We start from the raw sequence: 144,179 nt of genomic DNA on the forward strand, positions 1-144,179 counted from the left end.
CCCAGAATAGCTAAAGCAATGCTTAGCAGGAAGAGTGAAACAGGGGGTATCGCAATACCAGATCTTCAACTCTACTACAAAGCAATAGTAACAAAAAGGGCATGGTATTGGCACCAAAATAGACAGGTAGATCAATGGTACAGAATAGAGGACACGAACACAAACCCAAATAAATAGAATTTTCTCATACTAGACAAAGGGGCCAAAAATATGCAATGGAGAAAAGATAGCCTCTTCAACAAATGGTGCTGGGAGAATTGGAAATCCATATGCAACAGAATGAAACTAAATCCATATCTCTCACCATGCACGAAACTAAACTCAAAATGGATTAAGGACCTCAGAATCAGACCAGAGACCCTGCATCTTATAGAAGAAAAAGTAGGTCCAGATCTTCAACATGTTGGCTTAGGACCAGACTTCCTCAACAGGACTCCCATAGCACAAGAAATAAAAGCAAGAATCAATAACTGGGATAGATTCAAACTAAAAAGCTTTCTCTCAGCAAAGGAAACTATCAGCAATGCGAAGAAAGAGCCTACAGAGTGGGAGAATATCTTTGCCAATCATACTTCAGATAGAGCACTAATCTCCAGAATCTATAAAGAACTCAAAAAACTCTACACCAAGAATGCAATAATCCAATTGACAAATGGGCTAAGGAAATGAATAGACACTTCACAGAAGAAGATCTACAAGCAATCAACAAACATATGGAAAAATGTTCAACATCTCTAGTAATAAGAGAAATGCAAATCAAAACCACCCTAAGATTCCATCTCACCCCAATTTGAATGGCAATTATCAAGAATACAAGCAACAAGAGGTGTTGGCGAGGATGTGGGGAGAAAGGTACACTCATACATTGCTGGTGGGGCTGCAAATTAGTGCAGCCACTCTGGAAAGCAGTGTGGAAATTCCTTAGAAAACTTGGAATGGAACCACCATTTGACCCAGCTATCCCGCTCCTTGGCCTATACTTAAAATCAGCATACTACAGAGATACAGCTACATCAATGTTCATAGCTGCTCAATTCACAATAGCCAGATTGTGGAACCAACGTAGATGTCCTTCAATTGATGAATGGATAAAGAAACTGTGGTATATATATATACAATGGAATATTACTCAGCCATACAGAATGATAAAATTATGGCATTTGCAGGCAAATGGATGAAATTGGAGAATATCATGCTAAGTGAGATAAGCCAATCTCAAAAAACCAAAGGTCAAATGATATCGCTAATAAGTGGATGAGGACACATAATGGGAGAGGGAGGGGTTAGTGTTAGGGTTAGAGTTAGGGTTAGGGAGGGGGGCAAGAATGGAGGAAGGAAGCACTGTATAGAGGGAAAAGAGGGGTGGGAGGGGTGGGGAAGGGAAAAAATAACAGAATGAATCAAACAACATTATCCTATGTAAATTTATGATTACACAAACGGTATGCCTTTACACCATGTACAAATAGAGAAACAACATGTATCCCATTTGTTTACAATAAAAAAAAAAAAAAAAGTTCAGATCCTGGTATAGGATCAACAACAGGTCTGTATCCTGACCCTAAATATAGGGTTAGGGGATGGTTAGGAAATGATTCACAGTGGAGTCAGCACACTGACCTCCTTCTCATAGATGTCAGGGATCAATCCCACTGAAGACTTGATCACATACACAGTATTCTTTTTTTGTTTGTTTGTTTGCTGTGCTGGGGATCGAACCCAGGGCTTTGTGCTTGCAAGGTAAGCACTCTACCAACTGAACTATCTCCCCAGCACGTACACACTATTCTTGCCAAACAGCTGGAACTTGTAGTGAATGGCTGCTCCATCTGTCAGGTCAGATGATGGGCTGGCATGACTTGGTCCTTCTGTAGGCACCCAGCAGGGACATGGCATGGTACTTCATGAGGTATACGGAAAACTGCTGCTTGCCACTGGGCTGCTCCAAGCGGCTCCGCTTACGGAAAACCGTGGCTTCTTTGCCTGACTGCTCCAAGCCGCTCGGCACCGCTTCTCGCGCTTTCGGCACCGTTTCTCCCGCTTTCGGCCTACCAGCGGGTGGAAAGACACATATACTTCCGAGGTTCATGAAGCAGCTTCCGGTTTATTCAAATAACACCCTCAATATATAAGCAGTCTCATGCATAAGCAATTGTAACCAGATATGTCCATCCAATCCTGTTAAAAATCAAGCAATCACTCGCTCAAGCATAGATGTAAAGTATATCTGTCCACGCACTAGACAGCTGAACTGATTATCATACAGCCAATTGTAAATGCATCCTGCCCATTCTCCAGGCATAATTAGGTCCCCGTTTGCTCTCTGCCAGTCGCCATCTTTATATGCACGTGGCGTAACCCTGGGCCCCGGGTTTCGTCCGCCACAAGGTAGGCAAGGCACAAAGCAGCTGAGCAGCTGTCAGCAGCACAGTGTAGCACTGTACAGCCCTGCTTCATTTCCACACTGTGAATGTCGGGGATGTGAGATAGATGCATCAGCCACGGGACCTGTGTGTACTGAACATCCTCACTTATACCAAGACGTCGATGACTGGGGTAATCTGGTTACTGGACAAAAAGATCTCCTTGCTGGCAACCACACCACTGCTGATAAACAGGTGATTGATGATCTGTTAGAGGCCACTGCCTGATTCTGGGATTCCAGAACTGAACCTGGAAGGCACACAGGGGCACTATCTCAAGGTGGTGAATCGGGAGTTGGTAACACATGAGACCTGCATCTTTCTGCTAGGCTCTGTCCTTGTTAAACTTAAAAGGCTGTTGTGAGCTGGGCATGGTGGCACAGGTCTATAATCCCAGCAACTGGGGAAGCTGAGGCAGGAGGATCACGAGTTCAAGGCCAGTCTCAGCAATTTAGCTATATCTTCCACTTGTCACTGGAAAGTGAGGCACAGAGGAGAGGACTTGTTCAGGGCCACACAGCAAGGTATTTCTGGTTCATTACACATGGGGAAAATTGACAATACTGAGAAGTATTGGATAAACTCTGGGTTATAAAAGGAGAACAAAATCAATGAGTTGACAGGTGCAAGATGCCTTCCAGAGGTGACTCAGGTAGGTTTCCCGGGAAATTCACATTGGAATAGGCTTCTCTACAGCTTGTTTGTCTTTTCAAACGTTCATGTGTTGGAAACTTGGTCCTCAGTGTGGTGACAGGAGGTGGTAGACCATTAAGAGGTGGAGCTTACTAGAAGATTTTTAGGTCAATTGGGAACATGCTCTTGAAAGGGAATGTGGAATACAAATCTCTCTGGCTGCAGCTGGGTTTGCATGGGCCAGTCTGGGTCTGGCAAGCCTGTGGAAAGTCACAGACTGGAGCTAATATCAAACTTCAGACACTCCACCTATTGGAGGAGAAGGGAAGATGAGAAAATTTTTGAAAGCCAATGGAAGTAATCATTCAATTTTCCATTGAGACTTTCCTCTTTTTTTTTTTATTTACTTTTTCTTTTTTCACCCTCCCTCTCACACCTCTACCATCTTTGAATCCAAATATTTGTCATGCATCAATTTATTGAGGAATGGATGTCTGAATAGTATATGACAGTTTTGTTATCTATTCTTATATTTTCACTTTTTAAAAAATCTGTATACATTTTTCTCTCCCCTACCTGTCTCCCTCAATTCTTTTTCTCACTTCTCTCATACTAACAGTCAATCTCTATTAATTCCTTCCTCACACTTACTATAAGTTACCTCTATTTTCTCTCCCACTCTCTCATAAATATTACATCTTACATGACTTCTGATCCCTCATTGTCCATCATCTGAAGTGATAAACCCTTTTAGCAAACCTACTATTTATATTGTAGATAATAATTGAACATTTCATTTCTGTCTTTTGTGACAAAACTGTAGACACCTTAATAGGAGCCATTTGGTTTAAGATGGTATATTGTCTGCATTGGGTGCTGTTAATATTGGTCTCCCTGTTAAAGGTGAGGTACAGAAAGGCTTCAAAGACACTAAAAGACTATAGGGTAGCGTCTGTACTGCCTCAGTTCCATACTGCTATATGACAAGACATACAAAAAACAAGTAAATAAATCACCTCAAATAAACCAAGATGTTCTAACAATAGAATCCATAGACAACACAGTAGATGAAATGTCAGAGAAGGAGTTTAGAAAGTACATAGTTAGATTGATCTTCAAAATAAAGGATGGTATTGGAGAGAAAAATACAGGAAGTGAAAGATCACTTCAATAAAGAAGCAGAAATTATAAAAAGGAAACAAGCAGAAATCCTCAAAATGAAGGAAACAATAATCCAAATTAAAAATCCAATGGAGAGTTGGGGAGATAGCTCAGTTTGTAGAGTGCTTTGCTTGCAAACACAAGGCCCTGGGTTCAATCCCCAGCACCAAAAAAAAAAAAAAAAAAAAAAAAAAAAAATCCAATGGAAAGTTTCACCAACAAACTAGACCTCTTGAAAGACAGAACCTCAGACAATGAAGACAAAATATATACTCTTGAAAATAAAGTTGACTACACAGAGAAGATGGTAAGAAATCATAAACAGAACTTCCAAGAAATATGGGATAACATGAAAAGACCGAATTTAAGATTTATCAGAATAGATGAAGGCATGAAGGTACAAACCAAGGGAATGCACAATCTTCTCAATGACATAATATCAGGAAACTTGCCAAATCTAAATAATGAAAATGAAAAACCAACTACAGGAAATTTACATGACTCCAAATATACAAAGTTACAGCAGACCCCCACGAAGTCACACTATAATGAGAATGACTAACATACAGAATAAGGATAGAATTTTAAAGGCTGTGAGAGAAAAAGCAAATTACATATAGGGGGAAAACAATTCGGATCTCAGCTAATTTCTCAGCCCAGACTCTAAATGCCAGGAGGTCCTGGAATAACATATATCAAGTTCTGAAAGAAAATGGATGCCAACTGAGAATTTTATATCCAAAAAAATTAAGTTTCAGGTTTGAAGATGAAATAAAAACTTCCATGATAAGAAGCAATTAAAAGAATTCACAACTAGAAAGCCTGCATTATAGAACATTCTCAGCAAAATATTCCATGAGGAGGAAATGAAAAAAAAATGAAAGGGAGGAACTACACTAAAGGAAAGATGAATCAAAGGAGAAACTAAGTCAAGTTAAAAACCAAAGATAAAAAAATGACTGGAAATACAAATCATATCTCAATAATAACCCTGAATGTTAATGGACTAAACTCATCAATCGAAAGACATAGACTGGCAGATTGGATTTTTAAAAAGACCCAACAATATGCTGTCTTCAAGAGGCTTACCTCCTAGGAAAAGACATCCACAGACTGAAAGTGAAAGATTGGGAAAAAAACATCACTCACATGGACTGAGTAAAGAAGCAGGGATTTCCATCTTCATATCAAAGTAGACTTCAAACCACGGTTAGTCAGAAGGGATAAAGAAGGACAGACATTTAGTACTGCTTAAGGGAATCATACATCAACAATCATAAATATATATGCCCCAAACAATGCAGCAGCTATGTACATCAAACTAATTCTTCTCAATTGCAGAAATCAAATAGACCACACCACAACAATACTAAGTGATTTTAATATACCTCTCTCACCACTGGATAGATTTTTCCAAACAGAAACTAAAGAAATAAACTGTGGAACTAAATAATACAATCAATAATTTAGATTTAATGGACATATAAAGAGTATTTCATCCATCATCAAGCAAATAAACTTTCTTCTCAGCAGCACATGAATCTTTCTCTAAAATAGATCATATGTTATGCCACAAAGCAACTCTTAGCAAATACCCAAAAAAATAAAAATACTACCCCCTGCATTCTATCAGATCATAATGGAATAAACAAAAATCAATGATAAAATAAAAAATATAACTACTCCAACACCTGGAGACTAAACAACATGCTATCAAATGATGATTGGGTAAAAGAAGAAATCAAGGATGAAATAAAAAATACTTAGAGATAAAATGAGAACACTGATACAACATATCAAAATCTCTGGGATGCAATGAAGGTAGTGCTAAGAGGAAAGTTCATTTCATTGAGTTCATACATTAAAAGAATAAGAAGTCAACAAATAAATGACCTAACATGACATCTCAAAGCCCTAGAAAAAGAACAAATCAACACCAAAAGCAGCAGAAGACAGGAAATAATTAAAATCAGAACTAAAATCAATGAAATTGAAAAAAGTGAAACAATTCAAAAAATTGAAAAAAGTTGGTTCTTTGAAAAAATAAATAAAATTGATAAACCCTTAGCCACAGTAACAAAGAGAGAGAGAAAACTCAAATTCCTATAATTCATGATGAAAAGGAAATCCCACAACAAACACTACTGAAATACAGAAGGTAATTAGAAAATATTTTAGAAATTTATACTCAATAAAATAGAAAAACTCGAAGACATCAACAAATTTCTAGAGATATACAATCTACCCAAACTGATGCAGGAGGACATACACAGTTTAAACAGATCAATTTTAAGCAATAAAATAGAAAACTCCATCAAAAGCCTACCAATAAAGAAAAGCCCAGACAGATTCTCAGCTGAGTTCTACAAGACCTTTAAAGAAGAATTAACACCAATATTTCTCAAATTATTCCATAACATAGAAAAGGAGGGAACCCTTCCAAACTCGTTCTATGAGGTTACTATCACCCTTATACCAAAACCAGGCAAAAACACATCAAGGAAAGAAAATGTCAGACCAATATTCCTCATGAACATAGAAGCAAAAATTCTCAATAAAATTCTGAAAAATCGCACACAAAAACATATTAAAAAGACAGAGCACCATGATCAAGTGGGGTTCATCCCTAGGATGCAAGAGACAGGAATCATACAATTATCTCAATAGACACAGAAAAAACGTTTGACAAAATGCAGCACCTCTTCATGTTCAAAACACTAGGAAAACTAGGGATAGTAGGAATATACCTCAACTTTGTAAAAAGCTATCTATGCTAAGCCCAAGGCCAACATCATTCTAAATGGAGAAACATTGAAAGCATTCCCTCTAAAAACTGGAACAAGGTAGGGATGCCCTCTTTCACCACTTCTACTCAACATTGTCCTTGAAACTCGAGCCAGAGCAATCAGATGAAAGAAATTAAAAGGATATGATGAGGAAAAGAAGAACTCAAACTATCACTAATTGCCAAAGACATGATTCTACATTAAGAAGATCCAAAAATTTCCACCACAAAACTTCTAGAACTCACAAATGAATTTAGCAAAGTATCAGAATCTAAAATCAATACCCATAAATCAAATGCATTTCTATACATAAGGGACAAGTCCACTGCAAGAGAAATTAGAAAAACCACCCCATTCATGATAGCCTCAAAAAAATAAAATACTTGGGAATCAATCTAACAAAAGAGGTGAAAGACCTCTACAGTGAAAACTACAAAACACTAAAGGAAGATATTGAAGAAGACCTTAGAAGATGGAAAGATCTCCCATGCTCTTGGATAAGCAGAATTAATATTGTCAAAATGGCCATACTACCAAAAGTGCTATACAGATTCAATGCAATTCCTATTAAAATCCCATAGTCATTCTTCATGGAACTAGAAAAACCAATCATGAAATTCATCTGGAAAAATAAGAAACCCAGAATATCCAAAGCAATCCTTAGCAGGAAGAGTAAAACAGGAGGCATCACACTACCAGACTTTAAACTATACTACAGAGCTATAGTAACAAAAAGGACACCAAAATAGACATGTAGACCAATGGTACCAAACAGAACACACAGAGACAAACCCACATAAATACAGTCAACTTATACTAGACATAGGAGCCAAAAGTATAGAATGGAGAAAAGATAGCCTGTTCAACCAATGGTTCTGGGAAAACTGGAAATCAATATGCAGTAAAATGAAATTAAACCTCTATCTCTCACCCTGCACAAAACTCAACTCAAAATGGAACAAAGACTTAAGCACTAGAACAGAGACACTGCACTTAATAGAAGAAAAAGTAGGCCCAAATCTTCATCATGTCAGCTTAGGATCTGACTTCCTTAACAAGATTCCTAAAGCACAAGAAGTAAAATTAAGAATCAATAAATGGGATGGTTTCAAACTAAAAAACCTCTTCTCAGGAAAGGAAACAATCAATAACATGAAGAGAAAGCCTACAGAATGGGAAAAAATCTTTACCACGTGTACCTTAGATAGAGCACTAATCTCCAGGATATATAAAGAACTCAAAAAACTTAATACCAAAACCACAAATAACCCAATCAATAAATGGGCTAAGGAATTGAACAGACACTTTGCAGAAGAAGAAATACAATCAGTCAACAAATATGAAAAGATTTTTATCATCTCTCACAATTAGAGAAATGCAAATCAAAACTACTCTAAGATTTCATCTCACTTCAGTCAGAATGGCAATTATCAAGAATACAAGCAATAAATGTTGGCAAGGATGTGGGGAAAAAAATATACTCATACGTTGCTAGTGGGACTGCATATTGGTGCAAACACTTTGGAAAGCAGAATGGAAATTCCTCAGAAAACTTGAAATGGAACCAACATTTGACCCAGCTATCCCACTCCTCAGTTTATACCCAGAGGACTTAAAATCAGCATACTACAGTGGTGAAGCCACATCAATGTTAGGAGCAGCTGAATTCACAATAGCTTAACTATGGAACCAACCCAGATACCCTTCAACAGATGAATGGATAAAGAAAATGTGGTATATATACACGATGGACTATTTCTCAGCCTTAAAGAAGAATGAAATTATGGCATTTGCAGGTAAATGGATGGAACTGGAGAATATCATTCTAAGTGGCCAATCCCAAAAACTGAAGGCTAAATGTTTTTCTGATAATCAGATGCTAATCCATAGTGGAGGGTGGGTAGGGAAGAACGAAGGAACTTTGGATTATGCAGAGGGGAGTGAGGGGAAGGGTGGGGCATTGGGGATGGAAAGTATGGTAGAATGAGACAGACATTATTACCCTATATACATATATGAAAAAATAAAAAGAAATTTCAAAAATACCATTTACAAGAGCATAAGAAATTACTTTTAAGGAAATTATGCTCTTTTAATGAGTTTATAAAAGAAAATGTATAGTTCTATTGATTCAATTAAATTATCAGCACTGAGAAAATCTTCAAATCTAACACCTTTATGTATGACAAATTTTAAATAAATACTCTCCAGACTTTGTTATAATTTCTTTTTATATTTTATCACATTTCTCAATAAAGTGGAGGAGGAGAGGATTTGAGTTGACTTATTTCCTTACTATCAATTGGATTTTATTTTATAATTAAACACTTTTTGTGAATCAAATGAATCATTACTAATCTTTAAAGATATTTAAAGCAACTCAAAATTATACACTATAGATAACCTGTTTGCCATCAGCCTGACTAGCCTGTGCATATTAACAGAGATTACTCCTAACCAAGTTATGATGACAGGAGCCCACTGGTCTACTAATGGAAGTAGAAGGTGTGTCTCTTGCTCCTGTAACATCCAGCATTTCTGGATGTGTGCTAATGAGGTGCCATTTTTTTTGGGGGGGGGGGTACTGGAAATTTAACCCAGAGATGCTCCTATCACCGAGTTATATCCCCAGCACTTTTTATTTTGGGACAGGTTCTCTCTAAGTTATTGAGACTATCCTTAAACTTGGGATCCTCGTACCTCAGCTTCCCAAGTCTGTGTGATTACAGGGGTATATCACAGTGCAGTCATATCTCTCTAGATGAACTTTTTTCTGTGGTGCTGGGGATGAAACCCAGGGCCTGATGGATGCTAGGCAAGGCCTCTGCCATTAAGTCAAACCCCCAATCTGAACTTTTGGTGTAGTACTGCAGGACTGAACCAAGGAGCACTTTAGCTCTCTGTTATGGCCCCAGCTCTTTATTCATATATTCTCTCTCTCTTGCTCTCCCTCTCACTCTGTGATGGTAGGTGCTGGGGATTGAATTCAAGCCTTCACACATGCTAGGCAAGTGCTCTCTGTCTAAGCTATACATTTGCCCTTTTTATTTTTGAGATAGAATTTTGCCAGGTTATCTAGGCTTTATCTTCCAGCCTCAGCCAAGTCGTTAGCATTACTGGCATATGCCATCATCCAGCTGAACGTTATCTGTAATAAACTGTTTTCTAGTAAGAAAGAAAGAGGAAGGAAGGACAGCCAGCTAACTTCCCAGTGCCTAGGAAGTAAACTCCTCACTGACAGACAGGTGACCTAAAGAAAGTAAGGAAGAAAAGTTTGCAGAAATCTTTTAGCTTCAAATTTATCCCTGATCATCTCTGATGAGTATTCTCTAGTATTTGAGATCGAGCCCATATGTCTTTCTTAGCTACTGTGGCTACCTTATTGTAAATGATATGCCTGATTATTTGGACTAATTAAATTCTTAATTTCATTTTTTGTTATTGTTACCTTGACCCTCAATAAACCCATTACTTACTCCACTACCTTACAGATTCCTTTCAGTGGGGTTCAGGTCACAGTTTCACTGTTCCTTATGCTCTGCCTAACAAAATACTTCAATTTTGAAATGATCCAGGTCACACCAACTCAGGAATGTGTTCAAGAATAAAGAAATGCTTGATTTGTGTCTTTAAAACAATATAACTTCTCTTTTTTTTCCCCCTCCCCTCAGATCAGAGATCGAACCCAAGGACTCTTCACCACTGAGCCACATCCCCAGCACTTTTTTATATTTGATTTAGAGACAGGGTCTTGCTAAGTTGCTTAGTACTTCACTAAATTGCTGAGACTGGCCTCAAACTTGTGATCCTCCTGCCTCAGTCTCCCAAGTCACTGGGATTACCAGTGTGCCCTACCATACCCAGCAAAATATAACTTTTTAATACTTTTTGTAACTTATAGTCATTATTTTTTAAAAGTTAACATCTCTGTTTCTGAGAGTATAAATCTTACCTCTAGGCTGATGACTGCCAAATTTGAACTTTCTAAATTCTACCACACAATCTGGTAGAATTTCAGTTGCCTGTTGAGTTGCCATTGCCTGTCTCAGTTTTACAGCACCAAGTTACTGAAATTGCATTTGATTCTCACAGAGAATCTAGTATCAGATCCTTTTGAGCTCTTTTTAATGTCTTAGTTGGTGTTGAAAATCAGGACAATACTGCTACTGCCCTCAACTCAACAAACCCACCATGAAAGCAAAACCTTCTGTTTCTGCCTGAAGTTCCTCTCTCCATAGGGCTCAGACACAACTCCAAAACACCAAGTTCCCCTCCCATTCCCTGCCATTACTCTCATATCTGACAAAGTAGACTATAAGCCAAAATTAATCAGAAGAGTCAAAGGTCACTTCACACTAGAAAGGGAAACAATCCAATAAGAATACATGATAATTGATATTGGGGTATAAGATTTATGCCCCACATGTTGGTACACCTAAGTACATAAAACAGACACAACTCAAAGACTCAGACAGACCCAGGCTCCTCTCTCACCAATAGATAGGTCATCAAGACAGAAGCTTGGTAAAGACACTTCAGACCTAAAAAATGCTGCAAAAGGACCTAACAAATATCAATAGAATATTTCATCCAACAAGAGCTAAATTCACTTTCTTCTCAATTTCAAGTAAGTATTATGGTGTTGTTTTCAATCCAAAACATATCCCAGTCACTTAGACAAACTACACAAACCTTCACCTTACCTTTGGAGAATCATAGGTGTAGGGACTCACTGTTGTATAGAAAAATTACACATTCCTCAGTTGTAATTTGATGGAGGAAATGGACTGGGAAATCAGAACCATTCTTTTCCCAGATGTTTTTGGACCTTACTCCAGAAACAAAGTTAATGTGCATGTATTAATTTTCTCATACTCTGTAATAAATTATCACAAATTTATTGCATAAAATAATATTTATTATCTCATAATTCCTGTAGGTCAGAAGTCCTGGCAAGGTGTGGCTGGATTCTCTGCTCAGAATTTCACAAGGCTCAAATCAAAGTATGATCTCATCCAAGACTTGGGGCCTCTTCCAACCTCACTCAGGTTGGCAGAATTCAGTACCTTGCAATTGTAGAAATGAAGTCCCCATTTTTGTACTGGCTGTGAGCTCCTTGAGCTCACCCTCATGTCCTAGGCACATGTCCTATGGGGGGTTCTCATGCTATATCCTGTGTGAATGAGGGAAAGAATTTCTGTTGGAGGACGGTGCGGCAATAAATTAATCACCAAGAAACTTATCTAATCTAATAAACACAAGAGCCAATAATCTTTTCAAATGGAAGGGGGTGTGGCTGGGCCATGCCAGATCTGGCCTCCAACCAGATGAAGAAGCCCACCTTCACCTTTATTTATAGTCCCACAGGTAAAGGGGTCTGAATCAGAAGGGGCTTCTTCTGTGAGGAACAGGATGGGGTGGAGTTAGGGAAGCCATTTGCTTAGAGAATTAGCATTTCCTCAGATGGTGAGCCAACTCTCTACAGGGCTACCTACCCCTGGTTATCTGAAACAGTCTCTCATGACTGCAAATTCCTGGGAGTCAGACCTCTGTATCTCATGGCTCAGCCAAGCCTGATTCTGCTAAACATGGATAGCTTCCCATGATGACCCTCTCACAACATTACAGGATACTTCTTCAAAGTAAGCAGAAGGACCTCAATCCAGTCTGCTATAACAGTGTCTCACACGAAGTGGTATAACCATGGGAGTGAATATCTTATCACCTTTCACATATAATATAATGTAAACAAAGGTGATCATCCACCATTTCCAAAGTTCCAGCTCACAATCAAGATGATGGAATCATATAAAGGGTATATGCCATTACATGGGAATATCTGGAGTCGTCCTAGAATTTGGCCTACTAGAGTACACGTTTAAGGAAGAAGAAAAAAATAAAGGAATGGAAGAACACTTGAGTGGACAGAGTGACTAGAAGAAAGGAATAAAATAGCGTGAGGAGTGGTTTCAAGAAGAAAAGGAGCTGGGCAAACAGCACTGAGAGGTAATTGAAGAGGTTTGTTTTTTTTTTTTTTTTTTTTTTTTTTTTTTTTTTTTTTTTTTCCTGGCAATTAATTTTGTGTGAGGCAGACATTAAGAAAGATGCAATAGGTCAGGCGGTGTAGCTCAGTGGTAAGCACTGTGCAAAGCCCTGTGTTCAATCCCCAAAATCACAAAAAAAAAAAAAAAAAAAGAAAAGAAAGAAATATAAGATGCAATAAGGGAAGAGGACTATAAGGAAATTCTGAATATTAATAGGCATGATGATCCATGCCTTCAATCCCAGTGACTTGGGAGTCTGAGGCAGGATGATCACAAGTTCCAGGCCAACCTCTACAACTTAACATTCTTTCTCAAAATAAAAATTATTATTAACTTAGCTAGTAGGTGAAGGAGTAAAGATTTGACTTAAGGTTTATTTGAATCCCAGGTACTCCTTCACCTACTAAGTTATTCTTTTAAACCACCACCAATTAATATGACTATTCTACATAATGTTGCTAAATTTATCTTGTAATCAAAATATTTCCTCTAGTAGATGAGTTTGACTCCTGTAATCCAGATAAATGACAGTTGTGATCACCAGTTTATCCAGATTGACAACAAAATAACTAAATGCAGTTAATTGCTTTATAAATTCCTTAAGTGATTGTACAATAAAAGATAATATCTATAACTGTCTTAAGTATATAATAAATGTCTCAGCTTCTACTATTATAATTTTTATTTCTTGCACCCTGATAAACCAAGTGGCAAATACTATTATTAAGTCAACGACCTGAGAAAACAGGTAAGTGAAGTTGAGTCATATTAGGAGGAGAGCTCCTATTAACATGATACTTCCCAGCCTACACTGCAAAGTTACACAGGGGCTGAGGTTTTCATTTGTTTCCACTGATGTTTTCTTGGAGACAAGAATGGTGCCTTGCACATAATAATTGCTTAATGAGAGCAATGTTTAATAAATAAAAACAATATTCTCTCTCTAATTACCACTGCATTTACATGGTACAAGACCTTACTAAGGGGTCCATGGACAAAATGAAGGTGGAAGACATACTTCTTTATAAGGAAGGGCTTAGAGGGGTTGAAAATATATTCTTGATAAAAAATGTCATCAATAAGTTATTAATTTATTTTGCAAATATTCTTTGAGTGCTTTCTGTTTAGATGCTATAATACATGTAGGAAGTAAAAAGAAGTATATGAGACATGATTTCTTCACTCAAGGATCTCTAGTCAAATGCAGAAAAATCCTTATATATCAATAACTTCTGTACATTATACAAAAATAAGCAGTGCAGCATTAAAAATTATATAGAAGATCAGAGAAAAAAAAAGATCACTCTAGACTATCAGTTACAAACTTTGGCCTATGAGCCAAATTCATCCCATAGTTTGTTGTTGTTTATTGTGTGGGAGTGGGAAACCAGGGATTGAATCCAGTGGCACTTTACCACTGAGCTACCTCCGCAACCCTTTTTATTTTTTATTTTGGAAGAGAGAATCACTTAAGTTGCTTAGGACCTCATTAAGTTGCTTTGGCTGCTCTTATAACTTATGATTCTCCTGCCTCGGCCTCCCAATTGCTGGGATTATAGGAGTGTACCATATCTAGCTCTGTAATCTATTTCTGAATGGCCATGAGCAAGGATGATTTTTAAATTTTAATAAAAGCAAAGAATACAAAAACTAAATGTGGCCAAAAAAAACCTAAAATACTTACTATCTGTTCATTTATATAAAAAGGTCATAACACCTATTCCAGGCTTCAATGAACAAAGAAAATACAATAGAAGGTATATTTTATCTGAATATTTAACTGAAGGACAGAGATGGGATGGGGGAAGGGCATTTGGAAAAGAGAATGACTTGACACACACATTTGGAGAATAGTGGTGACAAATTCCATTTGAATGAATTGTGAGGTTTATCAAGGGGAGAAGTAGAAGAGAAGCCTGGAAGAGTTGAATGTGGACCTGGGCTAAAGAAGTGAACTCTATAATTACTGAGGACATTAGAGTTGCAAGAAAGCATGTCTTCGATTTTTTGCAGTGGCCTTTCTTCTAATGATGACAGTGAAGATTAATTTTCACACTACAACAATACAATAATGTAATTTTTATGATAATTAGCTAGAGATGAATTCCATGCTTCATTCTGACCACCAAATAACTTCTGACAGCAATGTATATTCTCTTAACTTTCACCTAAATCAAATGAAACTTGTAAGCTGGTGCTTAAAGACAACTTGCTTTATTATCGCTCATCTCCTCAATCATCCAGCTCTCTGAAAATGTGATTTAAAATGGAACTTCAGTCAGACCTTCCACTGTAGCTTTGTTTCACATGGCACTATGTTATTAATGCATGACACTATATTATTAATAATATTCACCAACAAAACTCAGACCCAGTATTTCACCCTCATTTACTAGCAATCACAGCCATCAAACAATTGTGCTTGTCTGTCTGGTCTAGGCAACAAGATGCACTTACACAGAGTATTCTGTTGGTCAGTTCCATTTGCTGAAAGCTCAGCAGGAAGGGCTCAATTTATTCAATGTATAAAGCTTTGCATGCAATTGGAACCTTCTCTCAGGGAAGGGGAAAAGGCCTGAGAATGACAACAGGAAAAGTCAAGCTAAGATGGGATGAAATGGAGGGTCAGGTGGGAAATTTCCAATTGTGAAAAGGCACGTAAGCTACTTCAATTTTCCATTTCCCCTGAAAGTCCAGGTGTCTTAATTGTCTTTCCTTACAACCTAAGAAAAGAATAGGGACTTCATCCAGAAATTTATCACCTGAACACTGTCATTCAAGATAAAAACACTGTCAGCCTGATCTCTGACTGGCTCACCACTCATGCTCCAGGCTAAGCAAGAATAACAGTTCTTACAATAAGAAATGAAAGCAGTGAGTTAGAATAAAACAGATACAGCGAGAAAAGAAAAATGAACTAAGTTAAAGAAAGGGGAGAGAAAAACCACAAGAAAAATTCTCATAAATTATTTTATACTAGCCACAAGGCAGGGTGGCATTACCTGACTTGGGTGCAGATGGGGCCAACTGAAAGAAAGTGGTTGGACTGTGGGCCTTTCATTCTGGCGTCTCAGCATTCTCTCCTCCTCCCAATGCCAATGTTCTTATCTGATCCAATCTGGGGCTGTCCTCAACCCTCCTCACTCTAAATCTCTTCTTCCTTCTTCCTTCTTTTTTACTGCAATTAAACTCTTCCTTTTACTAGTTATAACATCAAAAGAATCTCAACACACTTCATACAGGAATCTGTTGATCATAGCGCAATATGATTATTTACCAAGAATATTCATTTTGAGCACGGGGCAATGGGATGAATCCTCAATAATATGCTGGCAGGAGATGGCAAAATCATTGGGGGAAAGGAGGGAAAGAAGAGACAAAGAAGGGTGGAAGGAAGAATACAGGAAGGGAAGGGAAGTGAGCACTAATTAAGTTCCATTAAGGTTTAGGCAAAGAGCCTTTACATACAGCATTATAAGAACAGCTGCCTGCAAAAGATTCCCTGGGGTAATGACTGCTAGTTAGGAACTTGGATGCCATTAATAATGATCTGAGATAATCCCTAAAAAGAGTGGTAAGAAAATATACTTGAAGGTAATTCTAGACCTTCTAATTTCATGAGCTAACATTACACATATCAAAAAATGAACAATGGCAAGCAATTACTGGACCTAGAGACTTCAGAAGTCAGTCAACCACTCTATGGCCCATTTTTCTCATTTCTAAAATAAAGCTCTTGAGAAAAATGGCCCCTACATTTTATTCTTAAATTATGTAATTTGATGAATTTTGTCAAATTTTCCCCTAAGATCCTTCCGATAACCACCAAACATGCTATTAGTTTTTCCATCTTTAAAAAAAAAAAAAAAACCTCAGTGGAACATGGTGCTACTTCCCTATAATTCCAGCAACAGGAAGGCTTAGGAAGGAGAATTGCAAACTAGAAGAGAGGCTCAACAACTTAGCAAGAACCTGTCTTTAAAAAAAAAAATGAAGAGGACTGGGGACATAGCTCAGTGGCAGATCACCCTTGGGTTCTATCGGTACCAAAAGCAAAAAGTCAACTCTCTTTTTGCTACCTCCCCCTCTATATACTGTCTCTTTCTCTAATTTTCTTTTCAGCAAAAATTCTTTGAAGGACACATCTTAAAATCTATATTTCTATTCTCTCTTATCATTGCTCCCTGAAACCACTACAATAAGACTTTTGTTCCCATCACGTCACAGAACTTCTCATAAACATCACAATGATCTCAGTAGTCAATTCTTAATCATTTTTTTATTTGACCGTTGGCAGTACTCTATCCTCCATTGAACTTTCTTCACTTGGTTTCCAGGAAACCACACTCACCTGGTTTCCGCCCACCCCTTTCAATCTAACTTTCTGGGTTTGCCTTATGTTCTCAAATTCCAAACATGGACATACTCCAAAACATAGTCCTTATTCCTCTTCTTTCTCTCTCCACTCATGCAATACATGTTTCAGCAGTTCCATGGTCCTGAAGACCAGGATTCCAGACCTCTTTCGACAAAGTTGTATGTCCAACTTCCTACTTGACAAAACTATTTGGATATCTAGTTGGCATTTCAAACTTAACATTATAAAACTTCCCATTCCCTGATTGCTCTTTCTGTAGTTTTTCTAACACTTTAAGTGACAACTTTATACTTCCAGCTGCTGAAGCTGCTCGCTTTACAGCCACGGCAGATTCCTTTTTTTTTTTTTTCCCCCTCACATACTATATTGCATCCATCAGTAAGCTATCAACTATATCTTCAAAATAAAAAAAGGAGTCCAGACACTACATTTACCTTCACTGCTACCATCATCTCCCACTTCAATTATTGCAATAGCCTCTTACAACATTCACCATCCTTGCTGCAAACAAATGGTGTACTGCCTATTTGAGCAAAATGCCACAGACTGTGTGGCTTCTAAACAATAGATATATATTTCTAACAGTTTTGGAGTTTGAGAAGTTCAAGATCAAGTTGCTGGGAGATTCAGTGTCTGGTGGCAGCCTGTTTCCACATAAACAGCCATCTTCTCAGTCATAATACGAATCAAAGTAGATTCCATGTTTGGTAAACTAGGGTCAGTTTTCTTGTTCATATATGGCACTTTTCATTGGCCTTCACATTGTGGAAAGAGTAAGGGTCTCTTTGCAGACCTCTTTTTTGAGAATATTAATTCTATTCACAATGGCTCTGCTCTCATGATCTAATCACCTCCCCAAGACACCATTCTCCTAATACCATTACTGTGGTAATTAGGTTTCAGTGAACGAATTTGAGAGAAACAAACATTCAGACTATAGCTAAATAGAGAACTGAATAAAGGGACTGTTTTCAAAGGCCTAGACAGGATTAATGAAAACTGGCAAACAACAGTGAAATGCACTGTGCCTAATAACACAAGCACCTGAAGAAACCTGAAGGAGCAAGAGTCTGGAATAATTATTACACACAGCAGGATCTGTATTCTTCAATGGGCAAATTCACTCAGGCTAAGGCAACCACTAGGAAGAGAGAATGGAGAAATGAAGATCATGAACTCATTTTCTTCCTTTCTTCTGACCTGTTGATTATGGACCTAACTCCCCAAGTCAGAACACAAAAAAAGATCTTTCATGCAGTCCACTAAAGTCATTTTCCAAATATTTGTGCTCTCCTAGGGCACAGAGCAGGATAAAAACAGAAGAGATGAGAAGGGGAAAACAAAATATATCAGTAAAACATTCTCATCTGTAAAACAGAAATGAATGTTACTTCCACATGAAGAAATGAAATTGTATAAGGCAATGCCTAGCATAGAGTTTTTAAGAAAGGAAAAAATATTTGCCCAGCATCATGTTTCCCAGTGTGGATATTTGTACAGTGGTGCTTTCCATATTTCAAGTCATAACTAATTAGTGAGCTGTGAACGTAACAGGTTTCCTATCATTTTTTAAGAAATACAGAAGACCAAAAATATATCTTGGAGAAAAGATAGCCTTTTAACAAATGAGGCTGGAAAAATGGATAACTATATGTAAAAAAATGAAATTAGATCTCTTTCACTCTGCACAAAAGTCAAATTGAAAGGTATCAAAGACTTAGGTAATTAGACCAGAAACCTTACAACTGGTAGAAAAAAACGTAGGGTAAACACTATCATTTAGGTGCTGGCACAGACTTCCTTAACAAGAACCCCAAAGCATAAGAAATAAAACCAACAATCAATAAGTGGGATGCCATTAAACTAAAAATCTTCTGCACAGCTAAGGAAATGATTAAGAGTGTAAAGAGAGAGCCTATGGAATGGTAGAAGATCTTGGTCAGGTACTCCTCCAGCAGGGGATTAATATCCAGAATACACAAAGAACAAAAAACTTCACACTAAAAAACAAATAACCCAATCACTAAATGGGCAAAAGAACCGAACACAAACTTCTCAACAGAAGAAACACAAAAGGCCAATAAATACATGAAAAAATGTTCAACATCTCTAGAAATCAGAGAAATAGAAATCAAAACTACACTAAGTTTCATGTCCCTCTACTCAGAATGGCACTGATCAAGAATACAAACAACAATAAATGCTGGCAAGGTTGTGAAGAGAAAGGAACACTTCTACATTGTTGGTGGGACAACCACTCTGGAAAGCAGTCTGAAGATTCCTCAAAAAACTAGGGATGGAACCACCATTACATCCAGGTATCCCTGGGCATCTTCCCAAAAGATCTAAAATTGGCATGCTACAGTGACACAGCCACATCAACGTTTATAGCAGCATAATTCACAATAGCTAAATTATGGAAGCAACCCAGATGCCCATCAGTAGATTGATGGATTAAGAAACTATAATATATATATACATATACACAAACAGAATAGAGTTCTAATCTGCCATAAAAAGAATGCAATTATGGCATTTGCTGGCAAATGGATGAAAATGGAGAATATCAGGCTAGGTGAAATTAGCCAAATTCAGAAACTCAAAATTTGAATAATATCTCATATGTGGAAGCTAGAGTAAAATAAAGGAAAGGGGGAGGAAAGAAAAAGATAACATAAATATCCAATCAAATGCAAAGTAATAGTCAAGTGAAAAGAAGTCTAGTAGACTAGGAAAAGAAGAAGTGGGGGGCAGGTGGGAAAAGGGCAGAATGTGAAACTGATTTCTATGCATGTATGAGTTTGTCAGGATGGACCCAACTACTATGTATAACCATGAAGCTCTAATTAAAAAAAAAAAATACAGAGAAGATTGGCATGCATCTCATGAAATTAGGATAAGCATTGCCTCATAAAACACAAATTTCAATTATGAGTATTTATGTGTGTGTGTGTGTGTGTGTGTACACACATGCACATCCGCACAACAGTATATATTTGCTTTGGGGATCATAATGTAAAGTGTACTTCTTACATAATCAAAACATGTTTGAAAATCATAATGCAAGAAGAAAACACTCAACTACTCTCATTCCTCTTCAAGAAGTTATTTGCCTAACAAATCAGAGAAATTGAATATACATCCTCCTTTAAATTTTTTATTTTTATTTTTTTTTGGTACTGGGTATTGAAACCAGGGACTTTCGACCACTGAGCCACATCCCCAACCCTTTTTACTTTTTATTTTGAGACAGGTTCTCACTAAGCTCCTTAGAACCTTGCTAAATTAGTGATGCTGGCCTCGAACTTGTAATTTTCCTGTCTTTGCCCCCCAATTCCTGAGATAACAGGTCTCATTCTCTTTTTCCTGCTAGTCCCTCTTTTTTCTTCTCTTATTCTCTGTAGTAAACTAAACAATGGCTTCCTAAGATATCAGGTCCTAATTCCTGAAATCTGTGAACATTTTCTATAGTAGTCTTTGATGCTATGATTAAGAATCCTGAGAAGGAAAGATGATCCTGGGTTGTACATACCATGACATGTATCCTTTGAGAAAGCAGTACAGATTTTACACAGCAAGCAGGAGCGTGAGGTGGAGATAGATTAGAGTGAAATTTCAAATGTTAGCCTACCACATGGAAATGATTCAGAAACAAATCAAGGAAAGTTCAAGGTTTCCTTGATTTGTTTAAGTCACCAGTTATAAGTAGCAAGGAATGATTATTCATCAGTTGATGGATATATTTGAAGATTGTTTTTAAAGCCTATTTCCATGATTTTAGCATGTAGGAAAGATATTTACCAATTTATATGCTTAGGTGAGGTGTCATGAGAATTAGGAAGGCCTTTGCACACCAATTTATACCGTGACTTGCCTCATAATAATAAGGTACCATGCTAAGTGATGATTATGTGCAAGGCACGTCATGTACATATCTCCAATCTCACAAAAATTTGGCAAAGAAATCATTACTGCCCTTACTTTACACATGAAAAACTAGAGTCAGAAATAACTTGTCCAATTCAAAGAACTAAGGACAGAGCCAGGTTCTACCTCATTTGATATACCTCTAAATTCAAACCTTCTTCACCTCAACAAAGTATCTTGCTGTATTATCTATCTCATTTTTAAAGGCTAGTGTGTGGAAAGGTATTTCTCACACAAACAACATGGCATAGTTTGTACGCACCAAAATATGCATAATACAATTTTCCAGGTAGTATTCTAGTTTGTTTCTGCCAATTTGGTGCCACAGTCTTATGTCTCCACTGATTGATTCTTTTGTAATTGTTGGGTTAAAAATTACATAAAAGAATCCCAGCAGTTCAGGAGGTTGAGGCAGGAGGATCACAAGTTCAAAGCCAGACTCAACAAAAGTGAGGTGCTATGCAATTGAGTGAGACTCTGTCTCTAAATAAAATACAAAATAGGGCTGGAAATGTGGCTCAATGGTTGAGTGCCCCTGAGATCAATCCCCAGTACCATCCCCAAAAAATTACATAAAAAGTGTGTGGCGGGGAGATGTACACTTGAAACTAGCTTGTCAGTGCTGGACATCACTTGAAATCATGTATTGATAATAAATTACATCAAGAAAATCTTAGGGCCAGAAGAGATCTTAGGGATCCAAATGCAAACTATTCCTACAGATGAGGAAAACAAAGCCAACTTACTTGCATATTTGTCTAGTAATCAATCAACTTATCAAAACAATTGCACTGTGAACATATTTTTAATACTCTAAGTGGGAAGCAACTCCAAATTTATTTGTCATCCAAATATTGCATTATAAAACTTCCATTATTGCCTTTATTATTTTTCTTCTCTTAATTGGAGATATACAAAACTGATGCCCTGAAAGGACAGAAATCAACCCCTACATTCTATTTGGGGGTCAGGGAGAGGAATTTTAAATAACACTTCTCAGGTGTAGGATTTGAGATCCCGCATCAGCCATTAACTGTCTATGAAGTGGTAATCACATTCCACAAATAAAGATCCAAACATTCACAGAAAGTCCTGTCAAGTCACATCTTAAAGTTCTTCTAAATAAAAGAATGCCACCAAGCAACACTTGAAACAGTATAATTCGTTTGGGTTTCTGGGACACCTGGTTTGCTCCACAAGGGTGCTGCTACATATTTACTTGGATTTATGTTGGAAATCTGTCACAGATTACTATGTTAGGTATAGTCACAACCCTTGACAGTTTTTTTTTTTTTTTTTTTTTTAATTCTGTAAATGGCAACGCAAAGTGTTAAGAAGTAGGAAAGGAAATCTGTTTTGAGTAAGGCTGCCCACTATTTCTTCGATCTCTTCCATACCCATGCCCTCCTGACAGGAATTTCCAAATCCCAAGTCTTGGAGCAAAGGACAAACGACACCTTTAAGTCCCACCCTTAGCCCTAGGAAGGAGGCAATCCGCCCACCCTCCAACCAACCCGAAGTCTCGGTTTCCGCCCTCCCTCTGCTTGAGCGACCTCACGTCCTGCCTAGCGGTTACTTTTACGACACCCTTCCTGCCTAGTTTGCGACCGCTAATGCCGTATTTCATAGAACTCCTGTACTTCGGAACTTGTGCTTGCTCTGGTAGCTGCGTCGCTTTCGGGTTAAGGCGTATGGTGGTGGCTGTGTCTTCGGGACTGGGATGAACCGCGCTCCTGGTGGAAGCAGGGAAGCGGAGCCTGAGCCATGGTAAGTGCGGCCTTGGGTCTCCCGGGAGATCTCCCACCCAGGCCTAAGCTTCAACTCCTGGCCTTGGAGAAATGGAGCAAAGGTTGTGCTCCCTAGTGCATCTCTCGGGAGACGTAGGTCCCCGGAGTGTCACAGTCTCCAGAACACAAAACCGTTGGCGCACCCCTCGTGGGTTTTGTTCTTACATTGACTTTAGGCAAGGAACTCCAGCCCTGGTGCGTGGTCCTTGAGCTCTGGACACGAAGACGTTTCTCGAATTCAAGTCAGATACTAACTTGAATTTGGAGATTAGTAGAGACACATCTGATTTTATCTAACATATCCTCCCGCTATTTGCTACACTTTGCCTTGTCCTTCCTTTCTGGCTCCAGTTGACATGAATTCCTTGTTCTTGCTTCCCAAATATATGTGGGTTCCTCTCTTACTAGAAGGCTATGGGACAGTGAGGAGGAAAGGCGCTGAAAATTTCCTTTATGAAGTTTTTTTCCTTTATTTCACTGCCCTTGCTTGAACTTTCGTGTGATATCACTGAAGTTAAATTTGCAAAGGGAAGGAAATCATTCTTTTCACTGTTGTAGAGGTAAATAGATCGATTTGTCCTGACTTACGTAGTGAAATATACCTTTGCAATGCATCTAATATAAAAGTTGCAGTAGTAGTATAGGACCATTGGATAGAATATATTCACCTTAAAAATCGTTTCTCCCATTGAAATGAAACTTGTAATGCTGGAGGAATGGGTTTAAGGGTATGGAAGAGTAAATGCTTACATTTTGTCCCCCCTTACCAGGCCAGTACAGTGGTAGCAGTTGGACTGACCATTGCTGCTGCAGGATTTGCAGGTTTGTTTTTGGTTGGGGATGTAAGTGAAGTAGGAATATTGAGTATTTATTTACTTATTGTTACTTTTGGTTTTAGGCCGTTATGTTTTACAAACCATGAAGCATATGGAGCCTCAAGTAAAACAAGTTTTTCGAAGTCTACCAAAATCTGTAAGACTCATTAAACATTTTTTGTTTTTGCTGACTTTGCTGCCTGTGTTTCAAGTATAGAGCCACAATTTGAAGGGAGAATTTCCAAATGTCCATGAAGTTCAGATTATGATTTCGGGCCATACAGAGGGTGTAGTAGATGCAAACTCTTAATTGTACTACAGTAAGAATCCAATGTGATTGTGTGTTGGGGGGTGTTTAATTCTAGCATTATGAAAGTTAACACTTTTTTACATATTACTTCAACATCAATCCACATTTCACCTTCATCTCTGCATCATAGAGGGACTGAAAGTGACCCATTCTTAGTGTGTGACCTTGGAACTAATATCTAGGTAGCATCTCATTTAGTCTGTTAGGAATCTCCAAACCAGCTGTGTGTAGTGTCACATACCTGTAATCCCAGACTTGGGAGGATTGCAAGTTGGGTCTCATTAAGCTACCCAGGCTGAGCTCCATCTCAAAAGAAAAATTTAAGAGGACTGGTTATGTAGCTCAGCAGAAAACCCCTAGGTTCAAACCCCAGTATGCCTCCCCACACACACCGCCCCAGACCTCCATCCAAATCTTCTTGAGGTACTTATATTTTGAACCATATTGATCAAATTTTTATCTAGCATATGCCTGAATGGTCCTCCATTTCTCGAAGAACTAGCACTGACATACTGTGCCTTGACATATTCTCAAGATAGAATGTATTGGCAGGAAAAATAAAAATTTTGTCACTTAAATATTTCTGGCTACTGATAAATCTGAAATACCATGAAAATCGTTCTCTGAAATGTCGAGTTTTTCATCTAACTCTGGACAGACTCTTTATAGACTTTTTTTAAAGAAAGTTTATTAATCTTTCCTTATGCATTTGCTATTTCAGGCCTTCAGTGGTGGCTATTACAGAGGTGGGTTTGAAACCAAAATGACAAAACGGGAAGCAGCATTAATACTAGGTGTAAGGTAAAAATTCCTATTAGTATTTTTCTACAACTAAGGGTAAGGGAGTTATTACAGATTTTGTCCCTGGAGAATTGATCAGTTTTAGTCATTGGAACCTTGCTCCTCAACCCACGTGTATTTTTAAGGTCTAAACACTCCTACCAAAGTCAAATGAGAAAAGCACCCTGGGAAAGAAGCACTTTTTCATTTACTGAAAGATAATGGATTATCACAATATTACTCTCTATAACTTATGTTTCAGTGGTGAAAACCTGCCTTCATTTTCAAATACTTAAATATGCTTTCAATAAAAGGATTGTTGTAAAAAAAAAATCAAGTTCATGATCATCTTTGAGAATGCTTTTTTCAAAGTGCAGTTTAATTCTCCCAATGGACGGTATGCAGTTTGTATGTGTTGAGGATCCTAAGCAACTATACTATTTTGCTGATTCACTGTAGTTTCAATCTTTAATTAGCCGTCATGTACAATTCTGATGTCATCTAAAAGTACACTGAAATATCTTTTCCTTTTTTAATCAGCCCTACAGCCAATAAAGGAAAAATAAGAGATGCTCACCGACGAATTATGCTTTTAAATCACCCAGATAAAGGTAAGTACTCATTAAACATGTTTTCTCACCCTTTTTTATTTTGGGACAGGGTTTAAGTTGCTTCACCTGACCTACAACTTAAAATTACCTCAAACTCACAAATAGCTAGGATTACAGGCATACATCACACAGGGCTGACAAACTTTTTATCTATTTAATTCTTGGCTGTTAGAAAGGCCTGAATCAGGGCTGGGGATATAGCTCAGTGGGTAGAGTGCTTAACTTGCAAGCACAAGGCCCTGGGTTCAAATCCCCAGCACAGCAAAAGAAAGGAGAAAAAAAAAAAAAAAAAAAAAGGCCTGAATCATCTGATCATGAAGTCTCCCAGGCTGAATCCATGTGGTTTTGCTGTCCTAAAAGAAATGTGAAATTTTTTACTTACCCAATAACCAAAAAGAATTACTGTAATCTGGTAGGCATGATAAACATTAACAATGTTTTGAGATCTACAATTGTGATTAAATGGGACTGCCACTAGTGATGGTCACAGATATTTCTGAAGAGCCTTCATTGTGTTGAAAGCAAATAATTCCTTTGCATAACAAACCAGAGTACAAGAATCCACAACCCAGTGCATGAATCCTTTCACTTACTTAGGAATTTTATTAAGAAAGAGGGTTTTGGTAGTTTAAATGGGATCATAATTGTTATCTGAACTCACAGGGTATGAAATTCAAGCCTACAGTACCTGGAGGGCTTCTGATTCAGTAAATCTAGAGTATAACAAATAAAACACCTATTTCTACAAAGTTTCATATAACAGTGTTTGCTGGTCATAGATCCATACAGCCCCAACAGATTAGCAGGACAGCGGTTGTAGATGACATTGTGAAAGGTCAATTCATAACAATAAAACTATGAAGGACACAAGGATATTAAAAAAAAAAAAAAAAAAAAAGCTGGTCTTTCCAACACAGAGCAGCACAGAAGCCTTTGAGAATATGGCAGTGTAAAAATTAACAATATCATAAACTGATGCTCATTCGTAACGTAGTTAGCATAAGTAGGCTTATACTACTTCAAAAGCACACACACAGAAGGCATGGTGGCGCGCACCTGTAATCCCAGTGGTCTGGAGGCTGAGGCAAGGGAGATGAAAGTTATAAGCCAGCCTCAGCAATTTAGCAAGACCCTGTATCATAATAGAAGAGGGGTGGGGGTGTGGCTCAGTGGTAAAGCATCCCTGAGTTCAATCCCTGGTACCAAACAAAAGCACATATGTGGAGTTATTAAAAGTCCTATCCGTTTTTTAAGCTTATGTATAAAGTATTTCTGTGGAAATCTCTTAGGTAAATTACCTCATCTTCCACTGGTTAAATATATCATGTATTTGATGACTGAGTTGCAATCACAGTATAACTTTTTACCAAACAGAAGTTTAAAGCCCATTTTATAACTATTCCTTTTTTTTCTTTCTTCCTATAGGAGGATCTCCTTACATAGCAGCCAAAATCAATGAAGCTAAAGATTTACTAGAAGGTCAAGCTAAAAAATGAAGTTTAAATGTATGAATTTTACGCTCATATTAGTTTATGTAGATGAGTACCAATTGTTTTATAATAAAATTTCTCAGTGCTCTATTTTTTCAAAATGATTTAGCAAAAACTAAAATCAAAGCCTTGGTACAATTTTAAATGAGGATTTTAAAAATCAGACTATAGTGTTTAGAGAATAATGTTCAATAATTTAAGACAGATGCACATGATTTCAGCAGAAACATTGTTCATTACTCATTTAGCAAATAATTTGGTGCCCGTATATGCTTTTAAAGGCAAAGTTCTTACTCTGAAGCAGGCAGTCTAATGGGAGACCAAAATATATGATTAGTATTATGGAATTAGCACAAACTGTTGAGGCAGGTACTCCTACCTTTGAGGAAGGCAAGCTGCTCAAGATACTACTGGCCCAGCTACTTGAATTCTTAAGGGAATTCAGCCCCAGCTTTGACCTAAGAAATGTCCTAGGTGTATATATTATCACTGGCAAATTCATATTTCATACATTAAAAACTATAAAAATATGAAAATTTCCAAGTACAGACCTGGTTTTTTTTTTTTTTTTTTTTTTTTGGGGGGGGGGGTCAGGGTATAGGGGATTGAACTCAGGGGTACTTGACCACTGAGCCACATTCCCAGCCCTATTTTGTATTTTATTTAGAGACAAGGTCTCACTGAGTTGCTCAACACCTCGTCATCACTGAGGCTGGCTTTGAACTTGTGCTCCTCCTGTCTCAGCCTCTTGAGCTGCTGGGATTACAGGCATGCACACTGCACCTGGCTCAGGTCTGTTTTTAATTAGAAATATTTACACAGTATATAACCATTTTCTTAAAAAGATATCAATTATCCCCCTTTTTATGTAATCCAGGTTTTATAATTATGCTCAAGTTTTTGAACAATAATGAAACTGAAATTCCCTCAATGTCCAAAATTATATATCTTGGACTATTAAGAATTTATACACTAACTTAAATAACATTTCAAGGCAGATGCTTATCAGTCTGACAAAATATGTAAAGGTCTTCAACAACCTGTATAAAACATATGCAGTAAACTAGTCAGTGACCCTCAAATAATTGCATGTAGCTGTGAGATGATAAATTATACTACTGCTATCTAAACTCAGCTAAATAAAGTTCTTAATTACTAATGTAGGACACAAAGGTCTTTAAGGTGACAATAATGACAGTAACCATATTTAGGGCTAAAATAGCTCTTTAGTTTATTTTCCACCCTGTACTCATTTAAATCTGATGATATCTGTAATTATAAGGAGGCACTGGCTTCTAAAGCTTTTTGCATAGGATCACTTTCGTTATTTCAAAGGGTGAGGGGGGAATAAAGATATATCAATCCTTTTGTTCACAGCACTTGTATTCTTTAAGTCATTGATTGTGAACACTGAGTTTTCTAAGTACTAAACCATTTGGTTCTTAGGGGAAATACAAGCTCCTGTAAGCCACCAATTACATTCTACAGATTAATACATAAAATTGTTTTATATGTTTACCCTATTTAATATCTATTTTTGCTTTATTAACCTTGAACTCAGTCAACAGCACTATATTAACTCCCACTTGGCATATCAGTTTTTGCTTTTAGGAAAACTAGATAATGCTTCACCACTTAAACACAAAATATGAGCTGAAAAAAGCAAGCAGAGCACTGCCTTGTTTCAACATATGATGTAATTCAGTTTTTGGCTACTCTCCAAATGCTCGAAAAATGACAAAGCATGCATACTGACTTGGGAATTATAAAATTTCAGTGAGTACATAAATTCACAAATAAGGAATCCACTAATAAAGGGGACTGGCTGTATTATGGCTTACTAACCTTTTATTTCAGCTCTTTGGACTAAAAAACTTTCCATAAAGAAGAGACAGTATCAGTTAAAACTTAGTCCATTTCCTAAAGGCAAAAGGTGTGATAATATGCCCAGAGGCAATCGAGCATTAACTAAAAAAGGAGAGACGTAATATCGTAGGTACAAATGCTTTCAAGTGTTCAATACAAATAGCATACCTGTTTTACCACAGGTATTAAAACATGAAAACTACTTTAATACCAAGGAACAGAGCTCATATCTTTCTTTCATACTAGTTTTATTTTCTCTAGGCTTACCATTTTCAAGTAGAAGAACCCATACTTCATTGAAAGCTATAGGCAAACAATGTTTTAAATGACATCTATGTGAGGGCTGTAGACCATAGAGAGTAACTGATTCAAATGTGATTTAGACAAGTTTTTCTCTTTCATTGGAATTTTCTTTTAAAATACTGGAATCCTTAAAAATGTGCTAGCATTGTTAAAGCATTGTCAACTATATACTTTATAGACTTATGTACATTTTATGAGAGCAAACTGAAGTTGGGTAACTTACCTAAGGAGACATGCTAGGTGCAGAAGGCCTATCTTTCTCAGATCTAGAGTTCCATATGCTTAAACTCTATACTATGTTACTGTTCACAATTCTGATAACCCAAACATATTTCCCTTGGTTATACCAAGATGGGTCTAGAGCTTGTCCTTCAGAACCTAATTTGAGACATTTTTCCTTACCAACTGATGTTTACAAACTTTGAGAGGATGGGTTTGGGGCATACCTCACTGGCAGGAAGGCCCTTGGTTCACTCTCTCCAGCCACCTCTCCACCCCCTACCAAAAAAGTATGATAAAACACCCTTAGGGAAAAGGAGATGCAGAATTCAAACCAGGTATCTGCAATCACTGCTATGTATCTTTGAGCAAACTATCCCTACTGAGGGTTCATGCTTCCTCATCTGTAAAATGAAGGATAAACGGCCAATCCGAAAACAGTTTAAGATTACTGGTTTTATGGCTAGGGAAACAAAAAGTCAAGAGAGAATAGTTTTTGAGGTTACATAGCTAGTGAAACTAGAATTAACTCCTGGGTGTCTTATCCAATAAACCGTTTATAATTTGGTACTCTATATATTAGTTCTCAATAAATATTTGGGGAAAATTCCTATCCACAACCTTAACAGATCTGACTTACCAAAGAGGATTGTGTGTCCTTTATCCTTTCACTTTTGTCTTTACTGGGTCTCTGGGTTGACATCATTAGGAGATAAGCACTAAGCTGCTTTTCTTTCTTGGTAATGCAAGTGGGCTATGAGTGTGGTCTTAAGACATGCTTTCTCCATCTTTTAACAAAATTGTCTTGCCTTTAAGTATTTTCCAAATGATAGAAGGACTTAGGGAAGCAACTGAATGAAAAGTCACGCAGGTCACTATTCCATTGGACCCATGCCATTCCACATACATTTGAGAACCCTTGCATGAAACAGGTGGCATATAAGCCCCATACCTGTATATCCAGCTGATCTGAGAACATTTGGTTATATGATTTTCTGTCATCCTTAATTTCTTGTAAATTCTAAAACAGGAGGGCAGAGAAAGCTGGAAGCAAAATCACTGATGATTACAAAATATTAGGTGACTAACTAAACAACCCTAAATATGTTAACTGCCATACTGAAGTGCTGGTATACTGCATTCAGCACTAAAAAATTTATACTGTACTATAAAAACCTTACATGAGAAATATTTTAAAATAAAATGCACTCTAGCAGAATGCTTATAGCTATAGCTAGAACTTGAGTTTCTACTTCAACTCCAAGAGCTGACCTCACAAAGGCATTTTGAAAAAGCCTATAAGCTTTTTGTGTGTACATAAAATGTAGCGTGCATTTTGAGCATAATAACCCTCCCAACATATTAATTCTGGTGAGAACTCAGAGCATGGCTCAAAAAAGGAGTACTATAGAAAGAAATCTGAGGTAAAGTTAAAAAAAAAAAAAAAAAATGGGGAAAAAACTATTTAAAATGCTCCAGGCTTTTTAGTTGTGTGAAGTATGGACTGAGTGACCTTGAGTACCAAGAAATGTAAATGACCTAAGCTCTGCTTTTAGTTTTTGCACAGTGGTGCACAGTGCTGTTATGTGCTCAGGGCCAACTGTTGTCTTAGCAACAGGATATAAGAAGTGCTTCTATCCTGTTAACCTATTATACCTGAGCACGATGGGGTTAACAGTCCAGTGTTAGATGGTATAATCCGGTACATGTTAACACATTTTTTGTAGAAAATAGCAAGTTACTTTAAAGATGAAACTCGTATGATTTGTAGGATAAGGCCCAGGCAACAATTTAGTATAAATTGGTTTATTTAGAAAAACTACTGAAAATATTTTTATGAAAATGGTCCCTAATCTAAAAATGTAGTAGTGCATTTTATAAGTGGTAAAAAAAGGTTCAAAGCACAGAAAATATTTTATGCAAAGTTAAAGAACATAACAAATCACTGAAATAGAAATCCAAGCTATTTGATGTACTTATCAATGGAGCTCCTAAATTCAAGCCATTTGATGTACTTATCAATGGGGCTCCAGTAAATTCGAAAACATTATTTTGATCATCTTTAGATTGCAGACTACCTAGCTGGGAAATGCCAGGGATGGATACATTTTAATTCAGCATACTCCTTATGAGAACACTAAGGCATATGGTTACTATTACACAAAATGTGACACATGTTAATAATGAAAGGGGCCTGAAAATACCAACTAGTCAGTCCAGCCCTCTCTGGATGAAACTGAAGCCAAAGAGAAAAAAATTAGGCAGAACTAATGTAGTGGTTCCCAACCACTATATTATATTATGTTATGTTATGTTATATTATATTATATTATATCATATCATATTATTTGAATCATCAGAGGAGGAAAAAAACAAATGGACTATGGGTAATTATAAAGCTGCAGTTTTTCCCCAGTGCACTTTTCATGTCCCTATTTTAAGTACTTGAAAGAAAAGAGAACTCTGAACCCAAAGCAAGCTGACCCGAATGTTTTCCTACAGACTATATGTACCTAGATCATCCAGTAATCAGGAGTTTTCTGGATGTCTGGACTCGGAATTTCTAAAGCAAATAGTTATACTTAAAATGTTCAATTAGGTTGAACCACAGGAAGTTGTTCACAGTTGTTAATTTCTGACTATTAAATGGCAATATCCTATTTTTCAACACATGGACCAGCAGAGGGCAGTTTCAAGTTAACACTACTTGCCAAAAATCTGACTAGAGCAGACCACAATCACTGCTTTATTACAGTATTTCCTAAAATAAAACCCAAAATGTTATTATAGGTTAATATGGGTTCTACAATTCATTCAAGCACACAACCTAATAAGGAACTGAAATTCTTAACCAGGAAATTCCCACTATATCAAACATTTTAAAAGTTGTAAAGAATCCAGATTGAGACTTATTAACAAACATCCTATCCATTTCAATGTTCTGTAAAGCCTTCTAGAAAATTCAAATATAAAATTAACTTGGGAGGCTGAGGCAGGACGGTTCCAAGTTCAAACCAGCCTCAGCAATTTAACAAGGCCGTCTTAAGATTTTAAAACGGGGGAGGGAGGACACACTGGCGGGGACTAGAGTTGTGGCTTAGTACTTAAGTGCCCCAGAGTTCAATCCCTGGTACCAAAACAAAAAAAGTAATTTTCCTTCACTGTCATTTCCAATAACCACTAATCATTTTACTGGCACAGTGTTTAATGCAATATGGCCAGCTTTCCATTTATTTTATCTTTAGTGTAAGATAATTATAAACTTAGTTTGGAGAATAACCTCCAAAAGAGCATGAGTATGCTTGCATATGACAACAATGGTACTATTTCCAAATCCAAGTACAACATTTAATTAACCTAACAACTTGATAGAAAATTAAAAAACCCTTTCAAATAACAAAAATCATCTGTTGACATCTGCACAAAGGTGTTGGAACCTGCTTAGAAAGAAAGGCTATTGTATGTGAGGATCCAGAATACAAGAATTAAAACATCAGCTGCTTCTGACTTAACCACAGCTTAGTGTTTCACTATTCTTCAGTTCTTTTGCTTACCTAAGATTCACCTGTACTACTTTTTAAAAATACATTCATTTAACCAGGGCACAGTGCACACCTATAATCACAGCGGTTTGGGAGGCTGAGAAAGATCAGGAGTTAAGAAGTCAGCCTCCGAAGCTTAGTGAGGTCCAAAGCAACTTGGTAATATCCTGTCTCAAAACAAAAATGGGAAAAGGCTAGGGATATATCACCCCTGGGTTCAATCCTCAGTACCGAAAGAAAAATATTCATCTAAGCAACCTCCTTCAGCCTTGTCAAAAGCAGTATGTCAGGTGTGCAACTGAATTCCACATTAAATACATACCAATTTAAGATTCATATATCCTTATACTTTAAGACCAATAATGTCTGACCTGCAATCATAGGTAACACACCTCTCAGAACAGCTTTTTAAAGGCTTAAAAACATACCTAAACTACGAGTTCTTATCCTACCCCTAACCCAAAGCTATCAGAATGACTACAACATCCCTGCCCCTCACATTTAGCTTTGTCTTCAGCTTCAACATAATGGTTCAGGTGCTACATGACTTCATATACATGCTCTAACACTGGTGCACAAGACCTTTCAGATTAAATTTCTACTTTCTTTTCCTTTTCTATTTAGTGTATATGACAAGTACGCCCCATTTAAACATCTAACTAGGATATAGCAGCCAAAGATAGACCCCTCTTCTCAAAAGTTTAGAAGGCAACCAGAATCAAGTTACTTCTGGGGAAAGGACTTTTCACCAATACATGTGAAATCTGAATGTGTACTTGTTTATAACAACCAAAGTTATGGATACTCCAAATATTCTTCAATAAATATTTTTTGTAAGAGAAATCACTGGTTGTAGTCATCTCTAAAGTAAATGAAATCTCAAAGTTATTTCTTAAGAGTATGATTACTAAATATTGCTACTCTAGAAAAGGGATTCAACTATACTCACTTTTTAAGGTAGTTTTGTTTCTTCCTTTCCCAATGGAACAATCTTTATGAAAAAAAGACTTTAGCGAATCTGACTGTTCTGCATGGAAGAAAATGAACAAATATTTTTTCTTCATACCACATTTACCAATTTGGGGATTAATTAGGATTCTGCATAAACTGGGGACATAGCTCAGAGGTAGAGCACTTGCCTAGCAGGCACAAGGTCCTGGATTAAATCCCCAGCACAATAAAATTTCCAAAAATAAAACTTGTGGAGGGCACTTTAATAGTTAATTTATAACCCACTTATGCAAAATAACTAACAAAAAGCCAACAATTTGTTTTTAACTTTGACATATATATACATGATATATATTATATGTTATATTATACACACACACACACACACACACACACACACACACACACACACAAAGGTCTGTGCGTAGTTTGTAAAAATCAGAGTATGAATAGAAAAAGTGTGGGAATTTCACTATTCATACTTTACTTTAAAACTATCAGTTATCAGGAGTCACTGAGGTTTCAGGGAAAAAAACATTTGATAACCAGCACATTTTAACCTCAATGAGAATGTATTTGAGGGTCAGGATTACACATACATTGAAAACTGTACATTTTAAACTATACCCTGAATTATCCTTTAGTTCATATAAATCAAAATCACATTTTTATGCACATAACAAATTATGCACATAAAAAAATAATCAGTTTTCAGCTGCCAAATGACAAAATGAAAGGACTATTCCTTCTCATTCACTGGTTCCTGTGACATCACAGAGAACCCTCACATAAATGCATTTATTTCACTTGACCTCACAACTGGTTATATAAATTATTCTATATTAAATTTCATGTCTTTACCTTCATGAAACTGAGCTTTCTGGTTAAAACTTTCATTTCAATGAAACATTCAAAATTATTTCCTTGTAATTCAAAAGGCAAATTGCTGACCTATTCCTTCTTTAAAATTGCTCACCATAATTTTAAAAATAATTTTCAATAAAGAAAGGCAAAAGTAAAAATCTGGCTTCTACATCCCTCCCCTGTATTCTAAGTCACCTTTGATCAGAATTTGATACAAAGATTTCCCCCCTAATATCAAATGTATTATAAACTACCTAAACCATTTAAGAGACTAAACTTTGTTAAGATTTCTGAGGATCCATAACAAAATGATTAGCCAACTGACATTTTAATACTATGTATGAGCAAGAATAGATTCTTTTTAAAAGCAATCAAAGAATACTATTCTAGGTCTATAAGTAGTTCCAACTACTTTATAACAATTGGCATAAAAAGTAGAAAGTTAAAAATCAGCAAATGGAAGATCAAAGTTTATTTACTACCTGCATACAAAAACATATTGCACATCAAACAACCAAAAAAAAAAAAAAAAAAAAAAAAAAAAAATTAAAAAAGAAAAAGGAAAAGGGGAAAGATACTCTACTGAAGGCTAACATGTAGTTTATACAGAATAAACCTTCTGGAAATTGATCTTTTCAGTAGTTCAGGTTATGTCTGAATGGACATGACTAATTCAGCTTAGTGTTTTAACTAAAGCTATGTTTGATTTTTAAATACTGTACACTTTAATAAATAAACCAAACAAAGCCTCGATGTAGAACAGTCACTGCCAATATCACCCAGTGTCCCTGCATATGAGCGTTAACAAATGACTTCCAGTGGTCTGCAGATTTTCCTCTACATAAAGCGTTTTAAAAAACACATTAAAACAGACCAGTTTCCAGACTAAACTAATGAAGAAATTACAATTCAGTGCAAAATATTTTAGACTGCATTTCATTCTAGGTTTCCTCGGGTGAAGAAGTGGTTGCATATTATTAAAAATGTAACAAAAGCAGCTAATGCTTTCATAAAGAATATTACGTTAGGGCTCCCACCCCGCCCACCTCCCCATCTCTGCCATATTTTGAAAACAAAATAACATTTCCTATAGCCAGCAACTTTTTTAATGTTACATATACTATTCTCAAGGCACATCTGATGATATATTTTATAACACAGTAGGTGTCAAAGTATGTTTAACATATGATTTCTTCAGGATCCCTCCCCTTTCTGAATTCCAAATGGAGGAACTGAAAGTGCGATGTAAAGACTGGCGATCCATATTCTATCTTTGGCAAGCTTGTACAAGCACTATTGTAAATGTAATGTAAAAGAACTGTAAACTAGGAACTTCTTCAGTTTATGAAACACCATTCAGGACTGCTGATTCTTGAGTGTTCTCCTCTTTTAAGGTATTAATCTTTTCTTCTCCTGGAGTACGCTGTAGCTTAGTAATTTCATCGCCAGAAGCACTAGTTGGGCCATTTATTGCCTTTTCTGAAGGACCATGCTCTTCAATCACATCTTTTGCCTGCCAAAGGGAGACAACTTTTTCAACTTCTTTATAAATGAAATCTATAGCTGAGGAGGAAGAAAATATCTACATATGCATTAATCAGTTGATTAAAAAAACAAGTTTCATATGCCATAATAGATCAAAGAATTAAGAAGCTCTTAAAATTCAAAACAAATACCAATGTTATCCACTCTGGATCTTTCAACTCCAAATCTCTAGTACCCAAACCACAAATATTATCTTAATGAAACTATGCCTGCTTTTATTTAAACCACTGGGAAACTCACCATGTAAATGAATAGAAACAAACAAAAAAATATCCTAAGGAATCATCACTCACCTTTTTGTGAAAGTCATATATCAAATCCCTGACAGTACGTAAAAGAATTCAAACTTAAAAGGTGTACATCAATTACTGAAAAGAGTGATACAACTTTTGCTCATCAAATGAAGCAAGTCTCTACACCCACTATTTTTGGGCAGGTTGAATTTTATACATGCTATTTAAAAGTTCTAGCTGAAAAATAGTTCTAGCTCAAGCATGCAATATCTTCAGTTACCTGGGGCCGAGAACAAAAATCAAGAAATCTTCTTTACCTAAAAGTATTTATCTAATTGGGGGAACAAGTGATTATACAATGAAAAGTAAGAATAAATAAATAAATAATAAAGCTAAACCATACAAAGAAAAAACAAAACAAAAAAAACAAAATTCAAAAAATAACAAAACAAAACAAAAAATAAAATAATTTTTAAAACCCTACAGGTTAAATTCTCCTTACCATTTCTTTCTTGTTTTTAGCCAAAGATTCCCTTGGGAGGTTTCTTTGTCTGCTCTGAGACTCAGCTCTAGAAATATAATCTGCAACTGTGACTGTTAAAGATGAGAAAAAAATTACAGGTGTTGAAAAAATATTTCTAAAATTTATTTATGGATAAAGAGTAATTCACTATTAAACTAATGGTGGGTAACCCAATTTCAAAACTTAAAGCTGGGTACCACCTTAAACCAAAAACAAAGCTTGGAAAATGTGCCTATGATTTTAGTGCTGACAAAAGAATTTCAAGCTGGAAATTGAGGAAATCCAGTCCTCTCCCAAGAATCCAGCTCTTTCCTTCTGATTTGATCTAAGGCTGTGGGATATTATACAAACCCACAACCAAGAATTAGAAAATTCTCATGCAGTGTAGCATTCTATGCCCAAACAAGTGTTTGCAGTTATTAGTGAGAGGAAAAGGGGTAAATCTGGTGCAACTCCTGATGTAATATACTTAACTATGCAAATTCCAAGGATTTACTCTGCATAACTATGACATCCAAGTGCAATATTCTGTGGTCCCATTAATATTTCATGACAGAAACTAGTTTTGATGTAACGATCTGATTTTCTGGTTTCAAGATACATACAAGCAAGCTAAAGATGACAAACCACCACTCTGAACATGTGGACATTGTTCACGGTTAACAAAGGGGCCAAAGTGAAATTAGTCACCACCTATCCTCCCCAATTTGTCATTCTTGCTAGGGTGCAAATGAAATATGTGTTTTTGCAAAGAAGCAGACTTAGTGGATTAAGAAAATAACTAACCCTCATATTGGTGGAAGTACAATAAACGATCTCTCTTCTACAGGTTTGGTGGACTAGCCTCACTTTATTTTATATCTCCATTTATTCTCAACAAGGACTTCAACTTAGAATTCACTGATTTGAAGAAATGTCAAAAAGAATAAAAAGGAAAGAAAAAAAAAGGGCTCTTTGAAATAATTATTTTCTATTACAAAGTGTCTCAGGAAACCCCATTTTATATATATATATATATATATATATATAATATATAAAAATACAGTGGGTATTTTAAATTATGAGAGCAAGTTAATTATGTACAGAATGAAAATGAGTAAATTTTAAATTACTCAGAAGTCCCTAGATATGGAGAGAAATGGTACAGCAGGTTCAAATTATGTGGAGCTAACAATCTTTTTGAGAGAAGCTGGATAGTATTTGATTTGTTTTCTTAAATATAAATTATTTCTTGTACTAACATTAAAATCCAAGAACTTTCTAGGAAATAAGACAATCTTTTAAAAATTATGAAAAAAAGTTTAGATCCAAACTCATATTATTTTTTAGAGAACCAAGAGATGAGTCTATAACTGCCTCTTTCCTTCTGAATTACAAGAAACTCACTATGTATACTTTAAATATTTAAAAATAATTTTCCATTTAAATTCATTGCTAATGAATTTATAAACATATTTTATAATAGTTTACAATTTTGTTGAGAGGGATATTATTATAGTCCTTATTTCACTATGTGTGTATATATATATGGTAACAAAATCATTTCTAGACTTATTCTAGCCATAGTCTAGGGAGCAGCACAATGAACACTTTGTTTCCACAGTTCAGGCTTTACTAAAACCTGGAAAACTCATCCTGAAAACTCAACTTGAAAATCCTACTAAACACAAAGGAATACTATTAAATTTATATACATCTTAAAACAATTCCTAAGTCCTCTCACTATGTATAAAATTATCATTAAGAGGCACTTAAGCTGTAGTGTTTCCTCCTCCCACCCAAAAAAAGAAACCTTAGTTTAGTCAAAGAAAAACCTATTAGCAGCCAATCTATATAACAGAAGACTAATGTATTTTCACAATTTATGTAGTATCATTTGGACTCAAGTTTCCTTTAAGGGGGTCCAAAACTGAAGGGCAACCATAGGACTGTCACATTCTAACTGTAGTAAAAAAAAAAATGTTCAGTGCTTAACTTATACAAGGTACAATAAAAAATTTTCAACAACTGAGAACAGTTTAAGTGAAGGTGTTTTTAAGAGAATGTCAATTATTAACTTTAAATGGAAGCTGCCTCCCCTTAAAACTGATGCCAGGAACAAAGAAAACAATTGGTGCTTGTTTCACATACTCTGTGTCCCTATCTTTTCTGAAGGAAGAAGCAGACAAGAGAATGTAAGGCATTTCAAAGAAACACAGTAGTTCCAAAGAATAGAGTAAAACAGGAACAGATGCAGAATGGAAGATAAATAAATGTCAAAATTGTTGAAAATCTGTATTATTCAAGTTGTAATTCGTACCGTTCAGAAATATCTGCTTAATTTTCAACAAAGACCACCAGTCACCTCATTAATAAATTATGCTGTACCTTATTCCATTATTAACACTATACTAATAGGTTAAATTTTCTTGATAGGAAAGTGGGGCCAGAAAATGTATGCACTGCTGTTGCAACCTTCACAAGTGAAATGCATAGGATTTCTTCATCTAAAATATATTTCTAACACTAAATGGGGTAAAGAAAGTATACAAAGGAAAAAAAAAATAAACATTTTCTGTACACTTTTCTATTTTTTGACAGTGTTTAATCCCTTTTAAAATTCCAACTATCTTTAAAACATGAACTTTCCAGAATGGGAACTAACAATCTTACATGGTTTTCCCAAGTGTTTCTACAACCACTAAGTTTAAAATATCACAGATGCTAGCATTTACATGGTTTGGGAAAAACAAATGAAAGAATTTGTTTTGGAAAGAATGCAAAAATTGGTTTGAAAGGGATTTATTTGTGGTGCACACAATTTCTTCATGGTGAACACGTGACTCTCTGTACACAAGATATTGAATTATATTCAAAACAACTTTCTTTGCAACTACTAAAAATTATGACTACAGAAAATAAATCAACACTGTAAAACTAAGGAAATACTATTAATTGCACTAGTTAGTAGGTGTAAAGGAAAAGGCATCACACTACAATAAAACCAAAAATGTAACATGCATTCCTCAATGAGACAAAAGGAAAAGTATTTTTTTCTTTTGTAGTTTTTTTTTTTTGTTTTTTTTTTTTGTTTTGTTGTTGTTTTTAACTGTGGGCATTACAATTCCCACAAAAATGAGGTTCTGAAAGCAGGCACCATGCAAAAGCTGCCCAGTTATGCCTATCAATCTTAATAACAATCTACAAAATAGTGGCTGGGATGGCAAGTCCCATCTCAAGTGTGAAGAATACACCAAGTAACAAAATAACAGTTTTCTCAACAGTATTTCCATGTAAAAAGATTAAGATACAACATTAGTTCAATTAGACCAGTTATTAAACATTTACATTGAGAGGTAAAAATGTACTTTCTTAAAGAGTAGTAGTCTTATTAGTTGAATAAACCATTTATGCAGTGCAAATTCTAAATGTATATGCACGCGTGGATACATGTAAATATATGTAGAATGCAGACACAGGACAGTTTTATCATGCTTGTGACCTGATGTCAACAGGTCCACTCAAGTTACCTGGCTGTCTATCTTCTGCCTGACCCCTGAAACGACGCCTGCGGCTACGATTGCGTCGCTGGGGTTTTTTTTCACTATCATCTGTAATTGCAAAGTTTACCATGAACTATTCTGACAAACAAAAGCAAACAAAACAAACGTCTTTCCTTATTTTAGGAAGGGGAAAGAGAAACTTTTAATTAAGCATCAAAGATAAAAACATTATTGACAGGATAAACATTTTGTAGTTTAAAGCATTCCAAGAAGACATTATCCTCTGGAAATAAGAAGAGTTTTAACTCCTAATAAAACTAACTCTTGAACTTAAATTACAATCATTTAAAGTTTTCCCCTGCAATTTAGGGTTTTAGATTTTACCCAAGTTAACAACATTTTAGCCCTTCCAAAATTAATTATCATTAATGATCATTCTTGATATACAAACCTTTACTAGTGCCATAATAATTTTAAGACAAGCTGAAAGCTTGATTTTGGTTTGGAAACAGTATGAACAGTTGAATACTTGTATTGATTTAATGGCATCAAAGGGCACTTTAATAAAGTTCCCAGTTTCAAATAACTATGACAAATCTGAGAACTAGACACACAAAACAAACTTTAAAAGCTATCTACCTTGTGTGAAACACTAGAAAAGGTCATTTATGAACTGCATATTTTTCAAAAAACTTCATGTTAACAATATTTTACAATTTTATATATGTATGTATGTATATGTGTGTGTATATATATATACATATATATATACATCTTTTCCCTAAGTGCTTACATACCTAGCCCATTTTCATTAACTGAAGCTGTATCAGATTCAGTCATTCCATCCATCAGAACAGCATCTTCATCAGTCCTTCGTCTACGAGACCGCCTACGACGGTTAGTACTGTGATGAGATTCGCTGGCATCAGTGTCTGCAGTCTGATCTGATTCTGTATTATCAAGTAAGCTGTATGGATTGCTGTCTGGATCTTTGAGCACTATATTCATGTCAGAGGCAAGAAATATTTGTTTAAGAGGGCTGCAATTATGAATGTTTTGATCTACATCAATTAATGGTAAATAAACTTCAATTTCCCCCAATAAAAACATATTGTCTTCAAATAAAATTTTTTCTGTATCACTGTTTTACCTGGAAAATAACAAGCATGATTAAATAAGAAATGATTTAAATGGTAATGAAAATTATAAAGCAGAGGGTGAGCAGACAGCTCAACTTCCTAATATTTCCTTTGACTTGTTTTGAAAATATACACACACATATAGAGAGAAAGACACACACTCTGTATCTACAGGGTTCAACCAACCTCAATCAAAAATATTTGGAAAAAGATTTTGTCTACACCAATCATGTACACTTTTTTCCCTGTCACTATTCTCTAAATACAGCAAGACAACTATCCCAAATCATTTACATTATCAGATATTAAAGGTTACCTAGAGATCACTTAAAGTATATGGGAGGATGCACCTTGGTTATACGCACATTCTATGTTGTGTTACATAAGGGGCCTGAACATCCACAGATTTTTATTTGTGGAAGATCCAAAAAACCAATCCCTCAGATACTTAGGGAAGACTATATTAAGAAATAGTATAATATATGCCAATTCTGACACTGACATTCCAAGGTATTGACATTCCTACCCCTTAAGAAATAAAAATGAAGAAAATACATACTCAGCAAATAATATAAATTACTTCTGAGAGGTCTTATCCCATTTAAGGAGCTTCCTTTGATCTAATGTTAATGCATATATCCAAATAACACTGCACTTCATGATGTAATAGAAATCTATTAACTATAAACTAATCACAAAACAAGTCTGAACAAAGCATCAAATTAAATAAGGTTGAAATTCTAACTAGTTATGGAAACAAATGTTGACTTATATTCTAACTCTAGAAATGAAACAAAAAGGTGGTGTGAGAGTCTAACTAGTTATGGAAACAAATGTTGACTTATATTCTAACTCTAGAAATGAAACAAAAAGGTGGTGTGAGAGTCTAAAAGTTAAAACTTTCAAGATACAATTCAAAAGAAAAATACCCATATTACCTATGTGCATTTATTGCCTCCAACAAATTATGGAAGAAATTCACCTAAATCATGATTTTTCCTAAGTTTCCTTTCATAACAGCTAACAAGCTAGCATCTTTGCAAAAGACACTAAGGCTTATCTACTAACCATAAACACAAGGTAAAGGGCATTTATTTTGCAGTTTGGCTTACCATAATTTTAAAGCACGTGGTATCAGTGCATAATGTATTAAAATATTAAAAACTACCTTCCTGAAAGTCTATACAACCAAACCAAATTCAGGGTTCAATGAAAATTACAGTGGAATCAGAAATAAGCTAGAAGAGCTGCCATAATTTACCACTGATTTGTTCTAGTTTTTATAATTTATTAGCACACTTAGCATATACTGAATGTGTATACACATTTCTTCCATAATATTTAAATGAGTACATAAGCTTAATAAACATAACATTTAAAAAATCTTATTTACTTAAAGAGTTATACAAATATACTAATTATCCTTGAAATAACCTAATCCATGTATCCCTGGCAATTCTCCCCTCCAACCCATTCAAAAAAGAACATTCTGGCAACACCTCAACTCCTTAAAACTTAAAGGCATTAAAAAAAATTTTTTAAAGACACAAATTAAAAAGTTGCTTATACACCTCAATCTTTCATCATCTATGCACTCCTCTTCACAGATCAAACAATAAAACTTTTCTTAACAGTTGACTCCACAATTTTGCCCTATTCCCAGAACAGTATATAATGTAGCAGAGAATGCTTTTATATTAGTTTTCATTACCAAATATCATAACTCTCTGTGCATTAGAATTCTCTGGATCTATCTGGCAAATACATAATTTCAAACATCTAAAGAAAATAAGATAAACATTCCAATTACATAGACTCTCTGCCACCCAGCTGAAGAGATAAACCTCTGACCCAAAAAAAGGAAAGCCAGTCAACTGAAAGTCATGACCTGAATAAATTAAGTAAACTTTCACTGAGAAATACTCTACAGGGCCTTTCTGCTATATGGTCTACTATTTTCCACAAGATGGTGAGTGGAAACAAACTTCCAAGAATGGGTGGTCCTGGGAAATAAATGAGCTTTTGTAATTTTATACAGTTTACAAAGAATGGATGCTGACAAAGTATATCTGACATAGTATATAAAAGACTACCAGAACTGATGGAGGATTTGCCACCACGTGGTCCACCACGACCTCGACCCCCTGAAACACTTCTGCCTCTTCCTCCTGGGCGTCTCCTGCTGTCTCGCTGATGTCTGCTCTCCCGATCATCTTCTCCTGCCAATGACCAATCGCTCAGCTCATCTTTACGTTCAGATTCTGTTTCAGAGGGGTTAGACAGCTCAGAATTTGTACCTTGGGAAAGAAGAGAACACAAACCAATTAAGATTCCTTTATTTGAAGAAGAAGAAAAAAGAAAAAACAAGGCTTCATGTTTTTCAAAATTGTTCTCTACAAACTATCAAGGTAAGCATACTAATTGCCTGTTTCAAATAAAGTCAAATGAACATTACATTTAATAACTAAATAATGACATTTATACTCTACTAGTCGCATAGTATGAACTAGTGCAGATGAATTTAAAAATGAATTGTTTTGATGTACAGGAACAACCAACAGAACAATTACAGAAAGCACACACTATTAAAATATACTTAAGGGTTGGGGTTGTGGCTCAGTGGTAGACCGCTTGCCTAGCATGTGTGAGGCACTGGGTTCAATCCTCAGCACCACATAAAAATAAATTAATAAAGGTATTGTGTCCATCTACAATGAAAAATTTAATATATATACATGTATACTTAATATAAAGAGCATCAAACTTTCTGTCCATTTAGTTTCACTAACATAAATTATTAGTACAAATAAATTTAACTGCAATCCAGGATTTGAAAAGACCTACATATTTATAGATGATTAGCTTTAACTATATAATGAATCTATCATTATTGAACTGATTGAATTTTTTTCAGATTTCACATCTCTGAAACCATGACATTTTCTAACAAATTATATCTTTCTTACAAGCTAGAAATATATTTTTCAGTGACTGTAAAGTAATAGCGTGGTTTAGTAGCATCTCAAATTAGAATAAGATTTGAAAATCTCTGAACAAATTTTAATATTTATGAAAAGATAGCTCTCAACAACTAATGTAACCAAAGTCATGAACAGTAATATGAAAATTCATGATCTTAAATGTTTACCAACAACTTATTTAATGGAGACCTTTTAAACACTGCAAAAATTTCTATGCAACCATTATTATATTGAAATTAAAGTATTATATAGACTTTATTACTACAATACTCATTCCCACTTTTCTGTGTGTGTATGCTGAGAATTGAACTTGGGGTGCTTTACTACTGAGCTATATCACCAATCCTGTTTATTTTATTTATGGTCTTGTGAAGTTGCTTAGGGCCTCACTAAGCTGATGAGGCTAGCCTCTAAATTGCCAGCCTCCTGTCTTGACCTCCCAAGTCACTGGGATTACAGGCATGCTTCACCATGCCAAACCTCATTACCACTTCCATTTTTTGTTAGTTGACATGCCAGTTCCTTCTCCCCATATATCCAAATGTGTGTCCTTCAGAGCCTAGGTCAATTTCTAGCTTCAGACCAATTTAACTGAAAACTGTCCTGTTCCTTTATTTCCCTAGAAACACTGTGCATTAATCATGCATTGTGTCAGGAGTTCTTCTGCACTTCCCCTCCTCCTAAAATTACTTTAAATCTAGTCTATGGTAAAAGGTAGAACTCCATCTTTTATTTTTAAGTGGCCTCAAAAGGTTAAGTACATTACTTCATGATTTTGAAGTTAATTTGCTTAACTCCCAAATAAAATTTCACGAAGTACCTAAATGCTGCTTATAATTTCCAGTCGTTTGATTAAAAAAATCAAACCACGAGAGCACTTTATGCATACAGAGTAATAAGGGACAGTGAATAAAAAAGTTTAATAAATGAGTCTACCACTTCCTTTCTGCTTTAAAGATAACTCCGCAATGCTTCCCTTTTCTCTTCATGTGCTATTAAAATACAGATATAACTGGTCAATTATAAAAGAATGGATTAAGTAATTAGCTGAAAATACATTTTAGAAAAAAAATACATCAAGCTTCTATTATTTGCTCTCAAGTCTTTGTTGGGAATGAGACTCTCAGGAAAGGAAATGAATCTCCCTTAACACTTATAGAAAATAAGTGGAGAACTAAATGGTAAAAAATGTACTTTATTAAGAGGATGTCATCAACTGTTGGAAATGAAGTCAAGTTATTTCAGGACTATTGAAAAAAGCCTGTGAAGTATGTAAGAACTTCAAATTTATTTAAAAAGTTATATACTGCCTGAAAACATTACCTAAATTTGAAGGTAAAGAATAATGTAGTTATTTATGAAACCCAGAGTCAAAAGCAAGAACACTTTCCTTAAATTTAATCTAAATGTAAGTATTATTAATTTGGTAGGAACAAACAGAGGTCGAAATGGCTAGTGCTCAGCTTTATTCATATTTAAAAACTTAAAAGTTATGACTGGACTTTGTAAATAAATGTGACTAAGGTTAAGGACGGGGTGGGGGAAGGGAAAAATAACAATGAATCAAACAACATTACCCTATGTAAATGTATGATTACACAACTGGTATGCCTTTACTCCATGTACAGAGAAACAACATGTATCCCATTTATTTACAATAAAAATAAATAAAAAAAAAAAAAAAAAAAAAAAAAAGGTTAAGGACCATGAGGTTGTCCAGGATTATCCAGGGGGACTTTAAAAATAAAGAACCTTTCCAATTGTCAAGAAAAGGATGGTAGCTTGAGGACTCCTTACAATTACTAGTACTGGGCTGGGGCGGGGCATGGAGACAATGACAGGGGACTGAACTCAGGGGTGCCTTACCCTGAGCTACATCCCCAGCTCTTTTTATTTATTGAGACAGCCCTCAAACTTGTGATCATATTGGTTGGCATTTTTTAAATGCAGGCAGAAGGGTCAAAAAGTTAAGAAATATGGGTGGTCTCTAGAAGCTGGATATGTCAAAAAAAACTGATTGCCTCCCTAAAGTCTTCAAAAAGGAATGTAACTCAGTTGTCACTTAAATTCTGAATGTTAGCCCAGGAGAACTAGGTCAGATTTCTGACTTAAAAGTATTTTAAGAAAATAAATTTGTATTGTTAAAGCCTCTAGGTTTATGGTAAATTATAGCAGTACCAACAAGAAACTAACTCTGTTGAAATGACTACAATCATTCCACCCTATTTGGTAAAATTACAAGATCAAGATCAAAAGAAATTTTTTAACTTTAAAAAGGATTCATGACACGGCTCCAATTTCTAGGGATTTCAACAAATAAACACAACTTCTTGCTTTTAAATCACATTTCAAATCAGACTTGCCCCCCTAAAACTCCTTTTATTAAACAACTCCATTGTTTAATGGTTGTATGGGCTCAACTAAAAATACTATATTTCATCAAATCCAAGATGTCATCTATTTTAAGACATATTTTATGCCACTAAAACAGAAAATGCTGCATTTGTAAAATGTTATCCAAGGTAAGGCACCTAACAACTTCAAAGATACCACACTAGCACATTTTTCTTATAGAACCAACAATTATCAATTAAAAATTCTTTTGAAATAAAGTATTCAAGAATATCTGAAAATTCAAGGGGCTTTTCCTCTTCAAGTCCACTCAGGTTTTAGTAGGTACTTCAAGAAATACAATGCTACAAGTTTTACAAAGATTCAGAGTTTAAGACTGCCATCTGCTGAACAATTTGCATAGCTTTCTCCAATCCAGATAATGTTCTGTAGCCACTCTTTCATAAATTATCTACTTTCCAAAAGAATATTTTACTTATGAGGGAACTCTCATCAATAAGCAGATTTCTCACAAAGACTAATAAATATCTTCAATGAATTCATCATACTCATGATTCGAAAAGTAAAATGATTATCCATGCCAGCAATTTGTATTTCAAAAATCAATCAGAATGTTTAATTATTTATATTGTCCTCCCTATTAAATATACTTTCAGGAATACAGAAATGGTTTTTAATTCCAAGTCATTTACAGGCTAAACAATTCCAAGCTTTACTGAAATTTTGCTTTTCAGGTTTCAATATAGGTTTTACCAAAATAAAATACATCAGGAAAACAAAGCAGACATACAAGGATATGATACTAAAGTTAAGAAATAAAACTTAACTTCCTACATCTACACAAATGAAACAGTGTAAGTTTAATATAACCCTGGCATCATTAGATTCCTTAAACGTAAAAAGATTTGGATTCGGAGTGTGCACAATGGAAATGTGCACTTATTGATATTTTCTATAAATTCCTTCTATTTTGAAAAATGGGTTTATAAAATATTTTCTCAAAACAGGATAAGCACAGAGAATGGAGAAGAGATAAAAGAAAAGAAAGAAAATTGTGGTGGGGAGAGGGAGAGAGGAGAATCAGGTCACTGCTAAGATCCAAGTCCAAATGCAGAAAAACGGAACAACTCCAAAGCTGAAGAAGAATAAATGAAAATTTAGGATTAGAGAACTGTTAACTATTACTACTCCACTGGTCCCTTCCTGCATAGATTAGGCCCCATCCTCACAATAAAATACATTTTATAAAAAAGTTCATTTATAAAACATTAATTATGCTTGGCTTTTTAACAAAGATTTTGTTTTAATGAAATACTATTATTACACAAACTATTTCCACATGCAAAATACTAATATATTCAAATCTGCTAAATGAAATCAAAGGAGGGGGAGGAAGGGGGGGGAGAGAGAGAGAGAGAGGGAGAGGGAGAGATAGAGGGAGAGAGAGAGAGAGAGTGTGTGTGTGTGTGTACCTGCCTGCCTCTAGTGGGTGGGGGTTGAGGATATAATGGGACTGACCAGGGCCTCAAACATTCTAGCCAAGTATTCTACCAATAAGCCACACCAAAGTTTGTTATTTTGTTTGTTGGTGACGGCTGCCCAAACTGGCCTCAAAACTGTGATCCTCCTGCCTCAGATTCCAGAGTTGTTGGGATTACAGGTGTTCATTACCACACCTGACATTGAATTATATTCTAAAAGCTAGTAAAGATTCACTATATGCAATCGTGGCCTAGTAATTAGCATAATCTCATTTTTACTTGGAGGGCTGGCAAAAAAGGAAAAGGATCCCTAGCATTATCACCATTATGCTGGGAAATAAACAACTGTACTAGGGAAACATTGGAAGTTTTATATGTATTCATCCTAAGTATTTAACATCAGGATTATAAACTACAAATGTTTCACTTTATTATGTAACTGCTTGAAACTGCAAACCTTTCACTATAAAGTATATGTAACTATTAAGACATATCTCAACTACCTTTTGCTCTCAAAACCAAGAGTGATAAGCTAACTAATTATAAACAAAATGTGTTGGAGCACCTAAATTAGAATACTAATACAAAAAGAAAAAATGCTTTTTACCATAACCGGAGGTGTAATTAGGGCCCCGACGACCTCTGCCTCTTCCACTATAAGACCTAGAACCTTGTACAGAAGAGACGGTACTTTCATCAGTGGCATATCCTTTCTCTTTTTCAGGCCCTCTGGTGGAAGAAGGTCTGAAACCCATACCAATCTGTCGGAGCTGTTCATCAATCTGTAGGCGTTCCATTCTTAGCTGCTCCACTTCCTATAATCAAAACAAAGGGATAAATCTTCTTATATGTACATTTTTGTCTTCTTAAAGCCTAGAGCTAAGAACTGTGTCCTCTACCAAACAAAGAATCTGTGACCTTAAGAAATTATTTGATAAAGCAGTACTGAGTTCCTAGTAAACACAATTAACAAGGTCATCTGCTAATTTCCTTCAAACATTTACTAAATATTTTCCCTCAAAGAGGAAGATGGTTATTGACAGTGTTAGACTTATTAATAAATTATTATACAGTATTACCAGATTTTGTGCTCAAGAACTTAAAATATTGCTAAATGAAAAGAATTATTATTTACAAAGTTAATTTCCTATCAAAGTAGCAACACATGAGTCAAGACCTAGGCGGAATGGCAGACTTCATCATTCCGAAACTGAGGTCACTGCAGGATGTGAAGGTAAGATGTCTAGCTAGATAAAGCTCTTGGCTAAAAGGCAGTAGAGCACTGGAAGTTAATCTCCAGTATCAAAAAAATAAAAATTTAAAAATTGACTTAGGATGTCAGTCTGAATTGAAAACTACTATATAATGATAAATTTCAAAGAAAAAAATGACATTAAGGGATGCTTTCAAAATATTAACATAGTAGCAATCATATGAGACTAGAAAGAAAACAATAAAAGCACAGAGCTTTTATTATATTTGTACATATTACTATGTATCAAACGAGTAGAAAATAACAATTATAATACTTACTGATTTAGAGTGTTTCTTTTTCTAAAACCTTTGCTCTTTTATGTATCAACTCAAATAGTTAACAGACGATAGGGAGGTAGCTTATAGGTAGAATACCTGCTTACAACAGGTAAGGGCCCTGGGTCTGATACTTGGCACCAGACAGGCAGGCAGGCAGATACATACACACACACTTGCTCTCTCTCTCTTTTGTCTATCCATCCATCAATTAAATGATGTCCATGAGGGTAGTGCAGCCGATTTCAAAGTTAATAGTAAGCCTACCTTCATTTCTGGTTCTGTACTCTATTTGCATTTGTAATATTAAAAATAAAATGATCCAATACAGAGCATGCAGATACATAAAGCAATGAGTCAAATTCTTATAAACATTAAAAGTCCATAATCCCAGCAGTTCAGGAGGTTGAGACAGGAGGAGTACAAGTTCAAAGTCAGCCTCAGCAATGATTAAGTGTTAAGCAACTGAGTAAAACCCTGTCTATAAATAAAATACAAAATAGCGGTGGGAAATATGGCTCAGTGATTGAGTGTCCCCAAGTTCAATCCCTGGTCGGCACGCAATCGGCACGCACGCGGCGCGCACACACACACAAAAGTGACCATTTCTTAATAAGCAAAGAAACTTAAAAGCTCAAAAGAGAAAACAATGCATATGAAGCCATTTTATTATGGCAAAGAATCTTTTGTTCTTAAATTCTCATGTAACAAAAACTGAGCAACACTAAAGTTGAATTTAAAATATCCAAAGACTTGAAACTTAGTTAAAGAAATATAAAACGTTTAATGTGTAGACATGTTACATTTGTTTATGGTGAAGACATTTGCACAGTAAACACAGCAAGGATGATATAAGAATATAATGTGAACCAGATACAAACCTTGAGATAAGCAATATGATACTCTAAAAGAACTTGCACATTTCCGATGCTTTCTTTAGTGCCGACAAATACAAATGGAACCATACCCTGTTTAAAAAATTTAAAGTATTTAAAATTTAAACAAAGTCTAAGTATGAATTTAACAAAGAAATAAACAATTTCTTTAACTTTTCAAAAACACACAGTACATACATATGCTAAATGTCAAGATTTTGGGGGAAATGGCAAAAACCATAATTTGAAATACTCCAGATTTTCAACAACGTGTGCTCATTATAATTTAGCATTTACATGTAGTAAGAATTTAAGAAATCACTTTTAAAAGATCATATCAAATTCTGAGTTCTATTTTAAACTCATTTTCTAACTATCCATCCCTTTTAAATTAAGCTAAAAATCTGAATTCAAACTGGTCATGAACTTTCAGACTAGATAAAGAATGTTAGCAAAAAACACAATAAAATAGCTGGATGCAGTGGTACATGCATACATGTAATCCCAGCTGCTTATTAGCTGAGAAAAGAGGATCCCAAATCCAAGGCCAGTCTGAGCAACTTAATGAGACCATCTCAAAAAAAAAACATAAAAAGGATTGGGAATAGCTGGGCACAGTCGCCCACACGTGTTAATCCCAGAGACTTGGAAGGCAGAGACAGAAGAATCCCAAGTTCAAAACCAGCCTCAGCAAATTAGCAAGGCCCTTACAACTAGCAAGATACTGTCTCCAAATACAATATAAAAAAAGACTTGGAGATGTAGCTCAGTGGTAGAGGTTCCTATGTTCAATCTCCGAAAAAGCATTGGTTGAAAATTACAAAGTCTTAAAACGATTACTCATGATTCTCTAAATCCATTTATACTCAGAAATAGAGGAAAACACTACTACATAAAAAATGATTGTTAGGAAAGGGGATTCTAAATTCAAAGCCAGACTAAGCAACTCAGTGGGGCCCTAAGCAATTTAATGAGACTCTGTATGAATAAAAACAAAAACAGAAACAAAGAAAAAGGGGTTGGAGATATGGCTCAGTGGTAAAAAAAAAAAAAAAAACTCCTGGGTTCAATCCCAGATACAAAATAAATAAATAAAGGAGACACATAAAACTAGGACCTGGATGGAGTTTTTGGTGAGTTACATTCTAAGTCCTTTTGGATTTTTTTTCTTTTTTTTTTTTTTGACAGTATCTCACTAAATTGCAAAGGCTTTCCTTGAATTTGTGAACCTTCTGCCTCTGCCACAAACGTCTCTGGAATTACAGGTATGTGCCTCTGTTCCCAGGGGGATGGAGACTTTTATATGATAATTGTCAATAACTGAAAGATATTTTGGGGGCAGGGGAGAATGCTAAATCTCACATGCCCCAATCTACTTGAAAAACTCCTAATTTCCAAGTCACATAAACTTATCCTACCACAGTATTAAAATAATGTTTTAAAAAACTGGTCAACTTGTACCTAATGACATGTGCTTAGATAAGCTCTTCAGAATCAGTATATTACAGGAAGAATTCCAGTCATTAAGAACGTATTACTGGGCTGGAGTTTGACTCAGTGGTAGAGCACTTGCCTAGCATGTGTGAGGCACTGGGTTCCAATCTCAGCACCACATATAAATAAGATAAAGGCCCACTGACAACAAAAAATATTTTTAAAAAAGTATTACCTACAGAGTGTAAATATTTACACAATGTAAAAATAAAGGAATTATTAGTAAGAACAGGTACTTTTGTCAAACACTAAATTAATTTGTTTTGCCCTTTCCAGGATGTCACATATGGAATTAAAAAAATCTTTTTCGCTTTAAAAATATAAGTAACAGTGGGGCACAGTGGTGCACACCTGTAATCACAGTGGCAAGAGGCTGAGGTAGGAGGATCACAAATTCAGAGTGGCCTCAGTAACTTGGCAAGGCCCTAAGTAAATTCAGCGAGACCCTGTCTCTAAATAAAATACAAAAAGGGCTGGGGGCGGGCTCAGTGGTTGATGGTCACGGGGTTCAATATCTGGTACCAAAAAAAAAAAAAAAAAAAAAAAAACAGATTCTTAATCCCAGAAATTAAACTAAACCCAAGAATTAATGCAGACTTTATGTGACTGAATTTCAGAACAAAAAGATTTTTAAAAATAGGAGGGAAGAGAAATGAATTTGACAGCTAAAAATTTTCTTCTTTAAAAAGAAAAAGAAAAATGCACTTAGGCAGGCATGGTAATCCCACGTTCAAGGTCAACCTCAGCAACTTAGGCCCAAATCATCTTGGTGAGACTGTCTCAAAAATTTAAAAAAAAAAAAAAAAAAAAAAAAAAGGAAGGGAGGAGCCCTGGGTATGTAGCTCATTTCTAAAGTGCCCCTGAGTTCAATCCCCATTACCACCACCACCACCCCCCAAAAAAACAAGAAATTTAAATGCCCAATTATACTAACAAGCAATGTTACTACGGAATACAAGCAGGGACACACAGGGAAAGTCATCTCAGTTTACCAGTGAGTCACCAAAGGTCTAACAATAAACACGTTATAAACTGAGTCTCCACTTTAAAAATGTTTTTAAAAAGTTGCCCCCAATAACCAACATTCAAATTTCATTTTAATAACAATGTTGCATATCATGTATTTCCTCCTTCTCCTAAAAATATCAGAAGATAAAGAGGGCTAGAAGGATAGCTAGCTCTTGGCAGCATGCTTGCCTAGCACGAATAAATTCTCTGGGTTCAATCCCAGCACCACCAAAAAACCCAAAACCTATTGAAATGCTCTTTTATAACTGGGGATGTAGCTCAGTGATAAAGGGCTTGACTAAGACCCAGAAGGCCCAGGGTTCAATTGCCAGCATTGCAAAAATTACTATAAAAATATCAGAAGTTAGAGTGAGCTGGGGAGATAGTTCAGTTGGTAGAGTGCTTGCCTTGCGTGCACAAGGCCTGGGTTCAATCCTCAGCACCACAAAAAAAGAAGAAGAAGTTGGAGTAACAAGGCATGCATTCCCAACACTGTAACCATACTGGACCTTAGCACCATAAGCTTCTAATATAGAAAGGCATTTCTTCCTCCACGCCTAGCTTACACATTCCAACTGTTTCAACATTTAAAATGATTAACTGTAATCCCAGCAACTCAGGAGAATAAGGCAAGAATATCCCAAGTTCAAGGCCAGTCTCTGCAACTTAGTAAGACAGACCCTATTCTCAAAATAAAAAATAAAAAAAACTGGGGATGTAGCTCAGTGGTAAAACTCCAAAAAGTTCAATCCCCACTACTAAACAGTAAGTAAATAAATAAAAGACAGATTCTATCCAATAGTTAACAACCACCCCAAACAGTACTCTATTGTGCAAAACTTAGAAGTTTTAAGTGTACTGCTTTCTGGGAAGTAATTTTGGAGAAAAATCCTTGGTTTATATTCAGGGATACAAGGCTTAAGAATACAGTCTGGCCACTGGATCTACAAATATAAGTTCCTTAAAGTGATGTACAAAGAGTCAATAACAATTGTGGATAAAACATCAACCAGTGAGAAGACAGAAAAACAAATTTCAGAAAGATGGGATCAGAACACAAAAGCATGAACAAATTCAATTAAAATGATCAACACATTCACATTCAGGTTCTACAAAAAGGTCAAGGACAATGTGATCAAAAATTACTTTACAAGGGACTGTTTTGTTGAGTATCAAATTCTACAGTTTTACACTCTTAAGAATAAAAAAAGAGAGCTGATGTGGCTTAGTGGTAGAGCACTTGCTTAGCATATGTAAAGCAAAAAAACACCCCAACAACTTAAGATAATTCAACTGAAACCTTTGTATTAAGAACTGGCTTTTTTTTTTTTTTTAATAGTACTGACAAACCAACTAAAAACTCAAGGCTCATATATTAAAGGATGACTTTATTAAGTAGCTCCACAAACATAACAAATCATTCCGTAAAGATTTCCAAAATATAACATGTTAAGTCATCCAAACACAAATAAAACCATACTTACATCTTCTCTAGGTAGTTTATTTTCATTGTCTCCTTCAATTCTCACCCGAACCACACCAGATTTGTCCACTATTTCTTGAATAACTTTGCCATTTTTTCCAATTACTTTTCCTTTAGTAAGACAAAACAAATGTTAAAAAAACATTTGCTATCCATTTAACATCAGTCCAAATGTCTAACTTGCTATCAAATTTTCATCACCAAGCAAAGATCCATCTTTCTACCTTCAACTAACTCACCTAAAGACTACCAACAAATTTTATCCTTGCTCTGAAATTTCTTTCTTTTCAGTAAGCCAATGCTTTTTAACTGACAATGCTACTCATACATAAGCAATTTTTATTCTAATCTTTTAAAATATCATCTATCATTTTCACATTTTAAAAATATCAACTCAACCCATTTCAAAACGTACATAAAAAACAAAGAGAAAATTAATTTGGCATTAAGCATATTAATTTGTTCAATTATAATATTTGCAAAACCATCAAATTATCAATTTTGCCTTTATTTTTCAAGGTTCTATTTGTCCACAACATATCTGACTTGAAGACTGCTTTAAAATGAATATTTAAAATGTTTACACTTAACAAGTACTACATTTTACATCAAGTACTTCATCGCTTTATACAAATACACAAAGCATGTATATGATATACCTGCTACCTTGCTAGGTATGAAATACAGTAAAATGACATAAAATTCAAATCATTTACCTTCTCCATACTTATCAGTATGTCAACCAGCAATTACTGAACATATAATATTGAAATGAGAAACAAAGGGGGACGTGAAGACTTCTTCCCCAAGGAACTTACTATCTAGTCATAAAGATTAACAAAAAATAAAGCAACACTGGGTAGTATCACCTAGTAACAGAAGTAAATATTTTGGTAACCTTCACTATATTGAACAGATATGTATATCCCACATTAAGTTAAGAGCAATCCCATATTTTTTAATCATGTGCACATCCCCATTTATATTTTTTACTAAATTATTTTCACAAAAGCTTAGATGCATTTTGGTAGAAGGAATTAAAACAGAAGTTTTTCCACTGCATCCTTGAAAGAACAATTTCCATTGAAGAACAAATGACAACAAACTGGTCAACATAGCAAAAGTTTAACTATAATGAAATTTTCTCATTATTTTCCCTACTCTCAAACTTCCTTCCCCATTAACCCTAAAATAAAAAGGAGTCGCAAATTAACAGGTTAAAGAGAGAGAGAGAGAGAATAGGACAGGAAATTCACATGATGTATGTCTTCACAGAAGCCCTAGCAGCAGCACATAAAAAGCAACCTTCATGTTAACACAGTGAAGCTCAAGCAGCAACTTCATTCTTGACCCTGCTAAAAATAAGCAAATTATCTTTTCGAAAAACAAAAACCAGGTTTTCAAAGAACATAATCCCTACCCCCAGAACTTCAATTTTTGTTACTTCCTTCTTGTGAACTATACCAGTGATGAGTAAACATCCATCATTCTTCTGGGGTCCTTGGCAGGGACCTACCTGCAAGTTTTATTTAGTCCCACCAGAGACCGCCAGTATTTTAATTGATCATTTCCATAGTATAATTCCAGAGCAAATTGACAAACTGAAGTATACCTGTAGTATAAATTGAGCATTGAATATAAATGTTGAAGGGGATTGAGTAAAGTTCATCAAGGGAAGGCTGCTAAAAGTAAAGGGTTTTGAGCCCGTTTTCAAATCAATATGCACAGAATATTTTTCCTCTGATTTAGGAACAGAGGGAGAGGTCAAATTCTAGAATTCTAAATGTGAAGGGAATCCTCTCCGAAACTTACCCACCAAGTGGTCCTCAATTCCTTTTACCCCTTAGTCCTCTTTTTTGATTTTACGTGGACTAAGAACACAATATTTTTAAAAAGACTGCTTCACCCATAAAATATTTAAGAGAACGATAGTATTATATGTGGCAACCAAGAGAAATTTTTACACTACTCCTCAGTGTTTCACCAATGTGTAACAGTTGTAATTAACATATATGTCCTTAAGACTACACAATCCATACATAACCAGAGACAACCAAGACAGGATAGAGGAAGGAAAAAGAAAGAGACATAATGAACTCACATGACTGCACTGATAAATGAGTGAAGAAAAGAATTAAAGAACCATAAATATAACCCATTTCCTTATTTATAAATATCAGGAATTTATACTCATGATTACCAATATCACAAACTCTATTAGACTAGGCTATCTCAGAATTGAGTTAGAAATACACTCAATTTCCTTTCCTAACCCCTACCATTAATTTGTTGTTTTTTTTTTTTTTAACAAATGAGGGAAACCTTATTACAGTTAAATCATGTTTTACAAGCTATCATGTTAGTACCTGAAAGATAACAATAATTTGGTATGACTTAAACAAAAAAAAAAAAAAAAGTACATAAGCTTTTCAAGGAGAGCGGCTTGCCAAGGTCATTTCATTTGACAATAATCAATATTGATAACATTTTGCATCAATATTTATTTAAAATTATATATAATTCTTCAAGCATTTATTCAATTTTAGTATCTCATCTCTCCAGTTTTTCAGTCTTCACTGACCACTGGTAATCCAAGAACAGATTAAGTAGAGCTTACCAAGTGGCATTATGACATTTATTCAAATGTTTGAGCATAAGCAGAATTGAGAATCTTCTTGCATTAAAAAAAAAAAAATTCTTATGCTGTAAACCATTTTTCTGAAGTATATTGGTTCTGGTATAAGTATAATGTCCAAAACAAACAATTAAGAATGAAAGTGTGTTAAAATTCTTCCTGTTTTTGCTTGTATTACAGAATTTAACAAAACACAACACCTAGAACTAAGAAATTCCTAATGGCTGAACAGGAGTCATTATATAATTGGCCCCAAAAGGCTAAAACAAACTAGTTATGGTCGAAAGCACAGATGGTGAAGAAATAAAACATCCCCAATCCTACTAAATTTTCTACATGTTAGTGCTTCATTTTATATTAAAAACGCTTAAGTGCTTAACACATAACCAAACCCTTTCCATTTGTCACAAATACCACTAAAGAAGACATAGCACAGTCATAGGACATATTAATATCAGACTCGTCAACTAACTTTCTCCACTACAGTGCTCATTTATCCATAATTTTAAATTAAAAATTTCTGTCACTTTAACTTACAAACCATGGGTAAAATACTTTTCATTGATGGTGATACACACTTAATAGCGAAACCTCCCTTCCTGTCATCACCATCCTTCTCTCCTGGTTCATGACTCAGTCTATAACCAATTATTGAATTCAAGACCTACTGTGTATGAGTTTATTACCCTATTCTTAGTCCTCTGTACTACACAAAAGAAAATTGTTACAACCACTTCTCAAAAGTATTGTCACAGGACTGGGGCTAAGCTCTATGGTAGAGCACTTGCCTCGCACATGCAAGGCACTGGATTCAATCCTCAGCACCACATTAAAAACAAGATATTGTGTCCACCTACAACTAAAAAATATTAAAAAAAAAAAAAAAAAAAAGAAAAGAAAGAAAAAGTACTGTCACAATGTTGGTGCACATGTAAATGACAAAAACACATTAAATCAAGAATAGGAAAAAGTCCCAAGGATCAATAGAAAAACCATAATGATAAACTGTTATAAAATTTATGGGAACTATTATCCGCTCACCCTGTACAAAAGAAAGAAAATACCTTAACTTTTAACATGTCAATGACAAGGTACAAAGCACATAAAATGTTAATACCCTCCCCAAAAAAGGCAATAAATATTTGCTATCTAAATATTCCACACTGCTATAAGAATAATTAATCAGACTATGAGAATAATTCCCACTTAATTCACTATAACTAAATAATATTTAATTTTTTAACATTTATTAGAAGTACTTACCAACAAGATTTCTAGGAACCTGAATAAAATCCTCCACAAATTCCAAGAAACCTCTAGCCTTTTTTACAGCATCAGCACTCTAGATGTGGGACAAACAAATATAAAATTTTGTTAAGATTTTGAAGCAACCCATAATCCAAAACGAAAATAAGATGAAAAAGAAAATTCTGAATTATACCGTACTCAGAAATTCTGGTCAGGCCACTAAAGTGTTTCAGGTTAAGTAATTTACACAAAGTGCTTTTAAAAAAACTGTTGTTCTACTAAAACCAAAAAAGGCCAGGTATCTGTAAGGTTCCATTTTCCACTGCTGACAAAATAATGCTTTAGATTACTTTTATTGTACAGCTAGTGAGCAGCCAAACTTTAACCCAATCCTAAACATAGTCATCCATACTCACATGATTTCTACAGCTATGTGTTTTAAAAAAAAAGTTTTTAAGTTTTCTAAACTACACTTTTTTATTTAGGCTCAACATTCGAAATAACCTTAAATCAGGCATGATGGTATTACACACCTATAATCCCAACAACTGGGAAGGCTGAGACAGCAGAATGGCAAGTTCAAGGCCAGCCTAGGCAACGTATTCAGACCCTGCCTCAATATTTTGTTTAAAAAGGGGAGGGTTTGGCAGGGGGTTGGGGATTTAACAGAGTTGGTAAAGCACCCCTGGGTTCAATCCATAGTATCCAAGGCAGGGAGGGGGGGTGTGATTTTAAGTTATCTTTTCATAAACACTTTTTTTTCTTTTTTAAGAAGTACCTAATGATAAGATCATGAAAATCTCTTGTTTTAACGGGTATCATTTTAATACACTAGAAGGGAGGATGTTTTTAAGGAATTTTACAGATTTCAATAACAGTTACTTCCTCCTTTTCTGGGAGTACTGGAAATTGAATCCAGAGAAGCTTTAACCACTGGACTACATGCAAAGCCCTTTTCATTTTTTTGAGACGGTATCTCACTAAGTTGCTTTAGAACCTTGCTAAATTATTAAAACTGGCCTCAAACTTGCAATCCTGCCTCACCCTCCTAAATCCCTAGAATTACAGGGTGCACCTCTATGCTTCGTAGTCATTTCCTCTTTTAATGTTTGTTCTTTAGTAACCATAACTCAAATGTATTGTGTGCTCACTCCATCATAAACTATATGCAACCAGGCATGATGGTGCACACCTGTAATCCCAGCAAGGCTCTAAGCAATTGAGAGAGACCCTGTTGCAAAATAAAAAATAAAAATGACTCAGGATGTGGCTTAGTGGTTAAACCCACTTGGGTTCAATCCCTGGCACTAAACACAATAAAATAAAATAAACTATATGCAGCCAGGCAGAGTAAGAAACATTAGTAATCCCAGAGACTCAGGAAACTGAGGCAGGAGGAGGGCAAATTCAAGACCAGCCTCAGCAGTTTACCCAAACCCTGTTTCAAAATAAAAAATAAAAGGACTAGGATGTGGCTCAGTGGTTAAGTGCCCATGGATTCAATCCCTAGTATCAAAACAAAAATTAAACATTAAAAAATAAACCATATGCCCTTAATTCTCTAAAACAACATAGGAATGTAGCACAGTGGTAGAGTGCTTGCCTAGAATGGAAGGTCCTAGGTTCAATTCCCAGCAGCAGCACCAGAAGAAAATTTAGAACCCATATTCAATCTTCGTAAATTACAAGATAAACAGATGATGGATGATGATGATTATTATCACTATCATCATCATTCTATAATAAGCACACTTATGCAGGAAACTTAAGTCACTTGTCTTAATCCCATCCTAAATGGCAGAGACAGGATTCCAACCCACCAAGCCTACTTGCTTGACTATGTCACACTGCTCATTTTTCAAAGATTTTGGAAATAAAAATAAAGCCTCTAGTTGGAATATTATGAATCGAGCTGAAATATCAAGGCTAGAAATTTCACCAATAAAAACATCCATTTATTCTAATTTTAAAGTCTCAGCGAAAAGTCTATTACATACATATTTTTAAACAACTACACTAATTTTCTATCCTTGTAAATGTCACAATTAACAAGTGGCAAATTACTATCCAAATTCAAGTTATATAATGATTTTTCTATCACATTCTATTTACTATTGCGAGTGTTTGACACACAGAAAGCACTCAGACAGTATTTGAATGTCTGAGCTGGGGACATAATTCAATGGTAGTATGCTTGCCTTGCCTAACATACACAAGGCCCTGGGTTTGATTCCAAGCACCTCCCCAAAGATCTTTTTCGTTCTTCTTTGGATAAACTATTTGTAATGAGCATAAAACAAAGAAACTGAGAAGCAGTTAAGGAGCATCTGAAAATGCTACACATTTATTATCCAGTAAATCTTATAAAAATTTCAATCTACCTTCTGAAATAATGATTACTAGACTGCTTCTAAATGCATAAATTCAACCTTAAAAGTGCTTTGACAAATGAAAAGTACAGATAAAATATAATGAAACAATAGATTTGTTAATATGCTATAAGTAAAAGTTAGTCCAGGCAGGAACAGATAACTTACTTCTCCGTAGATTCTAAATGTTCCAGTATCTTCATCTAGTTCAATGGCGGTAACTCCAGGAACCTTCCTAGCTTGTTGTATATTACTACCATGTGTTCCTATTGCCAGTCCCATTAAATCTTCTCTCACAACAAATTCCTCATGAAATGCTGCTGCAAGTTGTTTCGTGCACTAGTAAAAACAAAAAATTAGGATTTCTTACAAAAGATCGAAAACAAAACTGTTTTTATAAGGCTGAAAGCATTATTTACAAGTCAAGAGGTAGAAATGACCCAAATGTCCATCAACCAATAAATGGATAAACAAAATACATACAGTGCAGTACCATTTAACCTTAAAAGAAAGGCATTCTAAAAAAAAAAAAAAAAAGGCATTCTGACACACACACACACACACACACACACACACACACACGAATGAACTTTAAGAACATTACTATGCTAAGTGAAGTAAGTCAGTCACAAAAAGTACTAATACTGTAAAAGCAGAAAATGAAAGTAGAGCCAGGTGTAGTAGTGTACACCTGTAATCTCAGCATCTTGGGAGACTGAGGCAGAAGAACTCAAGTTCAAGGCTACCCTCAGCAAATCAGTCAAGCCTTTAAGTAACTTAGTGAGACCTATCTGACTGAGTTCAATCCTAAGTATCCCCCAAAATAAACATACAGATCGAAAAGGAAGGAAAAAAGTAGGTAGATAGTTGATTGGTTGGTTGGTTATGAGTGCCTGTAGTGAAGAGGAAATATGAGGTTATAGTGCAAATGGGACACTTTCAGTTTTAAGATAGGAAAAGTTCTAGAGATTGGCTTTTCAAGAATATAAATACATTTAAAACTGCTGAACCATATCATTTAAAAAGCTGAGATGGTTTAAATTTTCTTCTGTGTATTTTACAAGTTTCTTTAACTGAAAACAAACTAAGTTTAAAATTAAGGTCAAATTTCAACTGCTTAAAAGAAACTCACTTGGTGTCATAAAATGGAAGGAAGAACATGCTTTAACCAGACTATTTTATTTATTTACAGTACGCAAAACTCAATCTAGGAGTGCTTTACCACTGAGCTACATCCTCAGATCATTTTATTAATCAATTTGAGTCAAGGTCTCACTAAGTTGCTGAGGTTGGCCTCCAACTTGTGATATTAATGGGTTCCATCCCTAGTACCAGAGGGGGAAAAAGTGTTGTTTGTGCATATGTGTTCAGGTGGGAAGGGTGAGGGCAAAGGAAGAGCAGGTATCCTAATAGGATAGCAGTAAAGAAGAGAAGAATCTTGAGAGAGCAAAGAAGCAATGACAGGCTTAATATTTTAAAACTACAAGCCTCAGGGGAAGGAGGATACTATGTGCTATGTAATTTCCCACACCTAATTCTCATCTCCTACGCAAGAGTTGTTACACTGAACTAAGTTACTCACAAGTGTGTAATACTGACAGGTAAAGGGGCAGTTTAAAAAAAGGTGGGGGGAATAAACACAGCAGGGAACATTTGAAATACAGTTCTATTCAGCAACCCTAGTTAAGTCTCTTAAGCTCTTGGACAACTATTACCTCAGCCATAACAAAATAATTAAGAGGAATTTAGTAAAAGAAAGATTGTTTGATAAAAGTAAAAATAGAAAAGTCATTCTTCTATGACCTCCAGATATCAGTAATAAAATAGGTCACAGAAGGTCAAAATATACTTATGAAAATAAACAGGCACAAAAAACACTTTCACAAATAAATACACTTACTTCTAAATGCTTAGTGGCCTCTTCATTTCTGGACATTAGCATCAACTTTGTACGAATACTTCGCAGATGCATGTCACTTAAAATATTTACTCTCTTCACAGTTGCTTCACTGGCAGACTATAAACAAATTAATCACTCAAAAGTTTAATCATTTATCAAGATAACAAAAACATGAATCTACACATACACCTTCCTTAATTTCATCTATTATACTTCTGACACTCCTCCCTCCCCTAAATTAGGCAATTCTCCCCTTTTTCTTTCTTATCTGCTATTTAGAATAAGTTTGGGTAGTGGGAAAATCCAAGATAATACACATTAAGAATTTTACAATGCTAAAAATGCTATATTAAGAATTTAATGTTTCAATTACTCCAGAACCAGAAAAGATCAAAAGTAATTAACACTTTATAGCTGCCAAAATTCTTTCTTATACTGTTTTAATAAATTCACTATACATAAGTTTACCATAGCTTTTATTTTTAAATTATCTAATTATAAGATCTATACATGTCATTAATTAGCTACCTTAAAATATGTTATTATCTTACCAGTATCATTAGCTGCGTGGTTTCTGGATGGTAAAAAATTCTGCATGCTCCTACTGCTTTTTTAAAATCTTTATGTGCATTTTCATTAGCACACCTAGAGAGAAATCAATTCAGATGTTAATATTTCAGTAACTGATAAAATTTAGAAGAAGGTTATAATGCAAGCTTAATATTTCATTTTCAGAAGGTCTGACTGAGGAAAAAAATATTGTTCTGCAGAAACAAAAAAAAAATCTTAATTCACAAAGCAATCCAACAGTAAAATTACTCACGCCTCTCTCAAATCCTCAGGAACATCAACTGTGCACTTGAAGAACGTATTTTTTTTTACAGTTTTATTCTGATTGACAGGCCGAAGTCGTTCAAATGTCACTATTTCATTGTAAGTGGCATCACAAGCAGCATATTCAATGACGTAAAACTAAAAAAAAAAAAAAAAAAAAAAAATCAAAACACTTTCAAAAATCCTTCCTGAACAAAAATAATGAACTTTAAATGAAATTCTAATTACCTTGTTCAACTTTACCAGTAGACCCTTCTCTTTATAAAATAAATACTAAGCCCAGGTTAGTTTTATCAATCTGATTTGCCTTAACTGGATAATCATAAATTTTTTACAAATAACAACTTTGGTTTGCTTTATATGCTTGAGATGTGTCTCTGGGGCGCAGCTTTGGTGTTTGCCAATGTAGAAGGACACAAACAATGAAGTTTTGAAATGTCAGATCAACTATTTTTAAGATAGACTTTTAAACATAAAACTGAACGCTGGAATAAATTTACACAAATCAAGAGCTGAGGTATTTCCTTGAAAAAAGTCCTAAGACATCACTTACTTCTCCTTTCATCATCCGAACTTTAGCCAACCACCATCCACATGGTTCTTGGTCATTTGCTCTTGAATATACCTGGGGGGGACGGAGGGGGAGATGTCTTTATCCATTCATCCCAAAAGATTGCAACACTATAAATGGCTTGTTATATAAGCCAAATCTCACTAAAACAAAGAAAATATCATTGAAATTGGAGTACTAAATGCACTTTAAAAAAGTGTTATGTACACTTAAATTTTACTTCAAAATAACCATCAATGCTTTTTGGGTAATTTGATTTCTTGGAAATTTAATCACAAATTAGTGAGGACTTACTAAATATAAACATTACTTTAAAAGAAATGTTTAGTAACAAGGTAGTTTTACATAATGAAAATTAGAGGTCCTCCAGTTTGTTAATACTGTTCATCAAAATGAAGAACTGTTTTTAGAAATGATAAACCCCATTTTTAAAGTTTTTACATACATGACATTTAGATCCCTTGAACCCAACCAAGTTAAATGTACTAAAATTACTGAGCTGATAGACAAAAACTTACTCTCCTTTAGTCCATTTAGCAGACTATACAGATCTTATGTTCTTCATAAATGTCAACGTCACCATTTTTGGTGCTATGGTTTTCGTTTTTTTGTTTTTTTTTTTTTTAAAGTTGTGTGTGAATGCACGTTTCTTGGTGGTTGCTTTGGTTTGGGTTGGTGCTGAAGGATTGAAAGTAGTCCTACCCAGCAACACTGCCTGTTGTTATTATTAACAAAATAGAGAAGGAATATTTCCTCTGGGAATCAGTAGCTTATCATTTGTCTTATGATACAGACCCTTGTTTAATGTATTTTCAATAAACAGAAGTGGGTGGCTGAAAGAAACAATACAGCAGTGTGCCACAAAAATCTTCATTATAGGATGTAGGACTGCCTGTGCAAAAGTGGTCAGGGAAGTCTACCAATGGATGGCAATAGCCATGTAGGAAATATACATGCAAACAAACATTATGGGAAACCTGAAATCCTATCAATATCATTTAAGTAGTAGGAACAATGGCATTATAAATGAGTAAGGCAAAATCTAATAATGATCAGTTGAGTATGGTGGCACACACCTGTAATCTCAGCAACACAGGAGGCTGAAAAATGATTGAAAGTTTGAGGTTTACAGTTCAATGGGGAGTGCCCCAGGGTTATATCCTCAGTTTGGGGGTGGGGGTGGGGGTATCTTGAAGTAGTGGGAATACTGGAATAGTAAATGAATATTCACAGACAAAATCTAATAATGATCAGTGGGGAACTGGTGGTTCTGTCTGTAATTCCAGTAACTCAAAAGAATAAGGACGGAGGATCTCAAGATCAAAATCATTCTCAGCAACTTAGCAGGATCTTGTTTCAAAATATGGCAGTTCAGTAATAGGCCACCCTGGATTCAATTCCAATTCCTAGTAAAGGATGACTCCTAAAGATCAACTTTATTGTACAACATGATTTGGGGGAGGGGGACAACTATAAGGTCAAAAATACAGGAAAGTCAATATAACAATCAGTATCTGTGGATTCAAATTTAGCACATTAATTATCTTGAGAAGATCTAACTACTCCATAAATATGGAGTTACTCTTTCTCAGAGAGCTTCCAAAGACAAATTTAAACCTAATAAAACTCATTCTACTTTCTAATTTGATATTATCTACTGGACCCTTTCACAATAAATCTGAGCTAGAGCCAGGCAAGGTGATGCACACCTATAATCCCAGCGGATCAGGAGACTGAAGCAGGAATCGCAAGTTCAAAGACACCCTCAGCAACTTAGCAAGGCCCCGTCCCAAAATAAAAAACAAAAGCATCTGGGGATGTGGCTCAGTGGTTAAGCACTTCTGGGTTCAATTACTGGTACCCCCTCACCAAAATGAATTAATCTAATATACTGTGATCTTATTTTTCCTGTATCTTGAAATATTTTATTTTCCCATTATCATTCATTAGTCTCAGTTTTTGTTATTGGATGTGCTAATAAGCTAATACTCAACCAAGTTGGACCCCATATTTTTAAAGATTTCTTAAGAATGATGGCATCACCTAGCAGGTATCACACTGAAACAATTTATTACCACCAATATCAGTTTTCCTTACTGCATAGTCTCAAATACCCCATCTCTTTTAAGAAAAGACCCAAAACACTGAGTGTACAATCTTTTTTGTTGTTGTTGCTTTTGATTATTTGTAAATAGTAGAGAATTTGGAATTTATTGTTTTCTATTCATAATTAGAAAAAAGAAAATTTACACAGGAAAACCTTTCACAATTATTATAGGAATCAGAAGGTAAAGAAACAGCGGCACTCTAGATGCTACTGAATGTGAAATCATAAAGCATAATATCACAGACTATGAAGTCTTCACGAGACAGCATCCTGGATGAATGTTCTCAAACTATTTCTAGGAACGAAAAAGAAAGATAATATTCTCATTCATTTTAACACTGAACTGGAACTTCATCAAGTGAAATCCTTTGATAAGGACTTGGAACATGGTGTTATAAAGAATACAGGATAGATAATGTTCTTTCATCTTTTAAGACATTTGTTCACCAAAATTTACTTCCTAAATGAAAAAATGCCAAAGGCAGTCTTTAAAGCTGACTAAAATGACAGATGATGAATATAGTATTTTTACAGGCTTAGTCATTCTAATTGGTTAAATACAAAAATATGCAAAAGTATAGCAGAAAAAAATGGTTGTCATCTTTGATAAAACTGGAACCCACACAGTTTCTAACTATTTCTCAAGTATTGCATTCTGATAATCTAAATGTAAAATGAACCGAAAATGAGAAGTAACAACAATAACAAAACAATAACAATAGATATTTATTCTTTCCCTTGTAGTACTGAGGCTTAAACCCAGAAGCACTCTACAACTAAGCCACACTCCCACTCTTTTTAAATTTGAGACAGGGTCTCACATGTCCCAATTTGATGAGGATGGCCTTGAACTTGCAACACTCAGTCTACCTACAGTCACTAGGACTACAGGCATACAGACAGCGCCCAGCAACAATAGAACTTTTCAGAGAAATATTTAAAATGTGCTATCAATATTTATAGGATGTACTGAGTTCTAGAATCATGAATAACAGCTGAAGAGAATTAAATATATTGAGAATTTTATTCATTTTAGGTTTACATATCATCAAAACAAGGCACATGGAATAAAAAGTAGAATTACATTTTCCCTTTTATTAAAATGTCAAATAATGATGAACTTCAGTTCGGTATACTTTTTCAGTGGGAAGGTATCCTGAGCTTCATTTGCTGAAAAGGATAGTCTTAAAATACTTCAAACTCTTCTATTTTCGCCAAAGCATAACCTTCTTAATTCGTATGCAGCTTGCTTATAAAACAAAGTATTTTCTTTTTTTTTTTTATTGTAAACAAATGGGATACATGTTGTTTCTCTGTTTGTACCTGGCATAAAGGCATACCATTTGTGTAATCATAAATTTACATAGAGCAATGTTGTAAAACAAAGTATTTTCAAGTGGCTAGTGGCTTTAATTCTCATTGAATATAAAAATGCATTCACCAGGCTGTGTGCAGTCCCATGGAAGGGCCCTTGCCTAACAAGCATGAAAGTTCTAGGTTAGATCCCAGTACCACACAAATATTTAAAAGGAGGTGGGGGGAGGATAGATTCAATTTTTCTACCTAATTTATGCATGTCTATAAGCAGCATTAATAATCTTAGTTCTGAAAAATAAAGGCAATGAAATCTAAACCCCTGAACCTAAGTAATGTGGCTCCACTATAGTAGTATGGGATCCAAACCACACACTTTTTAAAAATTTTAAAAGGTCTGGAGACACAGCTCAGTGGTTGAGTGCCCCTGGATTCATCCCCCAGCACCCCCGCATCCCCCAAAAAATCTATTTAATAACCCAACATTAAATTGTAGCCTACTGTACTATGTCTCAAATATTGATTACTGAATGGATTTGTGACTATCAATGGAATAGAAATCCCTTTCTCAGATTTTACTTAACTCACCAAACTAACCCATGAAAGCAATTCACACTCTGAAACAATGAAAACATCCTAAAGTCTCTTCAAACCAAAGGAAGGGTCAAAAATGGAACAGAAATAAAGGAGTGACTATAAGAAACCTAAAAACAAAATAGTAAAGACTACCATATTTCATGCTTGGAAGACAAAATGGGAAGGATGAAATCCCAAAACCCTATTTTTAGGATTCTTTTCACTAAATGATCCCCTACCTAGTCCTTCCAACCAGGTTATAAAACAATCTCTAAATTCAAGCATGAAACCATTATTGATTTTGTTACTCCAAGTTGAATCCTTAATTCTTCAATCAAGTTCAACTGTGCCTTTTGAAATAACAACCAAATATAGTATGCGCGCCACACATAATTTTTATCGTTTTTACATACCATAACTCTATATCAACTTTTTTCTAAAGCCATATTCCTAAAGAAATTTTAAAAATAATATCTACTATAAAACTGAATGCTTAATCACAAAGACCCATTTTCGAACATATGAAATGTATGAGTACTATTCCTATGTATCTGCCATTTTAGATCACTGCAATACAAAGAACTAGAAAATACACATAAGAAAAATCAAGATTAGGCCAGGCATGGTGGTACATGCCTGTAATCCAGCAACTCGCCTGTAATCCCAGAGACTCAGGAGGCTGAGGCAGGAGGATCACAAATTCAAGGTCAGCCTGGGCAACTTAGCAAGACCCTGTCTCAAAATAAAATAAAATGGGCTGGGGATATAGCTCAATGGTAGAGCACTTAGACCTAACACATTATAAACCCTGGGTTCAATCCCCAGTATCAGGGGAGGGAAGAAGAAAAAAGAAAGGCAAGCTTAATGTATCTAGAATGTACTATAGCAATGTCTTTACCTACACTGACAGTATTAACTCATTCACATTACAGATATGTTTTTAAACAAATAAGTTTCATACCAACTTTCTTGACAACATCATGCTCCCAAAACTAGTAGTACCCCAAAACGGAAAAATATATGTTCCTCCTCTATGTGTGAGCTTCTCCCAAGCAGGAAGGCTAACAATGACCTTGGTATTATGAAAAAGACAAGAGTCTAAATTAAAACAGCTAAAAATTTCATACTGTCTACAAAAATCAAACTCCCTATCTTTAGATAGTATACCACATATATTGTTTTTATTTTTGTACAAATAAAACATTAAAAAGTTATGATAAGGTTATGTCCTATCTTAAGTTTGTTGGGTTCCCCCCTTTCTTTTTTGGAACAAGCAATTAACCCAGGGGTGCTTAAGCACTGAGCCACATCCCCAGTCCTTTTTTATTTTTTTATTATGAGACAATGTCTTGCCAAGTTGCGTAGGGCCTTGCTAAATTGCTAAAGCTGGCTTTAAACTTGCAATATTCAAAGAGGCCTCAGCCTCCCCAGCCTCTGGGATTACAGGCAAGCACCACCACACCTGGATTCAACAATTTTCATTCCTTTTTTTAATCCAATTTAAAAGATATCTTGAGAGAACTTTTTAATGAAAATGTCTGACCATAATGCTTCACAATCTATCACAGATGGCAGTAGAAACGCATGTCACAGACAATAAATAGCCAATTATTACATTAAATCAGAAAATCTTAAAATTTAAAATCAAATTTTTTAAATTTAAAATATGCTAAACCTAAAACAGAAAACCTTATAAAATGATGTACAGCTTGAGATTTCAGGCTTAGTATGTAACATGTCTGTTGTATTTTACTTGCTGAACAAATCAGGTATCTACAATAAAAAGCAAAACATTTCACATGTGAAGTCCTACAAGAGGGAGGATTTGACCATTCTTCCAATAACCTGAAACGTGTGTATGTATGTACATATCAAAAGAAATGTTCATTTTCCCATTACTTCAATTATACAAGCTGCACATATTTTCTCAGCAATCATTAAGTCAACAAAAATCAACCACTATGCTAGGTGTGTAGGCACACTCCTATAATTCCCTCCCCCCAACAACTTGGAAGGCTGAGGCAGAAGGACCACAAGTTCAAAGACAGCTTCAGCAACTTAGTTGAGACCCTGTCTAAAAATAAAAAATAAAAGGGCTAGGGAGGTGGCCCAGTAGTTAAGCACCCCTGGGTTCAATCCCTGGTACCAAAAAAAATTTATAAAACCAATCAGTGAACCAATACTTAAAAATTTAGTAACACATTAAATGTTACAAAGATTTTTTTCTTTTTTAAACATGCGCCCACTTTGAAGTCAAATAAAAAGCTATTCATTAGGTTTGGAAAGAAACATTTTCACTTTATACCCTTTTAAAATCAATTTTTTATTGGTACATCATAATTTTATACATCACAGTCGTTCACTGTTACATAGTCCTAGAAGTACACAATAGAAAAATATAATTTGGCCAGTCTGGTTCCCGTCAAATCAACGTTCTACTACAAAAAACAGAGAGTGAGCCTTATTTATGCCACTACCAGACCATGACATTAATTTACATGCTTTAACTTCATGTAAGTTTCATAAAGGTGCATAGAAAGACAAAACCAAATGTTCAAGTGCCAACCTGTTTTTGAAGTAATATAACTTTAGACTAAATCATATGAAATTATCAATATTCAACCATTCCTGACTTACAAGAACAGACAATTCATGTTGTTCAACTCTAGAATAATACCCTTTGAAGAACTCAAAAGAAAGTTTTCCAGCCACGTTCAGTGGCACATACCTGTAAACGCAATGACCTGGGTGGCTAAGGCAGGAGGATCACAAGTTCCAGGACAGCCTCAGCAATTTAGCAAAGCCCTAATAATAAGCAACTTAATTAGCCCTTGTCTCAGAAAAAAAATATATAAAAGGGCTATGGGACATGGCTCAGTCATTAAGTTCCCCTGGGTTTAATCCCCAATACTTAAAAAAAGGGGATTTGACTCAGTAGTTAAGCACCCCTGGGTTCCAACTCCAGTACCAAAAAAATGTAAAAATAAAAATTATTTAAAAGAGCTGGGGATATAACTCAGTGGTAAAGAGTTCCTGGGTTCAATCCCCATTAAGGAAGGAATGAGGGAGGGAGGAAGGGAGGAAGGGAGGGAGGGAGGAAGGGAGGAAGGGAGGAAGGGAGGAAGGAAGGAAGGAAGGAAGGAAGGAAGGAAGGAAGGAAGGAAGGAAGGAAGGAGAAAAAGTTCTCCTGGATCATTTTGGTCCTAAAATGTATTACTAACACAGCCAAATCAAAGTCACTTTTCCCCTTCTTTCAAGAAGAAAGATGTTTAGAACTGCAAAAGAACCAGTTGTAAGTTCATCATAATACTGGCCAATGTAGCAAATACTAGAAAATAACATATGAAACTTAAAATTGGGTTTCAACTTCCACTCCTCCAGGGTATATAACACTGGTTAATAAACTAGAGTCAATACCTCATATCTGAGGATTCAAGCTACCAGGCTGCAGAAGTATTCAGAAAAAAGAAAAAAGTCATTCTTTCCCTAAACACAGTGCAACAAATGTTTACATAGCACTTATGTCATACTAGATATAAGTAATCTAGAAATGATTTAAAATATACAAGACTATGTTCACGTACATGCAAAAACTTTGATATTTTGTATGAGACTTGAAGCATACCCAAATTTTGGTGTTCACAGGTGTGCAACTAATGACCACATTCAGAATTTAGAAGAAAATACAGACTATTATGTTAGCCTGAAATAATCTGCTTTTTTAAAAAAACAGGTTAGTGGGCTGGGGTTGTGGCTCATTGGTAATGCGCTCACCTATCATGTGTGGGAAAGTTGAGTTCAATCCTCAGCACCACATAAAAATAAATAAGGTGAAAGTGTTGTGTCCATCTACAACTAGAAAATATTTTTAAAAAACAGGTTAGTGGAGTCAGACAAGGTGGCACAGGCCTATAATTCCAGCTACTTGGGAGGCTGAGATAGGAGAATCACAAATCCAAAGCCAGTCCAAGAAACTAAAAACCCTTACTCAAACTGGAAAATATGGTTCAGTGGTTAAGCACCCCTGGGTTCAATTGTTCTACAAAAACAACAATAAAAACACATTAGTGGAGCTTGCAATTTGGTATATTCAAACATACTGGTAGTGTGATATACTCAGAAAAGGCATTAAAAACTGCATGCTGGGTGCCTCTCTACCACCATTTTGCTGTCACTGAGTCTTATCTTTTATAATAAACCAATAAATAATTAAACCTTATTATTCTACAAGTATGTCTGAAGAATATCAGTCTACCTCTGCTATTGAGCAAAATTCCAGGAGGATTTTAAAAGCTAGTATTCATATAGAAAAAAAGTATTTCATAACCAAGACTCTCAAACAGAAATTCGTGTTACCTACATGTATTTACTTTCGTCTTCTAGCACTTTCCATGGTATCCTGAATTGATGAGTGAAGTGGACACAAAAGAGGTAAAATGGTATAATACAAGTAGTAAAATTGTAAGATGTGTACTAGATAAAACAAAGGGAGCTGGGCTCAGTGACAAACACCTGTAGCACAACAACTTGGGAGGTTCAGCAAGAGGATCACAAGTTCAAAAACCTGGGCAACTTAATAAAGCACTTTCTCAAAATAAAAATAAAGTCAGTCACAATGGCATCACTTGTAACCCCAGCGACCCAGGAGGCTGAGGCAGGAGGACCACAAGTTCAAGGTCAGCCTCACCAACATAATGAGGCCCTAAGCAACTTAAGTGAGACTGTCTCACAATAAAAAAATATATAAAGAGCTGTGGATGCAGCAAAACATCCCTGGATTTAATCCATAAAACAAAAAGTAAACAAACGAAAAGGGCTGGGAATATAGGTCAATGGTAGGTTCCCACTCAACCCCCATTCAATCCTCAATACCACAGAGGGGAAAAATTCAAAAAGATTTTCTACATCAAAAACTACACGGGGGGGCTGGGGAGATAGCTCAGTCAGTAGAGTGCTTGCCTTGCAATCACAAGGCCCTGGGTTCGATCCCCAGCACCGCAAAAAAAAAAAAAAAAAAAGGAGCTGAAGTCTAAGTCAACTCCTTTATCTTTAAAAAAAAAAAAAAAAAAAAAAAAAACTACACAGGGGCACTCCTGCTCCTCCCAGGTGCCAGGAACCAGGAGAATTCCAATCTTTCTCTTTCCCTTTTAATAAAATTCCTGCTTGTTTCCTTTTATTAAAAAAAAATAAAATAAAATAAATTTAAAAAAACCTTGCATGGACAAGATGAGTGTAGTGGGATGCATTGTAAATCCCACCTCCTACAGATGCTAACAGGAGGATTACCTGACTATAGGAAGAAGGGGTCAATCTGCCTAACAACATAGCAGGAACCAATTCCTCATCCTTGAAAAATAAAAGAGCTGAGGTTCATTGGCAGAGCACTTGCCCAGTATGCATGAGGCCCTGGGTTTGAGACCCGGCACCACAAAAAATAGAACACACATGTCCATGTAGGACAAAAAAATAAAAACAGACTTCACAGAACAAGAGACTAACAAACCAAAAACTTCAATATGCATGGCTTTTGATTCAGCAATTGAACTTCTAAGGATCTGTACTATCAGATTCCATAATATTAACTATTTTGTTGAAGTTGAAATACAAAAAAATCTGTTAGTAGTTCCAGTGTCTTCTAACTTAGGACACATCCATATCAAGGAATTTTATGGAGTGGTTAGAAAGAATTAATCAAGTAAATCTGTATAAGCATGCTTGAAAATGTCTTTGACATCCCAACAAAATTAATACTAAAAATATCACAAGTATAAAATGTAGGCCCAATTTTTCACAACTGAAAAAAAAAAAAATATATATATATATATATATACACTCCGCACATGTAAAAGAAAAATCCTGAACACGATCAAATCTAATAAATGCAATGTAAACCCTGGTGGGAAGATAAGCACCCCTACACAAAGAGGGTAAATTTGATTTTTGCTTTACCTAATTGTCTCTTCATTTTTTTTTAATTTTTTTCAATATATGTATAGGGTAATAATGTGTCTCATTCTCCTGTCCTTCATTTCATGTTTTTTATACTAAGCTTAACTACTCTGAATTTAAAGGGAGAAGAAAAATTTCAAAAGCTACCTTGTCCAAGAAAGAAAGCACTATCAATCAATTTCTAACTGGTCCAGGTCACTGAATAGATTTCTAACAAATGGTGAAAAAAACAAACATGGATGATAACATGCAGCTTAAAATTTTTCCTAAGTGAAAAACAATTTTAAATTTTTGGTGATGATTCACTTAAGTAGAAAGAGCAATTTTCACCACAGTCAAATTATTAAAAAAAAAAAAAAAAAGGGTATAAAAAGCAATCTAGGATCCTTCATTTCTAAATTATTCAATCTTTAAAAACCTCTGGTTTTGTTCATGTGATGGAAGCAAGTCACACAGGTACGGGAACGAGTCCACACTTACATGGATTTGAACTAGGGTACTGACATACCCCACCAAGACTATCTTTTCCTTAAATTTAAGACCTTCACTACTACTAAGTGTCTGGACAACAACCAAAAAGTATAAAAAAACACTATCTGAAAATTTACCTCCACACATTTCTAATTCTAGAAACTTCTGAAACTAAGGCATTCCTTACTTGACTCTGGCTTTATCCCAGAATTCCAGAAAAAAATTCAATAAAAATTTCTGAGAAATGGCAAAAAATCAAACACCTCACAAAAAGATGTTAATTTTTAAAAAATACAATGAAGAAAATTTTTTCATTAGAGTCTAACTCCAAATGAACAGGGTACAGTATCTGCTTCATCACTGCCAATCCTTAGTGCCCATCAAATATCCTACCTCAGGCTCCTTGATTTGCAGCAGTTACTTCACTATTTCCTCCTGTCTCTCTACGCCACCAGTGATGTTTCCCTCAAGAACATGAATGCATCCACACTACATTTACAGGTCTCCTTCCAAAAAGTTCTTAGTACCCTGACACAATTAAATCATTACATACTTTTGGATTAGCAAAATAAAAAATAAAAATGGCTGAGGGTGTGTCTCAGTGGTTAAGTGCCCCTGGGTTCAATTCCTAGTACCATTTATTTGGGAGGGGAAGAAAATGTAAAACATGGACAGTGATTTTTCTCTTCGATGTGATTTTCTTTTTCTGAACTTTCAAAATTTTTCCAGATATTGAAAATACTCCATGAGGCAGTACAATAATTACATTTCACATTACATATAAACTATATTAACAATCATCATTAATAAAGGATGGTAACCACCAACATTTTAAGATACTGAAGCAACAATCACTAGTTAACCAAAGAAGCAGAACAGTCAGGCATGATGTACACGCTGGTAATACCAGCAGGAGAACCACAAGTTCAAGGCCAGCCTCAGAAACGTAGCAAGACCCTAAGTAATTTAGTGAGACTCTGTCTCAAAAAATAAAAAGGGCTGTGGATGTGGCTCAGTGGTTAAGCACCCCTAGGCTCACTCCCTGATACCAAAAAAGGAAAAGGACAGCAAAATAAGGACTATAAATAACACCATGTAGTTCATTGTAGTGATGAAAGAAACCTGACCAAGTCCAAAAAGCTAAAAACACTAAAGCCAAGATATGAATCCAATTCTGACTCCAAATCTCAAGTATCACTACATTATATATAGTCATTTCTAAGAGAAAGAATAGAGAAAGGAATTAGATTTGTTCTCTATCAGCTAAAAATATTTTCCTATGAAAATATTTATTTAAAACAAAAACTTGGCACCACAAGAAAAGAAACTTAAAAACACATACCTCTACTTCATCTCCTTCACTAATTTCTTTTTTTATATCAGGTGGTGGTGGTAATCTAACTTCATTAAATGGAACCTGGCGTTCTGGTTGCCAACTGAAGGATTAGAAAAGGAATGAATTTTAAAATGCATATTCTAACAGCCTCTGACATGGAAGCTATATAGTCTATGCTTAATACTATATATTTTTCAGGTTAGCTTATCATTTAATTTTTCCTGAAGAGGAAAAAAAGATATTAATACTATAATTTAATAAATAATTTCATTGAGGTAGAACAGATTTTACATGACTCGATGAAATTTGTAGTCAACATTGATAATTGTATATTACTTTCCAATTAGTCATCCTAAGAATGAATCACCCTTTATTCTGCAAATGAAATAAACTAAGTTTACAGTGACTACTAAGGTTTGAAAGAATAGAGTCTGAATAATAAAAATGGTGGGATCAGCTTATTTCAAACACAACTATGTGACTTGTCAAAAAATAAAGTTTCATAGATCACAAAACAAAAACTACATGCACATGCTCACAAGAAGTACAAAAAAACAGCAATTTAGGCTGGGTATACCTCAGGGATAAGGTATGCACTCAGCATGCACATGACCCTGGGCCTTGATCCAAAGCATTCAGAAAAAAAATTTCTTTAAAGGCATTTTTTTGAACAGCTGAATTACAAAATATTCATATTCTCCTTTTCAATTTACCTTTTCTATGATGAATATAGACATTATAATTAGGACCTAAGAAAAACTTACTTTCTTTAATCTTCATAGCAAATACAAGTATACTAGAAAACTCAATTAGTTGTTGCTTACCTGACAGGTTCTGTGGTATTTTAAGTTCGACTGATAAAGCTAAAAAATTCTCCCTACTCTAAATTCTCAAGGCCAATTATAAGCCTGGAAAGTACACCAGCAAATAAAAACGTACTAAGGCCCCCTATCTGCCAAAGCTGGGTAAAGCAACAGCTGCCAAGAACAAAATTTGGGGTGCTTCCTTTTCACCATTATTGTCAAAAGGATAGGTCCTCAAAGACAGAAATCTCAATACCACTTTCTATAAGAAGCAGCTGGAAGACAAAGATCTTTTATTATTACTATTATCTTTTATTATTACCCAGGAACTCATGTAACAAGTACTCTACCACTGAGCAAAATCCCCCAGCCCCAAGCAAAGATCTTTTCAGGCAGTTCCAGAAGCAGCTTAAAAGTAGAATAGTTCTTAAAAGTAGAATAGTTCTTTCACCGTCAATTAAACAGTGCTCTTTTATAAGCCTTCTTAACCAAGCCTAGCTTACTGTCTGTCTCACTTTTAGACTACCTAGCCCTTATAAGAGCTGTAGAATTAGTTCTTATTGATTAAAACTAAGCAATTAAAGTGGTCTGATATTTTATTTTCACTACTATTAGTCATTTGGAAGGCCTTCTATAATATCATTTCAAAATTCTGGGCTTTTAAAAATTAAGCATATTACATAATAAGACTTGATGTTGCATCTATTTCTACAAAAACAACTTACTGAATCAAATCCATACATGTTTTGGCAAAGACAAAGGACATGGGGGGGGGGGGGGACAAAAAAACTGTGGGCAGAGAGAGGTAACGGGTTACCAAAACTGGGTTTACTGGAACTCATAAGGTGATCAACACCCAATATACTTCACTCAAAAGTAAAAGCATTTGGTTCACTAGCAGTAGGAACATTCAAATACAAACAGATTAGTACTACCACTCTATAACATTAATCTTTGTCAAAAAAATAACTTACTTATTTTCAAAAACAACTGTGAGGGAATCTTCATGAACATCTTTGATAAATCCCTGCAAAGAAACAAACATTAAAATCTCATTGTTATTAAGTTAAACATTACATAATCCTATAAAGCTATGCTAAGATACCAAGACAATGTGGAATACTGTAAGAACAGAGAGATTGGAATTTAGGCAGGTATTGTTTTCAGTTTCATCTCCATTTGTGAAATGAATGATCTTTAAGTTACTTAAATTCTCTGAACGTCACTTTTAACATAGTATCACCTATCTTGAATTCAGCAAAAAAATAAATGTTCATCCTTGCTTTATAGGTACTGACTAATGGATCAGAATTTAGTGCTGTGACTAAAGTTCATTATTTTGAATTGTGTCTGAAGGTCAAGATCTGGAATCTGGTGCCAGAATTTATATCTCAGTTCTACTACTTGCATATTCTTGAGCCCAGTTTTAACCTAATAGTTAATCAGGTACACCTCATAAAACTAAATTAAATGACTATTCAACACAATATAGCTGACAGTTAAGAACTCAGTTTTATTATGTTATAAATATTAAACTATGGCCATCTGTAGTAAAAAGTTTGAAGGCATTTTGAATAGTATCTTTAACAGATATCTTATTTTTTTCTAACTACTTCTCATTTTCCTTCCCTTTAAAAAAATAAAAAATAGGTTGAAGCCCAGCATGGTAGCTTACACCTACAGCCACAGCAACTAGGGAAGCTGCAGCAAGAGGACTTTGAGTTTGAGGTCAGGCAGCAACTTAGTGAAATCCTGTCTCAAAAAATAAAAAGAGGGCTGGGGATATAGCTCAGATAGATAGATAGATAGATAGATAGATAGATAGATAGATAGATAGATAGATAGATAGATAGATAGATAGATGATAGATAGATAGATAGATAGATAGATAGATAGATAGATAGATAGATAAAATAAAAAGACTGGGGACATCATTCAGTGGTAAAGTGTCCCTGGATTTAATCTCTAGTACCCACCCCTCCCCTTGGAAAAAAAATCATATTTATACACACACACATACACATATATAACAAACTGGCAGTGGGGAAAAACCCAAAGCAGATCAACCCCAGAAATCTTTGAAACTGAAGGAAGTCTTAGAGAACAGAAGGTAACAGCTGGGACTATCACCACTTTAATAACATATGACCAAGCAAAGATATGTAGGTAATCTAGTGCCCTCCCCTCATATTTGCTACTCAATGGAATTATCTTTGTAATTTGACCCTGTTCTCTTTCTTCTCCAGCCCCAAATGCCTTTTATCTCATTTGTTTTGTGCTCAGGATATTTGCATGCAGCAGCTTCAAGAGTCCTAAAACTCAGGATTATGTCCTGCTTCAAAGGGTGCTAATAACCAGGGGGCTGAGGAGTGGCCACAGGCTTGTACCCCAGTTGCTTGGAAAGCTGAGACAGGAGGATCCATGAATTCAAAGCCAGCTCAGCAATTTAGCAAGGCCCTAAAGCACTCAGTGAAATTTATCTCCAGTTCTTCTTACTTTGAGATAGGGTCTTGCGAGGTTGCCCAGGCTAGCCTCAACTTTGCACTGCTCCTGTCTCATCCGCCCATGTCACTGGGATTCTCAATTTTTAATATTTCAGGAACCGAGAATTTCCAACTTCATAAATATTAGTAAATCGTCTCTTGCCATCAGAAGTTAGTGGTATTTTCAACTCTTAACACTTTCTAATCCTTCAACAAGAAACTTCTGAGTTTGGACAGTGAATCCTAGTTTCTGCATAATTCAAATAGATTAAATAGGAGTAATTCAAATTAGAATGCCAAATCAACAGAAAATTCTGCTAATCATAATAGAAACCTATTTAAACAATCTAAAAAGCCATGCTTAGCTCCAGAGACTGAGGTAGGAGGACTTCAGGTTCAAGGTCAGCCTCAAACATCAGGGAGGACCCTTTCTCAAAAAATGAAAAGGGCTGGGGATGTGGTCCAGTGCTTAAGTACCTCAAAACCTTGTACCATAAAAAAAGGGGGAAAAAAAAACCCATGCTTAATCACTCCCCCACAAACATTTCACCCATGAACATCTGTGTCAACTTTGCACATTACAAACTAATTTAAAAAAAAAAAAAAACCTTTAGAAATCCACCCTATTGCTAATTTCTTTTCACAGTAAGATACAACAGATTTACTATTCTCAAAAGAAATGCAAATGACCAATAAATGAAAAATGTTCAACATCTTTAGCTATCAAAAACTGTAAATCGAAAGTACACTGAGGCTGGGAGAGTGGCACACTGGTAATCCCAGCAGTTTGGGAAGCAGAGGCAGGAGTTATCAGGAAGAAAGACAGCAAATTCAAGGCCAGTCTCAGCAACTTAGTGAGACCCTGTCTCAAAATAAAAAATAAAAAGGTCTGGGAATGTAGTTCAGTGATAAAACTGCTCCTGAGTTAAATACCCTGTACCCTAAAAATAAAACTACACTAAGATTCCATCTTGGTTCAGTCAGAATGGCTATTATCAGGAAAAAAATTTTTTTAAATACTGGTAAAAATAATGCTGGTAAGAATGCACAGACAGGAGCTGGAGGGTCTTACATATACACTGCTGGTGGGAATATAAATTAGTACATCCACTATGGAAAAGCGTGGAGTTTCCTTTAAAAAAAAAAAAAAACTACTATATTATCTAGCTATACCACTCCTAGGTATAAACCCAATAGAATCAAAGCCAGCATACAAAAAGAGGTCTACATACTATGTTCACACAGCACTATTTACAACAGCCAAGTTATGAAAAGATGAATGGATGAAGAAAATATGGTTTATACACGCAATAGAGTATTACTCCATAATGATGAATGAAAGCATGTCAGTTGCAAGAAAACAGATGGAAGTGGAGATCTTCATGTTAAGTAAAATAAGACAGACACAGAGCAGAACTGCATGTTTCCTCTCATATGTGGAATCTAGAAAAAATGTTCTGAGTAAATACATGACATAAAAGTAGAAGGGGAAGAGAAAAGGGACCTGGGGAAGGGAGGGGGAGAGGATAAGGAGGGGAACAGGGAAAGTAGGAAAGGAGGGTTAAGAACTAGGGAGGATGGATAAGATGAAGCACACTATATACACATATGGAAACACCATAATGAAACTCATTGATTTGTATAACTAATATATACTAATTAAAATTTTAAAATTCCTTGGAATATGTCCCCTCACCCCCACCCCCCAAAAAAGACCTAATACCTAGTCTTTAAGTCTTATATAAAACATATGTGTACTAGTAGGTAACAACTCAGGAGGCTGAAGCAGGAGGATTCCAAGTTCAAGACCAGCCTCAGCAACTCAATGAGATCCTGTCTTAAAAAAAAAAGGGGGCTTTTGGAATGCAGCTCAATGGTACAGCACCCATGGGCTCAACCCCTTGTATATTTATACTATATATAATGAATGATGCCTAAAGTTCTACTCCCCAAAATAGGTACTACCTTTCCACTTGTCACAGGGGATTAAATCCAAGGTTTCCTGCAATCTAGGCAACTGCTCTACCACTCAGCTATACCTAACACACACAGTTCCAGAACAAAGTACTTTGAATGACCAGATCTCTAAAATTCAGTCCATTTAACATAATACAGGCAATATTTTTAAACATGTTTTGGCATTCTCCAAGCCACCAAAATAATGCTAGGTTGCTCTCTGTTCAACAGACCCAAAAAGTCCAGGGTTGGGTCTTCAGCAAAATCATTGTCGAAATGCACCATTAACGATAGACACATTTTTCTGCACATGGCACAGAATGGCTTTAGGCCTTTCATCTGGCCAAGACTCTCAGTAGACAGATCCCCCCTATCCTCAGTTTTACTTTCTACAGTTTTAATTGCCCAACTGTCAACTGCAATCCAAAAATCTTAAGAGGAAAATTCCAGAAATAACAAATTTTGAAATCACTTTCTTGAAAAGGTATCTATACGAGAAAAAAAATAGGGGCTGGGGATACAGCTCAGTTGGTAGAATGCTTGTCTTGCAAGTACAAGGCCCTGGGTTCAATGGGGGGAAGGGGGGGTACACATTCTGGGGGAAACACACACACACACCATCAGTTTCAGACATCCAATGGGGAATTCTGATCATATCTCATAATAAGGGAAGACTACTGAGTTTCTCAGAACAAAACCTTTTGTCTTCTTCCCATAATTTCCTAACATGAAAGGTTCTAAAGCATCATTATGAAATACCCATTTTGATTATTTAGCCCAATATCTGGTTAAAATTGATACTCAACTATAGTTTAAATTAATTAGACATCCTTAACAGGACTCCCATAGCACAAGAAATAAAAGCAAGAATCAATAACTGGGATAGATTCAAACTAAATAGCTTTCTCTCAGCAAAGGAAACTATCAGCAATGTGAAGAGAGAGCCTACAGAGTGGGAGAAAATCTTTGCCAATCATACTTCAGATAGAGCACTAATTTCCAGAATCTATAAAGAACTCAAAAAACTCTACACCAAGAATACAAATAATCCAATCAACAAATGGGCTAAGGAAATGAACAGATACTTCACAGAAGAAGATGTACAAGCAATCAACAGACATGAAAAAATGTTCAACATCTTTAGTAATAAGAGAAATGCAAATCAAAACTACACTAAGATTCCCTCTCACCCCAATTAGAATGGCAATTACCAAGAATACAAGCAACAATAGGTGTTGGAGAGGATGTGGGGAAAAAGGGACACTCATAATTGATGGTGGGGCTGCAAATTAGTGCAGCCACTCTGGAAAGCAGTGTGGAGATTCCTTACAAAACTTGGAATGGACCAACCATTTGACCCAGCTATCCCAACTCCTTGGCCTGTACCCAAAGGACTTAAAATCAGCATACTACAGAGATGCAGCCACATCAATGTTCATAGCTGCTCAATTCATAATAGCCAGACTGTGGAACCAACCTAGATGTCCTTCAATTGATGAATGGATACAGAAAATGTGGTATGTATATATATACACAATGGAATATTACTCAGCTATAAAGAAAATAAAATTATGGCATTTGCAGGCAAATGGATGAAACTGGGAGAATATCATGCTAAGTGAGATAAGCCAATCTCAAAAACCCAAAAGATGAATGATCTCACTGATAAGTGGATGATGACACATAATGGGGGTGGGGGGGCAAGAATGGAGGAAGGAGGGACTGTATAGAGGGAAAAGAGGGGTGGGAGGGATGTGAGGGGAAAATAACAGAATGAATCAATCATTACCCTATGTAAATGTATGATTATGCAAATGGTATGCTGTTATTCCATGTACAAACAGAAACATGTATCCCATTTGTTTATAATAAAAGAACTTTTTTAAAAATAAATTAATTAATAAGACAGTATAATGCATCCAAAGGATGACCAAAATCTTAAAATTTTATCCCCATATCTCTGATTTTAAATAAAAAGCAAGTAGGACTTCACTCAAAGGAATATCATGTACTGAAATGTACAAGGAAGAGGGCATTTGGATAAAGTAGCAGGAATCCATGAGCAGTGGGAGCTTCTACTTGAAGCTTTTCAAATGCAATCTACCCCAAAATTGAAATTAAAGGAAAAAATCCTTAGTGATTCATTAAGGTAGAAAATTAACAATCAATTCACTTTGTAGATGTAAAAGTTTTACACAATAAGCTGAAAAATAAAAGACAAAAGGTATTCTACTCACACTAAAAAACTAACTAAGGTCCTCAATAAAAAAGTGGAATGAGAGATCATCATGTTAAGGGAAGTGTAAGACCTATGTGCAGAAATCTCTGAAATACTTATGACCATATATGGAAAATTCAGAAAAACATCACACCATATTCGTATGTGAATTTTGATATTATATGTTTCCACATGTCTCTTAAATTAACCTATAATTTCCATGGGAATCCCACTAAAATGTTGACAGAGTGTATGTATTCTGTTGGGGAAGAAAAGGTTACTCTAGGTAAAAATAAAAATCTATATTTTAAAAAAAGGCACTGACATTGGGAGTGCAAAGCAGGTACCTATCAAACATTAATACTTACTTTAAAACTACAATAATTATCAGGTTTTGTGACACACACCTGTAATCCCAGATATATAGGAGGCTGAGGCAGGAGTATGGCAAATTTGAAGCCAGGCTCAGCTACTTAGTGAGGCCCTAGGCAATTTAGCAAGACCCTGTCTCAAAAAAATAAAAGGGGGGTGGGGGTTGCTAGCAATGTAGCTCAGTGGTTAAGTGCCCAAAAAAAAAAAAAAAAAGAGTTGAAAGATAGATTGGAATCTGGCACAGTGGCATGCACCTGTAATCCCAGTTACTCTGGAGGATGAAACAAGAGAATCATAAATTCAAGGCTAGCCTTATCAATTTAGTGAGACCCTGTCTCAAAATAAAAAATAAAAAGGGCTGGAAATGTAGGTTGGAGGTACAGTGCCCGAGTTCAATCTCCAGTCTTGGTTGGGGGGGCGAGGGGAGCACTGAAAGACTGGACTGGCCAGTGGTGCATGCCTGTAATCCCAGCAACTGGGGAAGTTGAGGCAGGCAGATCTGGAGGCCAGCTTCAGCAACTTAAGAGACCCTCATCAATTTAGCAAGACTGTATCAAAAAAATAAAAAGGACTGGGATATATAGCTCAGTGGGAAAGTACCCCATGGATTCAACTGCTGATACCCCTGACCAAAAAGAAAAAAGTTGAAAGATTGGTATTAAAAATATAGCCAAAAATCAGAAAAAAATAAATTGTGAACCTGGCTGTAAGTTGCCTAACAACACTATATGATGATGAACACAACTGTATTTATAAGCCCTTCCAAGTTCCTTATTTTCAGAAAGGAAAATTTCAACAATATGTATCCACACAACTCTGTTTCACTCCCTAGATTATAAATATAAACAGTCCAAAAACCTCATGTGTTCTGTAGCTCTTTTCATCATTATGAACCAAATGACAAGATTTAAGTCTGGCAGTGCAAGCTGCAGTGACACATTACTTGTGATTCCAGCAACTTGGGAGACTGAGGAAGGAGGATGGGAAGTTAGAGGCCAGCCTGGGCAACCTAGGGAGAGTCCATCTCCCTAGATCACCTCTGGGTTCAAATTCCTGGTACTGGCAGAAAAAGAAAAAAGACTCAGTCTGATAGCAATACTTAACAAGAGAATATTAGTACCTTTCATAGTTCCAGAGTGAAACATCAAAATCTAGTTCCCAACTGGAAAAGCAGTTTTATGTTCAAAACATGAGCTTTAGTTTAAAAGAAAGTTATCACTTAAAAAACACATTAATATCAGAGGCCTTGAACAATGGCTTAAGAAATCTTTAACGTACAGATCCATAAATCCTTGACACCATTCCACTAAACCCATTACAAACATCACCCTCATCTACAAAAATTCCTTTGACTATAACTACCACTGCAGAAGGTAGGGGTGGGGGGGACCCACTAATGCCTTCTTATTACACAACACTAAACTCCTTATAAAGGGAAAAACAAACTTAAAAACCTTAATACTCAGCAAAGTACCATAAATTGTAGTGGCTTTGAAGACTGAGGTGAATGGAAGCAAAGTTCAGAACCAAAAATCCAAGATGTATAGTCTAAAGGGTCAAATCTTATATCTCACTTTTTTTTTAAACAGTGCTGGGGGTCAATCCCAGGCCCCCAGGCATGCTAGGTAAGCACCCAGAGTGCTTAAATTTTAAAATTCTTGTCAGAATCACTAATTGCAAAACAAACTACTGACAGCAAAAGAAGAGCTAGTAAAAACACTAGCATCTTTCTAAATGGAGGTCAGGAACTATCCTTATTGCAATCATTAACTTTTTGATGATTCCAATCTCAAAAATAAAAAGTGCAGTGGGGTAGCACATTCCTATAATACCAACTACCTTGAGAGGCTCAGACAGAAGGATTCCAAACACCTTCTGATAAAAAAATAAAAAGCACCCCATTAAACCTAAAAGAGTGGATGAAAATTCTTGGAAAATAATAAATCCTGGAGATTTGTTTCTTGTTTTGGGGAGGGATGGTTTACAGGGGAATTCAATCCAGCGGATAATTAACGACTGAGCAACATCTCCTTTTTATTTTGAGAGAGGGTCTCACTAAATTACTTAGGATCTAAACTAAATTGCTGAGGCTGCCTTCAAACTTGTGATCCTGTCTCAGCTTCCAGAGTCACTGGGATTACAGGCAGGTGCCACCATGCCCAATGGAGAAAGAACTTTTAAAGTATGTTTGTGCCACTGACCCTCTCCATGGCACTGAGGAAGATAGGGTGAGAATAAACCTATTAATGTGAAGATGTTTTGACCAATTTATTTTGCTTGCTATTTTGTATGCAAGAGTTTAAAGGAGACTTCCCAATATTTACATAAGAACACTAAAAGAGACCTGGATGGGTGGTGCATGCCTGTAATCCCAGCAATTTGAGAGGCTCAGACAGGAGGTTCTTAAATTCAAGTCTAGCTACAGCAACTTAACAAGACCGACTCAAAACAAAAAATAAAAAGGGCTGGGGATGTGGCTAGGGGGTAAAGCATCCCTGGGTTCAATCTCCTATACCTGAAAAAAAAAAAAAAAATTAAAAGATAGAATCATAACCGATTAGCAACACTGCCTCTTACAGAGGTACTACCTCTGTACCAAGGTTGGGAGAATGGATGACAACATTTTAGGTACAATGAAGCTGCATAGATAGATCTGTCACTAATTACCCAAACATTTTATGCAGAAATAATTTATTTCCTGGATTCTAAACCCAACTTCCAATAATTTAAACATCTCCAGCCTTGGCTTACTGACACCTCAAATCAATATGTCCACCATCAGAATACCATGTTTTCCACTTTAGTACCCTATACATGTATGGTCCATTTTATGATTTTTTTCATTAGTTTGGTTTTGTTTGTCCTCCACCCCACAAAACTGGGGACTGAACCCAGGGGGTGCTCTACCACTGAGCTACATTACCAGTCCTTTTGTGAGACAGGGTCTTGTTAAATTGCAGAAGCTGGCCTCAAACTTGGAATCCTCCTGCCTCAGCACCCAAATTGCTGAGATCACAGGTCTATACCCCCACACCCAGCAAAGATCTGTTTTGTTTTGTTTTAAATAGGGCAAACTTGCTGGGGACAGTGGCAGATGTCCATAATCATACCTACTTCAGAGACTCGAGTCAGGAGGATCCCCAAGTTGAAGGCCAGACTGGGAACACTGCAGGGCCCTGTCTCAAAAAAATAAAAGGGCTACAGATGTAGCTCAGTGATAGAGTTCCCCTGCGTTCAATCAAAAAAGTTTTTAAAAAATTAAGATTGGTGATGCACACCTGTAATCCCACACTCAGAAGGCTGAGGCAGGAGGATCACCAAGTTCAAAGCTGGCCTCAGCATTTTAGCAAAGTCCTAAGCAACTTAGTGAGACCCAATCTCTAAATAAAATTTAAAAAGGCCTGGGGATGTGCTCGGTGGTTAAGTTCCCTTGAGTTCAAATCCCAGCACCCCAATTAAAAAAAAAAAAAAGAGAAATTTGAATACAGCAGTCTATTATTTTTGCAGTCTTATTTGTATTTATTTTGAACACATGGGAAGCTGCTGAGGCTGGCCTTGAACTTGCAATCCTTCTACTTAAACCTCCTGAGTCACTACAGATTACAGGTTTGCCCAGAGGCAGTCTTCTATAATCAGGGTTCAAATATAGCACAAAGCAATAGGCATCAGTTGTGTGTAATGAGTTAACTTCTCTCTCATGCATGCAACTACCTCTGTACCAAAGTTGGGAGAATTCAGAAAATACTGTTTCTGTTGTTTTATAGTTCAGACTGAGAAACCTCAAGACTGAAAAAAAAGTCTTATTGTCTCCAAGATCTGGGTAATTGTTATTACTAGGTAACTTCATATAAAGAAGTTTAAAAAAAAAAAAAAAAGTTGTTTCTTAATTTGCAAGCTAAACATGTTGACGTTTCTCAAGTTGTGACACACACATGTACTCAACTCAAAAGACAGCCCAAGAATACCTAATACTACTTCCCTTCCTTAAAATATCTTGATAGATATCTTCCTAATGTTTTTATGTTAAGTAATTGAAAAGATTCACAATAAAGCACAATTTTTATGTTCCTGGACTATTCACATAGTTACACACACACAAAAGTTCTTATAATAGAGCAAGGGAAAAAAACTTCACTCAAGACAACAAAATACAGCAGTCTCACTGCTCAGATTTAAGTCTCAGATTCACTTATTAATATGTGGTAGGTAAAATGAGAAGACCCAGAGCAATAAAGAAAGACTCCTAACTAGCTTTGTTTGTCAAAAGGCAAATCACAATGTTCCCTCCTTAAGGTCTCTCAGTCTTCTCAGAGCACCCCCAGAGACTTTCTGGAGCAATTCTCAGGAGGTTCTATCAATACAGAAAGGAACTCAGTCCCCCTGTATGCCAGATGTCATCATCCTCTTATCCTGATCCTAGACTAGAGACAGAGATGGATAAGGAGAGGAAGTACCCAATTCCTACACATGCCACCCCCCCAAAAAAACCCCACCTTTCAGAAGTGCATTACTATTTAATACTTGGTGCTAGCACAACTGGTGCATCTATATGAATAATCAAAAACATTAATAAGGTAAAGATGGAACCAGAGGCATTTTATCACTAAGCTACAGGCCCTCTCCCCTCCCTTTTTTCAGTACTGGGAACTGAACCCAGGACCTTGTGCATGCCAGGCAAGTGCTCTACCACTGAGTTATATATCCCCAGCTCTTTTTTTTATTTTGAGACAGGATCTCCCAAAGTTGTCCAGGCTGGCCTTGAACTTGCAGTTCTTTTGCCTCAGTCTCCTGAGTTGCTGGGATTACAAGTGTGTGTGCCACTGTACCTAGCAAAAATATTGCTTGATGTAGTAAATATTTAAATGTAAAAACAACCTAAGAAATTCTATCTATAACTGGTGCACAAGCTGTTTTAACCAGGACTGCCTTAATGGGAGAAAAAATAGTTTTAACACATAAAAAGGCAAACATTATTCACAAATGGGAACCAGGCATGGTTGCACATGCCTGTAATACCACAGATTCTGGAGGTTAAGGCAGGAAGAGGGCAAGTTCAAGGCCAGCTTCAGCAACTTAGCCTCAGTGATTAAAGTGCCCCTAGGTTTAACTTCCAGTACCAAAAAACGAAAGCAAAAAGAAAAAAAAATAAATAAATGGAATCTGCAAATTAAAGTTCCAGCAAGCTAACCTTTACATCCAACAGCTCAACAGAAATTATATACAAAACCCTCTTCTGGCAGGGATAAAAGAGACCATTTTGTGCTACTCCATGTCCTGGACATCTGCAGAGCCCTGGATGCTGGCAGAGCCTTGGTGGTAGGATTGATGGCAGCGAGTACCTGTAATCCCAGCGGCTCACGAGGCTAAGGCAGGAGAATGGCAAGTTCAAAAATCAGTCTAGGCAATTTAGCAAGGCCCTAAGCAACTATCTCTAAAAATATAAAAAGGGCTGGGGATGTGGCTCAGTGGTTAAGCGTCCCTGGGTTCAATCCCTGGTACACTCCTCCTAGCTCCCCACCAAAAAAATAGCTGAGTGTTATATGATAGGTGAGAAAGTTAACAGTACCCTTGACAAGGATGAAAGAAGCAGGTCCTTGAGCCTGACAACATGCATACAATTAATGAGGTGAGTTACATCTTGAACACTTTTTGTAAACCAATACTTGTTCCATATAGCACATATGTATACATGCACATCGCTACCCACTGTATTATAATTTTTCCACCTCTAGTGATCTCAAATCTACGTTTTTATTAAGAAACCTTTTAGATGTCAACAACACTAAAAGACCCTTTTTTTTTTTTTCTTTCTGGTACCAGAGACTGAATCCAGGGACACTTAACAACCAAGCCACTCCCCAGCCCTTTTCTAATATTTAATTAGAGAAGAGAGTCTCACTGAGTTGCTCAGGATTCTCAGTTAAGCTGCTGAGACTGGGTCTGAACCCTCAATCCTCCTGCCTCAGCCTCCCAAGTTGCTGAGATTACAAGTGTCTGCCACCATGACCGGCACTAAAAGGTCTTAGTTGGGATCTGATACCAGTAACAAGCACCATTTATTAGACTGTTACTGCAATAAAAAATCTCTCTTATCCAGGCAAGGGCATGCTTCCAGTTCCATAAGGAGGCTGGGACAGGAATCATTTGAGCCCAGTGTTCAAGACAAGCCTGGGTAATATGGCAGATCTCATGGGGTGGAGGGAGTCTTGCCAGATCAGGCAAGGCAGCACACACCCTGCAACAAAAGAGGTTGAGGCAGGAGGATCAAAAGTTCAAAGCCACTCTCAGTAACTTAAAGAGGCCCTAAGGAACTCAAGACCCTGCCTCAAAATACAAAATAAAAAGGGCTGGGGATGTAGCTCAGTGGTTAAGAGTCCTTGGGTTCAATCCCCAATATAAAAATAAAATTTTTAAAAATAAAAAAATAAAATGACTGTGGATACAGCTCAGTTATTATGTGCCCCTGAGTTCAATTACCAGGTTACCATCCGGCCCTCAAATTTACCTATGAAGAACATTTTTGTTGTTTTTGTTTTTTTGGTACCATGAATTGAGACCAGGGGTGCTTTACCACTGAGACACATCCCCAGCTCTTTTATCAATATTGGGATGGGGTCTCACTAAGTTGCTTAGGCCTCAATAAATTGTTAAGGTTGGCTCTGAACTTGCAAATCTCCTGCCTAAGCCTCCAAAGTCCTAGGATTACAGGTGTGGGTCACTACACCCAGCAGGAACAAATTTTTAAAGATAACTGAATCTGCAAAATAAAAATTACTTCAAATCAATGGACACTTTTTCTGATGGACACATGTTCTACAAAAAGTCAGCAAACTTACTATATTATACATTACAAAAATTATTGCATCCTTATGGACTAAGTTCTAATATGGAAAAAAATCAGTCAAGTCTTCAGCATTCGTTGGCACTGAGTATTAACTGTTCTGAAAAAAAGAACAGAGAGCAATAAGAATGTGAAGATTTCATAATACGTATCTCCTACCTCCTGCATACTAGTAATGTTCATAATTTCATAAGCTTATAATATTTAACAGTTCCTTTTTTTGTTTTGGTACCGAGGACTGAACACGGGCAATTTACCACTGAGTTACATCCCAGTCCTTTTTTATTTTTTAAGACAGGGTCTAAGTTGCTGAGCATCTCACTAAATTGCTGAGGCTGGCCTCAAACTTGAGATCCTCCTGTCTCAGCCTTCCTAGTCACTAGGATTACAGGCATGCACACCACTGTACTTAGCCTAACAGTTCTTTAAATGGAATAACTTTGTTTCCAAATGGCGACCCAGAACTATTATAACATTACAGTCCCAAAGGATCGAGACTGCATTTATTTCCTCTGAGTGTATAAAGTTCTGTAACAACATCTGAAAGTAACCAGGATCAGTACCCCTAAAAGAGCTATTTAAGTTCAGTTTGAACCAAAATCATTAAGGATATAGTTCTGTGTATGTTTTATATATATATATATAGATATAGATATAGATATGAATATATAAATATATATTTATATATTTATATATATATATATAGTTACTAAGATCACACAATTAGTGTGTCCAGAAGCCAAGTGATTCACTTGTTCATTCAAATATATACTGAAGGCTACTTTAGTACTTGTGTAGTAAATACACAAGTTACTACAAAACCTAAGACTTCAAAATAACCTGAAATACTATTAAAACGAAGTTTAAAAAGGGGGATGAAAAAATTTATGATTAATCAATCAGATTAAGAAAGGGGGTAGACAGAAACTTGAGTGATGTGCCTTGTGATCCCTAAAATTATATTCCCCCACCCCCAGAACTGAGGACTGAACCAAGGGATGCTTTAGCCCTGAGCTAAGTTCCCAGCTCTTTTTATTTTTTGAGACAGGGTCTAAGTTGCTGAACCTACAATACTCCTTCCTCAGCCTCCTGAGTAGCTGGGATTACAGTCATGCACCATCATGCTCAGTTTGATCCTTAAAAAAATATTAACAAGAGCACATATTCTTTTTGCCAACAAAAACTACTTCATTAGGGAGAACTCTCTTTATTCATCCTCCCAAAATAGATGAGTGGAAAATGCTGAGGCTAGAGAATGAGACAAGCTAAAACAACTGATATAAGTTATCTTGTTTTAAATAATGAGCAATGGGAACAGAAACCTGCTTTAAGTAAACTTGAGATTTAACTGTATTTCAATGTTACCATGTCTTTCAGCTTCTTTAAGAACAAATTATAAGATTGCTATACATGGACATGTAATACATGAGCCTACGTATATGTTGCACAGGTTATGTATGCATCTTATGTTCAGGTTAACATAGTAATGTCTGAACTCACATTAATTTGCCTTTGCTCCAGCTAGCTACTTTCAAAATTTGGTCCCAGAGAAGCCATCAGTAAAGTCTTCCTAATTATTAGCTAAGCATCAAAGAAAACAATCTTCTAAATCCTTTTGATAATTCAAAACTACTCAGTGGCAAGATTACTAAGAGGTAACATATCACTGGGCTGGGTATGAGGCTCAGTGATACAGCATTTGCCTGGCATGCATAAGCCCTGAGTTCAATTTCCAGCACCACAAAAAGAAGAGAAAGGCATGACACATCATAAAAAAAAAAACTACTTGAGGCAAGGTGCCATGGCACACACCTAAAAACCCAGGGACTCAGAAGGTTCAGTAGGGGAATCACAGATTCAAGTCAGCCCCAGCAACTTAAAGAAGTGCTAAGCAAGTAAGACCCTGTCTCAGAAAAAGGGCTGTGGGTGTAGCTCAGTGGTAAAGCGTCATACCTTGGTTAAATCCCAGTACTGGCCTCCCAGCCAAAATTACTTGAGGGTACGGGTGAAACTCAGTGATAAGAGCATCTGCATAGCATGCAGAAGATCCTGGGTTCAATTCCAGAACTGAGCAAAAACAACTGAACAAAAGCAGTTATTACAAATGCATAAGCATATATGTGTGCTTGTGTGTACGCATATGCATTTCAAATATGTCCCTAAGTATCTTACACAATCAACAATCTAAAGGCTAATAATTGTGGAGGGTATAAATCAGCACTACTGAACAGAAATAAACCACTGAGTTATATATACCTTTATATTTTCTAGTATTTCTATTAATATAAGTAAAAAGAAACAGATCAAATAATTTTAATATATTCACCCCAATATACCCAAAATAGTATAATATATGAGTATTTAAAAATTATTAAGGGGCTCGGGATACAGCTCAGTGGTAGAGCACTTGCCCAGCATGTTCAAGGCCCTGGGTTCAATCACATCACCAAAACTAAAATGTATTGAGCTATTTTACATTATTTACATCAATTCAAACTACCATATTTCTGCTCATTGTCTAGTAGTTATTATAACAAAGAGCACATTCCTGTAAAACAGACAATGTGTTGTTATTCTTGGGGAATCATCTGGATTCAGCCCTAATTCCTGATGCATCAGTAACAATTTAGCAAACCACATATATACACATACTTCAAAAAGAATCACACCTTAATGGTTAAGGAGATAATCTGTGGAGTCAAGGATTAGAGTTTGATACTATGGAGCTGGACTCAGCCTCAGTACCCTCACATGGCACTATAACTATCTGCTTAACTGTGGATGAGAGAACAAAATGAGAAATACCCATGTACCTACACAAGTCTGACAAGTAGTCTGGGTGCTCAATACGGCTGTTATTGTTTTGCTTCATACTGCAGATGAAAAACTCAAGGTCTCACAACTAGCAATTACAAGAATTAGGGTTCAATCATGGAATGGATATTGCTCTTTCCACTAGCGGGGGAAAAGCTAACTTGCTGCATTTGGAGAATGGGGTGATGGGATTGAACCCAGAGGTGCTTCACAATTGAGCTACATCCCCAGTCCTTTATTTTACTTTTTATCTTGAGATAATTAAGTTGCCCAGGCTGGTCTTGAACTTACAATTCTTCTGCCTCAACCTCCCAAGTGGCTGAGATTATAGACATGCTACACTACCGTGGTTCAGCTAATTTGCTATATTCTTAACACTGTGTTAGAGAACTCACTCAGTTAAATAATCTAGTCAAGTGTCTGCCCTCATCTTCCTAAAATTTCCTTTAAAGAACCTCAAGTTGTATGCTAACCTAAGCAATTAGAAGTGAAAGCCCTAATCAGGCACAATGGCCCACACCTACAACTCCAGCAGCTTGGAAGACTTGAGGCAGGAGGATCGAAAATTCAAGGCCAGCCTCAGCAACTTAGCAAGGCCCTAAGCAACTCAGTAAGAACCCGCCTCAAGATTTAAAAAATAAATAAATAAATAAATAAATAAGGAGGGGGGGGTTTGGTGATGTGACTCAGTGGTTAAGTGCCCTTGGTTTTAATCCGGGGTTCAAAGAAATAAAGTGGTGAAAGCCCTAAAGTTAAATGCCATTTCAGTTACAGTATAATCTTGGGCAGGTTACACCTCAATTTTTGAATTTCCTAATGTATAAAATAGGGATCAAAACATTCCTCATGGAGTTCCAAGAAAAATGTGCAGGAAATGCATGTAGAAGTTCAATACAATATCTAGTGAGACATCCTCTCATTGAACTATTACTTTACAAAAAGGCATACAAATGATACAGAAAATATACAGGTGCACTCAGTAAAAACATGAAAAAAATTGTTTTTTTGGACATATAGAAAGATCTTGACAATACATCTTATCATAGATTTGGGTAGGTTTTTAAACTTTTCTGTTTTCAATCTGTTCCACAATTACATATTGATCTTAAGTAAACTCCTTTACAGAAATTCAAGCACTTAACTTTTAAAAATTGTAGTCAACACCAACTAAGTGGTAAAGATCCCAGCGTTCCTTCATGCCAACATGTTCCAGCAATCCATGAACAAAAAATAAAAATTGCTTGCTGGGTGCGGTTGCACATGCCTGTAATCCCAGAGGCTTGGGAGGCTGAGGCAGGAGAATCACTAGTTCAAAGCCAATCTCAGCAACTTAGCGACTGTTTCTAAATAAAATACAAAAAAGGGCTGGGGATGGGCCTGAGTAGTTAAGTGCCTCTAAATTTAATCCCTGGTATCAAAAATAAATAAATTTCTTGACCATTTATTTTTATTTAGTTAAACCTTTGGTCTTTAACATTTATGAAAACCGTATTTTAAATCTGTACAACTAAAAAATTAGCCTTAACATATCTGACATTTTTTAACAGAGAACCCTTGTATTAAGATAGCCCCCATCTTTTCCTCAATTACTAATCTCCACAAAGCAATCAACCAGCAAGATTTTGTGCCCCCTTTTTGCGGGGTGGGGAGGTTTACTGGGGCTTTAATCCAGGGATGCTTTAAATCTGAGCTACACTCCCAGTTTTCTCTTATTTTGGAAAAGGGTCTTGCTAACTTCCTTAGTCCCTCAACTAAGTTGTTGAAGCTGGTCTTGAGCTTGCAATCCTCCTGCCCCTGCCCCAAGTCACTGGGATTACAGGCATGTACCATCATGACAGGCAAAAAGATTTTGTACTACCTGAGAAGTCAGTATACACTCAAAACACAATTCCTCCACGATATATCTAGCCTTCATTAGTAATGATAATATACCTCTACCATAATTCAGCTATTACTCTCGTATTTCATTTAATATTAAACTAAAAGAATAAGGAAATTAATTATGGACATATTATAGTACTTTGAGATTTGTTTTGTAAGTCAATTTTATAGTTAAAACAGAAATCCCAGAGTTCTAAATGTAATTAATTCTATCTTCCACAGAAAGGTACAGAAATCATTTATCTCTTAGAGATTACAAAGTTTTCTTGGAATACCACAGAAACTTTACATGAGTCAGAAACTAAGTGACTTTTTTTTTTTTTTTTTTTTTTTTTTGGTACTGAGGACTGAACCCAGAGACACTTTACCACTGAGCCACATCCCCAACCCCTTTTTGAATTTTGAGACAGGGTGAGTTGCTTACAGCCTCACTAAATTGCCGAAGCTGGCTTTGAATTTGCGATCTTCTGGGAAGGCATGCATCACTGAGCCCAGTGTGACTTACTTTTAATTAACATCTACTTAAAATTGTATGCAGGAATCGGGGTGTATCTCAGAAGTAGACCATGTACTTAGTATGTGCAAGGTCCTGGGTTCAATCACCAGAATGCCAAAAAGTAAATCTATATTCAGTTCAAGACTATACCGTGCAATGTTACTACAAAGTTTAGTATCACAGGACATAATAGCATGCACTTATAGTCCCAGCTACCCAGGAGGCTAAGGCAGGAGGATCACTGGAACCCAAGAATTCTAGAACAGCCTGAGCAACATTGCAAGACCCACCTCAGACACACACACACACAAAAAAAAGTTTAACACCATACACATCAGTTAAAAAGCATATTAAGGGCTGGGGTTGTAGCTCAGCAGTGGAGCACTTGCCTGGCATGTGAGAGAGACTGGGTTTGATCCTCAGCACCACATAAAAATAAATAAATAAAATAAAGGTATTGTGTCCAGCTACAACTAAGAAAAAAAAATTTTTTTTAAAGCATGTTAAGATGAAAATGAACACAAGGTTTTCTTTTATTAGTAATGATATGTTCTAAAGTAAGACTTGTGGCAATGGTTATACAACTGTAAATACACTAAAGAAGCATTCAGTTATACAATTTCATAGAACATACATTCTCATACCTTGTCATAGCCTCTTCCTAAGATCAAGTATAGCATATACATTTTACCTCAATAAAGCTTTCAAAACAGGTGTTTTACATTTTCAATAGTAAACCTAACACGGTGCTCCCAGGTAGGGAAGTTACAAAAGAAATTGTTGTATAAAATTATATACCATCAAATGTTTAATACCTTCTCATTGTTTTCCATTCCTATAAATTTATAGGGATAGTTGGGTGCTACGGCACACACCCATAAATCCCAGTAAACTCAGGAGAGGTTGACACAAGGGAGCACAAGTTCAAGGTCAACCTCAGCAACTTAGCGAATTCAAGACCCTGTCTCAAAATAAAAAGAACTAAAGATGTAGCTCAGTGGTCAAGTGTCCCCAGTTCCAATCTCTAATACAAAAATAAATAAATAAATAAATTTACAGGCCTATAAACAAATATTTCTGTAACTATAGATCCATCGTAAGTAAGCAACAAGCAGAACAATGATAGCATGCTATCATTTGTATAAATATTGTAGGGGGAAAAGCACATATTTTGTGTAAAATCTTCAAATGTTCATCTCATGGCTGATTCTAATTATTTTGTGAAATATTTGTATGTGTGTTTGTGGTACTGCAATTGAACCCAGAACCTCATATGCTAGGCAAGTGCTCTACCACTAAGCAGTTTCTCCAACCCAAACTTCAATTCATTTAATCAGAATCTGCAGTACACTGACTCAACATAATACTGGCTACATACCTCAAGGCACGATGACACCTGTCTTTGAAACTCTTCAATATCAGTTTACACTTACAGTCAAGCATGTATGTCATGTCCATGTATGTGGGGGGAGGAGGAAAAAGGAGGTGGGAAATTCAGAATCCCCCATACACTGGAAAACACTACTAGGAAGAAAAAAATACACCAAAATGTTCAATAGCTCTTATCAAGACAACTTAGTTTTTGCTAAGTTTCCAAAATTCCCTCACTAATCATATTTTCTAAATTAGAAAGTAGATCCTAAGCTAAATTTAAGAAGTCAAACTTAAAACACAACAAGGTATACTGTATGATTCTACCTATATACAGTACATGCAATCAGTATAAGACAAAATTATGAGAGTACAAATCACCCTAGAGACTGAGAAGAGGGAAATTTGGGTAATCGTGAAACTACTCTCTCCCTTCATAATAGTGGTGATGGTTATGTAACATTTATCCAAACTCATAACATTAAAAAAGATTGTTTTAGGAGGAAAAAAAGTTTGCAGTACTATAAGTAAATTAACTTCAGTGGGCAAAGTGGTATATGCCTGTAATCCCAGCAATTTGGGAAACTGGAGCAGGAGATCACAAGGCCAGTCTCAGAAACTTAAAGACACTCAGCAGGTTATTGAGAACCTGTGTCAAAATTTTAAAAATGGGGCTACAGCTCAGTGGTAAAGTGACACTAGATTCAAACCCCAGTACTCTCCCTAAAAATAAAAAAAAAAATTAAAATAAATAAAAAAACCTCAGTTTTAAAAGTAAATACTTCGGATTCTGAGAAAGGAAGATCACAAGTTGGAGGGAGATCCCAAATTAGAAGCCAGTGGGGAAAGACTGGGGATGTAGCTTAACAGAGGACACCAGGGTTTAATCCCCAGGACCAAAACAAACACAAAAAAGAAAAAAAGGTCTGGGGGTATAGTTCAGTGGTAAAGTATCTCTGGGTTCAAACTCCAGTACAAAAAAGAAAAAAGTTCAAGACCACTTGGGGCAATTTATCCAGACCCTGTCTCAAAATTTAAAAAAAAGGGGGGGGGGGGGGCTGAAGGTGGAACTCAATATAAAGTGCTTTGTGAAGACCTGGGATACTTCCCCAGCACAACAAAAAAATAAAGTTTAAAATAAAATAAAATTCAAGTGGCTAAAAATAATAAAATGCTATTAAGGCAATTTTTTTCCAGGTGAGCAGTTTCACTGAATCAAAAGGGACTGAGAGATTTGTTCTAAGATCTGGTACTAGTTAACAGTAAACTGAAGGGCAGATGCAGAATTCCCATTTGTTTACTTCAAACTCAGGGTTCTCTCCACTTGACCATTCTCATTCTTTCTGATTTCTTGAAGACACAGTTTCCATTAAGTACACGTACAAGTGGATTATGGCAGGATAAAACTCCACAGGTTTAAGTGCAAACTTTTAGTACACACACGTGGCTAAATGTGCCCTTCCCAACCTTTACCAAACCACTACCTCCTTACTTGGTGAGGTTAAATGGGTAAGGAATTAAATCTGAATAGATCTAGGTTGCAGATTTTTAGAGTTTTAAGTAAGGTCAGTAACAAATATTTCAAATTCCAATGAATGGACATTTGATTTATTGTGGGGGGGGGGGAACATGAGAAACTAAAATAAGATTGTAAACAATGTACTAAAAGAACTAATCATCTCATAAAAGGGAAAAATGAAAAATTTGTATGGATTATCCGCTACTGCTAAAAAGTGTTCTACTCCTACATGATGCAAAATAATTTGATCACTGTGTTTTTCAACATGCAAAGAAAAAAATGTATACCTGTTACACAAAAACTGTACAGCTAAACAGAACTGAAACTTTGGGGGGGGGAAGATGATGCAAAATAATAACACTTATCTATCCTAGAACAGTATGGTTAAGTCCATTCCTTGTGCCCCAGCTAACTGTATCATGGGCAGTCTCTCAGGGAAGGAAATGCTAATGTAAAGACATCAGTAGTCATAATAAAAACTTATCAACAGGCACTGTTTTTACTTTATTTTGTCCATCTAAGGACATTTAAAACTAGGAAGTTTTTAAGAGTCCATAAGATGAGAACTGAGATTCCCCACTACGTGAAGGTTAAGCCAAATACACAGAGCTAATCAGTAAAGATAAGAAAAAACGCTGAAAATAAGAAATCACAGCCAACATGTAAAATCCCGTGGGATAAAAAGATACACTGAAATGAAAACCTGTGAGAAATTATTCTGCGCACGTATAATACTCGTGTGTTAGAAGGCCCTTCATAAAAATAGCCAAGACTCTCAAACATTTGAGATGCTGGCTTAGTGAGATTGACTGACAGACAACAGCTGGGCAGATTTTGTATTGATCTTGTAACACTCTGGCATGCTTTGGAAGAAAGGGAGAATCGAGGTAAGGAACCGTTATTAAGGCAAAAATAAACTGGATTTCATTTTCAGTTGTGACCCCTCTTACATTGGAAGCCCCTAACAAATTACTCCAAAACCCCTCTTCCGTTTCCCAGCCCTGATTCCATAGTTATACATCTCCTTTCTCCCAAAGGAAATAAAAAAAACCTCGTGAAAGCAAAACAAAAAACCACCTTAGAGAAACTGATATAAAGAAACTAGTCACCACTCCACCTGCCTTCCTAATTCATTCCACGTTTTAATATTCAGAACTCTCGTCTTTTCTTCCGTAATAGAGGGGCTAGAGTAAGGAGCCGCCCAATTACCCAAGCCGCAAAAATATTTCGACCCGCCACATTTCAAGGTTTTCTACTTTTCTCTCTTGGATACTAACCCCCAAGCCGTTTTCCCCCTTCCCCTTCAGACTCCTAAAGGCTCGTTGGCCCAAAACCCTAACAATACAAAGGTGAATTCCTGAGATTCCGCGAAGCACCCCCGAGGGGGTGGGCAGAGGCGATCCCGCTCGGCCGGGTCCGAGGGGCGGGGGAGCGGGCGTGACCACACAATCCCACCGCCTCCTCGCAGGGCTCCCCCACCTCAGGCGCTCGGGCCTGTTCCCAGGGCGCTCCCAGCCGCCCAGGAGCCACTTGGCTTCTCCTTGCCGGCCCACCAAGGGCCACACCAGCATCCAAGAAGGCGGCACATGAACAGAAAAAAGCAAGAGGTGTCCGACGTGTTGTTTCAAAACATAACGGAGCCCGGGCCCCCGAGACCGTTAAACCGCGGGTGGAGGGGGGAGAAGCGAGGAACCCTGCGGCCTCTGGCGTCGGCCTGGCCGTTCTTTCGACCCAACTTCACTCTCCGGGACCACCAGCCCTCCCTCAAACCCGCTCCAGCCCCCAGAAGACCCTACAAAGCGGCAAAAGGGTCAATACCTTGTAGAAAGCCCCGTTAGAGCCGCGAACCTCCACCGTCAGCTCCGCCATGTTGGAACCGCAAAGGCCGCTGGGAAGAGATTCTAGAAACTTTCCAACCAGAGGGGAGGAGGGGGGAGGGGCGTGAAGGAGGCGGGGGAGGGGCGGGGAAAACAGGGAGGAGATTGGGATCCCCCGCCCCGCACCCCTGGGGTCTCAATGTACCGCCCCGACTCTCCCAGCGGGATCCCTCCGCTCCTTACATCACTCACTGTGGGCTCCGCCCGCCGCCGCCTACGCCCAGTTCGCCTCCCGACACAATCGCCCGACCTTTACTGACCCGCCCCTGAGTCCCCGCCCCCAGTGCCCGCTGCTGGCTCGGCTCCGGCGGGTCGGCTGCTGCCAGGAGTGATCTCCCAGACCGGGACTGCGTTTCGCTGCGCTCGGCTTTCTTCCCTTAAGCTTCAGATGCTGGCAGCTCCACAGTGACTTCCTCACCTAGGAAGAGAAACTTTGGGGACTCCAGTTGTCCAGCCTTTCATAAACGTACATTCTATCGTGCTCCTAATTTTTGCACCCTGTTTTTAGTTCTTAGCTTTGGTTTTTTGTCTCCAGCCTCTCCTGTCCCTCCCACCACTCCGCTCCGTACTAGGAATTGAACCCAGGTGCACTCCACCACTGAGCTACCTCACCAGCTCTTTATATTTTTTTTGAGACAGGGTCTCCCTAAATTACCCAAGCAAAGGACTGGGTTCACTCTGCCTTTTTTTTTTTTTTTTTAAACAAGGACTTTATTATTATTCAAATTACAGCTTCACACCCCATCGCTGTTTGACTAACCTTCTTCCCCACCTGTTACCACTTTAACTGTTTAAAAGTCAAACTAAGTATATTCACTACAACTTTGCCGTGTTACGACCTGGAGCACATTTTGGGTCAATACCCATCACTGGAAGTTGTCTGAGACTCTCATAGAGCAGGAGGTCACGTTTTCCCCTGTGCTAACACATGTAGCTTCACAAGTAGGATCAAAGTAGAATTAACTTGTATGATTTTACCAGAACCTACCCCCACTGAAAGTATCTCGACACAGATCTTTTGAATGTTCGTTTTAGCAATTTAATACTAAAACTTCCCAAAAGAATGCCTTCCGAAATAATACTAGAAGAACTCCATAATACGTGTGGTATTACACTAATATAACTGTTTTCCCAGAAAAACTTCTTTTTTTTTTTTTTTAATAATGCGTTGCTGGGACTGGGTATTCCCAAAGGAATGCCCACTAGCCTAGCCTTTGGAGTCCCCTCAACTCCAATGTTGACATTTAAGCTGGACCCGGTGGCACACACCTGTAATCACAGCAGTTGAGGCAAGAGGATGGCAATTTCAAGATCAGCCTCAGCAATTTTGCTAGACCCTATCTCAAAAATCAAAAAGGAAAACAAATAAATAAAGCTATACTGGGAATGTAACAGTGGTAAAGTGCCTCTGAACTCAACCCCTAGTTCCAATAAATTAAAAAAATACACATCGGATTAGCACTTAAAACATCTCCAAATGTTTATAAAAAAAACAGTGACTCAAAAGGTACTCTGTTGCTATAAATGTTCTTTTAAAATTGTCCTCTTGAACGCGTGCTGCTTTGCTCTTCTCGTTTGTTTGTTTTACGTAGTTATATTTTGGTTTGGTTTGGGTATTGGGGATTGAACCCAAAAGGTGCTTTACCACTAAACTACATACGCAGCCCTATTTATTTTTATTTTGAGTCGTTCTGCAAAATTGCTGAGGCTGGCCTAGTATTTGCCGTCCTCCTGCCACAACCTCCAAACTCCCAGAAATAGCAGGCTTGTGCCACTGTGCCTGGCTGCTCATCTGCCTTCTACCATGGGATGATATAGCAGGAAGATTCTCATCAAATGCTGAGCCTCAGTCTTGAACTTCCTCATTTCCAGAACCATAATCAAATAAATTTCGGTCAATTATAAATTTAAAATAATAATACTTTAACAAATAAAAATGTTGACTGTGGCAAGGAAAACAAACTAAATATGCATCAATGAATAATAACCACTTATTAGACCTTCTGCCAACACTTCATATACTGTCTTATTGTGATACTTCAGATCTCTACTGTCCTAGTTTGCTATTTTTAAAAGTGTTCTTTAGATACAATTTGTACATTTTAAAGTATAAAATGGCATGGTTTTTAGTATATTCGCAGTTGTGCCACCATCATTACAATATTTTTTTTGTGTGTGTGTATATAAAAAATATATATATATTTTATATTAGGGGTTGAACCCAGGGGTACTTAACCACTGTGCCACATTCCCAGCCCTTTTTATGTTTTATTTTGAGACAGGGGTCTTGCTAAGTTGCTTAGGTCCTCCGTAAAATGCTGAGGCTGGCTTTGAATTTCCAATTCGTGAGTTGCTGGGATTACAGGCATGTGCTACTGCACCTGGCTCACAGTCAATTTTAGAACATTTTCACTACTCCAAAAAAAGTGATGAAAGTATAATCACTCCCCATTTCACCCTAAACCCCCAGGCTTCAGGAAGTCATTAATCTTTTTTTTTTTTTTAATCTCTACAGATTTGTCTAGTCTAGATATTTCATATAAATATGTAATATGAGGTCTTTTATGCCTATCTTCTTTCACTTAGCATGTTTTCAAGGTTCACCCTGTGGGAGCATGTATTGCTACTCATTCCTTTTTGTCAAATACAGTATACCACTGAATGAGCACCCATCATTTTATTGTGGTTTGTGGAGGGGAGGTGGACTGATTCTGGGGAATGGAACCCAAGGGATACCCAAGTGCTAACCATACACTCTACCACTGAGCTACAGTCTCAACTCCTTACATCATTGTATTTATTCATTCATCAATTGACAGGCATTTGGATCATTTCCATTTTTTGGCTATTAGGAATAAGAAGATTCCTGTACAAATTTTGTATGTCTTTTCTTGATTGTTTTTTTGTTTCAGGTACCACGGGATTAAACCCAGGGGTGCTTGGCCACTGAGACACATCCCAGCCCTTTTTTTTTTTTTTTTTTTTAACAAATAGGGTCTTGTTAAGTTGCTTAGGGCTGCACTAAGTTACTGAGGCTGTTTGTTTGTTTGCTTTTGTTTTTTGTTTTTTGTAAACAGAACATTTTGATAAACATTTATTATATGACAACTTCTTAAATTTCCCTAGAACTATAGCTATTCATTCCATGATTTAAGGCAACTAGAAAAATATAATTAGAACTAACCCTTGGAATATGAGAAAGTAAAATAGTACCATTTCTATATCCAGGGCAGTAGAAAGAAGCTTGAGTGTCAGGGAGAGGTGCCTCTTCACCTCATCACCAACCTTACCACTCAGAGCCACCAATCAAACCTCTTGGGACTCAACATTCCCCTACAGGGTCATCATAGGTGGCCCTGGATGGGCACATAGAGATCAAGTGGGCAGGTCAGGAAGCAGAAGAGACAGGAAGGCAAGTTGGAGTCACAGGGCAGTTTCTCAGGTCCTCCTCAGCAGGGAGTTTTAGGACAAAGGCAATCCAGTTCCACTCCCTTCCTTCCACATCAGATCCTATTAGTGTCTTCTTTCTCTTTGTCCTCTCCCCAGCACCTCTTTGGCAGCCATATCCTTTGAAATTCCCAGTTACATTTCTGACAATCACCAGTCCACCTAGGGTGGATTCAGATTTTGTGGAGGAGGAGGCTTATTAAATTGGTGGGTGTGGAAAGGATTCTAAGACTGGAAAACCTTAAGTGTATGCAAGTTACAAGAACACATGGCTAAGGGCCTTCTCAGACGCTCCAGGGCTCATTAGCTTTATCAGATTCGTTGATTTTATGGTGAAATTTCATGAGGCTGGTTTTGAACTTGTGATCCTCCTGCATTAACCTCCTGAGCTGCTGAGATTACATACAGGCATGTACCACCATGCTGAGGGAAAGTCTTTTTTTATCATCTTAAGAAAATATTCACTATTAAGGGGCTGTGGCTCAGTGATAGATACTTGTCTAGCATGTGTGAGGCACTAGGTTCAATTCTCAGCACCACATAAATACAAATGAATAAAATAAAGGTCTATCAACATCTAAAAAAATGTTTTTTGAAAAATAAAATACTCATTATTAAAAGTATTAAAAGGAAGGGGCTGGGGAGATAGCTCAGTCCGTAGAGTGCTTGCCTTGTAAGCACAAGGCCCTGGGTTTGATCCCCAGCACCCAAAAAAAAAAAAAAAAAAAGTATTAAAAGGAAAAGAAGCAAAAAACCAGCATGCACAATCACATTTAAAATAGTGTGTGTCTATAGATAGATAAATAGTCTGGAAATTAATATTCCTAAGTATTAATAATGGATGTTTTCATAATATGAATTTATGGTTGGCAAAAAAATTTAGAATTTTAAATGCTTTGTACTTTCTAAATTTTTTTGTAATGAACATATCGTTTAATCCTAAGTAATTAAGATATTGTCATTTTTTAAAAACAGTACCATGGAATAATCCACAGCCAGTAGAGATTAATTTACAGAAGGTATTTTACTGATATGAGAAAATGCATTTTATCTAACTCTAAAAAGCAGACTGCCAAATACTATTTGTGGAATCGATTACATACAAAAAAATGGTGTATGTATGTGTAGGGGGAGGGAGAGAGAAAGAGAGAGTGAGAGAGAGAAAATGTATTCTAAAGACTTTTACAAGATTGGCTGTATAGCTCAGTGGTAGACCACTTGCCAAGCATGTGTGAGGTCTTTGGTTGATTTCCAACTCAACTCAGAAAAAAAAGAGACTTTACCAAAATTTAACTATGGTTCTCTTAGTGCAGTGGCATTATTAATTATTTTTCTTTGAGCTTTTCTATGTTTTCCAAGTTTTCTGTATTAAATAGCAGTACTTTGAAAAGAAAAAGTGTCTCCCTCTGCAGATAGTCCATGTCCTCCCTTGAATGAATATTCTTTGCTTTACTCTAAAAGTACCTCTCTTTTGAGATAGCCCCCATTCTTCCTTGAATGTGTATCTACTTTCCTAAATAAACCTCTACCTTTGCCTTTGAAGAAAAAAAGAGTAAATAAAAAATGAAAAAAGTACTGCTCATTTTTTAATTATAATAGAAAAATATGCTTTAACAATAAAATTAAGCATGCACTGAAAACTTTTTTAAATAGAAATTACAGAAGACATTATTTTGGACTAAGCTCCTGCAGTGGACTACAACAGTCTAGACTAAAAATCAAAATACAGCCACTCACACTGAAGTTCCACATCCTAACTCTCTAAGAGATCAGGAAGACATTTCCCGAACAGACCAATGTCATTGTTATCGAAAGCTTGGTCCTTGTCCTTGATGCCAATCCAATAATGACACTGTTTTAAAAAAAAGGGAAAAGAAATTTTATTGTTTTGCTAGCAGAGGAGAAACACAAGGGACTTCTGTCCCAGAGGCTGTGATTCTGCCCATCCGTAGAAACAGGGAACTTTTAAGAGTTAATTCAAAAACTACATTCCACGCGTTCTTTGTTGGAGTTGTAATTTACTTGTTAATTTGGGAGACAGTCATTTCTGAGATCTTCTGGTGCCATCCCCACAGTCTGAATTCATTCATTCTTATGGTGAGTATGTACTCAAGGACAGATAATTCTGCCTAAAAAGGGGAAAAACAGGTAATTCCATTTTCCCTGAGATTAGGGAAGGGGAGAGATTAGGGAGGAAGAGAAAGAAACATCCATTTTAAAAATAAGTTGCAATGACAGAGCAGCAAAGGTTATAGTCAAAGCATAAAGTAACCAGTTACATCACAACAGAGAATTTTCCTCTGCTTAAAATCCTTTCACTTACGTCAGTAATAAAGTCAACTGAGATTTTTAAAATTAACTGTTAGTAATTCTATTTTTTTTTTGATGTATTGATCCATAAAACATTATTTTGTATATTCTCAAAGTAGTACCCTTGCAAAATAATTTTAACTTTTCTAAATTGAGACCACAGTTTTCCTTCAAGAAACTGAGAACTGAGAATTATAAAATAACTTTAAATTTCTCAAAAAAGCAGTTCCTAAAACAAATTGTGCCTGATTTCATAAATAGCTAATGAATGATTCTGGAGGCATAACTTAAAATATTTCAAGCCATGGGCAATGGCACATGCCTATAATCCCAGCAACTCAGGAGGCTAAAGAAGGAGAATTATAAATTGGAGGTCAACCTCAGCAATTTAGCAAGACCCTGTCTTAAAATAAAAAATAAAAAGGATTGGAGATGTAACTCAGTGGTAGAGAGCCCCTATGTTTAATCCTCAGTATTGAAAAAAGATTCAGATTTTGTTGAATAGGCATCTTGGATATTTTTAATCACAGCACATTATTTGATATGGAATATAAGAATTAGTATTGAGACCTAAGACAGTGGCACACACATGTAATCCCGGCAGCTCAGGAGACTGAGACAGGAGAATCACAAATTCGGTCAGCCTCAGCAACCTAGAGATGCTCTAGGTAACTTAGCAATGAAAGAATGGACATTTTTTTAAGCTGTCTGAGGTCACCCTCCCAGTTATCTTAACTCCCTAAGGTCACCCTCCCAGTTATCTCAACTCCCTAAGGTCTCCCTCCCATTGTCTCAACTCCCTAAGGTCACCCTCCCAGTAATGGGAACAAAGCCCCTAAAGCTGTTCCAAGAAACAGCCCCAAACAGAGAGTAAAAGAGTAAATTGAGCCAGATAGCTAGATAGTGCTCAAACAGTAGGATTACCAGAAACTATTGACCAGAATCTACGCCCTGTTGTAAAACATTGTGAAACATGTTGTATGTTATCAGCAAACCCAGACCCCCTTTGAAATTTCCCGGCAGCTTTGTCCCCCTTTTCCCTTTCATGTGCGACCCCTCCCGATGTGTGGTTTCTGCCTTTATAAACCTACAAGATTTTCTGCTAGGGTCTCGACTCCTCGAGTTGGGTCCCAGCGCGCTGGAATAAACACCTGTTGCGGTTTGCATCAAGTGACGCCTCCTGCGGTTGATTGGGGTTGCCGTGGATCCATGGGACAGAGTTAGGGTTTCCTTTTTGGGGGCCTTACATTAAGACCTTGTCTCAAATTAAAAAAATAAAATAAAAATGCTAGGGATGTGGTTCCATGGTTAAACTCCCTAGTATTCAATTCCCGGTACTAAAAAAAAAAAAAAAAAAAAAAAAAAAAAAAAAAAAAAAAAAATTAGTATTGGGGTTGGTGATGAAAGAATGGACATTTTTTTAAGCTGTCTATTTTATCTCAACTCCCTAAGGTCTCCCTCCCAGTGATGGGAACAAAGCCCTTAAAGCTCTTCCAGGAAACAGCCCCAAACAGAGAGTAAAAGGGTAAATTGAGCAAGATAGTACTCAGACAGTTAAGATATATAGGATATAAGATTACCAGAAACTGTTGACCAGAATCTACGCCCTGTTGTAAAACATTGTGAAACATGTTGTATGTTATCAGCAAACCCAGACCCCCTTTGGAATTTCCCGGCGGCTTTGTTCCCCTTTTCCCTTCCATGTGTGACCCCTCCCGATGTGTGGTTTCTGCCTTTATAAACTTGTAAGATTTTCTGCTAGGAACTCGATTCCTCGACTCCTGCGTGAGTCACGAGTTGGGTCCCAGCGCGCTGGAATAAACGCCTCTTGCGGTTTGCATCAAGTGACGCCTCCTGGGGTTGCCGTCCATCCGTGGGACAGAGTTGGGGTTTCCTTTTTGGGGGCCTTACAGTGACATACCTTAAGGCCTTGGGTTTGATCTCCAACACTGTTTAAAAAAAAGAATATTAAGACTTTTTTTTGTTTTTTTTTTTTTTTTTTTTTTTTTTTTTTTTTTGTGGTGCTGGGGATTGAACCCAGGGCCTTGCGCTTGACAGGCAAGCACTCTATGAACTGAGCTATACCCCAGCCCCAAGGAAAATTACTTTTTAATTTTGCGTGTGTATTCAGGATTTTTTGTGTACAGTGGGGGTGTTTTACCACTGAGCTATATTCCCAAACCTTTTTCAGGTTTTGATTGAACTCAGGGCACTCAACCACTGAGCCACATCCCCAGCCCTATCTTGTTTTATTTAGAGATAGGGTCTCACTGAGTTGCTTAGGGCCTTGCTTTTGCTGAGACTGGCTTTGAACTCAAGATCCTCCTGCTTCAGCCTTGGGAGCTGCTGGAATTACAGGTGGGCTCCATGGCACCCAGTTCTTTTTTGTTTTTTATACTAAGACTAAATCACTGAGTCTGGCCTCTAAACTTCAGTCCTTCTGCCTCAGATTCCTGAGTTGCTGGGATTATAAGGATGCCACCACACTCAGCTTAAAGCAAGTTACTGTAAAACCCACCTATTGATTTAAGCTGAATTCAAACAATAGGGTCTTGATACTGGACAGAGTCACTCAACTTGTTTGCTATCATATAAGCAATCATCATGGAGAAGAAGAAAAAAAAAAAAACCTAGTTTTATTTCAGAAACTGAGCTTCATTCCTCCTTTGCCCTGACTTATCATGAAGTTAAATTAAAACAAAGAGTTATGTGGTATAGTGTCCCTCGTTCCTGTTACAGAACTCCTAAAAACCTTAGAATTTCCCAAGTGATAGCAGGGTCTTTTGTTGTTCCTTAGGAGCCCTTTTGATCACACCTTAGTTTATGTTACTTAGGGAATTTAGTATAGGACTTCTAGACAACTTCAGGATAGGGCTGTTTACCCAGAATAACCAAGCAAGTGGTTGGAAGTTTCAACCGAATTCACTGACCTCCAGGAAGGCAGAGGAAGAAGAGAACTGGAGATTAAGATCCTTAAAAATCCTTGAGCTGGACATGGTGGTACAAGTCTGTAATCCTAGCAACGCCTGAGGTTTGAGATAGGAGGATCACAATGTTCCAGGCCAGTCTCAGCAATTTAGGGAAGCCCTAAGTAATTTAGCGAGATTTCATCTCATTATAAAAAATTAAAAGAGCTGGGGATATAACTCATTGTTGAAGCACACCTGGGCTAAATCTCCAATACAAATGATAAAGAAACAAACTGGTCAATGTAGGTAAAGTGCTTCTCTGTATTTGTTAATAATCATTCTACCAAGTAGTTGAACCCAAAAAGGGGCGGGAGGTGGGAGGTCATGGGAACTTTGATTTAGAACTGATCTGTCAGAAGGATAGGTCACAATCTAGGACTTTCAAATTGGCATCTGAAGTGGGGAAAGCTTTGTGGGACTGGGCCCTTAACCTTGAGGTCAGCACTAAATCCAGTTGTCACCACAATTGAGTTAAATTTTAGGATACCCTGTTGGTGTCTGCTGGAGAATAGCTAGGCATGTGTGATCACATATCTGGGATCAGAAGTATATTGTGTTAGGAGTATAATAGAAGAAAATGTAACACTTTTGCCTTCCAATGTCCAATGGCTGACTAAAAGCAGGACTAAAGATCGGCATCCCTGCCTCCATTTTTGCATCCATCTTTGCTCTCAGACATCTTGGGTTCCAGGAACAAGGTCTGATGAGATAAACATCTAGTGATGAGTCAAAGCTACCCACAGGCAAAAGCAACTTCCTTACCTGGGACAAGTCCACATCTGATCATTCCTCAGATAATGACAGAACACACCTGATCAAGATCACTTGCTTTGACAGCTTGAAAACCTCCAGCTGTGCAACCCACCCTCCTGCCCAATCCTCATATTCCTTCTACTTTCTATAAAACCTCAAAATCTTTGTCAGGGCTAAGAATGTAAGTCCCCTTAGGTTCACCGATTAAAGTTACTTTCAAGCTTTTCATCACTACCTTTTCTCTAGGGGATTTTGGGTGAGGGGTTGGGCCTGATATAGTGGATCCCCAGAGTCAGGCCTCTGGACTAGGAATGCAATAATTAAAACAGTCTTTTGTTTGTTTTTCCTACATTATAGACAGCAATACATGCCTGCTGGAAGAAAAATTGGTAGGGTTGAAATAATAGACTGGACACAGATTGTCCACCTGAAATCTTGCTGCATTTCCTATCTTGAATTACATGTGAACTAAAAAACAATTTTTATTTTTGGTACCAGGGATTGAACTCAGGAGGACTTAACCTCTGAGCCACATTTCCCAGCCCCCCAATTTTTTGTATTTTTTTTTATTTAGAGACAGGGTCTCATTGAGTTGCTTAGGGGCTTGCTAAATTGCTGAGGCTGGCTTTGAACTCCCATCCTCCTCCCTCAGTCTCCCAAGTGACTGGGATTACAGGCGTGTGTCAGTGCACCTGGCAGAAAGCAATTTTATTAATATAAAGTCAAAGGCTTGGGCTGGGGATATAGCTTAGCTGGTTGAGTGCTTGCCTCGCAAGCACAAGGCCCTGGGTTCATAATCCCCAGCACTGCAAAAAAAAAAAAAAAAAAAAAAAAAAGTCAAAGACTTTAGTAAGTGTGTTTGCTGGGAATGATGATGCATACCTGTAATATCAGCAACTCAGGAGGCTGAGGCAGGAAGATCACTAGTTAAAGTCCAATGTAGTAAGACCCTGACTCAAAAAATAAAAAGGGGGCTGGGGTTGTGGTTCAGTGGTAGAGTGCCTTTGGGATGGGCTGACAGATCTGGCTCCATGCTCCATGAGAATGTTATAGGCCAGACTCTAAGGGAAATGACTAAACAGACTCCATTTTGCTCTGAGACTCCATGGTATGTAGGAAATAAGCTTCTCCCATGGGAATACCCCACCTCTGTGCCCATCATCAGTTACTTAGTGTGACATGTTCAACAATACAGAATGATAATTCCTATGTAAAGAAAAATTGCTCTCTTTTGATTCCTATTGCTCCTAAACGATGTACCATGTGAACAGTGATTGTGTGGATGTTAGTCACCATTCTTTAGTTTGTACTGTAAGACCCCCAAAAAGGAGACCCTAACTCTGTCCCACGGATCGACGGCAACCCCAATCAACCGTAGGAGGCGTCACTTGATGCAAACCGCAAGAGGCGTTTATTCCAGCGCGCTGGGACCCAACTCGTGACTCACGCAGGAGTCAAGGAATCGAGTTCCTAGCAGAAAATCTTACAAGTTTATAAAGGCAGAAACCACACATCGGGAGGGGTCACACATGGAAGGGAAAAGGGGAACAAAGCCGCCGGGAAATTCCAAAGGGGGTCTGGGTTTGCTGATAACATACAACATGTTTCACAATGTTTTACAACAGGGCGTAGATTCTGGTCAACAGTTTCTGGTAATCTTATATCCTGGAACAGCTTTAAGGGCTTTGTTCCCATCACTGGGAGGGAGACCTTGGGGAGTTGAGATAAAACGGCTTAAAAAAATGTCGATTCTTTCGGTACTTAGGTAAGGGTCATTTTGACCCACTTCCCCCTCTGTTGATGATCTCATGATGTTAGTTTGTAATTTCGAATCATAGCAACAGACACTTATGAGTGATGTGATTTTTGGTATAAGAACTCCTACAACCCTATCGTCGGGGCTGTTCTCCCAATAGCCATTTTTTGGGGAATTGTGTGAGATAGTCAGCTGGCCAGCTTAATAAAGACTCTCAAATTGCACTTCTCAGTGGTGATTGGTCTGTTCCTAAGTTGCACCCCATAACACTTACCTAGCATGCATGAGGCACTGGGTTCCATTCTCAGCACTGCATATAAATAAGTAAAATAAAGGTCCATTGACAACTAAAAAGTAAAAATAAAATAAAATAAATAAAAAGGATTGAGTATGTTGTTCAGTGGCAGAGCTCCTGTGGGTTCAATTTCTAGTAACACACACACATACAATGTTAAAACATACTAACATAGTAGTTAGCATTAATTTGATAAATGCATACCCCCACTTTACTATTTTCTTTCTTTTTTTCTTTTCTTTTTTTTTTTTGGTACCAGAGTGTGAACCTATAACAGCAGTCCACTTTATGCTTTGAATATAGCCCTTGCTGTCTGCCATTGCAACTTTTAAAATGGACATGTTTCTTTCTCTTTCTCTCTCCCTGCTCCTCCCTAATCTCTCCCTTTCCCTAATCTCTATGGAAACAGGATTACCTTTCTTCCCATCCTAGGCACAGTTATCTGTCCCTGGGTACATACCCATCATAGGAATGAAATAATCCACACTTTGGGGATGGTAACCAGAAGATCCCAGAAATGACTATCTCCCAGATTAACAAGTCAATTACAACTCCAACAGAGAATGCATGAAATGTAGCCTTTGAATCACCTCCTTAAAAAAGCCCCCTGTTGGATATCGCAATACCAGAACTTCAACTATACTACAAAGCAATAGTAACAAAAATGGCATGGTATTGGCACCAAAATAGACAGATAGATCAATGGTACAGAATAGAGGACACGGACACAAACCCAAATAAATACAATTTTCTAATACTAGACAAAGGTGCCAAAAATATGCAATGGAGAAAAGATAGCCTCTTCAACAAATGGTGCTGGGAAAACTGGAAAACCATATGCAACAGAATGAAATTAAACCCCTATCTCTCACTTTGCATAAAACTCAACTCACAATGGATCAAGGACCTGGAAATCAGACCAGAGACCCTGCATCTTATAGAAGAAAAATTAGGTCCAAATCTTCAACTTGTTGGCTTAGGATCAGACTTCCTTAACAGGACTCCCATAGCACAAGAAATAAAAGCAAGAATCAATAACTGGGATAGATTCAAACTAAAAAGCTTTCTCTCAGCAAAGGAAACTATCAGCAATGCGAAGAGAGAGCCTACAGAGTGGGAGAAAATCTTTGCCACTCATACTTCAGATAGAGCACTAATTTCCAGAATATATAAAGAACTCAAAAAACTCTACACCAAGAATACAAATAACCCAACCAACAAATGGGCTAAGGATATGAACAGACGCTTCACAGAAGATCTGCAGGCAATCAACAAACATTTGAAAAACTGTTCACCATCTTTAGTAATAAGAGAAATGCAAATCAAAACTACCCTAAGATTCCATCTCACCCCAATTAGAATGGCAATTATCAAGAATACAAGCAACAATAGGTGTTGGAGAGGATGTGGGGAAAAAGGGGCACTCATAATTGATGGTGGGGCTGCAAATTAGTGCAGCCACTCTGGAAAGCAGTGTGGAGATGCCTTAGAAAACTTGGAATGGAACCACCATTTGACCCAGCTATCCCACTCCTTGGCCTATACCCAAAGGACTTAAAATCAGCATACTACAGAGATACAGCCACATCAATGTTCATAGCTGCTCAATTCACAATAGCCAAACTGTGGAACCAACCTAGATGTCCTTCAATTGATGAATGGATAAAGAAACTGTGGTATATATATACAATGGAATATTACTCAGCCATAAAGAATAATAAAATTATGGCATTTGCAGGCAAATGGATGAAATTGGAGAATATCATGCTAAGTGAGATAAGCCAATCTCAAAAATCCAAAGTGCGAATGATCTCGCTGATAAGCGGATGATGACACATAATGGGGGGGTTGGGGGGGGCCAGAATGGAGGAAGGAGGGACTGTATAGAGGGAAAAGAGGGGTTGGAGGGGTGGGGGGGGAGAAAAAAATAACAGAATGAATCAAACCTCATTACCCTATGAGAACGCAAATGGTACGCTGTTACTCCATGTACAAACAGAAACAACATGTATCTCATTTGTTTACAATAAAAATTAAAAAAAAAAAAAGCCCCCTGTTCCTGCTGCTGGGCAGAATCACAGCCTCTAGGACAGGAGTCCCCTATATTTCTCCTTTGCTAGCAAAGCAAAGCAATAAACCTTCTTTTTCCTTTGTTCTCAGAGTTGTGTCCACCTTATTGGCTTGGCATTGGAAAGAAGGACTGAGCTTTAGGCAAGAAACCCAGGGGCACTCAACTACTGAGGCACGTCCCCAGCATTTTTATTTTTTTATTTTGAGACAGTGTTGGAATTAATGGGCCCAGGTGTCAGGGGTTTCCTGGAATCCCTGAAATAAACACTTGGAGTCTAAAAGCTCTGTCACCAAGACAAGAATTTTACTTCTACACCCAATAAAAATTGAATGCACATTGTCTACCAGGCAGTCTGCTGGACCTTTATCACTGACCCGAGGGTACTTGGCCATTGCCCTTTGGTCAGAGCTGACTGCACATGTTATGGGGCGCAACTTAAGAACAGACCATTACCACTGAGAAATCCAAATTTGAGAGTCTTTATTAAGCTGGCCGGCTGTCTCACACAATGCCCTAAAAATGGCTATTGGGAGAACAGCCCTGACCATAGGATTGCAGGGTTTTTTATACCATAAATCAGTACATCAATCATAAATGTCTGTTGCTATGATTCAAAATTACAAACTAACATCATGAGATCTGAAATCAACAGCAGAGGGGGAAGTGAGTCAAAACGACCTTACTTAGGTACAAATTAAAGAATGGTTACTAACATCTAAACAATCACTATTGACATCACCATTAACGTGGTACATTGTTTAGGAAAATAGGAATCAAAAAGAGAACAATTTTTCTTTTTTTTTTTATTGTAAACAAATGGGATACATGTTGTTTCTCTGTTTGTACATGGCGTAAAGGCATACCATTTGTGTAATCATAAATTTACATACAGTAATGTTTGATTCATTCAAAAAGAGAACAATTTTTCATTATACAAGAATTGCCATTTCATCATTTTGTATTGCCAAACATGTCATGCTAAGTAACTGATGATGGGTTCAGAGGTGGGGCGTTCCCACGGGAGAAGTATTTCCTATGTAACATGGAGTCTCAGAGCAAAAATGGAGTCTGTTTAGTCATTGCCCATACAACCTGGCCTATAATGTTTTCATGGAGCTAAATCTGTCATTCCATCACACAATCTTTGGCACAAACTAATATTAAGGAAATGCTAATATTACTGAAAATTTGGTCCCTGTCCCTGATGCCAATTCAATAATGAAAATGTGGCTTTTTGGGGAGAGGGGGATACCGGGGATTGAAGCCAGGGGTGCTTAACTACTGAGCCCCAGCACTATTTTACATTTTATTTAGAGACAGGGTCTGACTGAATTGCTCAGGGCCTCACTAAATTGCTGAGGCTAGCTTGGAAATTGAGAACCTCCTGCCTGGGCCTCCCAAGGTGCTAAGATTACAGGCATGCGCAACAGGTCTGGCCCAAATATTTCTGATCCAAAGTTTATTGAATGTACAGATGCAGAACTCGTGGATACAGAAAACTGGGTAATTTTCTTTCTTTCTTTTCTTCTTTGTGGTGTTGGGAATTAAATCTAGGACTTTGTATATGCTAAACACAAGCTCTTACCACTAACCTCTACCCCCATACCTGTATGGGTAAACCTTAACCTATTCAATTATTTCTGCTAAAACAAAATACCCAGAAGTCAATGGTAAAAGACATAAACCTGGGTACCTAAACATTTTAAACCTCTCACAGGAAGAAAAATTACTATAAATATAATCAAAAGAAAATCAGAGACAAAATACAACACATATGAAAGAAAAAAGACTGTGTTTTGTACCAATTATCTAAATAATCCCATAGAAAAATGGACAAAGCACAAAAACAACTGAGATAAAACTAAATTTAATGGGGCTGGAAGTGTAGCTTAGTGGTAAAGTACTCATGAACTAAAATGAGCAAAGCCCTGAGTTCAATTCCCAGTATCACAAAAATAAACAAATAATTAATAAATAGATAATAAATAGATCAAGCTGTGAGTGATGATGTCACAGGGTTGGGGACTTCCACAAAACTGAGCCAGCTCAGAGATCCACCCCCCCAAACACGGATTCTTCTGAGCAGGTCAAAAATTTTAAAGATGAGTCACTCAGAATAACAGGCTTGAGTTTATTAGAAGGGTTAGAAAATTTGAGAAGGGGACCCTTTCAAAGGAAAGAGTGGGTCCTCTTAGAGAAAGGGACAGTGTGCCTCTCCTGCTCTCTAGTTTTATTAGGGGACCCCAGGGAAATTTCCAGAGAGTTCAGCCCAGGTTCACCTCTTGACTTTTGCCTGACAGCAGGATGACATTAGACTTTCAAGTTCCCATTGTTCATGACAACTCTAGATCCCTTTGACCCAAGCTGACCAGTTCTAAGTAGAACCTGTTCTTAATAGATTTTATGGTTGAGGAGAATTATCTTTATCTTCCTGAGTTTTGGGATCTGATCTGTGTGTCACTGAAGTCCCCCACTTCAGGGTGACTTGTGTTCTGCTTATCTGTATTTTGGGCCAGCATTTCTCCTGCAGATAACACGTTGTTTGCTGAGGAACGTATCATATTCTATGGACTTAAGCCAAGAAGGGCTTTGCTTCTTAGAAAAGAAAGCTTGTGAGCCAGGTGTTATGCATATACCTGAAATCCCAGCAATTCAAGAGGCTGAGACAGGAGGATTGCAAGTTCATGGTTAGCCTCACCAATTTAGGGATACTGTAAGCAATTTAGCAAGAGACCCTGTCTCAAAATAAAAAAATAAGGGCTGTGGGGGAAGGAAAAAATAACAGAATGAATCAAACACCATTACCCTATGCAAATGTATGATTACACAAATGGTATGCCTCTACTTAATGTACAGAGAAACAAGTTGTATCCCATTTGTTTACAATAAAAAAAATAAATAAATAAGGGCTGGGGTTGTGGCTCAGTGGTAGAGCGCTTGCCTAGCATGCACCAGGCACTGGGTTTGATCCCCAGCACCACATTAAAAAAACAAAACAAAACAAAACAACATCCTAAAATAAAAAATAAAAAGGGCTCATTGTTTAAGCACCCCTGGGTTCAGTCCCTGGTTTTAAAAAGAAGAGCTTCTGTAGAGCACAAGATAATTTAGTGGCATCTTGAAGAAACTATAGTTTTAAAGTCAAGGAAGGAGACATTTCAAACCTGAGAACATGAAAAATTATTGCATGTATGAAAAAGAAAAACTCAGCCCAGTTGAAATGTTTCACTCAGTTTACATAGAATTTTGAAATTTTTTATTTCATTGTATTATATGCAAAATTGTTATTATTGTTGTTGTTAATTGAACCCAGTGGTGCTCTACCACTGAGCTGTATCCCAAGTCCTTTTTATTTTATTCAGAGACAGGGTCTCACCAAGTTTCCAGGCAGACCTCAAACTTGTGATCCTCCTGCTTAGGGATCCTGAGTAGCTGGAATTATAGGTGTGGGACACCACACCAGATTTATATACTTAATTATTTACAACATTTTTACTCATAGTATTTCCCAGCAACCCACATACTCTTGGAAATTGTTCGTTTGTTTTTGCAGTGCTTGGGATGGATTCCAGAGCCTTGCATAGGCTAAGCAAGCACACTACAACCCAGCTCCCTTAAAAAAAAAATATCCAATTGCATTTAGTATTTAATAAATATTTATGGTGCAGTTACGAATTAAGCTTGTGGAGCAGTGTGAGGAAGAGGTGAGAACGACCCCCAAACGGATCAAAGCCAGGAGCCGCTGCATCGAGGCATCCAGCTACTGCATTCTGCAGCCTCACCATCATGTCCCAGAGAAAGGCTAAGGGGATGCTAAAGAGAAAGCCAAGGTAAAGGGTGAACCACAGAGAAGATCCCCAAGGTTGTCTGCTAAACCTGCTCCTTCAAAGCCAGAGCCCAAGCCTGACAAGGCCCCTGCAAAGAAGGGAGAGAGGCTACCCAGAGGAAAAAAGGGAAAAGCTGACGCCCTAAGGATGGGAATAACCCTGCAGGGAATGGAAATGCCAAAACAGACCAGGCACAGACAGCTGGAGGTGCTACAGATGCAAAGGAGTTTGTGCCTTTTTGATAACTCTGTACTTCTGGCAACTGTACAGTTTGAAATACTATTTTTCAAATCAAGTTTTATAAAAATGCAGTATTTTTAGGTGTTAGAGAGGATGTGGGGAAAAAGGTACATTCATACCTTGCTGGTGGGGCTGCAAATTAGTGCAGCCACTCTGGAAAGCAGTGTGGAGATTCCTTAGAAAACTTGGAATGGACCCACCATTTGACCCAGCTATCCCACTCCTCGGCCTATACCCAAAGGACTTAAAATCAGCATACTATAGAGATATAGCCACATCAATGTTCATAGCTGCTCAATTCACAATAGCCAGATTGTAGAACCAACCTAGATGTCCTTCAATAGATGAATGGATAAAGAAACTGTGGTATATATATACAATGGAATATTACTCAGCCATAAAGAATAATAAAATTATGGCATTTGCAGGTAAATGGATGAAATGGGAGAATATCATGCTAAGTGAGATAAGCCAATCTCAAAAAACCAAAGTGCGAATGATCTCGCTGATAAGGGATGATGACACATAATGGGGGGTGGGAGGGGGGCAAGAATGGAGGAAGGAGGGACTGTATAAGAATGGAGGAAGGAGGGACTGTGTAGAGGGAAAAGAGGGGTTGGAAGGGTGGGGGGGAAGGAAAAAATAACAGAATGAATCAAACATCATTACCCTATGTAAATGTATGATTACACAAATGGTATGCTGTTACTCCATGTACAAACAGAAACAAGATATATCCCATTTGTTTACAATAAAAATAAATTTTAAAATGTAGTATGTTGTTTTACTTTTTTTTTTTTTTTTTAAATAAAAACTGTATTGTTAGCACACAGAACACTTCTGTTGTTTTGGGGGGCAGGAGCATACATCACTAGTAGAATGTCTCCAAAGCTGGATTGCTGTGGGGGAAAACACCTTTCCCTGCTAGTGTGTTGAGACTCCCTTCTGGCTCCCAAAAGGAAGAATTCCCTGATGTGGGCACACATAGCCATCTTGGCACAAACGTCTTATGGTATGGAAAACTCATATTCATCTTTATGTCCTTCTCTCTCTCTCTGCCATCCGAATAGACTTAACTCCCCTAACCTCAGACCTGTCAGGACTTGACTCCCAAGAATTGGTTTTACCAGTGTGTGGGGCAATCTGAATTTTCAAGTGACATCATTGAAATAGTGTCCCTTAGAAGAGCCCCAGTTCCTTTTCTAGTTTGTGGCTCTTCAGATTAATAATTCTGCCATTTTCATTTCATTTCATTTCCTGAATGTCAGGAAAATGAAAAGTTTTTAAACAGCATGCTAAATGTGAAATGTCAATCCTAACTCTAAATTTTCCCTATTCAGAACATCAAATGAAGACTTTGTTGTTGTTGTTGTTTTTTTTTTTTTTTTTTTTTTTTTTTTTTAATGTGTGTGTGTTTTGGTACCAGGGATTGAACTCAGGGTCACTCAACCACTGAGCCACATCCCCACCCCGTTTTTTGTATTTTATTTAGAGACAGGGTCTCACCCTGAGTTGCTTAGCGCTCACTTTTGCTGATGTTGGCTTTAAACTTGGGATCCTTCTGTCTCAGCCTCCCAAGCTGCTGGGATTACCATTGGGTTTTATAGCAGCTTTCTGATTTTGGTAGCCCATCCAAGAAGGGAATTTGAAATCGTTAACTGTTAACGATTGTTTGCCAATGTCCTACCTAAAATACCATGATTATTTATGAAAGATATCTTTAATAAAGCTGGATACAGTTTGGGTTGAAAAAAGAAAAAAAAGATTAAGCTTGTTGCCGGGTGTGGTGAAACATGCCTATAAACCCAGTGGTTTGGGAAACTGGGGCAGGAGAATTACAAGTTCCAAGCCAGATTTAGCAATATATCAAGGCCCTACGCAAATTAGTGAGACTCTGTCTCAAAACAAAAAAATAAAAAGGGCTGGGGACGTAGCTCCGTGGTTAAGCACTCCAGAGTTCAATTCCCAGTACCAAAAAAATAAATAAATAAATAAATAAAATAAAAGGAAAGAAAAAAAGAAAGAAAAGAAGAAAGAAATTCATAGTAAGCATTCTATCTGGTTTAAATTGAAAAAAATCTATCCCAGAGATTATTGTTGTTGTTGTTATTATTATTATTATTGGGATTAAACCCAGGGGTGCTTTACCACTGAGCTACATTCCTAAGACCTTTCATTTTAATTGCTCAGGCCCTCTCTAAATCGCCGAGGCTGGCCTGAAACTTGTGTTCCTCCTGTCTCTCATCCTTCCAAGTCACTGGAATTACATGTGTGAGCCACCATGCCTGCCTTTCCCAGAGATTTTTTTTACCTTCTCAAAACTGGACTCATCACACTTAATTCAACTATCATTCTGATATCTCCCTTAACCAACATCCCGGGGACTGACTGACTTCATCTCTCCTCTGAGGATTGAATGAAAGAGTGCTTTACCACTGAGTTATCTTCCCAGCTCTTTTAACTTTTTTTTTTTTTTTTTTTTTTTTTTTTTTTTGAGACAGTCTTTCTAAGTTGCTGAGGGTCTCACTAAGTTTCTGAGGCTGACCTCAAACTTGTGATCCTTCTGCCTCAGCCTCCTGAAATGCTGACATTACAGTCCTGCACCACAATACCCAGCCAGCGTCCTGGAGTTTCCTGATGATGTGCTTTGGTGTGTATCTGTTGTATCTATTTCTTGGACACTAAACGGTATCTATAAATATGGTACCACATGTCCTTCTTTTCTGGAAAATGTTCCTGAACTATTACACTGATGGTTTCTCCTCCTACTAATTATTTACTTTTTAGAATCTACTATCTGAATATTTTATCTCTTAGACCACTATTCTAATTTTCATTTCTTTACTAAGTGCTCAGTTTTGAATATTTTTGCTCAATTTTCTAAAGATTTCCCTAACTTTATCTTTCAATTTCTCCATTTAGTTTTTCCATTTTTATCCTACTTATAAATTTCCAGAAACTATGATTTTAAAAATACATAAATATATATGCCCTGTAGCAGATAAATTTCATAGAATTTGACATGTATTTGTAAATATGTACATATTCTGTTATATTTAATGATACTATTGAGTGGTGATCTTCTATAAATTTGTACTCCTTGCATTATTTCTGTCTCCTCTAAGTTAATCCACATTACTGTCTAAACTGATGTTCTGTGTGTTCATTCATGACCTTGCTCACTGATTTTTTAAAAAAAATTTCTTTCTCTCTTTCTCCCTTCCTATCAAGGATTGACCCCAGGGAGGCTTAACCACTGAGCCACACCTCCAGCCCTTTTTTTTTTATGTTTTATTTTGAGACGGGGTCTCACTAATTTGCTTAGTGCCTTGCTAATTGCTGAGGATGGCCTTGAATTTGTGATCCACCTGCCTTTATTTCGAGTTGCTGGGATTACAGACATGCACCACCATGCCTGGTTTCACTGACTTCTCTTAAAAGGGCTCTTTTAAACTGTTGGGGGAGCAAGACTGTGACATACAAACTCTGCTTAGTTAATATTCTCCTTATGAATATAGCAGTGGCAATATATAGTTCTTTCTGTGTATATCTAAGTTTAGGTTTGCTATTCATTTATGGAAACTAAATAATAAAGCCAGGCACAGTGGTGCACACCTGTAATTTCAGGAGGCCTAGGCAGGAGGATTGCAAGTTCCAACTCAGTTGCAGCAATTTAACAAGAACCTGTCTCAAAAATAAAATAAAAAGGGCTGGGCATACAATTCAGTGGTATAACACCCCTGGGTTCAATCCCTAGTACTGCAAAAAAGTAAACAATAAAACAAAATAAAAATAAATAAAGTTCAACTAAACAATAAGCTTTTAGAGATAGGTGAAACACTCAATAAAGAAAATCGAGACAATAATTAACATAAAAAGATAGTTGTTTCCACTCAGGATTTTTAATCTGGGAGGTACATAAAAAAAGCTTCTCAGATGCTAGTAAGATTTTATTTTATTTAATTACTGGGGATTGAATCCAGGGTACTCTGCCACTGAGCCACATCCCCGACCCTTTTTATTTTTAATTTTGAGACAGGGTCTCACTAAATTGCTCTGGGTCTTGCTAAAGAGCCAAAGCTGACCTTGAACCTGTACTTCCCCCACCTCAGCTTCTTAAATTGTTGGGATTACAGGTGCATCCCAAGGCACTCAGCCCCAGCCCTTTCTATTTTTTATTTTGACTCAGGGCCTCACTGAATTGCCCAGACTGATTTCAAATTTGTAATCCTCCTGTTATCACCACATCCAGCTGATACTACTGAGGTTTTAACTCTTCAGTTACTGGATTATTGGGTTCATTTTATTACAAGTTATTTCTTTTGTTTTCCATACTTCCTGTTTATAGACTTTTATAAACATATGATACACTTATAAAAACTAGATGTACATCTAGACAATTAAAAATTTGAAACATGATTTGTAAACTAAAAAATAGGCTTCTAATTTTTTAAATATAATTTCTTATGTTTTGGACATTAATTGCCTTTACTAATTTTGATTGTACAACTCCTATGAGACATTTTGAAAGATAACAAATGATAAAAATTTTATAGTACTTGCTTAATATATTTAGAATAAAAAGTAAAAGTATGTTAAAACACAGGTGAAATTTAACAGTGTTTTTTCCAATTTTTGGCATAAAAAAATTTCAAAGCCAAAAATAAAAAAAAGCAAATAACTTTCTTTTTTGATTTTTGGTACTGGGGATTGAACCCAGGATCACTTTACCACTGAGACATATCCTCAGCTCTTTTTAATATTTTTTATTTTGAGACAGAGTCTAGCTAAGTTGTTGAGGCTGGCCTTGAAATTATCATCCTCCTGACTCAGGGATTACAGGTATTTGCCACCATATCTGGCCGAAAATAAATAACTTGCAAAATTTTTACTGTCCAATACTTTTAAGAGTTAATAAAGCGGGAAAGGGAATTGGTTTTGTACAACACATTTTTAAACAGGCCAAATCATTTCATAATGATATGAAATGTGCATCAAAGAAAATTATTCTAAAACTCTATGAAGCATAGCAGTACCACAGTTCTGGGTGGATTATCATAAGAGGAACTTGTCAGAGCCCATAAGCATGTGAATTTGATTTTGCTTTAAATATATGCTTGGTGATATTGAGAAGAAGATACTTCTTTTTTTTTTTTTTTTTTTTTTGTTGCACTGGGGATTGAAGCCAGGGCCTTATGCATGCAAGGCAAGCTATCTCCCCAGCCCTAAGATACTTCTGTATAAAGAACATTAGATCAGGTAGATGTATTTGATCAATAATGGGAAAGAAGACAACTGCTCCAACTGAGAGTACATGCAGTATTTTGTTCTTTTTTTGTTTGTTTGTTTTATTTATTTTTTATTAAAATCTTTTATTTTTGCAGACACATTTTGATTCATTGTACACAAATGGGGTACAACTTTTCATTTCTTTGGTTGTACACAATGTAGATTCATACCATTTATGTAATCATACATATATAGGGTAATACTGTCTGTTTCATTCTACTGTTTTTCCATCCCCACTCCCTCCCACCCCTTTTTCCTCTACACCATCCAAAGTTCCTTCATTCTTCTCTTCCCCCCCCCCCGCCACCCCCCATTGTTATATATTGTCTTGCACTTATCAGAGATAACATTTGGCCTTTGATTTTTTGGGGCTTGGCCTATTTCACTTAGCATGATATTTTCCAACTTCATCCATTTACCAGCAAATGCCATAATTTTATTCTTTATGGCTCAGTAGTATTCCATTGTGTATATATACCACAGTTTCTTTTTCCATTCGTCAATTGAAGGGCATCTAGGTTGGTTCCACAATGTAGCTATTGTGAATTGAGCAACTATGAACATTGATGTGGCTGCATCACTGTAGTATGCTGATTTTAAGTCCTTTGGGTATAAATCGAGGAGTGGGATAGCTGGGTCAAATGGTGGGTCCATTCCAAGCTTTCTGAGGAATCTCCATACTGCTTTCCAAAGTGGCTGTACCAGTTTGCAACTCTACCAGTAATGTATGAGTGTGCTTTTTTCCCCACATCTACGCCAACACTTATTATTGCTTGTATTCTTGTTAATAGCCATTCTAATTGGAGTTAGATGAAATCTTAGGGTGGTTTTGATTTGCATTTCTCTAATTATGAGGGATGATGAGCACTTTTTCATATACTTGTTGATCACCTGTATATCTTCTTCTGTGAAATGTCTGCCCATTTCCTTAGCCCATTTATTGATTGGGTTCTTTTATTTTGGGTGTAAAGTTTTTTAAGTTCTTTATAAACTTTGGAGATGAGTGGTCTGTCTGAAGTGTGTGTGGAAAAGATTTTCTCCCACTCTGTAGGGTCTCTTTTCACATTGTTGATTGTTTCCTGTGCTGAGAAAAAAACTTTTTAGTTTGAATCCATCCCATTTCTTGATTTTTGCTTTTATTTCTTGTGCTGTGGGGGTCTTGTTAAGGAAGTCTGGTCCTAAGCCAATGTCATGGAGATTCGGGCCTACTTTGTCTTCTATTTGGTGAAGGGTCTCAGGTCTAATTCCTAGATGCTTGATCCATTTTGAGTTGAGTTTTGTACAGGGTGAGAGATAGGAGTTTAATTTCATTTTACTGCTTATGGATTTCCAGTTTTCCCAGCACCATTTGTTGAAGAGGCTATCTTTTCTCCATTGTAAGTTTTTGGCACCCTTGTGTAATATGAGGTTACTGTACTTTTACAGGTATGTCTCCATGTCTTCTATCCTGTACCATTGGTCTACCTGTCTATTTTGGTGCCAGTACCATGCTGTTTTTGTTATTATTGCTCTATAGTAGAGTTTAAGGTCTGGTATAGTGATATCTCCTGCATCAGTCTTCCTGTCCAGGATTGCTTTGGCTATTCTGGGTCTTTGTTATTCCAGATGAATTTCATGATTGCTTTTTCTGCTTCTATGAGAAATGTCATAGGGATTTTAATTGTAATTGCATTAAATCTGTATAGTGCTTTTGGAAGTGTGACCATTTTGATAATATTAATTCTGCCTATCCAAGAACATGGGAGATCTTTCCATCTTCTGAGGTCTTCCTCAATTTCTTTCTTCAATATTTTGTAGTTTTCATTGTAGAGATCTTTCACCTCTTTGGTTAGATTGATTCCCAAGTATTTTGTTTTTTTTTTTTTTTTTTTTTTTTTGAGGCTATTGTGAATGGAGTTGTTTTCCTCATTTCCCTTTCAGATGTTTCATCGCTTATTTATAAAAATGCTTTAGATTTATGTGTGTTGATTTTATATCTTGCTACTTTGCTGAATTCATTTATTAGTTCTAGAAGTTTCTGCTGGAATGTTTTGGATCCTCAAAATACAGAATCTTGTTGTCGGCAAATAGTAGTAGTTTGAGTTCTTCTTTTCCTCTTCATATCTTTAAATCTCTTTCATCTGTCCACTTGCCCGAGCTACAGTTTTCAGGACTAGGTTGAATGGAAATGGTGATAGAGGTCATCCTTGTCTTGTTCCAGTTTTTAAGGGGAAATACTTTCAATTTTTCTCCAGTTAGAATGATGTTGGCTTTTGCTTTAGCATAGATAGCTTTTAAGATGTTGAGATATGTTCCTACTATCCCTAGTTTTTCTAGTCTTTTGAACACAAAGTTTGCTGTATTTTGTCAAATTCTTTTTCTGCATCTATTGAGATGATCATGTGATTCTTGACTTTAAGTCTATTGATGTGATGAATTATGTTTATTGATTTCCATATATTTAGTGAACCTTGCATCCCTGGGTGAACCCCATTTGATCCTGGTGTACTATCTTTTTAATATGTTTTTGTATGTAATTTTCCAGAATATTATTGAGAAGTTTTGCATCTATGTTCATCAGAGACATTGATCTGAAGGTTTCTTTCCTTTATGTGTCTTTGTCTGGTTTTGGTACAAACTCATAAAATGAGTTTGGAAGGGTTCCCTCCTTTTCAGTTTCATGGAATAATTTGAGGAGTATTGGTGTTAATTCTTCTTTGAAGGTCTTGTAGAACTTAGCTGAGAATCTGTCTGCTCCTGGGCAAAAAGAGCAAAATTTTAATTGGCTGACTCCTATTATGGGAAAACTGCTTGTTCTCCAAGAGCCTTCAATTTATCAGACAAGAAAGGCGAGTCATTGTCACCCATGCTGCTTTGTCCTTGTTAAAATATAAACTAGTTTCTATGATTAAAAATTATAAACTTGCTTTCAAAACAAAACAAAACAAAACAAAACAAAAAAAGAAAGAAAAAAGAAAGGTGACTGAACAAGCGATTACAACAAAGTAAGATAGGGTCCAGGTGGAGAAAGGACTGGACTCTGAGACAGCACAGAAGGGGCTATCCTAACAGTCACAGGGGACCTAATGCACCATTCCCAGGAGGGAGTGTTTTAAACTGAGATCTTAATAATAAGAAATCACATTACATATCTGTAATAATAAAAAACCCAGGAATTGTAATGATAATAATTAAACACCTTTTCATAAACTTGACATTTGTCAGGTAATTATATTAATAAGCTGGTGTACTAATATGACCATTAAGTCTGCATCAGTATCTCCAATTTAAAGAATAAACATGTTTAGAGATGAGAAGGTACAATTGGAATTCTAACCCCTTGAGTCAAGATATATGGAGTTTAGACTTATCTCAAAACAGTGTGAATCTATAAAGTTCGATATATAAAGTTTAAATCTTCCTGCACGTATGTTTACTTTTTGGTTTTATAGTATCAAGGATTAAACCCAGGAGGGCTCTATACTGAGCAACATGCCCAACCCTTTTCATTTTTCTTTTTCTTTTTTGTGGTACCAGGGATTGAACCCAGGGGTACTTAAATACTCAGTCACATCCCCAGCCCTTTTTTGTATTTTTGTTAGAGACAGGATCTTGCTGAGTTGCTCAGGGCCTCACTAAATTGCTGAGGCTGGCTTTGAACTCAATCCTCCTGCCTCAGCCTCCCAGATCGCTGGGATTACAAGCCCGAGCCACTGTACAGCCTCACATGTTAATTCAAAAAGAGTGTTTACCTAGCATGTGTGAGGCACTGGGTTTGATTACTGAAAGTAAATAAATATAAGTATTGTAAATAAAGGTATTGTATCCATCTACAACTAAAAAATTTTTAAAAAGAGAAACAAAGTTGTATAATGCTTAATCAATTAGGAAATTTCAAAGCATACTGAATAGGACAATGAAAACAGGTAGACTCATTTCCTCAATCAAATACATATTATTTCAAGACAAAAGGTAAGGGGTTGGAGGTATTGTCAAGGAATTTAATATTTCAAAATATTTTCTTGATTCAGTATTAAGAGTTTATCTTTAAAGCCACTTGTGTAAGAACCCTTGAGGCAAAACCAATTTAGGAAAAGAGGTTGAAGCCAGACATGGTGGTTCAGGCCTGCAATCCTAGCAACTTTGGAAGTTCAGGCAGGAAGATCATAAGTGATCCTCAGCAACTTAGCAAGGCCCTAAGTAACTTAGTGAGATCCTGTCTCAAAATAAAAAAAATAAAGGGCTGGGACTGTAGCTCAGTGGTAGAGCACTTGCCTCACACTTGTGAGGCACTGGGTTCAATCCTCAGCACCACATAATTAAAAAAAGGCATTGTGTTCATCCATAATTAAAAATAAAGAAAGAAAGAAAATAAAAAGAGCTGGGGATGTGGTTCAGTGGTAAAGTGCCCCTGGGCTCAATCCCCAGTACCAAAAAATAAATAAATAAATAAACAAGACTAGGATCATAACTAAGTGGTGGAGGGTCCCTGTGTTTAATCACCAGTACTGCTAAATAAATACATGCATTTAAGTAAAAAATATGTTGGAACTCAACAATCTTGGCCATGTTAACTAACATCACTGCCACAGCTTTATACCACAAAATTGTGAGAAACAAAATATAACTGCACTTCGTAAATTCCTAAAAGCTATTTATCTCCCTATCTAAACTTTTCTTGCTTTCTGAGTGCTGGCACTGTATTTTATTTCTCTTTCTGCTCCCAGTACCTAGTAAATAAAGTAAATAATAAAGTAATTAGGGCATATTCCAATCATACAACAATTGTGTATGGTTGAATGGGGAAGGGGGTCGTCTGCATTACTTGTTTGGCTCTGTGATCAGCTCTACATTTATTTCGTCTACATTTTAGACTTCATTATGAGATTGCTATAGAGGAAGCTGTTGGTTTCCTACAATTTTGGAAAACTACTAAATTACAATTACTTGACACTAATATTCTCAGCCATTCCGACCGAATTTACAGATTTTTTCCCCCGGTACCAGGGATCGAACCCAGGGCCTTGTGTTTGCAAGGCAAACACTCTACCAACTGAGCTATCTCCCCAGCCCCAAATTTACACATTTTTGAGTCAACTGAGATGAGGCGGGAAAGCATATAAGCAGTATTTTGTTTTTGCATGTGGTACTAGCAATTTGACCCAGGAGTACTCTACCACTGAACTACACTCCCTTCTTTATTTTTATTTTGAGACAGGCTCTCTCTAATTAGGTTGCCGAGGCTGACATCGAACTTGTAGTCCTCCTGCCTCAACCTCCCAAATTATGTTCTACTACACCTAGTTAGCCTGGTATCCCCTTGAGGCCAGACTTGTTCCAAAACTTGTGGGACTAGAACTCTTTGGGGGGGGGGGGGGGTTCAGATCCAACGGGAGGGCCTGAGTCCCAGGCCATATTGCTTTTGTGAGGGTGATGGCACTGGGGATCCAACGTAGAGGCGCTTTACCACTGAGCTACATCGCAGCCTTTCTTATTTTATTTTGCAGTAGGGTCTCCCTAAATTGCTAAGCCTGGCCTGGAATGTGCAATCCTCCAGCTTCAGCCTCCTGATTAATGGATTACAGACATGTGCCACTGTGCTTGGCAAGGCAGTGTTTCTTAGGGATGCTGCGGGTTTGTGTTACTCTATGGGAGCTGTGACTTTGAAAGGCTTTTTGTAACCAGACCTAATGTAAATTGTACTCCTGTCTGACTTCTATAACAATTTTCATAAAGTCCACTTCTCTGACAATTGATTCTGTCCAACATCATGTCACTCCTCAAATTAAGGAACTTTCACTTGGTTACGCTTTGTCTTTTTTCAACATGAACATATCAAAAACAATTACTGAGTAGTTGACAAATATCATTGTTACATTTCTACTCTTCTTCATGTTCTGAGTTTTGGCAAAGTAAACCATGGCTTAAACTAGCCAGGTGTGGTGGTGCAGCCTGTAACCCCAAGGGCTCAGAAGGCTGAGACAGAAGGGTCAAGTTCAAGTCCAACTTCAGCAATTTAGTGAGACCCTGTCTCAAAATAAAAAATAAAAAGGACTGGGGATGTAATTCAGTGGTAAAGCACCTCTGAGTTCAATCTCCAGTATCAAAACTAAACAACAACAACAAAATAAATGAGAAAGTCCTTCCCTCAAGAAGTTTATAGTTTATCTGAAAATGTAATAATGTTCTTGTCCTTTTGGAAAAGATAAAGAGCATTTTCAAAGCAGCAGATAAGTAAATGTGCACGACTTTCAAACTTTTAAAACATCTTAATCCACAGTAATAAATACATTTTACATGGTGACCAAGCATACATATTCACATAAATAGCAATTTAAAAAGTTTCATGAAACAATGTGTATTTGTGTGTGTGTGTGTGTGTGTGTGTGTGTGTGTGTGTGTGTACCACGGAATGAATCCAGGGGCATTTAAACACTGAGTCACATCCCCAGCCCTTTTTTATATTTTATTTTGAGACAGGGTCTCAATAAGTTGCTTAGGAACTTGCTAAGTTGTTGAGGCTGACTTTGAACTTGTGATCCACCAGCCTCAGCCTCCCAAGCTGCTGGAATCACAGGCATGCACCATCATAACTCAACTGCATTTGATCTTTTTTCATTCCATCCTATTTCACTGTATTTTGTCTACTTTTTAAAATTCTGGAATCTGCCAAGTAAACTTAGCTTATGACTCATCTGGGTCATGATCTGCTTGGAAAGCATTAATCTTATTAGATTATTAAAAATACTCTTTTGTATATCTGTGATAACATGCGTACTATGTAGTCACTTTCTGGGTCCATGAAACTTATAGATAATATAAAAATTGAATATTTGCAAGCAATCATTATGTGGGAGACAGAAACTGATTCATAGGAATAAAGTTGAAAGGTCTACAAGTATCTAGAAAGAATATTCCAAGACCCTGTGAACTAGGCAAAGTCAACTAGAAAATTGTGAGAACAAGAATGGTAAAGAAAGCATTGTCCCTTGGAGCAGGGGGGATAAAATGTCATTAAATGAAACAGGAGCAGAGTTGGAGACAGAGAGGGAAAGAGGTTGGTTCAGGATATTTGAGATGTAGAATCTGTGAATAGAAGCCAGGGAGAAAGCAATTTGATCTAAACTTGTGTACCTAGAATGACCCAAAAATACCTAGTAAAGTATTGCAGAATAAGGGAAATAAAATAATCAAGCTAAACATAAAGATTTGGAGGCCGAGTGTTTTGGTGTACATCGGTAATCCCAGTGACAGCAGGTTGAGGCAGGAGGGTCACAAGTTCAAGGTCAGCCTCCGCAACTGAGCAAGACTCTGTCTCAAAATAAAAATAAAAATATAGCTGAGTGATTAAACACCCCTGGGTTCAATTCCCAGGCTATTGGTGCATTGCCATTATATATAATAGTGAGATTCATTTTGCCATATTTGTATATCCACAGAACATAATTTGGTCAATCCCATTCCCCAAGACTTTTTCCCCTTTTCCTCTTTCATACTTTCTATCTTACATATAAGTAATAGAGGCAGATGTAATTTGACCATTGTCATAGAACTACTAAGGAGCAGAGACTAGCTTCAGAGCACCTTATTCTTCAGAATTTCACAATAGAGGCTGCCTGTGACTAGTAATAAAGTGTGGGGACCATGGCAACTCCTGACATTCTGTTTCCTAGTACCTGAACCTGGCCATTTGACTGAGGAGGCCACAGGCCTGCCTGTTTCTAAGATTCAGGGTTAGTTTCTAAGATGCACATTATAAGAGCTTAGCAATGATGATTATTAACATAAAAGAAATGATAAAGTGACCAGGAATAGGTAACATACTTAATGATATGGTACAATGTAAGAAAATTAAGTGACTTCTAATGGGAGTAGTCAGGGGAAACTTTTTTTAAAAATTTATTTTCACTTTTAAAAACATCTGTTAGGGAAAACTATTTCTGATCTTGGCAAAAATGAATGTTTTGAGGAGATAAAGAAATATCTCTAGCTCGATTAGGGACACAGCTTTCTTTTGCCACAGTTTAAACCTTGTGCTGGATATCTTCTATTTAACCCTCTGCAGTCTGCCTGAGCTTTGGGAGGCTGACCTGCAGACTGCATCTGCAGATTCTTTTGCCTTCTGGCTTTGGGTGGGTACAGCCATTGGAGAACCACAACCAGAGAAAGCAAGAGGGTAGAGTTCTGGAAACTGGTTCCATCACCTCACACCTCTTTGAGCCCTTGACTGAGGATCAAAGTGCCTGTAGGTTGACCTGCCTTACCCCTATCCATCACCCAACGCTCGAGGTTCATCTCCCAATCGTCCGACAGCTGCCAGCAGATTGACCGTAGACCGCCAGTGGAGAACCAGCTGCCTGCTGCTGCCTGGAAGTTCACTGTTACAGTACCTGCAGGTTTGATTACACGTGGCTGCCGCCATTTTGAGACAACAGCCAGGCCCTGTAGGACCCCTGGCCGGTCTGACTGAGTCCCGTCTCCAGGATCCCTCAGCCCAACCGATCACTCCCTGCCTCTGGGGCCCTCACATCAACTGACTGCTCCCTGCAGCCAGGACCCCGACTGCACTCTATCACCGGGACCCCAGACCGACTGATTGCACCCGGCCTCCAGGATCCCACAACCACACCAAACACACCGGACCTTCAGGACCCCTGCTGGACCAACTGCATCCTGTCTCCAGGACCTCCAGCTGACCACATCCACCCCTGAGCTGCAGCTCCCCATTTGCCAACACATTTGGAAGCCAGAACAGCCATCTTGGATAATCCTGGAAGCCGTAGCTCTGATCGTGGGGTGGGGCAAATCCCATCCTGTGACACCTGCTGGAGGCTTGAAGCTCATTCACAGTTACCTCTCATACATCAGGCTACTGAACACTGGGAGGTTTCATTACCATATGACTATTATGCAGTAGATTTTCTTTTTTCTCCTTTTAAAAAAATATGTAAGTTTTTACTTCTCTATGTTTCTTGCTTTCTTTGCCTTCTGTTTACCTGTTCCCTCAGAGTCACTTTCTCCCTTATTTACATGATGTTATTGTCCCCATAGGGGCTATTTGGTCTAGGATTGCATAGTGTCTGGTTTGGGCACTGCTAATATTGATCTCCCCTTAAAGAAAGGGTTTTGGAAACCGATAGGGCCACTATAAGCCTATAGGGGGAAATCTGCAATACCCCAGATCTGCAGCGCTAGAGGGGAAGATACATGAACAACATGAAAAAACAAGGGAAGAAAATGATCCAAACAAATCTAGATTCTATATTAATAGAATCCAATGACAGTATGTTAGAAGAAATGTCAGAAAAGGACTTCAGATTATACATGATTAAGATGATTCGCGAAGCAAAGGATGAGATAAGAGAGCAAATGCAGGCTATGAATGATAATACCAATAAGCTGAAAGAGCACCTTCAGGAAGCAAAAGATCATTTCAACAAAGAGATAGAGATTCTCAAAAAAAAAAAAAAAAAAAAAACAAAAACAAACAAACAAATCCTTGAAATGAAGGAGACAATAAAGCAAATAAAAAACTCAATGGAAAGCATCACCAACAGACTAGACCTCTTGGAAGACAGAACTTCAGACAATGAAGACAAAATATTTAATCTTGAAAATAAATTTGCCCAAACAGAGAAGATGGTAAGAAATCATGAACAGAATCTCCAAGAACTATGGGACATCATGAAAAGACCAAATTTCAGAATTATTGGGATTGAAGAAGGCACAGAGATACAAACCAAAGGAATGAACAACCTATTCAATGAAATAATATCAGAAAATTTCCCAAACCAGAAGAATGAAATGGAAAATGAAATACAAGAGGCTTACAGAACACCAAATGCACAAAATCACAACAGATCCATACCAAGGCACATTATAATGAAAATGCCTAACATTCAAAATAAAGATAGGGTTTTGAAGGCCGCGAGAGAAAAGCATCAGATTACATATAGGGGGAGACCAATACGGGTAGCAGCAGACTTCTCAACCCAGACTCTAAAAGCTAGAAGGGCTTGGACTAACATATTTCAAGCTCTGAAAGGACATGGTTGCCAACCAAGAATCCTATACCCAGCAAAACTAACCTTCAGATTTGAAGATGAAATAAAATCCTTCCATGATAAAAGTTAAAAGAATTTACAAATAGAAAGCCTGCACTACAGAATGTTCTCAACAAAATATTCCATAAGGAGGAAATGAAAAACAACAATGGAGGTCAGCAAAGGGAGGAACTACCTTAGAGAAAAAGCACGCAAAGGGGAAACCAAGCCAACTTAAAAACCAAAAATAAGCCAAATGACTGGGAATACAAATCATTTCTCAATAATAACCCTGAACGTTAATGGCCTAAACTCATCAATCAAAAGACATAGACTGGCAGAATGGATTAAAAAGAAAGACCCAACACTATGCTGCCTGCAAGAGACTCATCTCATTGAAAAAAAATCCACAGACTAAAGGTGAAAGGATGGGAAAAAACCTACCATGCACATGGACCCAGTAAAAAAGTGGGGGTTTCCATCCTTATATCAGATAAAGTGGACTTCCAGCCAAAGTTAGTCAGAAGGGATAAAGAAGGACATTTCATACTGCTTAAGGGAACCATAAATCAGGAAGACATAACAATAGTAAATATTTATGTCCCAAACAATGGTGAGTCCCTGTACATCAAACAAATCCTTCTCAATTTCAAGAATCACATAGACCACAACACAATAATTCTGGGCGACTTTAATGCACCACTGTCACCACTAGATAGATCTTCCAAACAAAATCCAACCAAAGAAACCATAGAACTCAATAACACAATCAATAACCTAGACTTAATAGGCATATATAGAATATTCCATCCATCAACGACGAGCGGATACATTTTCTTCTCAGCAGCACATGGAACCTTCTCGAAAATACTCCATATGTTATGCCACAAAGCAGCCCGTAGGAAATGCAAAAAAATAGAGATACTGCCTTGTGTTCTATCATCATAATGGACTGAGAGTAGAAATCAATGACAAAGTAAAAAAAGGAAATTACTCCAACACTTGGAGACTAAGTAATATGCTATTGAATGAAACATGGATAACAAAAAACATCAGAGAGGAGATTAAAAAATTCTTAGAGGTCAATGAGAATGATGATACAACATATCAAAATCTCTGGGACACTATGAAAGCAGTACTAAGAGGAAAATTCTTGGCATGTAGTGCATTCCAGAATAGAATGAAGAGTCAACAATTAAATGACCTAATATTACAGCTCAAAGCCCTAGAAAAAGAAGAACAGAATAACAGCAAAAGTAGTAGAAGACAGGAAATAATTAAAATCAGAGCTGAAATCAATGAAATTGAAACAAAAGAAACTATTCAAAAAATTGACAAAACAAAAAGTTGGTTCTTTGAGAAAGTAAACAAAATAGACAAACCCTTAGCCACACTAACAAAGAGGAGAGAGAAAATTCAAATTACTAAAATACATAATGCAAAAGGAAATATCATGACAGACACCACTGAGACACAGAACATAATGAGAAACTACTTTGAAAATCTGTATTCCAACAAAATAGAATCTACCAAAGACATTGACAAATTTCTAGAGATATATGCTCCTCCCAAACTGAACCAGGAGGACATACACGATTTAAACAGATCAATATCAATCAGTGAAATAGAAGAAGCCATTAAAAATCTACCATCCAAGAAAAGCCCTGGACCAGACGGATTCTCAGCCGAGTTCTACAAGACCTTCAAAGAAGAACTCATTCCAATACTTCTCAAAGTATTCCAGGAAATAGAAAAGGAGCGTACCCTACCAAACTCATTCTATGAAGTTAATATCACCCTCATACCCAAACCAGACAAAGACACATCAAGGAAAGAAAATTTTAGACCAATATCCTTGATGAATATAGATGCAAAGATCCTTAACAAAATATTGGCAAACCGTATCCAAAAACATATTAAGAAAATTGTGCACCACGATCAAGTGGGGTTCATTCCTGGAATGCAAGGATGGTTCAACATTCGTAAATCAATAAACGTAATCTATCATGTCAATAGACTTAAGAATAAGAATCATATGGCTATTTCAATTGATGCAGAAAAAGCGTTCGACAAAATACAACACCCTTTCATGCTCAAAACACTAGAAAAAATAGGGATAGTAGGAATATACCTGAACATTGTAAAGGCTATTTATGCTAAGCCCATGGCCAACATCATTCTTAATGGAGAAAAACTGAAACCATTCCCTTTAAAAACAGGAACAAGACAGGGATGTCCTCTTTCACCACTTCTATTCAAAATTGTCCTCGAAACTCTAGCCAGAGCAATTAGGCAGACTAAGGAAATTAAAGGGGTACGAATAGGAAAAGAGGAACTTAAGCTGTCACTATTTGCTGATGACATGATTCTATATTTAGAGGACCCAAAAACCTTCTCCAGAAAACTTCTAGACCTCATCAATGAATTCAGCAAAATTGCAGGCTATAAAATCAACACACATAAATCTAAAGCATTTTTATATGCAAGTGATGAAACAGCTGAAAGGGAAATGAGGAAAACAACTCCATTTGCCATAGCCTCAAAAAAAATAAAATACTTGGGCATCCATCTAACCAAAGAGGTAAAAGATCTCTACGATGAAAACTACAAAACATTGAAGAAAGAAATTAAGGAAGACCTTCGAAGATGGAAAGATCTCCCATGTTCTTGGATAGGCAGAATTAATATTGTCAAAATGGCCATACTACCAAAAATGCTATACAGATTCAATGCAATTCCGTTTAAAATCCCAATGATGTACCTTACAGAAATAGAGCAAGCAATCATGAAATTCATCTGGAAGAATAAGAAACCCAGAATAGCTAAAGCAATCCTTAGCAGGAAGAATAAACAGGGGATATTGCAATAGCAGAACTTCAACTATACTACAAAGCAATAGTAACAAAAACAGCATGGTATTGGCACCAAAAAAGACAGATAGATCAATGGTACAGAATAGAGGACATGGACACAAACCCAAATAAATACAATTTTCTAATACTGGACAAAGGTGCCAAAAATATGCAATGGAGAAAAGATAGCCTCTTCAACAAATGGTGCTGGGAAAACTGGAAATCCATATGCAACAGAATGAAACTAAACCCCTATCTCTCACCCTGCACAAAACTGAACTCACAATGGATCAAGGACCTGGAAATCAGACCAGAGACCCTGCATCTTATAGAAGAAAAAGTAGGTCCAAATCTTCACCTTGTTGGCTTAGGATCAGACTTCCCTAACAGGACTCCCATAGCATAAGAAATAAAAGCAAGAGTCAATAACTGGGATAGATTCAAACTAAAAAGCTTTCTCTCAGCAAAAGAAACTATCAACAATGCGAAGAGAGAGCCTACAGAGTGGGAGAATATCTTTGCCACTCATACTTCAGATAGAGCACTAATTTCCAGAATATATAAAGAACTCAAAAAAACTCTGCACCAAGAATACATATAACCCAATCAACAAATGGGCTCAGGATATGAACAGACACTTCACAGAAGAAGATCTACAAGCAATCAACAAACATATGAAAAAATGTTCACCATCTTTAGTAATAAGAGAAATGCAAATCAAAACTACCCTAAGATTCCATCTCACCCCAATAGAATGGTGATTATGAAGAATACAAGCAACAATATGTGTTGGAGAGGATGTGGGGAAAAAGGTACACTTATACATTGCTGGTGGGACTGCAAATTAGTGCAGCCACTCTGGAAAGCAGTGTGGAGATTCCTTAGAAAACTTGGAATGGACCTACCATTTGACCCAGCTATCCCACTCCTCGGCCTATACCCAAAGGACTTAAAATCAGCATACTACAGAGATACAGCCACATCAATGTTCATAGCTGCTCAATTCACAATAGGCAGACTATGGAACCAACCTAGATGCCCTTCAATTGATGAATGGATAAAGAAACTGTGGTAAATATATACAATGGAATATTACTCAGCCATAAAGAATAATAAAATTATGGCATTTGGAGGCAAATGGATGAAATTGGAGAATATCATGTTAAGTGAGATAAGCCAATCTCAAAAATCCAAAAGACGAATGATCTCACTGATAAGCGGATGATGACATGTAATGGGGGGTTGAAGCGGGGCAAGAATGGAGGAAGGAGGTACTGTATAGAGGGAAAAGATAGGTGGGATGGGTGGGGGGAAGGAAAAAAAATAACAGAATGAATGAAACATCTTACTGTATGTAAATGTATAAATATGCAAATGGTATGCTGTTACTCCATGTACAAACAGAAACAACATGTATCCCATTTGTTTACAATAAAAATTAAATAAATAAAAAAAAACATAAGCAGAGGGTATATGCTTATGTTGGTTTTACTTAGAATGTTTCAACCTCATGATGATGTGAAAGCAATACACATTCAGTAGAAACTATACTTCAAATTTTGAATTTGGATCTTTTCCCAGGTTAGTAATGTGCAGTATGATACTCTTTCCTGATGTTGAGCAGTAACAATAAGCGCAGCTCCCAGTAAACCATGAGATGATGAAGGTAAACAGATGATACTCTCAGTGCACATGTCGCTAAGCAGGATAGTCAGTAGGTTAGGTACATTAAATGCATGTTCAACTTACAATCTGTGTGTGTGTATACGTGTTGCTGGAAATCAAATCCAGGGATGTGCTAGGCAGCTGAAGAACATCACCAGGTCAACTTACATATTTTGTAAGGAATTCATCAGGATGAAACCCCATCATGAGTGGAGGATCATTGCATATGTATACAATATGCAAAGATACATATAGACTTATATGTAAATATATATATTTCAGAATTCAAGATTTACAGAGTGAGATTTTAACTGAACGTATGATATAGAATTTACCTTCATATGTGCATTGGCTCTCTGTAGCGTCGTTCATGTCATTCCATAGGAAAATAGTTGTGGTTATGTGTGAGTACTTGGCTATCACTCCTTCCTTCAGTATGACTGCTAATGTGCAAGATGTATACAGCTTTTTTCCCCTTCCTTCCTTCCTTTCTTTCCTCCTTCCTTCCTTCTTTCCTTCCTTCCTTCCTTTCTTTCCCTCTTTCTCTTTCTCTCTCTCTCTCTCTCCCCCTCCCCCCTCCCTCCCTCCCTCCCTTCCTTCCTTCCTTCCTTCCTCACCAGGGATTGAACCCAGGGTTGCTTAACCACTGACCCACATTCCCAACCTTTTTGTCCTCCCCATTTTGAGATACCGTCTCACTAAGTTGCATAGGGTCTCCCTAAGATGCTGACACTGGCCTTGAACTGCCTCAGTCTCCTGAATTGCTGGGATTACAGGTATGTTCACTATATCTGGCAACGTATACAGCATTTTGAAAACTTTGTTGTAGCATTTAAAATCAAATCAAATCAAATATAAAGTACATCACATAGCAGAGAAAATTTTTCAGTATAAACTTAGGAACAATTAAACTTGATCGAATCTTCAAAGTGAATGGTATGGTGTATATGTACATTTCTTTATTATTATTATTATTTTTTGCGGTGCTGGGGATTAAACCCAGGGCCTTATGCTTGCCAGGCAAGCACTCTACTGACTGAGCTATATCCCCAGCCCGTATATATGTACATTTCTGAAAAACATTACAAAAATATGTTTGTGTTCATAAATAAAAATAACTGTCTTCTAAGTGTGAACCATATAAGCTGCCTTTTTGATGATGAAAAATATTAAATAATTAAAGTGACTCACCCTTGTAAAAATGGAATCAATTTTTAATTAAAGAGAGAGTTTGAAGCAATTGTTTGGCCCCTTGGTTTACTCAGTTTCAACACACTAAATGCCCCTGCTTTGAAATATTTTCAGTACTCTTGTTCAGTAAATTAGATAAACCAGTTGGGCTTATTCAAAGGCTCAGTTCAGTTTGTAATTTGTTATACTTACATTTCCTTCATAGGTTTCTTCTGTCATCTGATATCTACATTACAAAAAGATAAAAGTGCTCTCAAATGTGCAACAGAAAGCTTTTTCGGCCAAATCATTATTTCTGGTTTAAGTTTTGTTATTCATGCTTCAGAATATTTTGTAATATCATAAAATGTGCATAGAGTCTATATATTTTGGTATTATCTAGCACTGAATTCTGTTTTTCTTTTGGTTTACTTTTCCATCTTCCCCCATGACTTCTTTCCCCAGTCATTAAAAACAAAAACTAAGTAAACAAAAACACCTCATTGTCACTTCCTCAATTGAGGAAGAAATTCCCTTTGCTAATTTTTTCTGGCATAGTTGTTTGATTTAAACTTGAATTAAAGATGCTTCAGCAGTATTTAGAAATCTGTGATAACATAAGCTAAATGTAAGTCTCATGGCAACAGGAATTTCTGTTGTATTCACTGATTCCAAGTATACTGTAGAAACTCAATAAGCTTTTTTAAAATTTTATTTTATTTTATTATTTTTGTGGTGCTGGAATCCAGGGCCTCATGCTAGGTAATTCTGTAAGCATTTTTCAATATAATACTTTTTAGTTGTAAAAAATGTACATTGTACACTTCTGTTCTATGGAACCAATAAGACTCTTTTATTTTGTAGTGTCAGGGATCAAACCCAGGGCCTCACACATGCCAAGCAAATGCTCTATCACTGAGTCACATCCCCAGCCCTACCTGGATTGTTTGGAATGAATCAGATAAGTGTGAAAATATTCTAGATTTGCTAATGCATTTCATTGATTTATTTTTTTGATACTGGAGACTGAACTCAGAGGCACTTAACCACTGAGCCACATCCCTACCCCTTTTTATTTTTTTTATTTTGAGATAGGGTCTGGCTAAGTTGCTTAGGGCTTTGCTAAATTGCTGAGGCTATCCTCGAACTTTTCATCCTCTTGCTTTAGCCTCTCAAATCTCTGGGATCACAGGTATTTGTAACCGCACCCAGTTTCCTAGTGCATTTTAGAAGTTTTCCCTAACTGGCACCATGGCACATGGATGTAATCCTAGAGATTTGAGAGGCTGAGGCAGGAGGATCACAAATTTGAGGCCAATTTCAGCAACTAAATGAGACCCTCTGTTTCAAAATAAAAAATACAAAGGGCTGGGGATGTAGCTTAAGTGGTGAAGAAAATTTCCCTAATTTTACTGGGCACAGTGGCACATACCTATAATTCCAGTCTCAGGAGACGAAGGCAGGTGGATCAAAAGTTCAAGGACAACATCAGCATTTTAGCATGATCTCAGTAACTCAGCAGAAACCCAGTCTCCAAATAAAAAGGACCGGGGGTGCAGTGTAGTTCAAAAGCCACTGGGTTCAATCCCCAGTATCAAAAACAAAGAGAAAAAAAAAAACAAAAAACAAAAAACCTCCCTAATTTTGCAAGTGCATTTGCGAGTATAAATTCAAACTTAAATCTAATTCATTACATTTAAAAAATTATTTATTTACTTTGGTGCTGGGGATTGAACCCAAAGCCTCGTGCATGCTACGTGTGTCCTCTACCACTGAGTTACACTCCCAGACCCTCATTACATTTCAAAACAATTTCTAAAGTATGAAGACATTGCTTTGTATGTTAGTATGAAAATGCTGAAGAGTATAATTAATTTAAAAAATTTTTAAAGACACTCAAGGCATTTTTATGACCCTCTAAGAAATCTATTTATGAAATTTAAAAAAAGAGAAAAGAAAAAAAAAAAAAAAAAAGAGAAATCTATTTATTATTTACAAAGTCCCTGGTAGTTTTTCTTTCTTTAGTGTGATTCAATTAAATTCAACCTCGTAGGAAATTTTGTTTAACAAAAGTTCCTCAGACACATACACCAAATGTTATTTATTGCTGCACTTGACTGATATCTAACCTGGCATTGTGCTAATTGGCAACAAATAACAGTGTCCATTCCTTTACAGGCTCTTACATTGCCAAATCACGGAAGCCATTTACAACTAGCTGCCTAGGAAGAGCAAGGGCACAACAGCAAACACAGTGAAAAACCACTGAAAACAATTTGGAATTAAAATTTAAATGTATCCTGTAGTTGGTTTTCATAATGCATTTTGACCTAAGGGCTTTACAAAGTTTGAAAAACTATTAACTGAACTTTAATACATGAAATCCACACCTAAAAGAGCAGATCATGACTCCACAGAAGTCTAAAAATACTCTCTGATTCCTTCAGACCTTGATTCTGTTACAATATTCTTCTTAGGTTGCCAAAATAAGAATTACTGCTAATGCAGACTAATGTGTGAGGGAGATTTGGTGTTGTCCCGTTTGTTGACCCATGAACCACAGGAATATTTAAATATCTTATGTAAAACTTATCATATTTCTGCTTCCTTTCTGCTGAATGAGAAAACCTATTTATAGACTACATAACATGAAAGGCATGGCAGAGTTTTCTTTCAGGCAATAAAAATGTAATGCAAGCCTTCCCTTGTAAAGAAAAACAAATGGCTTAACAAGAGTGATTCTGTAACCGTTTAAAAGAGGACTACTTATGAAAACAGATCTTTTTGTCTTCTACCGGGTTGGGAAAATGAGAACACCTCTTATAGTGGCTGTCTATGCCTCCCAAATATTACACAGGTGTGTTTCCCTGAGTAATGGAAGCACAAGTCTGGAAAGGTGTCTTCTAACATTGAATACACGGTTACAGATATCCACATGTGTGAGAAGATGGAAGAAAGGAAGGATGGAAGGAGAGAGGAAGGGAGGGCATAAAAGGAGAGAGAGAGAGAGAGAGAGAGAGGGAGAGAGAGAGAGGGGGAGAGAGAGAGAGAGAGAGAGACAAGGAAGAAAAAGGAATCAAGGAAAGAAGGAAGGAAGGGCCACATAAGGAAAAATGTAATTGTGGCATCTCTAGGAAAATGGATGGAACTTGAGACATTATGTTAAGTGAAATAAGTCAAACTAAGAAGGTCAAGAGTCATATGTTTTCTCTCATAAGGGAAAGCTAGAGAGGAAAAAGGGAAAGAAAGGTGGGGAGGTGGGACTCTAATGAAAATCAAAGGGAGATCAGTAGAGGGAAGGGATCAGGGATGGGGAGCAGAGGAGGAAGGGGGGAAGTTCTGGGGAGTAATGTCAGTCAAATTATATTATTATACTGTATGCATGTATGAATGTGGAATAACATCCCATCATTATAGATAACTATAATACATCAATAAAAAATGTGAATAGAGAAACAATTTTTTTAAAGAGGAAGGAAGGAACAATAAACTTCACCTGAAACCATCTTGCATTCTCAATTAGATTGGTCATCCTGTATATTTGTCTCTTGCAGTTCCATTCTGAGACATGAGACATTTATGAAGGGCATTTTTAAGTAATATCTAGGTAAGCAGTGATCTGTTTGTTCAAATGGTAACTTATTATTAATGTGATAGACAATTCTCTTTATGTAATTAAAGCAAGCAATCATGTATAGAGGCTAGCTGAGAAAATTTTTTGTTGTTCTAAGTATGTACTCTTTTGACTTATTTTAAAAGATTCTATAGAAAGATATGACTAAAGGAATGTTTATTATTCATTCAATATTTTTAACAAAAGTTAAAAATTTGAAGGAATCTAAATGTCCATTAATAGATATGATTTAATGAGTTATATGCACTCTACTATTGAATGTTATGCAGTTGTTAAAATGAGCTCTATAGTTGGGTGTGGTGGTACATGCCTATAATCCCAGTGGCTTGGGGCTGAGAAAGGAAGATCACAAATTCAAGGTTAGCCTCAGCAAGTTAGCAAGGTCCTCAGCAACTTAGTGAAACTCTATCTCAAAATAAAAAATAAAAAGAGCTAGGGATGTAGCTCGGTGGTAAAGCACCATGGGCTAAATCCTGAGTAGTACTACTACTAGAAATGATAATAATAATAATTGTAATAATAAAGATTAGTTGTCTTTTAAAAAATGAGCTCTGTACAGACTTAGAAAAACTTCAAAACAAATTATTAACTAAAAGTGCAAGCCACAGAGCAATATGTATACAATAATTGATTTATGTAACATTTTAAAGTTATAGGTGTATGTGTTTGCAAATACTTAAAAAAGGAAAGGAACTTGGAGATCTTAGAATGTTTCATAATAGAGTATATTCATGAGTTACTTATTAACTTGAAATATATATCTGAAAATAGCAGTTATATTTGGGTTCAAATTGGTTTGTGGTGTGTTTAGTTTAGCTTGCTTCTGAGTACAAAATCATTACTCTTTTTTCTAGTTGTTTTTTTTTTTCTTGTCAGTTTTAAGGCAGATATATTACAGTTACTACCTTAACCATATGAATAG

General features: G+C 36.7%; 2 protein-coding genes, 1 long non-coding RNA gene and 1 pseudogene across 9 annotated transcripts in view; 3 read left to right on the top strand and 1 right to left on the bottom strand.

Moving 5' to 3' along the window:
* Nucleotides 1-3,413, top strand: part of LOC306637941 — a 14,986-nt gene extending 11,573 nt beyond the window's left edge. The window contains exons 2-4 of the long non-coding RNA XR_013757321.1: nt 1,518-1,692; nt 1,801-1,909; nt 2,389-3,413. This is a non-coding gene — a long non-coding RNA (uncharacterized lncRNA). The remainder of the gene's footprint in view (nt 1-1,517; nt 1,693-1,800; nt 1,910-2,388) is intronic.
* A 19,539-nt stretch (nt 3,414-22,952) lies between these two features.
* On the top strand, nt 22,953-27,235 carry DNAJC19 (DnaJ heat shock protein family (Hsp40) member C19). Its single transcript, XM_079100877.1, has 6 exons — nt 22,953-23,119; nt 23,910-23,961; nt 24,038-24,111; nt 24,986-25,065; nt 25,585-25,655; nt 27,081-27,235. The coding sequence occupies exons 1-6, from the start codon at nt 23,117-23,119 to the stop codon at nt 27,149-27,151; spliced, it is 351 nt and encodes a 116-aa protein (XP_078957003.1). The 5' UTR covers nt 22,953-23,116; the 3' UTR covers nt 27,152-27,235.
* Nucleotides 27,236-35,347: 8,112 nt separating this feature from the next.
* Nucleotides 35,348-101,045, bottom strand: FXR1 (FMR1 autosomal homolog 1). 6 transcript variants are annotated; one of them, XM_079100871.1, is made up of 18 exons: nt 100,899-101,043; nt 78,104-78,156; nt 76,333-76,426; nt 64,556-64,627; nt 63,992-64,140; nt 63,720-63,813; nt 63,169-63,285; nt 61,437-61,607; nt 58,915-58,993; nt 55,018-55,127; nt 51,038-51,124; nt 49,384-49,441; nt 49,234-49,296; nt 43,906-44,109; nt 41,471-41,671; nt 40,701-40,781; nt 37,171-37,262; nt 35,348-36,403 (listed from the first exon to the last, which is right to left on the bottom strand). In XM_079100871.1, exons 1-18 carry the CDS (start codon nt 100,947-100,949, stop codon nt 36,233-36,235), a joined length of 1,947 nt encoding a protein of 648 aa, XP_078956997.1. In that variant the 5' UTR covers nt 100,950-101,043; the 3' UTR covers nt 35,348-36,232. The 6 variants fall into 6 exon arrangements, with proteins under 6 accessions (XP_078956997.1, XP_078956995.1, XP_078956996.1 ...); XM_079100869.1 differs by having other exon boundaries at nt 49,234-49,441; nt 100,899-100,988; XM_079100870.1 differs by lacking the exon at nt 40,701-40,781 and having other exon boundaries at nt 49,234-49,441.
* Nucleotides 101,046-118,344: 17,299 nt separating this feature from the next.
* On the top strand, nt 118,345-118,627 carry LOC306637663 (non-histone chromosomal protein HMG-17-like; annotated as a pseudogene). The gene has a single exon. The product of its transcript is annotated as a non-histone chromosomal protein HMG-17-like (transcript).
* The last annotated feature ends 25,552 nt before the right edge of the window (nt 118,628-144,179 follow it).

Source organism: Sciurus vulgaris (genome assembly GCF_902686455.1).
Source record: "Sciurus vulgaris genome assembly, chromosome: 10".
NCBI lineage: Eukaryota > Metazoa > Chordata > Mammalia > Rodentia > Sciuridae > Sciurus > Sciurus vulgaris.

Bases quoted from the DNA above. Each gene is read 5' to 3' on its own strand.
- DNAJC19 (XM_079100877.1), top strand. The intron at 23,962-24,037 runs GTTTGTTTTTGG...TTTTGGTTTTAG, and splicing joins TGCTGCTGCAGGATTTGCAG to GCCGTTATGTTTTACAAACC. The intron at 24,112-24,985 runs GTAAGACTCATT...TTGCTATTTCAG, and splicing joins TTCGAAGTCTACCAAAATCT to GCCTTCAGTGGTGGCTATTA.
- FXR1 (XM_079100869.1), bottom strand. From the start codon at position 100,949: ATGGCGGAGCTGACGGTGGAGGTTCGCGGCTCTAACGGGGCTTTCTAC. The intron at 63,814-63,991 runs GTGAGTAATTTT...ATTTCTCTCTAG, and splicing joins CCTGAGGATTTGAGAGAGGC to GTGTGCTAATGAAAATGCAC. The intron at 37,263-40,700 runs GTAACTTGAGTG...CATCTTTAACAG, and splicing joins GGCAGAAGATAGACAGCCAG to TCACAGTTGCAGATTATATT.